Here is a 144,179-nt window from a genome sequence, read left to right on the forward strand (position 1 = left end):
CAAACTAGACGCTGTCTTGCTCTCTCTCCCTCGCACATATTAATCAAAATAAATCGACACAGTGGTAAAAGGTCGGAAGACCAAAGTTTCATGTGTAAATACAGTAACACACCATTGCGATACATCCATATGAAGACGTTGTTCTGCAGGTTCGTCGTCTTCATTTTCATCTCGCTCCGGCTCCGACTCTGGCTCGAACATGTAAGGCTGGCTGGACAAGTCTTCCGTTGTTGACATTTTGTTAATAACGTGTGAATAAAAAGTTTCTGTGCCGCTAGATAATCGTATCTCTGCTATCAAACTACAAAAATGGCCGAACGGGGTGGAGTTGAACCTCTGCATCCTGGAGAGGGGGCGGGGTATGAAGTGTCTCAATTGTATTTAAAGAGACCGCGCCAAAACGAGTTGCTCTCAGACGCACATCAGAAAAGGGGTAGAAAAGGGGCCTGTGGAGCTATAATAATGAAGAATTCAGATCCAAGCATTGCAGTTCCGCTTTATATAGACTACAAATGTATGATTTATATGTAAAAAGGAACGATTTAAAAGCATGATATGTCTCCTTTAATGCACAACGTTGCCCTGAGCCAACAAAAGGAAAAACTACATTTTTGAACATGCAAAATAAAATAAAAACTTTATATAACCTTCTCTAGACCTTCATTCACACACACGTTTTTTTTTTTTTTTTTTTTACTGTTTTTTAATGTACAGTTCATGTCATTTAAAATAAGATTATAAAGCAAATAATCTTACTTTCTTCTCACATCATGTGCTCCTGTGACTGTGTGTCAGAAAAGGAAATCTTGCTTTCAAATGCTGCTCGACTCCCACACCTTATTACACTGTTCTTTGATTATTTTTTGTCCATTCTAAAGGCCCTTGCACACTGAGTCCGAAATTCGCGTCCGAAAATTTCGCTCGTTAAAAAATTCATACAACCTCACGTTATGTCAATCACGCTCGTACACTGCCTCCGAAACTTTCGCCCGTCAAAATAAAAATCGAATCAGGTACGATTTTCTGCGTTTTTCGCATCCGTAGCAAGCATTTTGAATGGTGTTTTGACAATTCAGAGCCACTGAATCACGAAAGCGAAAAAACGCAAGCGATAATTTCGGACTCAGTGTGCAAGGGCCTTAACTGGTTGCAATCTTTTATAGAAACATATAGGACTGAACATAGGGCTTAAGAAAACTTTCAGCGCTGTGCTGTAGAGGGTTAATAGACATGTGACTTTTACTAGAGAAGTCATCATTCTGATTTTTCATTTGTTCATTCTGCCGCCACTTCAAGTACTTCTTGTTTCTAAAGTCACTTAAGTGTGACATGACCACAAATAATCAAACTTTGATTTACAGCCAAAAAAAAATACATACAGTACTTTTACAATCTGCTGAATATACTAAACTAGCTCTTACATTTCCATCACTTACCTGTGAGTGAATATCAGATCTGGTCGTTGATGTCAGAGTTTCTGAAATGAAATGCTGTTTGCTGAAGCTTCCTGTTCATATGTTTAGCTTCACTTTCTCTTAAATCTTTAAACACTTGCAGCGATGCTATATAGTCCAGTCATTTTAAGCCAAAATGGGGCTCCACCTAGGACAAATTGCAACAGAAGCAAACTCAGCTGATTTTGTATCCTCAATATGTCATGAGTAAGAAAAAAAGCCCCGAAGAAACCCATCAGAGGGAACGTTTTGAAAAAGACCCAAATATACCCTATTCATAGGCCTATTCATTCTCTTTCTCATGTGAATAGGCTAAAATTGTTAACGTTTAGATATCACCATGAAAATTACTGAGTTGATTACTTCCTGTTGTGATTCCTGTCTTATTTTTTTTATTTATTTTTTTATATATTCCTTCTGAAAATGTTGTAATTATTTATTTATTTATTTATTTTTTATTAGAAATAAACATATAAAAGTCAACAAATAGTAAATTATCAACATGAAAACACGAACCGGAACATACACCAGAGGAGAAAAAAATAAAGGACAAAATGTACAACAATAAAAATACAAGAAAAGAAAAGCAAAGCAAATAAATAAAGGAGATACAATCAATTAGAGCATGTTAGGATAAGAAAATGCGACAAAATTTAAAGGGGGATTTTGAAGAGAGCACAACAAGACAATGTTTTCCTTGCTTTGGTCTTATCAGAAACAGAAAGCGTTTGAAGGTATTGATGAAATTCGCTGAGGAAATCTTTGAATAATGGCTTATGATTGGAAAATTTACATTTATGGATAAGTAAAATTCTTTCTCAAAGTTTTTCTCCGTATTAATAAAACCAAATATAACATATTTCCAGAATAAAGAAAAATGAGGGTACACAAAATCAATAATATACCTGCAAAAGCTCTTCCAAAACATTTTGGTATAGTTACAGTCCCAAAACAAGTGTACAGTAGTTTCATCTTGTGCTTTACAGAAATCACATTTTATGTCAATGTCAGGTTTAAACTTTTTTAGGTAACTTTTCACTGGATAGAATCTATGAATTAATTTAAATGAGACTTCTCTGACTTTATTTACAATAAGGTATTTATGTGGCAATAACCAAACTTTTCTCCAGTCCACAATATCCACAAAATTGCTCCAATAGGTAATTACATAAGATTTGGTAATAATATCTTTCTGAAAGAGAGCACGAATGGACCTATTGCTAGAATATGGAACTAGACAAATCTTGCCCACCATTGTTTGAATGGTATCAAATATAGGTGGTGTGGTATGCAAAGTCCTATCCAAACCTCTAAACAATGTGATAACACCTGTGGGAATAGCATCAAAAACAATGGCAAATTCTCTAGGCGTGACAGGAAAATTAAATTTTTGCAGGAATTCGCCATATTTATATAGACACCCATCTTCATTAAAAAGATCACGTACTAACGTAATATTGTTATCATGCCAGTTTTGAAAAAATAAGGACTTGTTTTTATAGAGAATATTATGATTGTTCCATATGCAATATGAATGTGGGGAAAAGTTGTGTTTATAAATAAGAGACCAAGCCAGAAGCATTTGTTTGTGGAATGAAGAGAGCTTTCCAGGTAATTGTTCAATGTTATAATTGCATAACGAAAGAAACTGAAGACCACCCAGCTGGGAGAATATATAATTTGGGATAAAGTTCCAAACTGAAAAGGGGCATTTTAAGAAGTGCTTCATCCAATTAATTTTAAAAGTGTAATTTGTGATTCCTCTTATGTTCCCCTCGTCTTGTGTGGACTTTTGTCATTTCCTGTCCTGTACCATGTTTTGTAGTCTATAGAGTGCCGAAGTTATGACGTCACTTTGTAGGCCAAAACGCGGAAGTGAGTTAGCATTTTAGCACTTCCGGTTCCCTCGCCCTAAAGTCTATGGTTTACCAGTTCTTTATTTCTGTGGAGAGACTGTAGTTCGACAATGGTGTTTTGTTTTGTCCCGAGATGCAACCACAAGTCGTCAAATGAAAGATGCTCGTTTTGCCATTTTCCGTCCAATGTTACCCAGCGGAGACTCTGGGTTCGTGCCGTAAGGTAAACTCACACAACGATGATTTCCATGTGAACACCGTATTTACTGCCTTAATGTGGCCACGACGAAACTTTAATGGTGCATATTGCTTAACACGCTAATGTACTTTGACGGTCAGATGGAGTTAAAAAGGTTAGCAAGAATAAACATTGTTCATAACCAAATCAACAGCTAAAATACCTTTTGTCTTTCTCTTAAAATATCTAAAAGCTTGTTTACTTTGCCACTGTTTAATAGATTAGATCCGCTGCAGTTTTATTAAAGGCTAACGTTACATCGAGAAATGTGTTTAATTAAAATATTCAAAATAATACCTGGTTTACTGACTTTTATTGTAACTTGTTTGGATATAATTATAGAAAGGGTGGGTCCTGCACCCTGATATTTGTGAACTTGGCTTTTACCCACTTATAATAATATGATTGTATTTGTAAACAGCATTAGTTAAGGCATTAGGTAACAATGATATTAATCTTTGTTATTTTAGTAGTAAATGTTAACTATATTTAATGTGCTATATAAACGTGGACAGATCAATGAAAATGCTGAAAAACTCTCATTCTAATTTAATACAAATATTTTATTGTGTGATCCCCCCTTATATAGGCTAAAAAAAAATTTGTAATATCATTTAGCTTAAACTTAGTAACCACAGTAAAGCAGGCTAGAGAATGTTGAAAGGAGGTTTGAAATGTGTGTGCACACATGACAAATTATCAGGCTACTCTAAGCATTACAGTTAATAGTTATTACGTTATAAATATCTAGGTCTACAGATTTATGTGTGCAGAGGCCATATTATTATTATTATTATTTATTTTTTTGAGGAACATGGGGGCCCATCAGGACTGCCTATGCATATGGCCCGGGATCTTGTGCTACGCCCCTGTCCACGTGGGCATTCACATTGTGTAGCAACAATGCCATCTTTCCCTGTAGAGACCTGTCATGTGAATTATCAGTTTTTGCAATTAGTATATAGTTTATTTTCAGGTTACTTATTTTATGAAAATTAAGATGTTTACTACAACTCTTGTTGTAAGGTTTCTGTGGCTCAGTGATTAGAGCATTTTGTTAACTGTGCAAAAGGTTGCGAGTTCAATTCCCAGAGAACACGCTGATATGTATAGCCTGAATGCACTATAAGTCGCCTGTCTGACAAATACCAAAAAATTAATGTTAAACTATTGTATACTACTTGTATACTATTGTAACTACACTCCAGTCAGCTCACAGTAATGTGAATGTGAGATAAAATTTACTACACTGGCTATCACATTGGGGCTTGTGGATTACCAGGTAAAAATATATAGAAAATGTTAACAAAATGAGTATATATGGTTTATTTAGGGAACATATATGGTTTAATTATAATATATTATAATAAGCATTTGTTTATGCTATTGGACAATTCTCTTTAAATTCAACATATATAATTATATACAACTATTATATTAAATGTTTGGAATTTAACTGTGTTATGCTTGTTCAGAGATTATTTGTATAGTTATCTTAAATACATAGAACACTATTATAACTCCTCTATCTCTCCCTAGTTTTACTTAGCGAGACTCGATAAACCTTGTCCCTCACGCTTGCCCTTACAATACCGGCAAGTAAACCAGCATCTAAGCTGCACTGTTCATGTCCAGATTTATAGTGGTTCTCTCCTCGATCTATGGTTTTTCTATCGTCTAAGAAAAAGGACATAAGACTGGAAATTGATATGGCCATAGCTAACGTTAGTGCTTCTGAGATGGTAAAAGCGCGTTTTTTTTCTGGCGAATTAGCAAATGGTATGCAAACATACAATCAAACATAATACAGTGAAAGATAATCTTTAAAGTTTATTTGGGGCACAATGATCAGGCATATTAATAATCTTAATAACAAAGAAAATAATATTAAGGTTTATATAAACTAACAAAATAATAAACGAATAAATAAAACATTAAAGGTGGGGTATGTGATTCTCTTTTTTGGCCATTTTTTCAAAATCACTTGAAATCCTATTCCTAACCCACTTACAGCCACTGAGTTAGAAGCACTGAAATGAAAATTAAGCAATTTAATCAACTGTGGAACGGGCAGGACTCCAGCCAATCATTTCCAAGACCACCTAGAACCATTGGACAGTAAGTGCGTCAATCAAACGGTCGTACCATCCCCCCCTCCCCCATCCATGTCCATGTTCTTCAAATGGGTGGAGTCAAAGGAAAGAAGGTAGGACCATTTGAGTTGTGTATTTTCAAAATCTGCCGGCCGTTTTGCAAATCACATACCCCACCTTTAACAAAAGATAAAAAAAATCTCATAGAGGCACGCATAAACAAAATTAGTTTCTAACATTTTTGGAAAAAACAAAATCATTTGTGTTGATTAGAAATATACAGATTCGTAATAAATTGGCCATTCAAATGTAGCCGTGATGAAATGTATTTTTTAAACAAATCACACAAATATATATATCTCACAAATATTTGATTATAGTTGATGTTTTGTCATTGATTGATTTTTAAAGGCCTGAATATACAGGGTTTTTGCACTTGTACACATTTTGACCTAACCCACAATCTAAAGTGAGAACTATTTATGGTTAATAAGTTGTTAACAAAGCATAATCTAACTCTTTATATATGAGCAAATTAAACAATAACACTTTGTTAATTGACCTATCGCAAAACCCCGCCCTCGAACGGTCCTCGTACAATCCTAACTCAGCAACTGTAACTAAGGAGAAGGACCTCCGTCAAACATTGCGATTTCAGCAAGATGGTGAAACGATGCGCCTATGGCACCTGCAAGTCTGACACCAGGTACCCCAAAAGTTTAGAGGGAGGGGTCGTTTTTTTCCGCCTTTCCAAAGCCCAAGACGAAGCGGAAAGATGCCGACAATGGATTAAGCAGTGTGGGAGACCTCACTCACAGCTAAATGCCACATATATGGGCAGTTGATATGATATGACGGCAGTTTTCTGCAGTTTGACATGCCATATAAAACTATATTTATACAGCATTTGTCATTCTTGTACATTTATAATTATTATTAATATTATTCTTTATTTTCTTTATTTTACAGTGTCCTTGGCACATATGTTACATGCATTTACCATAGTAATAGCTAGGACTAGATCGTAGCTTTTATCCTTTAACCTTTTTTTAAACATAGTAACAAAACAAAAAGGAAATGCGAAGATAAAGCAGGATGTCGATGATGAATGATGAAAACATGATCGCAAATAGCCTAGGCCTACTGGTGACCATTTGAAGCAGAATGACAATGATGTAAACAAACAAACAAAGCATGATGCAAATGTCTTGTACTGGTGAATGCTTAATCTTCAGAAAGCAGAAGACTCCAATGAGTTTGGTAAGATTTGATGAAGGTCAGTACAGACCACAGTACGTTTGACAATGTTTATCCACGGTGGATCACTACACTGTTGCTATGTCGCTGTACAAAGGCTACATTGTAAATAGAAATTCTGTAGTGGTAAAATAAGAGGTGGGTAAACTATGAATTTGGTGATAAGGGATGTGACATGCAGCATGAAATGTTTAAAGACACGTAGAACATATGCGATGATGAAAGGTTAAACTTGACCGGTAACGTTACACCTTTGCCCCGATTGTTGTAATACTCCCGTCTTTGCTTATTTTAACATTTTGAACATATCCCTCCACTGCATATTGCAGCCCTTTCTGTCGAGCCCTGGAGGATATGTCTGCTGCATTACTCCAAAACCAATCACTTAGACCAATAGGTATGGAGCTTAACCCAGCATGTGTCTGGTTCTCAATTGTTTGACGGGCGTAGTAACAATAATAATTTGTAAATGACTTCCAGTAAGTACTTTATTACTGTATTATTATAAAGTTATAAATCTACTTGATTGTGGTTTAGTGCAAAATCTTTTTTGGTTTTCATTTATATATTCTAATCCATTAAAGTTGAGACAGGAGTGATGATCAGTGGGTTTGAGTTTTTACCTTTATCATTACGGCCTGGGCTGAAAAATGGATAGAGTTTGTCAGTGAAAGTCTGACCAGTGAAAGAGTAGATATGAGATCTGGACTCCACGTCATAAAAAGAGACCAGACCCTCCTCATAATCCACAAACACACCAACCTTCTCAGGTTTCACTTCCAGAGATAAAGAGACAGATGGACTTTCACAAGCTTTATAATGATTCTCATTCCTCAGAACCACAGTCCAGTATCCATCCTCAGGTGTCAGTGTGATCGCCTTCCTGTTAATGGATTCTCTGGCCACTCCTAAACTCCACTTAATCTTTCCCTTCACCTGCACCTCATAGTAAAATCTCCCTGAACTGAATCCCTGCTTTGCCAGAACACAACTCTTATCAAATCTCTTTGGGTTTTCTGGGACGTCCTGCTCAATGTCTCCATCACTGACTTGTTTTCCATCATCAGACAGGATGAGATGTGGATTCGCTGTATCAGGATCCAGAGTCACATCCACTGAGAGATATCAGACATTATCAATCAACTTCAGAACAACATTTTCATGTGTTTAGTATATAATAAAGATTATAAACAATGTATTGAAACTGTATTGAAGAAAAGGGTGTCAGTCACACTGTACCTGCAAACTTCTGCACAAACTTCAACCCTGTGGACACAGATGACAATATAATGAGGAATTATTCATAGCAACAGTATCAGGTTAACAGTGAGTTTCTCTACTGGCAGCATCAGTGGCATGAGAACATTTCACTAATAAAACCAAGAGATACATTTTCCTCATTTATTAAGGAAACTTAAAGGGGTCATATAATGCCATTTTTGTACAAGCTAATATGATTTTTTAGGGTCTAAATTAAAAGTTTGTAATATACTTTAATTAAAAATTCTCATTAGTATTGTAAGAAAACACTAATTTTACCTGGTCAAAAACAGCTCTGTTTTCAGCACGCCGTTTAAGTGCATGTGTCTTTAAATGATAATGAGCTTTGCTCACCCCGCCCCTCTGTTCTGTGCGTACACCGTTTCTAACACAATAATACAATAACCATAACGCAAAACTCAGCCACTGCATCTTCAACGGTTCGGATTTAGGAACATCCAAATGACTGCTGTGTTCCTTATTACACAGAAGAACTCAACACCACAATCGCAGATGCCATTCTGCTCCAGAGAGGGTATCAACAGTGATGCGCGAACTATGATGACAGACAGCTCGCTCACGAGCGAGGACGGGTCTGTGTTGAAACGCTGCTGTCAATCACCCATCGTGGGAGGGGCGTCGATTTAGTGACGTCACAAAATCGAACGGCTTGATTTCAGAGAGTGTCAAACATATAAGGAGATTAAAAAAAAAAAACACTGGATGGATTTTTATCATTTTATGATGGTTGTGTACAGGCACTGCCAACACACATTTCAGTACAATCAGCTTGTAAAAGTGCATGTACCATTATATGACCCCTTTAAGCAGTTTTGAGGCTTGAATTGAGGAACCGATTAAGCTGATTAAATTAAGGAAAGAAGGCTACCTATTTATTTTTAGAGAATTAGTTCAATTTTGCAGTTTTATTTAGAGACACCATTGTTAGTTCCCAGCATGCTTTGCACATGGCTGTAAATGGAGAGTAAATATTGAAATTAAGTGTTATTGTGTTTTTTCAGGGAGCTGGTCATGGAAGAATACGCATATGGGATCGCTGCAGGGATCACCACAAATGGAACCCAGCCTAGCACAAGTTACACCAGCATACGAGCACTAGGCCTGGCGTCGGACGCTCCGCAATGTCCGACTGCCAAAGGGGTGTGGAGGAACTCACAGGGTTCGCCTAAGAGGGGAACTCGACTGGAGCAAAAAACGCATGCATCCGTTCCAATGGAAGGGAGTGGCGCAGCAAGCCGACACTAGAGCGGGAACTTCGGTGTTACCAGCTGGTTGAAGCGAGCACACAGGAAGAAACCGACTCAACACGTAGGCAATAAAACCTAGCGCACGTGTTAGGTGTCGCCCAGCCCGCAGCTCTACAGATGTCTGTCAGCGAGGCGCCATGTGCCAGTGCCCAAGAAGAAGCGACACCCCTAGTGGAGTGGGCTTTCAACCTGGGCGGGCAGGGCAGTCTATCCAGTGGGCCATCCTCTGCTTGGAGACAGCCTTTCCCTTCTGCTGGCCTCCGTAACAGACGAAGAGCTGATCTGAGGTCCTGAGGCTTGCGTTCTGTCCACGTACAGATGCAGACCCTTCTTGCAGGAAGGAAAGCACGGCTCTGATCGAGCAAGATCGGGGGTTCTCCTCGTGAGAAGAACACCAGTCAACAAACAGGTTCCACTTCAATGCATAGAGGCGCCTTGTAGAGGGGGCTCTAACGGAAGTGATGGTGTCTACTACCGCGGGGGGTAGGTCACCTAGAACCTCCGTGTCCCGTCCAGGGACCAGACATGGAGTTTCCAGAGGTCTGGACGCGGGTGCCATAGCGTGCACCGTCTCTGAGAGAGCAGGTCCTCTCTCAGAGGAATGGGCCAGGGAGGGGCTGTCGCGAGGAGCACTAGTTCCGGGAACCAGGTCCGATTGGGCCAATACGGCGCAACTAGCAAGACCTGCTCCTCGTCTTCCCTGGCTTTGTACAAGGTCTGTGCAAGAAGGCTCACTGAGGGAAACGCAAACTTGCGTAGACCCCGGGGCCAGCTGTGTGCCAGAGCATCCCTGACCGAGGGGACCCTGGCAATAGAACAACTGGCAGTGAGACGAGTCCGGGGCGGCAACAGATCTACATGTGCAGTCCCAAAGTGCCTGAAAATCAGCTGGACCACCTGGGGATGGAGTCGCCATTCTCCCGGTAGCACCTGCTGCCGTGAGAGCTCGTCGGCTGCACGGTTGCGCAGGCCCGGAATGTAAACAGCACAAAGCGAGCTCAGATGCTTCTGACTCCAGAGGAGGAGATGGCAGGCGAGTTGTGACATGCGGCGGGAGCATAGACCACCTTGGCGGTTGATGTACACAACGGTCGCAGTGCTGTCCATACGGACCAGTACATGCTTGCCTAGTAGCGGTGTTTTGAAGCGGCTCAGCACAAGATGTACTGCTAACAACTCAAGGCAGTTGATGTGCCAATGCAGTTGAGGCCCCATCCACAGACCTGAAGCTGCATGCCCGTTGTACGTGGCCCCCCAGCCAGTGGCAGAGGCATCCGTGGAGACCACAGAGTGCCTGGACACTTGTTCTAGGGGAACACCTGCCCGCAGGAACGAAGGGTCTGACCATAAGCTGAGAGTTTGGCAACAGTGCGGGGTCACTTGGACCCGGCACGAACTGCTCTGCCACGCCCATCTCGGGACTCGATCGTGGAGCCAGTGTTGCAGCGGTCTCATATGAAGCAATCCGACCGGAGTTAAAGTGGCTGCAGATGCCATATGCCCCAGGAGCCTCTGAAAAAGTTTCAGTGGTGCCGCTGTTCTGCATCTAAGCATGGTCAGGCAGCTCAACACTGACTGGACACGGGCCTCGGTGAGGGGAGCTGTCATGTTGATTGAGTCCATCTCCATACCGAGAAAACAGATCCTCTGCCCAGGGTGAGTTTGCTCTTTTCACAGTTGACCCGAAGCCCTAGGTGGCTGAGGTGACTGAGCACCATGTCCCTGTGTTCGCACAACTGCTCTCTCGACTGGGCCAGAATGAGCCAGTCATCGATGTAGTTGAGAATGCGAACACCACGCTCGCACATTGGAGCAATGGCCGCCCCTGCAACTTTCATGAAGACGTGGGGCGACAGGGCCAGCCCGAAGGGTAAGACTTTGTACTGATATGCCCGTTCCTCGAACGCAAAGTGAAGAAACGGTCTGTGTCGAGGGACAATCGAGACATGAAAGTACACGTCCTTCAGGTCTATCGCTGCAAACCAATCTTGGGGACGGATGCATTGAAAATGCATTTCTGCGTAAGCATCTTGAACGGCAGCCTGTGAAGGGACCGGTTCAGGACACGCAGGTCCAAGATAGGTCATAACCCACCGCTTTTCTTGGGTACAATGAAGTACGGGCTGAAGAAGCCGGTCTTCATATCGGCTGGAGGGACTGGCTCGATTGCGTCCTTCGCCAGTAGGACTGCAATCTCTGCCCGGTGAAGGCCGGGGGACGCCGGGCGAACTGAATCGCATAGCCGAGTCTGATGGTACAGATGAGCCAGCGAGATGGGCTGGGAAGCGCTAGCCAGGGTCCCATGCAGGGACCCGACTCGGATGGCATAGTAGCCCGAAGTGGGGTCTGCGTGTGCAACACTAACCTGACTCCACCGATCGGCAGGGGATGAGTGAGACGGCATAAGCATCAGGCTACCGCTGGCGAAGCAAGAGGGGGCAGAGGGTGGCAAGGCATAGCGTCGCACACCGCCAACCTCACTCTCTTGGGACCCAGAGATAGAGAAGCTGTTTTTGCTGAGAATGTGGTACCGCTGGCTGAGACGCCAGTTGCGGAACAGTATGATTCAACAAAAGTTGAAGTTCCATCCTCCGGGGAAAAGCAGCTGACTCTGGGATGCCCGTCTCAGAGCTGCTGAGATGGGTGGTGCCGTCTTCCTGCGAAGCTCAACGTCACAGTAGAGCTGGCTGAGGTGGAGTTTTTTTGTTTGTTTTTTTTCGCAGGGGACTGACATCCTTGGCGACAAACAGACTGAGGGCCCACCAGTGACTCAGGGAGCACATTGTGGCAAGCTTTTGGTTACCTCAGCCTGCTTTTGAACTGCGGAGAACCGCTGGGCACAAAGCCATTCTTTTTTAAATCTCCTCATTCTTTTTTATTTCTACTCATTCTTTGTGCAAGCTTGCTCATAATGATAGGGCCTGATAGCTCCTAAAGAAGAACTAGATCGGGCACCAGAAGAAGAACTAGATCGGGGCATTAACGAGGGGACTCCACCTCGTTAAGGCACTTGAGTCTCGACCGTGCATCTAGAGTGCCGAAAGACGCGGGCTGGGTTGCCGTGACAACCCGCGCTGTCATCCGGCAGCTCGATGGCACATGGCACACTGATCACTTCAACCCTAATGAGAAAGGCAAGACGAACAACATGCTGACGTGGTTATGCTCTCAGAGAGAACAAACAGGATGAAAGTGCAAGCCTGATATGAGCACTCACATTCTCATTGAAGGCGCAACATTCTGAGCTGTAAAAAACAGTTGTTTTGCCGGCTCTCAGTGAGATCGCGGCCAGCGCTGTTTGCGCTGTAACACCAACACCAGCTTGAAGAGGCGTTCTCCTGAAGAAGCAGACTCGTTTTCTTTTTTTGAAGTTTAACACTCTCAGAAGATTGTAGAGCAGGAACAGTAGAACCGCTCGGCTCCGAAGCGAAAGACAATATGCGACGCACCTACTGCTCGTTATATGCTCGTGCTGCAAGCAGAGCAGCTGATGCAATTATCGCATGCCAATATGCATTGGCTCGTTTTAATACTTTCGAAGTAGATTGGTCTCTCAAGGCGATCCCAATTACGTCATCACGTCAACGTTACGTTGAACGTGAGCGACTGAAAGGGAACAGGTAATTTCCGTTCAGTCAAAATCACACACTTTTGAGAGTCAACTTAAATTAAAAAAAGCACATTTCACACAAAAACATATTCAATTAATTGTGTCATATACTAAATTATTTAGATTGTACATGATTTATTCAGGTAGAATTTATTAAAGAAATCAAGCCTTAAGAACTCAAAAATATCATGTGTAATATTGTTACTATAATTTTTTTAGATAGCATGTAACATTTTTACAGTGATTTGTATTAGTGTTTGTTCATGAATAGTTACATCATATCACTTACATGTCTCTAAAGTTAAAGTAATACTGCAATAACTGGTTATGATATGATACCAGTCTAATGCTAACATGGCAAGTTTAAGTTATGTTATGGTTATATTTTTCAAACAGTGTGATCTTTTGCAGACTGAGACTAAATAATTGTGGTGCTCACCAACTTTTTATTCAACCCATAATATTTATTATATATTAAAGTTAATAGCAAAAAAATCTATACACTGTATTTGATATTCACATACCAGTTTGAGTGAGATCTTCATTCAATGTCTCATCTAGAGTTTTCTTCAGTTCAGTCAGAGCTCTTTTCAGAGAGTCTACATTCACATCAGAGTCAATCCTGATCTCAGTCCAGTTCTTGGTGTGTGGACGAGTGTTCAGGGATGAGCTCATCTACAGCAGGAGAGAGAGAAGACTGTTAAATATGATAATTATTATTAAAGCAGTTAATTCAATATGTTTTACACAGGAGCTTTCTAACACAGTTGAGGCAAAACCTCTGTATGGATATGGATATATATCACCGTACTTCCTCTAGTTGATTGATCACTTTAAAAATTGCTAATATATTCTGTATTAATTCGGCACAATATGCAAGATTTTCTGCCGCTAGAGGGCGCTACATTCCAAACAACAACAACGGCGTAGCTTTAAGCGATGTGAAGGAGCGTGGAATGATGGGAACTGTCATTTTCAACTCCACAGTGGATGTAAATCAGTCAGACGGGAATCGAAAAATCATGTTCATGGGTGAGGTAAAGTTCTATTTTTGTAAATGTTGCGTTTAATGACATGCTTTTATTTTATTAAAATGAATTAACCGCAAGAAAAGTAAGGTTTAATACTAAATTGGTTATCATAGATGTTACTGTATTTGTCGAATCATTGTTGTGATAACACTGCGCAGTGTTACGTGTTCTAAACAATTGTTGTAAAAGTACATTCGAACATACCCACATCATTTGCCAAAATACTGATTCATCTTTATGTATAACACATGCTATATGTAATGAAGTTCAGATGTTATGGGAAGAAGGAGTAACGCATTTGTCCAGGACTCCACGCAGTAGGAGCGAAAACCGAGGGTAACACGGATTTGGCGCCATTGACTTGCGACTCCCAGCTCACCCTTACTCACACGCCTCGTTTCCTTGGTTAAAGGAGAACTTGGTAGCTTTTTTAACTTAATAAAACTGTCTAGAAATCATGTGGATGGTTAAACAACCTGTTCTGGTGATATTGGTGACTTTCCCCGCTCCCCCCAGCGTTCCCAGGCGGAAAACCAACCTTGCAACTTGTTCACTACAGTCCCGGCAAGATAGAAATTGGAAGTCTCGTGAGAAGCGAAAGCGAGAACGAGAACGAGCGCGAAACACAAATTGCTTTACGGCAATTCGACATAAACACACACGCATGTATGATGTATTACAAGATTACCCACCTCGGTAGACATAGCTCCACGCGATACAGTTGGCTTGCTCCGATCAAAACAAACGCACATGAGCAGCGGTAGAGAGGGGGAGGAGTCCGCCGCAAGTGAGTTTTTTACAACCGTGTTGTGAAATATATGCCCCACCACAGCTGTAGGGGGAGCTCGTGGGGAAAACATGCGACAACAAAAGAGAAAATCAGCGAAGAAGTGACTAGAGTTCGCTAGAGTTGCCGAGTTCGGCTTTAAAATTGCAATTTTCTCACGATTTAAAAATAGTTGGAAACATTTGACATATGGTAAGTAATCAACTTAACAAAATATATAACACTGGCCTTGTAATTTTGGGATATTTAATGCAAAAATCGTACATATTGTACCTTTAAAACCTTTCCGAAATATTTAAATATGCAAAAGAGTTAAAGGAATTTAATAAGGGGATTTTGGATTTCTCTTTTTCTCACTCCATAAATCAGAAAATACTGTCAACAGACAGAAAAAAAAAAAAATTCTCCATGTTTTTAGGAATAAAATGTTCTATAAATCAAAAATCGAAACCTTCTTCTATAACCTACTTTCAATCTTATTCTTATAATCTAATTTAGCTTTTTTCTTTTTTCTCTAAAAAGTTCATTATCATCTTTTAAAAAAAGCAGCTTTTTTCTCATTAAGGCAAGTTGTAAGATCTTTAGTGAGCCACAACCTGTTACTTGGATATATTCTAATTGTTTTTGTTTTAACACAATTATTTTCACAAAAACTTATATAAGATGTGAACTTGTCGGTGATTTCATGTACATTATCACATTCATCAAAGAACAGTTGCCACTCTGATTCATCAAAACGTCTCGGTTGCTTATGTAACCCTTGTTCCCTGAAGGAGGGAACGGAGACGTAGTCGGACGTACCGTACTGATTGGGATCACGCTTAGGAAGCCTGTCATCTTCGAGTATTGAAAAAACGAGCCAATGCACAAGAATGGCGCACGTATCCAGTCCATAGGAGGGGAATTGCGCAGCAAGCCGGAGAAACGAAGGGTTTGGCGACAGGCCGGGGTGATTGTCAAACAGTGCGTGCCGCTCTGCCACGCCTATCTCGGGACTCGGCCGTGAAGCCAGTGCTGAAGCGGTCTCATATGAAGCAATCTGAGTGGCATTACTGCGACTGTGGATGCCATATGCCCCAGGAGCCTCTGAAAAAGTTTCAGTGGAACCACTGTTTTGCTCTTGACAGTATTCAAGCAATTCAGCACCAACCGGACACGATGCTCTGTGAGTCGTGCCGTCTGGTGGACAGAGTCAAGCTCCATACCGAGAAAAGAGATCCTCTGCACGGGGGCTTTTCCCAGTTGACCTGAAGACCCAACTGATTGATATGCTGGAGCAGCAAGTCCCTGTGCTCGCTCAACTGCTCCCGAGACTGAGCTAGTATCCGCCAGTCGCCGAGATAGTTAAGGATAGGAACACCACGCTCTCTCATGGGAGCAATGGCCACCTCCGCATCTTTACGAAGGCTGCAAATTGTATTTCATGCAAATTACCTTCTGTCCTCAATAAGGTCAAAACTACCCAAGTCTGGGATCTTGATTAATGCAAATTCAAATCGTTAGTTTGTGCCTCCGTGGGGCAGCATTACTTTATAGGATTAGCCATAACCTCTGGTTATTGTTTGAGCTTTAACGAAGTTGTTTTACAGGCGACTGTAGGGGACCAAACAGAATTACTATTTAAATAATGGCAAGCATGGGAATATATTAAATATTATTAGTCATAACCTGTGCTCTGACTAATGATCAGACTGGCGAGTTTGTGACCGTGAGATTCACGTTAACGGCCGGTGTAAGACTCTGAACAACATTGGAATCCGAATAAACAAGTACAATCTAAAGTAAAGAGTTAAACAGAATAATAAAATATCTAGATAAATATAAATTACCAATAATCCACTGGCATTTCAACCTAAATTCAAGGTCAAGATAAAATTGAGTCAGATAAAAGTGTAATTGAAATTAAATCACTCAAGCGACCAACACACAGGAAACCTTCAGCCACACCATTGGACACCGTCGTTGGGTCAACTGGGTGGACCTTAAAGAACAGACAGTTTGTCCTGTAATATTGTACATAATGACAGATGTTGACAGACCTGTATGACATGGAGATGATCGTCAGTGTGTGAGAGCTGCTCCAGCTCAGTGTTTCTCCTCTTCAGCTCAGTGATTTCCTGATCCAGCTCTTTAATGAGATCTTCAGCCTGTTTCTCTGCTGCTTTCTGCTGTTCCTCCATCATCTTCAGCTGCTTAGACTGACATCTCTCAATGGAGCGGATCAGATCAGTGAAGAGCTCAACACTGGAGGATCTCTCTTCCTCTGTGTTTCTCTGATGATTGAAAACAGTTATATTTTAATCTAGTCCATATTCACATAGTATTCACACAGATAGTTCACCCTAAAATGAAAATTATATCATCTTTAATCAACCTTTCAGTGTAACACAAAATAAATGTTTTGCATGCTGCTCTTGAGGACGAGCTGTTGAATAACTCCATACAACAGATTTGTGCTCTATGGGAAAAAAATCATACGTGTTTTGAGCAACATGAGGGTTACTAGATCATGGCAGAACTCACAATTTAATTCAACGCCTTTAATAAATAGATTGAACTATTATGATGCAAATAATTTTTTTAAATGTATTTTTTTTGCCAAGATAGTTAGAGAATGAACAGAAAGTGAAAGGGGGATCGGAAACGACCATGAGTCAGGATATGAACTCGGGTTGATCGAAGCACAAACCTTTCTCAGCTCTACTGAGTTCTGGATCTCTTGAATCATCTTCATTCTGTCCTGGATCATCTGATGAACGTCTGTCTGTGTCTGAACCAGCTGATTCTACATACAGAGAAAAACACAGACACATTTATCACTGAATATAGCTTTCCATTTTCTTACAGTCTTGTTATATTACTTACGTATTCCCTGAAGGAAGGAAAGGAGACGTTACGTTGGACTGAACTGCTGTATTGCGATCTCGCCTTAGAGCCCAATCACCTTTGAACAATGTTTTACGCTGTCTGCTGAGGAGCTGAGACGGGGTCCTGGCCATTTCAGCGGAGGTACAGGCGTTGTGTACAGGCATCTAGGTTACATTAGTAATTTGTAATGAATCTGCGCACTCATTTGTGAGACGCGCTGTCATGTCTACCAAGGCCATCTCCATACCGAGAAAAGACATTCTCTGCATGGGGGAGAGTTTGATCTTTTCCCAGTTGACCCGAAGCCCCAAACGGCTGAGCTGCTTGAGCACCAGGTCCCTGTGTTCGCATAACTGATCTTGTGACTTTGGCTAGAATGAGTCAGTCGTCGAGATACGTTGAGATAAGTATGTGTCCTTCAGGTTGACCGCTGCAAACCAATCTTGGTGGCGAACACATGTGAGGATGCATTTATGCGTCAGCATCTTGAACGGAAGCTTGTGAAGGGCCCGATTCAAGACGCGCAGATCCAAGATCGGTCGTAACCCACTGCCTTTCTTGGGCACAATTAAGTACGGGCTGTAAAACCCTGACTCCACATCGGCTGGAGGGACCGGCTCTATCGTGTCCTTCGTCAGTAAGACTGCGATCTCCGCACGCAGCACAAGAGCATCCTTGTCTGCCACTGAGGTACACCAGACGCTGCTGAATCTGGGGGATGCCCGCCGACCTGAATCGCATAGCTGAGTCTGATTATGCAAATGACCCAGCGAAATGGGCTGGTAAGCGCTAGCCAGGCTTCCAGACACAGTACAGAGGGACAATAGATGTGCCTGCAGTGGGGCAGCGCTGTGGCGCACAGGGGCCTGCCTCAGAAGTGTGTAAGTGTGGTGGCAAACTTACCTGGCTCCACAGTTCCCATGAAGGAGAGGCTGGAGATGCATGAGAAGGCATTGCGTCCTTGAACCTGTTTGATCACCTTCGTCTGCTTTTGTACTGCCGAGAACTGCTGGGCAAAGTTTTCGACAACATCGCCTTAGGGGCCGGACTGGGAGATGAGGGAGTTGAGAAAGTGGACTTTGTCGACTTCCTTCCTGGAAGAGCATGAGGAGATCACAAATTCGTGGAAGGCACCTTTTTCTGACAGAAACCGTTCCACTGCCTTCTCCGCTCTCACTACCGATGGCGGGGCGACCAAATGGTACATGGAGATCCCCCAGGCAGAGTGTGCAGTTGCGGTGCATTCTTGGCTTTACTCGTGGCCAAGGCTTACAGCGCCGCTGGACAGGCCGCCTCTACCCTGGACGCTATAGCCCTCCTGAGGTCAAAGCACTAAAAGAGCTGCAGGGGGGTAGTTTTGACCCAAGGTTAATGCAGGAGCTGCGGACAGTGACGGACTTCGCCCTGAGGGTGTTGAAAGTCACTGTGCGGTCCCTTGGGTAGACGATGTCCACGCTAGTGGTTCAGGAACGGCATCTCTGGCTTAAACTGGCTGAGATGAAGAAAGGGACCGGAGTGGGAAGCTGCTGTTCACCATGCACTGCCCTGAGAAACCAGTCATCCAGCCGCGAGCGTTCGGGACATGGTTGGAGGATTCCACTCGAGCCCAATGCTCGCGTGCCCTGGGAAATTATGGCAGTCAGCCATGGTCGGACTCGAACAATGCTACTCACCGAGAAGAGGGGAAGTGCAGTCGAATCTTCATCCCCAGAGGACTCAAACCCGCTCTCTGATGCAGTGATCGACATCCGGTCCTCTGCTGGAGCCCTGAATGAGATGCTGGGTCCCCCACGGGACCACGGGGATTTACCCGGTAGTAGAGTCACACCAACAAAGGAACAACTCACTCACTGAATGATGATTGAAGAGCAGAGTGAAACAACATCTGCTCTGCTTCGAAGCAAAAGCTTAATGTGTGAGTTTGCACACTGCCTTATATAACTGGAAGCTGGAAGTGGCTTGTGATGCAAATCTCTTTCACCAATGTGCATTGGCTTGTTCTGTTACCACTAGATGGTGATTGGGCTCTCAGGAGAGATCCCTATATGTCAGTTCAGTCCGATGTAACGTCGAACGTGACTGACTGATAGGGAACTGCATTTCATGGGGTGTTTAAAGTGTTTTGTCTGTAACTCTTTACCTTCTTCTCTCGACTCTCCTCCTCTATAGGAACAGTGTTGTGAGTCCTGTGTTCTCCTTCAGTGCAGGACAAACAAACACATGTCTGGTCATCTCTGCAGAACAGCTCCAGAGGTCTCTCGTGTTTCTGGCATATATAATCCTCCAGATTTTCCACAGCGTTGATCAGTGTGTGTTTCTTTAGACGTGGGACTCTGCGATGAGGCTCCAGATGAGTCTCACAGTAAGAGCTTTGACACATCAGGCAGGTCTTCACTGCTTTCTGCTTTCTTTCATCACAGATGTCACAGAACACCTCAGATTCTCCTAGATTGAGCTTCTCCTTAAAGTGTTGCACAACCTCTCTGAATGTTGTATTAATCTTGAGCTCAGGTCTTTTGCTGAATTTTTCTTTACAGAGTGGACAGAAGCAGGTCTGTGTGTTCGTCCAGCACTTGATCAGGCAGGTTCTGCAGAAGTTGTGTCCACATGGAGTGGTGACTGGATCAGTGAACACTTCCAGACAGATGGAGCACTGGAGCTCCTCATTTAGTGATGGACCACTGGAGGACGCCATGGCTGTAAAGCAGGGGTGTCCAAACTCGGTCCTGGAGGGCCACTGTCCTGCAGAGTTTAGCTCCAACCCCAGTTAAAAACACCTGAACCAGATAATCAAGATCTTACTAGGACTTGATTATCTGGTTCAGGTGTGTTTAATTGGGGTTGGAGCTAAACTCTGCAGGACAGTGGCCCTCCAGGACCGAGTTTGGACACCCCTGCTGTAAAGATAAGTAATAACGACAATATATCATCTGCATTGCTGAAGAGAGCAAGTTTGATAATTATATGTGCTGAGTAAATTAGGCTATGGATGTTGTATGTTAAATATTATTATAACTAACAACAATAAATTATGTACCACTGTTTATATCAAAGTCAAAGAATGTCTAACACGCACCAACACTAACCCTAACCACACTGAGCCTATAGGCTAAGCTCCGCCCTTAACTTCTGGTCTGAGACTGCTGGTTTTGTTTTAGATGGGTACTGTATTGAGTAATAGAAAAAACCTGATGAAACTAAATACTAGGGTTGGGCGATATATCTCATGACATTGTTAGGCGCATCTGGTCAGTAAAGCCGGTTCCTTGATTAGTAGTAAATCGCCATCACCTGCTTTCAGATGGAGCGGCATTCACTACACAGAGCCATAGTTAACTGACAAGCTGAGCCATATCGCATTAATATCGCAGACGCCTGCGATAATTAATGCGATATGGCTCAGCTTGTCAGTTAGTGAATGCCGCTCCATCTGAAAGCAGGTGATGGCGATTTACTACTAATCAAGGAACCGGCTTTACTGACCAGATGCGCCTAACAATGTCATGAGATATATCGCCCAACCCTACTAAATACAGGAACTAAACAGAAACTAGGAGTCACAGTACAGCAAATGTAACAGGTTTTTACAACAACATTTTTCTCAGTGCTCGAAGTGGGGCGGTACCGGCACTTCTGCATTTTACTCCAAAGCGTACCTGCACTTTTTCTTGCATACCGCTACTTCTCGCATGTAGCCGGTACTCTACCACTGACAGAAAAAGCGTCAGTGTCACGCCCATTTCACATGTACTCCGTTTGCAATGCGTATGCGGTGCATTTTTTTTTCCCGCACCCATATTAACAGGTTAGAGCTTTCACACTGCACGCGGATGCGGTCCGCCCGGCAATGCGTTCCAGGAGCGGTGCGTATACAGCAGTGCAGAGATCGTTTCTGCACCGAGTCTATTTTTGCCGCACATGGTTCGTGGTCAAAATTAACACAGAATATGACATGAAAATATAATAATCTCACTATAAATGCATTTAATTAAATAAAATGTAGTAATCTCACCATAAATGTATTTTTGGACTTGCAGACTTGCAATAGTTCCGTTTACACACACACACACACACACACACACACACAGACACACACACACACACACACACACACACACACACACACACACACACACACACACACACACACACACACACACACACACGACTTGTTTAAATACATTTATGTTGTTAATAAATATCAACAAATTGTTGTTGTACCAGCAATATCTCACTGTAGAAATCTCAAATGTCATGATTACTAATTTACTTGCCAATGCAAGAGAGTACCGGCACCTTTTTCCCCCCACTTCAAGCACTGATTTTAATACCATCATAAGATCTTTTATAAAAAACAACAACATCAGTGGAACTGTAATTTTTCAAGCAAATAACTTACTAAATAAACATCTGTATACACCAAGAGTCATTTCTGTTTAATAGAGTTATGGTTTTCATTTAACTTTGTTTATTCTGTCTGCAGTTCAAATACTTCCTGATTCTGATATATGTTGCATGAACACAGACTTTCATTTTACAAACGTTCTTGTACTGCATCATGCTATCAAACTAGTGAACTTACATTTCCATCACTTACCTGTGAGTGAATGTCAGATTTGATCGTTAATTTCAGGGTTTCTGTAAAGAAGTGTTGTTTGAAGAAGCTTCCAGCTCATCTGTTCAGTTTCACTTTCACCGAAGTCTTTACACACATGCAGTGATGTCATATACTGTAGCTCCGCCCATAATCATAAATATGAAACTGTTCCTAAACCATCCATGATGAGTGAGTAAACAGTGTAAGAAACTTTTAGAATGTATGTAGTTTTGTTCAGTTCCTTAATTTTTGAAGAGAGCAGTGGCAAATATCAAGTTATCACAGTTTATACAATTGAAGTTTGTTTTGAAAAGGCACACACTAAACATATGATTCAGTGCAATTTGCCTTGATTTCCTGGATCGGTAAAACAATAAAACATTTAAAGGCTTATGGTTAGCTAAAAATAGCTAAATGATGAAGGCGTGGTTAAAAAAAAAAAGATTGTTAGTTGTTTTTATAATAATAAAATGTATGCATGATTTGCATAAATATATATTAAGCAATAGGCTAATAAAATGCTCTCCGTTGTCTGGCCAGTGTACGAGTGCACACAAATCAATCTCAACCATTAAATTTCAACTGTTATTCCGTCTGTCGTCTGAGGGAAATCTGCTAAAGAAAGAGCTCACAGGAGGATAAAACATAAACATATTTCAAATATGCTAACAGTCGCTATAGTGTGCAGTGCTTTTGCTCTGGACGGTGTGTGAGGCTCAGTGTGGATACTGGAGGAGCTGGAAACGATGACTGAGAGCCCTGATACCTCCAGAGATGAAGGGTGTTTTCTGGTCCATACACTACCAATAGGTGGCGCTAATGCATTGTTTAGTAGTTTAATGATATCCACTGTAAGCAAAACGAAGCAGAAGCAGCAGTTTTATTGCACAGATTCAGAAGAAACCAGAAGTTTGAGAATAGCATGTTTAAAATGTAAACCTGTTAAATGGAGATAATATATGTCTGTCCATGACGGATATTGATAGTTTCATCACAGAAATCTGTCAGCTGAAGAAAGAGAAGGCGTCACTGGAGGTAAAGATGATGGAGAGAAACCAGAAACTGAAGGAATCGAGAGGTTTGTACATGATAAAGATTCACTTCATCCTTAAATACCTGAATTACCTGAAACTCTGTTTGTTTGTCTTTCCCTCGTTTTTCTTCTTCTTTCTTTCTGCTGACAAATGAACCAATCAAATTGATTCATTGATTCGATTCAAACATCTTGATATGACTGCAGATTCTGACTGCAATGTTTATATGTACAATAAAGTGTATTAGTGTATTTAGTGTATTACCAGAACAACGAGAAGCTTCCAGCATTCCTGTCAGACATTAGTGACTGAGAACGACTCCATGGACTCTCCTGCTATTTTGACATATCTAAAAATGTTACATCCAGTCTGCTTACAGTTTATTATTCTTTAAAATAGTCCCCTTCAGAGGAACAGTTGTTATATAAATCGAAAGTCGCTGTGATTCTGTGTTCCTCAGGAGCTGGAAGAGGTTTGAGTGTGTGTGACTGATGGACAGGATTCAGTGGAGCGGCAGAGATCAACTCTCTGAACACACACAGATCCAGAGACACACAGGACTCACTTTACTCTGTTACACTGACGCTCAGGAGAGAGTGTGTGTGTGTGTGTGTGTGTGTGTGTGTGTGTGTGTGTGTGTGTGTGTGTGTGTGACAGTCATGGATCCAGCGATCAAACCTGCTCAGAGTCTCTGGGTTCAGACTGTAACGCTGGAGAACAGCAGATGCTGCAGACGCCACTGAAGATGATGAGAAACCACAGCTGAGGAAGAACAGAGCGATGATGATGATTTTAATACTTCAGGTATGTTTCTTCTTTTTATTACCTTTTCATAATATATTACATTTGTAATTACAGAACCTTTAACAAGAAAGATGGTTTCACTTGAGTCAAAGACAACAATTTAAAAAAGCTAAAAAGTGTGATTTTTATTGAAGCTTCAAAAGTTCTCAGTCCCCTTTTAACATGTGCACTTTTTATTTGTGATAATTATTTTAAGCTACAGCAGTTCTGCAAGTGAACTGACTCTGTGTTATGAAGCGCAGACATTTAACAACACATAACTAGTGTTATCTAGACAGTGCTGTGCATGTAAAAGGACATGATGATTTTCTCAGTGTTATTCTGCCTAGTAACTCAAGCCACATCTACTGCCATCTCTCACATTTCAAAATGTAGGCTAGATTTATTGAGTATTGTTTTTTTTTTATGTCAGTTAACGATTCTAGTGCCGGTAAAATCAGAAAAAAGAAAATAAATCTTGCATGAGGATAAAACATGCTTAAACATACATGAAATAGATATGCTCCTGAAATCAGCTGAGAATGAACACTGGAGAGAAGCCGACACACAATCTGTGTCGGAGGAGTTTAGCACGTAAAGAAATCAGTTTTACATGATCGTTCACACTGGAGCGAAGCCGTTCACGGGCCGTCAGTGTGGCGTTTCACTCAGATAGAGTCACGCTTTTTAATATCATTGAGTCGTAACAGTAATTACTCCTCCTAATGGACTGCACTAAATTGTGTTGCCATTGAAACTGAATAATTAACGATGGGAACAAACTATTTTTCTCAGCTGATGAAGAATATAAAGATCATGGAGGAGCTTATAGGATAGGCTACGTTAAAAATGCCATTTTTTGTAAATTTTAATCAAAGGCACTAATACATAGAGTACAATGTGCTAAATGTACATGACATTACCAGCAATAAAAAGTCAGTGGCTTATTTAATGAAAACAGAGAATAGTTTTATTTATGTAGTGGTTGAACTTCTCACACTTGCACCAGATTCTGTTTTGAGTTTTGATCAAATGACTCTTTTCCCCCTTTTACCTCGAGGCACTCGGAGGATTCTTGAGTAAATAAAAATGATGCAAATTGGAGGGTGTGTGGGATATGAATAAATAGTAGAGCCTAATAATGTGTTATCAGCACAAGGAAGACACAAGTTTAATAAAACATTTTTTAACAAAACGATAACCAAGAACCTTATTCCACATAAGCCCCAGAGGCCTGTTGCAGAAAGCCGGTTTCAGTGCCCGTGTTTTTGAGATTATTTTGAGCAAACTCTGTTTTTCTGGACATTTTTTTAGTCCCCATGAGGAAAACAGCACATAAATCATACAGAATTATGTTTTGTTTTTGTTTTTCTGTGATGGTTGTGGGACAGAATATACAGGTTGTACAGTATATAAATCATATGTATATGGAAAGTTTTCATGACACATGAAAACTCATAGCCTGACGTCGTCATACTCAGATTCTAGTCAGAATATGAGTCTGATCTGCTCCATTGGGCTGTGATTAAGGGGCGTACATGGATGATTACGTTACTGTTGATCATCTGTCCATCATCGTATAAAGCCCGCCCTGACCATTTGATTGGTCTGAACAGCTCTGGTTCTAGCATAGTTGCTCCACAACGGATCAAGTCCAGACCGAACTTCCCGAACTCAAATGTTGTGGGCGGGGCTGAGTTCGACTGGCATCCAGGCTAGAAATCTCAAGGGGCCCTATTTTAACGATCTGAAAGTATCAAACGCGGATCTCGGGCACTGTTGCTATTATACCGGCGGGATAAATGACTCTTGCGCAAATCTAAAATGTGTTGGTCTGAGGTAGCTACATTACTCATAGGTGTGGTTTGGGTGTAACATTTTTTCACATCTTCATGGACACCACAATGATTTCCCTCATGTGGAATATTTACCTTGTAATTATGTATGGTTTGCAAAAATGTCAACTGCTTAACTGTACTTAGTCTGTGTGTAGATGAGAGAATCAAAGTGTATGTGTATTGTGCACTCGCTACATTATGGCCAAGCATGCGCCCTTAAAATAGCATCTGAACGCTATTTTGCAGTTCCAGAAAACAATTCCGCCACTGACCAGGAAAAACCTAGTCTAAAGAATTGTTTTCTGGAAATGCAAAATAGCACCAGGGAACGTTTGCAGGGAACTCTCCTCCTCTTTTCGCCGAACCATCCCCCGGGAGCGCAAGTTCATTCCCTAATTTACCGACGTGCGTCTGTCGAGGGAAAAGTCCACTGTGCGTGGGGTGCAAAATAGGAATGATACATGCGACTGTGTAATTGCGCTGAGTGCAAGATAGGGTCCATGGAGTGTGTTGACGTCTGGGTCGGTGTGCTGTGGTTGTTCTGTCACTTCTGTCTAGTTTATTTCTTGGTTTTGTGACAGAGCCCTGACGCTCTTTTCTTTTCTCTGTCTGAGTGCCTGATTTCAAGCGTGTTCGAGCCGTGCGCTCTCTTGTCTGTGTGCTTTGTTTCATGAGCAGAGCGTGGGGTTTGGATCCCGGCACTTAGTCTAGTTTGGCTTCAGTTCTGTGTCGGGATTCAGACACTCATGCTCCGCTCAGTGCCGTTTCTGGCCATTTTGACGCTCTATGTGAAATCCTTATTGGCGCCCCCGGTCAAATCTTACAAAGCAACATTAGTATTTCTTGTATTTATTTCAGGACCACTTGTATTAACTTCCCCTTTAAGATACACTATGCCCTCTGTATGACACTGCTCGCATTATCACTATTAGAACAAAATAAATCGATTCAGAATTTCGACACCATCCGTAAAGATGCGTTAAATTTGACAAAGCGGTTTAATAAAGGATGTATTAATGTTGTGAATTAGCACATTTTATTACACCATGGCCGTTAAAGTTTTATATACGCACACCTTTTGGAGGTGCAATGAAGAGATGAATGCTTTATAGTGTTCAAATATAACGGCACACTTAATTCATTATGAAATGTGCAAATATATTTTGCTTCTAAAATGCACACTGAGCAATATTACGCTATCTGCCCATTTCACAGCGTGATTTCTTGACTACCACAAACACTGCTCTAACAAAATAAGGATTTGTGCACTTTTTACTGTACCTGGTTTTTTAATTGGCCTTTGAATTTATTTGGTTAATTTGCCCCACCTGTCCTCTCTCATTACCTGCCTTGTTTGCTCCCTATTTGTTCTCCTTGTGTTTGCAGTCCTGTGTCAGTTTGTCATCGTGTCCTGATCCTGCTAAGCCGTGATCCTGTCTAGTCTTGCTACCTGTCTTGGTTTCCCTCGCGGGGTATTTTTTTTTTAGTGGTGGGCAGATCGAGGCTTTGTGAAACACTGAAACAGAAGCAAATGTGCCGTATTGTGTGAGTCGAGGCTTCGAAACAATCCGACACCCGTCTCCACGGTGACCCCTAGTGGCAGAACAGTGTAAAAGCAACAAAAACTCAGGCCAAACATGCATAAAAACACCATTTACAAATCTATTTCAAATTTTTCATTGAAAGTAAAATCTTTCAAATGCAATTATCTAATCATCTAATAAGATTACAAATGTCTATATGTTCTTTTATTAATTGTAAGGGTTTGTTCTATGAATGGCTCAGCTAAACAGGCCAATAAGAGACTTTTAACTACCATTATTCACTTGAATTATACTATGTCTAATTAAAATGTCTACAAATGTCTAAAACTGACACAAGATCAGGTAAACCCCACAGACACTTGTTCATTGGTTCTCATGATTCATGGGTTGACAGAGATCATCGCCCCCAGCGGTGAACCATTGAAATTTCAAAGTGTTTCCTGTTGTCGAATGCGCATGCGCAACATTTCCTGTTGTCGAATGCGCATGCGTCGCGTCTGAACGCGTTGTTGAGCTCTATCGATTTGATTTATAATTCTTGATTTTACTCTTTAAACTTACTTACAACAAACATTTTCTACTTTTCCTCACTGAGAAGCACTACTGCTCAAACCTCATAGTTACAACGCGGACTGTTGAGCAGACGTGTCTCAAGCCTGTTAGTGATTCTACGCTGGATACTCTTATAGGTTACTCCCGGGGATCACGGCTGAACGCGTCTTCTCAACACTCACTTACAAACATTTTTCACCTATCGTGCGTCTACTCTACACCCGTACCACTTAAAAGACGGATTATATCTAAGACGCTTGTCAGAAATTAGTATTAATTGATAGCATCACTGGTAGTGTCGTTGCTAACTTACTGTCCATCTGTTAAAATGGCGAATATATCAGATGTAAGTAGTCTACCTTTTGGTGCAGGTGAGGACACATTTGAGCTGCACGCGGTACAGTCTGAGCTGGAAGCTGTTGAGAAACAGATCCACGACCTTTTAGTGAGACAGGCCGAGCTGAGAGACCGGCGTTTAGCTCTTGAAACATCACGCGCTGATGCTCACAAATCAGTGATTAACATTACTAACCCGCTGACTCCGACCTCGTCTACTCCGTGCGTTACTCGGCATCGGTCCCGAGCGCCAAGGTCGCGATCAGCCATGGTCTCGTTCACTCCGGCTCCAACACGCCACCACGAAGCCTGGATATTTCCGCAGCGGAAGACGCGAGTCAGGTCTAGACCAAGACCCTCTCCGACCCTCCCGGTTTTCGAGTTATCCACACAAAACCGCTTCTCCGCTCTTCGCGAAACAGAACGCGATGCTTTGATCATCGGTGATTCCATTGTTCGGCACGTCCATGCTACATCAGGTAAAAATAAGGTGCACAGTCACTGCTTTCCTGGTGCTCGTGTTTCTGAAATCGCTGCTCGCGTTCCCGAGATTCTGAACGATAACGAGCGCGTCGGAACTTTGGTATTGCACGCGTGAGTGAACGACATCAGGCTGCGCCAGACGGAAGTTCTGAAGAAAGACTTCAGGAATCTGATCGATACGGTACGCAGCACATCGCCTGATATAACGATCATTGTGTCAGGACCGCTTCCCACGTACCGTCTAGGACATGACAAGTTTAGTAGATTATTCGCGCTAAATGAATGGTTAACGTCATGGTGCAATGAGCAGAAACTGCTCTTTGTAAATAATTGGAATCTGTTTTGGGAGCGTCCTAGGCTATACCGTGCTGATGGCTTACACCCAAACAGATTCGGATCGGATCTTCTGTCAGATAACATCTCCAAAATGTTAAATACCTTTTGACTAGTAACCAAAAGTCCAAATCATAGTCTCTGCTGCACCAAATTAACTGATATAAATAGTAGTGTAGAACATTGCATAGAAACTGTGTCTATTCCTCGTTTAGTGCGATCAAATAATAAATCTACTGCAGGATCTAGGAAAAATCTAATTGTTATTAAAACAGAAAATGTTGCTATTAGTAAACAAAAACAATTTCTAAAGCTAGGTCTTTTAAACATTAGATCACTCACACCTAAGGCAGTTATTGTAAATGAAATAGTCACAGATAATAGCATAGATGTACTTTGCCTTACTGAAACCTGGCTTAAACCAAATGATTATTTCGGTCTAAATGAGTCTACTCCATCAGGATACTCCTATAAGCACGAGCCCCGTCTGAATGGTCGTGGCGGCGGTATTGCAACTATCTATAGAGATATTCTCAATGTTACTCAGAAAACGGGTTATAAGTTTATTTCATTTGAAGTACTTGTACTAAATGTTACGCTCTTAGATGATAGAAAAACATCCCTATTATCTTTAGCCTTGGCTACCGTATATAGACCACCAGGGCCTTACGCTGATTTCCTAAAAGAATTTGCAAATTTTCTCTCAGATCTATTGGTCAATGTCGATAAAATATTAATTGTTGGAGATTTTAACATACACGTAGATAATCAAAATGATACGTTAGGGGCTGCGTTTATAGACTTATTAAACTCCTTTGGGGTTAAGCAAAACGTTACCGGACCAACTCATCGTTTTAATCATACACTCGATTTAATTATATCACATGGAACCGATCCAACCGATATAGATATCATTCCGCAAAGTGATGATGTAACTGACCATTACATGGTAACTTGCATATTACGTACCCCGGTAATATATCATGCTGCGCCGCGTTATCGATTAGGCAGAACAATCCTTCCATCCACCATAGATAATTTTTCAAATTGCTTATCGGATCTGTCTCAGCTGCTGCCTGAACCTAAACAAACAGATGAACTAGACGAACTAACCAGCACTATGAGCACCGTTCTCTCTGGAAAATGGGATATTGTTGCACCTATGAGACTAAAAAAGGTCAGAGAGAAAATTAAAGCACCATGGTACAACAATACTACTCGTGTTCTAAAGAGAGAAACCCGTAATTTAGAGCGTAAATGGAAACAAACTAATTTAGAGGTTTTTAGAATCGCTTGGAAAGACAGTACGTCACGCTATAAAAAGGCCCTAAAAGCGGCCAGGGCTGAGCATCTCCGCAAACTAATAGAAAATAACCAAAACAATCCTAGGTTCTTATTTAACACCGTGGCTAGACTAACAAATAAACAAGCGTCACCTGAACAAAATATTCCGTTACAGTTTAGTAGTAATGATTTCATGAATTTTTTCACTGAGAAAATAGAAAACATCAGATCCACAATTGTAAACGTTCAATCTTCAATCGCACCTTATAATTCAGCCTCGATTATCACCCCGCAAGAACAATTACAGTGCTTTACAACTATAGAACAAAAAGAGTTAAATAAATTTATCATTTCCTCTAAAACAACAACATGTTTATTAGATCCCATACCAACTAAACTATTGAAAGAAGTGTTACCTATAGTGGAAGAGCCTCTCCTCAATATTATTAACTCGTCTTTATCTTTAGGTCATGTTCCAAGAACATTTAAATTGGCAGTTATAAAACCACTCATTAAGAAACCACAATTAGACCCAAATAACCTAGCAAATTATAGACCCATTTCAAATCTTCCTTTTATGTCCAAAATATTAGAAAAAGTTGTGTCTGCCCAACTGGGCTCTTTCTTGCAAGAAAATGACACCTATGAAAAGTTTCAGTCTGGGTTCAGGCCGCATCATAGCACTGAAACTGCGCTCGTTAAAATCACAAATGATTTACTCTTAGCTTCTGACCAAGGCTGTATCTCAATACTAGTTTTACTTGATCTTAGTGCTGCGTTCGATACTATAGATCACACAATACTCTTAGATCGGCTACAAAACTATACCGGTGTTCAAGGACAAGCATTAAGCTGGTTCAGATCATACCTATCTGACCGCTACCATTTTGTCTGTTTAAACGGAGAAAAATCGATCATAACTCCAGTAAACTATGGAGTGCCGCAAGGATCTGTGTTAGGCCCTCTATTATTCTCAATATATATGCTGCCACTTGGAAATATTATAAGGAAACATGGAATTAGTTTCCATTGTTATGCTGATGACACTCAACTATATATTTCATCACGGCCGGATGAAAACGCTAAATTATCCAAATTGACAGAGTGTGTTAAAGATATAAAAGATTGGATGACGCACAATTTTCTTTTATTAAATCCAGATAAGACAGAGGTAATACTTATCGGTTCAAAAAACCTCTCACAATACAACTTTAACATAGTAGGGTGTCCTGTTACTTTATCCTCTACAGTAAAAGACCTGGGTGTTATATTAGATTGTAACTTGTCTTTTGAAAATCATATTTCATATGTTACAAAAACAGCATTTTTTCACCTTAGAAATATTGCTAAATTACGTAACATGCTATCTGTCTCTGATGCAGAAAAGCTAGTTCATGCATTCATGACCTCGAGACTAGATTACTGTAATGCTTTATTAGCTGGTTGTCCTGCATCCTCAATAAACAAGCTACAGTTAGTCCAAAATGCCGCCGCTAGAGTTCTTACTAGATCAAGAAAGTTTGACCATATAACACCAATTTTATCATCACTACATTGGTTACCTATAAAGTTCCGTATTAATTACAAGGTATTGCTACTGACTTATAAAGCCCTAAACGGCTTAGCTCCAGTTTATTTAACGGATCTTCTATCGCCCTATAATCCATCGCGCTCTTTAAGATCACTAAATTCGAGGCTTCTGGTCATACCTAGGATATCCAGATCCACCAAAGGAGGGAGAGCATTTTCACATTTAGCACCAAAACTCTGGAATAGCCTTCCTGATACTGTTCGTTGCTCAGATTCGCTCTCCCAGTTTAAAACTAGATTAAAGACGCATCTCTTCAGCCAGGCATTCATATAATATTTTAATCTTACAGTTAAATCCGGTCTCTACTTCATAAACGCCAGAGGAGAACTGGCCCCCGACTGAGCCTGGGTTCTCCCAAGGTTTTTTTTTTCTCCATTAGGTCACCTAATGGAGTTTTTCGGTTCCTTGCCACTGTTGCCTTTGGCTTGCTCAGTTGGGGATACTTAATTTGATTAATCGATTCAACAGTGCTATTGATCTGCATTACCAAACGTGGATGTTTTACACCAGAAACAAACACTGATGTACTATTTTATTTAATACTGTGAAGCTGCTTTGATACAATCTGTATTGTGAAAAGCGCTATATAAATAAAGTTGACTTGACTTGACTTGACTTGTTTCACTAGCCAGGTTTAAATCCCAGTTGCGCAGGTGGGGCATGTTGTCACACTGCGTTACAATGAGCCCCTATTAGAACTACACTATTCTATACTTTTATTAATTTGATTGAGAAACCATGAGAAAAAGGTGAATAAAGACTGAGGGTTAATGTTCAGAAATTATTAATTAGTATTATGTATTGAACTGTGCTGTATAGCTGTGTTTTGTGGTGTTTGTTTTGTTAAACTCAAAAAATATATATTTTTAATTATTTAAAAAATGCCATTATTTTATATGAAAAAGTTAATAATTGTATTTTATAGGCAAAATATTTTAGATTGTCTTGTCAATTTTCTTGATTAGATAAAATTGTAATCTGTTGTATGGTCATGTTACAATGTACCCCACTGATGGGGCATGTTGTCACAATTCACTTCCATTCTTTCGGGGTAAATCAAGAAAAAAAATATACACGGTATTAATGAAATAAAACCACATAATTTAATAATTTGTGAAATTAAAGTGGGAAAAAATGAATTCTCTGAACCCCAAGTGGATTTACACAAGCTGAAAAAGTCAAAAGGTGTTAGTTTGTGCCCCGCTCTCAACATTTCACAAGTAATTCAATGTTAACAGCTGGAGAGAAGAGAGAGAAAATGGCTTCAGAAATGTTTGTAGAAACACTGGAAAGTTTGGAAATTCAGATTTGTAGAATTTCACCGTTTAATATTCATTTTCTTAATAATTATAAGTAAAAACTTCTTGATCGTGGTTAGTGCAAATTCTTCATGTTTATTTGTTAATGTTAATTTGTCCGTTTCATCTGACAGGAGTGATGATCAGTGGGTTTGAGTTTTTACCTTTTTCATTAAACCCTGGGCGGAAATATGGATAGAGTTTCTCTGTGAAAGTCTGACCAGTGAAAGAGTAGATATGAGATCTGGACTCCACGTCATAAAAAGAGACCAGACCCTCCTCATAATCCACAAACACACCAACCTTCTCAGGTTTCACTCTCAGAGATAAAGGGAGTAATGAACTATCAAAAACTACATAATCATTTTCATTAGTCAGCAAAAGAATCCAGACTCCATCCACAGGACTCAGTGTGATCGCCTCCCTGTTAATGGATTCTCTGGCCACTCCTAACCTCCACTGAGTCTTTCCCTTCACCTGCACCTCATAGTAAAATCTCCCAGAACTGAATCCCTGCTTTGCCAGAACACAATCCATATCAAATCTCTTTGGGTTTTCTGGTACGTCCTGCCAAACGTCTCCATAACTGACTTGTTTTCCATCATCAGACAGGATGAGAAATGGATCCGCTGTATCAGGATCCAGAGTCAAATCCACTGAGAGAGATCAGACATTATCAATCAACTTCAGAACAAACATTTTCATGCGTCACTGTGAGTGTATTGGTGTCAATCACACTGTACCTGCAAACTGCTGCACAAACTTCAACCCTGTGGACACAGATGACAATATAATGAGGAATTATGAGATGGAGGTCTATGAGACAATCATAACAGAGGGTTTAAAAGCAGAAATGTCAAGTTGTATTTTTATTAAAGCTGTAATAATTATTATTCAGTATAAAAAAAGTGTTCTTTTTGCTGTCTATATTGTCCTTGTGAAGTGAGGAAACCTTTTAGACAGTTTATTTTATAGTCAGACTTCTGGTTGTGTGTCAGTGACGGGATCTCTGTGTTCACCGCGTGTGTTTTGTTTGCTCGTGTGAGATCTTAAGTTTGTTTTGTACAGTTCTTTTGGTTTGATGTGAATTACACTTGCTGGAAACGGTATTTTACCCTGTATTCTGCCATGAATTTCACACTACCATGATATTATTTTGCCTTACGACATTCGTGCCTGGACAAGCACCCTCACTTGTTGTCACTACGCACTACTGGCGGCTCTTCATCTGTAAACCTTGAGGATTGTTATGCAATCCGGCGGCATGACAGATTGTTGAAGAGGTGAAAGAGAGGAAAAAGAGGTGTAGATCAGGTTTCCTTTGCCCATCATTACCCTGTCAAACGTGCGTCCGGTAATGAACTTATGCTAAGAGCTGAACATGATTGTGAATTCAGGTCTTGTCCACACTAATACGGTTTTGTTTTAAAACACATCTTTTTCTCTCTGTTTTGACCTTTAAGAAATGAAAACAACGTTTTTTGAAAACGCTCTCCAAATTGGATACATTTGAAAACGCAGTTTTCGAGTTGTAGTGTGGACTGTCAAAACGTTTAGTCATGTGAGGCATATTGAACCCATAGATATTAATATTTTTACCGGTATTGTGCCCGTTATGTGCAATTCACTTTCACACAGTTGCTAAAATATGTTACTTTGCACACTCTTCATATCACAGTCCTGCAAATATGTCAGAAAATTCACTCGCATTTGCTGTCCTGTGGCAAAACATGAGAGCAGTCGCATTTTTGACCAAACATATAATGGTGAGAAGAATTGCATGATAACTTGATTATGTCTTGTTCTATCTGTATCATCTCAGTGAGCTTTTATGAGGGTTTACGAATGCACTGTAAGGTGAATTTAGTGTTTTCTCTCGTTTCAGTGTGGATGAGAAACCTTTGGAAAATGCTTGAAAACGCTAGTGTGGACGGAGAGCATTTAGAAATGAAATCTCCGTTTTCAAATCTATTTAATGATTAATGTAGCCTCAGACAGAGCAACGTCTCGGTTACTAATGTAACCCTCGTTCTCTGAAGGAGGGAACGGGAGACATAACGTCGACGTGACGACGTAATTGGGATCACTTCAGGGAGCCCTATCAACTCTGAGTGTCTACAGAAAGAGCCAATGAACGTTGGCGTGCGTGAATTGCGTCACGCATCCCACCCCGCAGCGCGGGTATAAACAGGAAGCAGGCGCACGCACATATTGTTTTTCGCTGAGGAGCCAAGATAGTGATGGCTGTACAGTGATGGTCAGCAACCGGGACAGAATTTTTAACTCCGCTGAGTGCAAAGGCTCAAAGGGTGGTCTCTAAGGTGCGAAAGGACCAGAGACAAAACCCAAGAGGGTATAGAGAGTGGGCGAGGCGGATTTAGTCTCCTCTCCCCCCTCAGGAACCTGACGATCAGGTCGTGCTTTCCCAAAGACTTACCTTCAACTGGATCGTGATGTGCAGCAATAGCGGCAACATACACTTTAAGGGTGGAGGGAGACAGCCTTCACACCAACCCTTCTTGCAGGAAGGAAAGCACAGCTCTGATCAAGCAAGATCGGGGGTTCTCCTCGTGAGAAGAACACCAGTCAACGAACAGGTTCCACTTCAACGCATAGAGGCGCCTCGTAGAGAACCTCTGCATCCCATCCAGGGACCAGACATGGAGTTTCCAGAGGTCTGGACGTGGGTGCCATAGGGTGCCCCGTCTCTGAGAGAGCAGGTCCTCTCTCAGAGGAATGGGCCAGGGAGGGGCTGTCGCGAGGAGTACTAGTTCCAGGAACCAGGTCCGGTTGGGCCAATACGGCACAACTAGCAAGACCTGCTCCTCCCTGACTTTGCACAAGGTCTGTGCAAGAAGGCTCACTGGGGGAAATGCATACTTGTGTTGGCCCCGGGGCCAGCTGTCTGCCAGAGCATCCATGCTGAGGGTTCCCTCGGTCAGGGAATAGAACAACTGGCAGTGAGACGTGTCCGGGGCGGCAAACAGATCTGCCTGAAAATCAGCTGGACCACTTGGGGATGGAGTCGCCATTCTCCCAGGTAGCACCTGCTGCTGTGAGAGCTCATCGGCTGCACGGTTGAGCAGGTCCGGAATGTAAACGGCACAAAGCGACCTCAGATGCTTCTGACTCCAGAGGAGGAGATTGCGGGCGAGTTGTGACATGCTGCGGGAACGTAGACCACCTTTGCGGTTGATATACGCAACGGTTGCAGTGCTGTCCATACGGACCAGTACATGCTTGCCTAGTAGCCACGTTTTGAAACGGCTCAGTGCAAGATGTACTGCTAACAACTCGAGGCAGTTGATGTGCCAATGCAGTTGAGGCCCCGTCCACAGACCTGAAGCTGCATGCCCATTGTATGTGGCCCCCCAGCCGGTGGCAGAGGCATCCGTGGAGACCACATAATGCCTGGACACTTGTTCCAGGGGAACACCTGCCTGCAGGAATGAAGGGTCCAACCACAAGCTGAGAGTTTGGCGATAGTGTGGGGTCACTGGGACCTGGCACGAGCCGCTCTACCACGCCCATCTCGGGACTCGATCATGGAGCCAGTGTTGGAGCGGCCTCATATAAAACAATCCGAGCGACGTTACAGCGGCTGCAGATGCCATATGCTCCAGGAGCCTCTGAAACAGTTACAGTGGTGCCGCTGTCCTGCATCTGAGCGAGCTCACGCAGTTCAACACTGACTGGACACAGCCCTCTGTGAGGCGCACTGTCATGTTGATCGAGTCCAACTCCATACCGAGAAAAGAGATCCTCTGCTGGGGTGAGTGCTGCTCTCTCGACTGGGCGAGGATAAGCCAGTCGTCATGGTAGTTGAGAATATGAACTCCACGCTCGCACATGGGAACCAAACCCCTTGGCTGCCACGGCGTCGAGGGTGGTGAAGAGGGAGGAGCCAACAGACTGTAGTCTGGCACTATACAGCGCTGACCACGACTTGGTGAGCTCCTTGTGCACTTCCAGGAAGAAAGGCGCTGCCCGCCTCGAGAAACGAATCATCCAACCGAGAAGGTTTGGGACGTGGTGGAGGGTTCCACTAAAGCTGGTGGAGGGTTCCACTAAAGCCCGACCTTCTCGGTGGCCCGGGAAAGCATAGCTGCCCACTCTGGATTGGACTCGGGCAACGCTACACTCCCCGAAGGGGGCAACGCAACAGAATCTTTGTCTCCAGAGCAAAGCTCCCCCTCCGATGCTGCGACAGACGATGCTGAAGTCAAACAGAAGCTCGGCTCCAAAGTGAAAGACAATGTGTGCGTGAGCCCGCTTCCTGTTTATACCCGAGCGGGGCGGGGCGCGTGATGTGATTCACGTACGCCAACGTTCATTGGCTCGTTCTGTAGACACTCAAAGATGATAGGGCTCCCTGAAGTTGTCCCACTCATTTAAACTGGACTATTGATCGATTGTATCACGTTTTTGATAGATAGATTCAGAAGATATTGTCTGAAACTAAAACTGAAAATTTCCCCAAATAACAAGCTCTCAATAACAAGGCCAGTCATTTGACCTCCACTTTGGCGTCTTTACTAGATCCACTCCAGTTCACATAGACAGATGATACTGTGCTGACCCTGCTTAATACAGTTAAACATCTTATGCATCCTAAAGGATATGCCAGGGTTTTATTCATAGATTTTAGCTCAGCTTTCAATTCAATGAAGACACACATTCTCCTGAAAATGCTGATTGATCTCAATATGAATACAGGGTTATTGGTCCACAACGCTGCGTTCTCTCCCCTGTTCTTTCTTCTCTTTTAACAAATGACTTTTTGATCAATGAGAAACCCTTTAGATTTTTAAATATGCTGATGACACGGCCTTAGAGAACACAAACCCCTCAGCTGATACTGCCTATCCGACTCACATTAAGGCCCTTGAAAAATGGCGTTGCTCTAGCCAGTTAGAAATTAATGTTGCCAAGACAAAGGAATTAATTATTTGCACAAAACAAGATATGATAATTGAGCCAGTTTCACTTAATGTGCCTTATATGTCACTAAAGTATGTCACATAATGCTTCTTTAAAGCTGCAGTCCATAACTTTTGGGGCTTTAGCGGTTAATAAACAGACCTGTATGCTCCTGCTCCAGCTCAGTGTTTCTCCTCTTCAGCTCAGTGTTTTCCTGCTCCAGCTCTTTAATGAGATCTTCAGCCTGTTTCTCTGCTGCTTTATGCTGTTCCTCCATCATCAGCAGCTCAGACTGACATCTCTAAAAGGAGCGGATCAGTTCAGTGAAGAGCTCAGTATAAACCAAGCTTGACACTGCTATTCTCTTGTCTTGTCATGGTGAGCATGTGATTCCCTTTCAGTCGGTCACCTCCGACGTCAAGGCCAATATACTTCAAGTGTAACTAAAACGAGCCAATGCACATCGCAGTGAGATAATTGCTATCAGCTGCGGTGCATCGCGGCACAAGCATATGCATCGCATTTTAATGCTTTCACTGAGGAGCCGAGCCAGTGAACTGAACCAGCGGGGCACAGCAGATGTGGCTACGGGACGTGACGCGAAGCGCAAGGTCCATTGCGGTATGATGTTTGTGCACAACTCAAACTCGTGACCACCCTCATGCAGTTCCTTCAGTGCCTTGGCCTGATGGACCTGCAACAACGCCATGGTGTGTATGGAAGAGGCGGCCTTGCTGGTTAAATCCAACGAGTGCTTACAGGCTTCCCTGCCAGGTGGAGTTAGGGCACAGTTGCATAGCAATGGCCCATTCCACAGGGAAAATCGACGTGTAACCCTTCAAGGGCACCATCAAGGGTGGTGAGGGGGGAGGAATTACAGTAAAAGTAATCGTCCAGCCTCAAGGGCTCGGAATATGGTGGTGGGTTCCACTTGAGCCCGACCCTCTCAGTGGCCCAGGATAGCATCATATCTGGATCTGACTCAGGCAATACTACGGTTCCCGAAATAAGCAACATAGCCGAATAGTCACCTCCAAAGAAGTCTGGCTCATCGTCCGATGCAGCGATCGACATCTGGTCATCGGGGGACGTCTGAGGAGGATTAGATTGAGGCAGAGACACAGGGACCCCACCTCTTTGGAGCTATTAGAGGCTCAACCGCAACTCCGCTATGGTCATCTTTCCGCAATGGGTGCATGACTCATCCACGAATGCTATTTGAGCGTGTTTGAAGCACTACATGACACAATGATCGTGACCATCCCTCGGCATCCCTCTAGCGAGATACCTATTCGTCGGTCACTAACCTTGACGTCGGGGGTGACCGACTGAAAGGGAACCACATGCTCACCATGACAAGACAAGAGAATAGCAGTGTCAAGCTTGGTTCATACTGGCCAAGTCCGCACAAACACGAAAGTTCCTGTGCAAAAAAATAATGCAATCACGGTGTGGGCGGGCGGTCGTGTGGTGTTGTGCATGGCATTGTTTGTAACTTTGTAACCTTTTTAATGAAAACAAAGATCCATGTTTAAGAAAATATTTAATAGATTGTTGTTTAATTTTTTTGTTTTATTCATATGTTCTCATATCCATATATTTTGTTCAAATGTCACAAGTACTAATCTCAAGGTTTACTGCTTTACACAATTCTTTTGTAGTGTGTTTTGTAGTATTCTTTTCGATAACGTTTGATTTCAGATACAACTACAAATGACTGTCCCCTCAAATAGGGCCCTTCTTAATAGTGTAGTAATCAAGTATCAAGTATGAATGCCTCGTCCGTGCAATGTAGGCTCGCGCTGCATAGCCAGGCGAAACTATAAACAAGACTTCAGAGTTCTCTCATCAAAACCACTAATAAACAGACCAAAGTGACAGAACATTGACACTGTTTTAATGTTAAATAACCAACAGTAATATCAAGTGATGTAAACCAATTATTATTATTAATTTTTATAGACTTTTTTATGTGATTTATATAATTCATTGACTTTGAGGAGACTAGAAGACTAGATTTTTTTCCGTTTTGCATTTTCAACATATTAGGTATATGAATACGACTGAATAGGTATTGCAAACAATAAAAAAAAAACATTCTTTTACTGATCTTTTTATCTTTTTGTTTTCCCCTAATTTAAATATTTTATTTATTTATTTTAACCTCCAACCGAACTGCTGAGACCATCACATTGTTCTAGAAGCAGCTGAAGACACACTTAACCGCAGGTACCAAACCACACACTCCTAAACCAATGCACTTACACACACTTTCGCACACTCACGGTGTATTGTTTGGGCAAGATGATCAATGTTGCTACCAACAGGACACCCAGACCAATAATCATCCATTTTGAAAAGTGGACGGTTGATGAGCGCATCAAGTACAAATGCCTCGTCAATTTGGGGAGAAGTGTGCGGAGCCAGCGGAGGCTCGCGCTGCAGAGCCAGGCCAAACTATAAACAAGGCTTCAGAGTCTCTCATCAAAACCACTAATAAACAGACCGAAGTGACAGAACACTGACACTGTTTTAATGTTAAATGACCAACGGTAATATCAAGTGATGTAAACCAATTTTTTTTTTTTTTTTTTTTTTTTGTGAAATTTTCAGTTACGTGTGATTTATGTAATTCATTGACTGTGAGGAGACTAGAGGACTAGATTTTTTCTGTTTTGAATTTTCAACAGATTAGGTATATGAATACGGCTGAATAGGTGCATATTTAAAAATATATACATATATTATTTGCAAACAGTAACAAAAAACGTTATTCTTTTACTGCTCTTTTTTATCTTTTTGTTTTCCCCTAATTTAAATATTTTATTTATTTATTTTAACCTCCAACCGAACTGCTGAGACCATCACATTGTTCAAGAAGCAGCTGAAGACACACTTAACCGCAAGTACCAAACCACACACTCCTAAACCAATGCACTTACACACACTCTCGCACACTCACGGTATATTGTTTAGGCAAGATGATCAATGTTGCTAACAACAGGACACCCAGACCAATAATCATCCAGTTGGAAATGTGGACGGTCTGAGACGAAGTAAGTAAGTAAGGAAACAATCATTGGAGGTGCGAGTCTGCAAAAAGAGGAAGATTCAGTTCAAGGAACACTTCTCGAAGAAAGATCGCAAAGCTTGTGATAAGTTGTGGCTCAAATTGCAAGCCAAATTATTCAAATAATTTTTTATACTCACTTTTCTCTGCTCTGAGCGCGTGATCTCTTGAATCTTCTTCATTCTGTCCTGGATCATCTACATACAGAGAAAAACAGACACATTTATTACTGAATTTAGCGTTCAATCTTCTGACAAAACAATTCTTATTTGAATAATAAATGTTAGACCCCATGAATTAAATGGCTTTTATACATATGGATTTTAGTCCATGTCTGTCAGCTTTGAAGGTAACTTATATTGCATTCTCAAAAATTGACAAAATTAACTTTTAGCTGGAATTTAGGATGCATTTCACAATGTGTTTAAAGTGTTTTGTCTGTATCTCTTTACCTTCTTCTCTCGACAGAAACAGTGTTGTGAGTCCTCGATAAACAGGATAAAAGTTTAGTTGGTTAGCACAGTCCACGTAGCTCCTGCTGACAGATGCCGAACTACACCATTCTATGGCCAAAAAGTATCATTCAGTAATTCACAAGTAGTCATGTATAGGCCTACTGGCAAAACATTTATTTCCATGCAACGTATAAACTGTATTATAGACGCTGTGCTCATGAACAAAGATGACAACAGGTAAGTTGTGTATTTCTAGGTGTTCTGCACATGTCAAGCAACTGCCATTGAGATAAAAAGAAATACAGATAGCTTTTTATCAGGTGTCATAGACTTTCTTATCTTTTGATACTGTAAGTAAATGAGACTGTAAGGAGTACAAAGTACAAGATTTTCCCTAGTTTTACTCTAAAGTTTAGGCTACATGAGTAGGTAAAAATTATTCAAACCTATACTTAAGTATAGAAACTGAGTATTATTCCGTCAGTTATTCCAGGCCTTAAACTGCACCACCACAGGCAGGGCAGCACCTCAGAAGGTCAACTCGTATCATTCTTTCTAGTTCTGGGTAATTTGTGTATTTTCATTTAAAGGAGAACTCCGGTCAATTTTAACATTGAGCTCATTTTTTTGTACATTTGGAGTGCTGTCAGTACAGAGAACAACGACAAAAATCGGTGTTGCCTACACCGTGTTATCCTCTTTTTAAAATTTGCACCCTGTTGACTTCAATGGGGCAAGTACTAAACCTGCTTTTAGCCTCTTAACATCCTTGATGTGTCATTACAAGTGCACAGCTAATGTGAGTGATTCCTTCAGAGTGAACACGAGTGAATCTGACTGCAGTAGATGTGAAAGATATGTATAAAAATGATGTTATTTCAGCCAGCGCACATACCTGTGTTTACATCCTGTTTTCGGTTGAAGTCCAAAGTAGTCGATTGTCGAGTTCACGCGCATAGGTTTATCATAGGATGTTAAGAGGCTAAAAGCAGGTTTAAATATTGCCCCATTGAAGTCAACAGGGTGCAAATTTTTGTTCTCTGTACTGACAGCACTCCAAATGTACAAAAAAATGAGCTCAATGTTAAAATTGACCGGAGTTCTCCTTTAAGAAATACCTTTGCTATTTCACAGAGAAATACATGAAATTGATTATAAGGAATTGTCACACAAACACCTATAGTGGGGACAAAATGCATCATTATAGTGACATATTCCAGCGCATTCATAAAATCTGTTATAGCAATGTAAATATGAACAGATGTTTATGTCAAAGTATTTGATTATCATCTCTCTCTGCATGCCTAAAAGAAACTAGTTATGTCTCTAATAGCCAGAGTGAAGAACAAGAACAACAGCATTTAAAGGTCCCGTTCTATGCCCCTTTTCACAAGATGTAAAATAAGTCTCTGATGTCCCCAGAGTGTGTATGTGAAGTTTGAGCTCAAAATACCCAACAGATCATTTTTTACAGCATGTTTAAATTGACATTTTTTGGGGCTCAGAAAAACGAGCCGTTTCAGTGTGTCCCCTTTAAATGCAAATGAGGTGCTGCTGGACGACACAGGGGGCGGAGCTTCATGAGCTCGTGCTCAGTCTGTCAGGAAAAATTCATCTCACGGAATGATGATAATATCAGAAACTCTCAGTAACGGCGTTCATTTCGAGTCGGACAATAATGCCTACAGAGTCAGAGTGCTGTATAGAGATGAAACAGGTATGGTTTAGTAGTTTAATTACGGTTATTATAACGTATTTGTCATCTGCTTGTAGGCTATGTATCCATTATTTATTAATAGCCTACAAGTCTGCTGTCTGAACGATGATCAAACATGTACTGATGAGTTTAATAAAGTTTATTGTACATCACAAAAAAGATGAAGCGTCAGTTTTACTTCAGAAAATCACCGTAAGAGCTGAGTAAACACAGTAGGCTAAGTTATAAGAAGTGCGCAAGTAGCCAGTAGAGTTGAGGGAGCATTCCTGTGGGCGGAGGTTAGTCAAGAAACGGTTCTGGTGATGTCACTAATGCAGGATGTAGAGGGGTGTAGTCCAATCGAGCCGTTTTTTTGTAGTCAACTTCTGTTAAATAAAATATCTAGCTTGGCATTGAACTTTGAGCTTTATTATTTTACAGATATTATTTATGCTCAAACAGCAACATTACACACTAACTAAAGTTTGAAACATGGAATCGCATGCAACGGGACCTTTAATACAATCAAGAAAGGATCTTTCTATATATGAAAGACAACACAGAAAAGTAATTATTTTACAGATAAATAATCCAATAAATAAAAAATCTTCTAAACATTATGCAATTCTCATTTTATGGAGTAGCCTAGTTTTCATTGGACTTTGTTCATTCTGTCTATCTATTCAAGTTCTTCCTGTTTCTGAAGTCTGACATGAAAATACACAAATCAAACGCACTTTTAATAGCATACTGCTTTTGATAATACTGCTTTCTGGTAAACTCTACTAAACTCTTACATTTCTGTCACTTACCTGTGAGTGAATATCAGATGTAAATCACTAGTTTCAGAGTGTTTGAATAAAAAGGTTGTTGTCTGAAGAAGCTTTCAGTTTACCTGTTATAGTTTCACCTTCACGAAAGTCTTTCACTCGCCTGCAGTGATGTCATGAAGCTCCGCCCATATTTCATGAATATTGAGCAGTGTGTAAATAGTAGGTGTGTTCGACATCGGCTGCGGCTGGATGCACCCGATCTGCGAGAGTAGCCGCGTGCAGGCGGGGAGGAGCTGCAAACGGAGACGTGAAGTCGGACACTTTCTGGTTCCCGTAGTGACCGCTCACGTGGTGTTTGCATACTTTACCACAGCTGCAGTGAAATAAATGCAATATTTGCCTAATAATGCACAGATGTTTCAGAGACATTTTCATTCAATACTTTATGTACTGCTTCATACAGCGTCTGTTTGAACAAGAATAAAGTTCAACATAAGCAACTATCAATGAAGTGGAGTCTACGTTTTTTAAGCAGTTTTAATTTGATAAACATGACACAATATAGCATGACAACGACATGAAAAGAGTGTTCACTGTTATAATAAACTGATTTGAGAGCTTTAGAGTAACTAAAGGTGTTCGAAATAAACACGAAACACACGTGATCGTTGTCATGCGGTGAATCCGGCCAATCGTGGAACAGCTGTGTCGTCATCAGCCCTCGTGCAGCCCAGTGCAGCCGCTCTTGAGAAGCTGCGCTGGCTGAGTTCTCCGGCTACTCTCGTATTGCTCTCGCGGTACTTTGATGGCATACGTCACAGTCACGTGGCGTCGGCGCTGTATCAAGTCGGACAAAATTTCTAACCGGCATGCACTGCTTCAAGTCAGCCGCCGATCGGTCTGCGCAGAGCTGCATGAAGTCGAACAAGCCTAGTGTCATTAATCTTCATTGATTTCCTGCATATTGTACAAGGGTAAATCAATGTGGCATTTAAAAGTAAAAAATAAACGATGAAAGCATACTAAAAAAAGTTTCTAAGATATAATAATAATAATAATAATAATAATAATAATAATAATCTGTTAGCTTTAATAAAACTATTATTTAATAAGACTGTCACTGTACGAGTGCACACGTCACTATCCTGAAGTGCGAATCTCTACTATTTAAAATTTACGGTCCGTCTGAGGAGAATTGAGCTAAAGGCCAAAATATTCTTCACTTTTATGCGGATGTGAGGATTTTGTAACCGCGTGTACTTTAAAAATTAAATGCAACCACCTTGTGTCAATCACGTTTACACACTGCCTCCGAAACATTCATCCATCATAAAAAATAAATCCGGATCAGGTTCAATTCTCTGCTTTTTGCATCTGTAGCAAGCATGTTGAGAGGTATTTTGACAATTCAGAGCCACCGTACAAACGAACGCCAAGATCCAGAACTGTCCAGGATCAATATGTTCACATAAATTGATGGTCTTCTTTTATATGCGGCTCCAGTATCGCTAGCAAAGCATCAAACTGAGCCACTGGCATCCTGAAGTAAACTGTGAATCACTCAGCATAATCCCGCAGCGAATTCGCCTTCCTCTCTACGCAATCTCAGGATTGGATGGACCCAAATTTCCTCTTTCTTTTTCTCTTTCTCTTTTTAAGAAGAGAGAGGACAACAAAATCATCCTCACTGCTTGGAGACTCAATTTTGTATTGTTTTGTGAATTTTTTCGCAACTGATGAATTAATACGCATCAGACTCAGTGTGCAAGGTTTCTGTTGTTGACAAATTTTAAGGATGACGAAAACGAAAAAAATGCATACAAAAATTTCGGACTCAGTGTGGACCTTAAGAAGCTAAAGTGATAACTTAGGTTCATTCATTAATCACTGTGGTAGTGAACTAAAACTACACATTTTTAGACCCTTGACTGTTCAACTCTAAACCTCTGAGTTAGTCACACTCTGCTTGGTGAGTCACACAGGCTCTGGATCATTATTTAGACAAACTGATGTTATCTGAGCGTTCAGTTCAAATCCTATGCTCTCCTATCAGAGATTTAGCGTCCAGCCTTACATACTCCAGTCTTCAGTGTCACAAGATCCTTCAGAACTCTTGCTAATATGCTGATTTAGTGCTCAAGAAACAAGAAACATCTCCTCGTGTCAGCGTGGGTTTCCTCTGGATGCTCCGGTTTCCCTCACACATTTCAAAGACTATAAGTGAGGAAGAGACTCAATTTATCTTAGATTTCTAATTTCATTCTCTATTTTGCACATTCAAACTTGCATGATACAGTCAGTTACTTCACGTGTGGGAATCCATTGTGTTTAGTGTTGATGCTCAACCTGGTGAAACATCTAAAGATGTCGTATCTGGATTCAGTTCATCACAAAAATAATCTCTCCATCTGTTGATTGTGTTTGTATGTTTCAGCCTCTAGAGGACGCTGTGGTGGGTAAAGAGTTGATGGTCAAGATCACGTTCCAGAACCCGCTGTCACAAGTGTTGAGGAACGTTTTGTTCCGTATAGAGGGATTGGGAATGCAGAGCGTCAGAAAGATCCCGTATGGGTAAGACTTTCCGTGTTTAACAGCAGTTTAATTTCAGCTGTGACGTGTTCATGCATTTAGATATGCTTCAAAACATAAATTGTACTGCATTAAATATGATATTTAAAGAGTAAAAAGCTGGATTTAAAACACTGTCATTGTGAAGCCTTCTAATGCTCTCGCTTCTCTTGAAGAATATGTACTAGATTAAAGGATCATCTGCATTGAATAATAATTCTGTATTTTCATTCACAGTTAATGTAATTCAGTGGTTCTCAATTCCAGTCCTCGTGACTCACTGCTCTGCACATTTTGTATGTCTCTCTTATCTGACACACTCAGTTCAGTTCATGGAGTCTCTCCTATGAGCTGATGATCTGGTTCAGGTGTGTTAAATAAGGGAGACATACAAAATGTGCAGAGCAGTGGGTCCCGAGGACTGGAGTTGAGAACCACTGATGTAATTCAACAAGATCCTCCATGTTTAAATTTTATCCTGTCTGTCTGTTGTAATGTTTATGTGAGCAGATATTCATTGTTCTCCAATGTGTATTTGCATAATAACTAGAAAGTTTTTTGGTTTACAAGACATATCAGTTATAGAATTGAACACTTTCAGATGATGCAGTAGTCATTAAAATATAAACCAAAGTTTGAGAGGAGAGAGAGAAAATGGCTTCAGGGATTTCCTTACAAAATAACATGGAGAAACACTCTGGAAATTTAGCATATTGTGTAGAAATTCAACATATATATTTAATCATATAAAATTGTTATAGTAGATAAAAAAGCAAAGTAATAATGACTGAGAAAAGCAAGGCAGTCATTGTCTTGACTAGAAATATAGACTCATAACAAATCGGCCATTCAAATGTGTATATAACTATAATATTTTATTATAGGTCTTGGTTTAGTTTGCTCTTGTACACATTTACATTTTCTTTATAATTGTAAGTAAAATATACTTTTATTTTTTAAACAGCACATCCATGGTTAATCTTTACAGATTTCAGGTTTTTTTTTTTTTTTTTTTTTTTTATCTGACTGGAGTGATGATCAGTGGGTTTGAGTTTTTACCTTCATCATTACGGCCTGGGCTGAAGAATGGATAGAGTTTGTCAGTGAAAGTCTGACCAGTGAAAGAGTAGATATGAGATCTGGACTCCACGTCATAAAAAGAGACCAGACCCTCCTCATAATCCACAAACACACCAACCTTCTCAGGTTTCACTCTCTGAGGGAACACAACCGGTGGATTATCACAAACTATATTTAGATCCTCGTCATTAATCTGCATCAGAATCCAGAATCCATTCTCAGGACTCAGGAAACTGTCAGTCTCCCCCATCCTCTTAATGGATTCTCTGATCACTCCTAAACTCCACTCAGTCTTTCCCTTCACCTGCACCTCATAGTAAAATCTCCCTGAACTGAATCCCTGCTTTGCCAGAACAAAACAATCCTCATCAAATATCTTTGGGTTTTCTGGGACGTCCTGCTCAGTGTCTCCATCACTGACTTGTTTTCCATCATCAGACAGGATGAGATATGGATTCGCTGTATCAGGATCCAGAGTCACATCCACTGAGAGAGATCAGACATTTCAGAAGATGTACAGTATATAATACTGATTAAAGTATTGTGAGTGTATTGAGGAAAATTGCATCAATCACACTGTACCTGCAAACTTCTGCACAAACTTCAACCCTGTGGACACAGATGACAATATAATGATTAATTATTTATAGCAATAGTTTCAGGTTAACAGTGAGTTTCTCTACTGGCAGCATCAGTGGCATGTAAATGTTGCTCGCCCCTTCGTTTGTAAAACTAAATGCAGAATGTGTTTACAGTAAATATACTTACAATAGAGGTCTATGGGAAAAACATAATGAGGATTTAAGTGAAGAAATTTGAAGCTTGTATTTTTTTATCAAAGCTCTACTATTAACAATTCAGTAATATGTGTCATTATAGTTTGTATACAGATAGTTACACATTCCGTATTTTTGAAACAGTGAGATCCTTTACAAACTGAGACTAAATATAGTTTCTGATGATCACCAGCATGACATAGATTTAACCCAGAATAATCCTTGAAAATAAAATTTTCTTAGTTACTGACAAAAAAAAAAAAAATCTATACACTGTTGTGGCGAAGTCTGGAGCGGGAGAGAGAGTCGGGAGAGTAGTGGCAACCTGGTCAATTGCAAAATGACGAACACCTGTGTCTTGTTGCCGTAATTGGTATGGAGAGACCGGATAAGAGCCACTGGGAAACGGGAAGTAAATGAGAGATACTGGACTGAGGAGGACCAGATGGTGGCGTGCCCCTGGGTTGGTGAATCCTCTCTCTCTCTCTCTCTCTCTCTCTCTCTCTCTCTCTCTCTCTCTCTCTCTCTCTCTCTCTCTCTCTCTCTCTCTCTCTCTCTCTCTCCCCCTTTCCCTAGGTCACGTTGGAATGTCCCTCCTCGAGCCCCATCCCAAAGGGTTGGGTGGTCAGACTCATGAACCTCCAGCTGGCCAGATTTTACCACCGAGGGGGGCGGGGGGGGGGGGGGGGGGTAGTGCTGGGAAAGCGTCAGCTTCCATTCCTCCACTCTCTCCACATCAATTTCTCCACTTTCTGCCACTACGGCGGCAGGGAGGTCTAGCCCGTCCTGTTGGTGTTAAGGGGACCCGGGATATTGTATTGACAGGTGTCCAGTAATGGAGGTGGGGATCCTGATTCGAGTCCTGGACACACCGCAGGCTGCCCCAGATCAAGCTGGGTTGTTACAAATACCCGTGAGTATTAAGAGGGGTACTAATCAATATATGGCAGAATCCGGATGTAACCTAACCTCGATCCATTAAAGCCTGATTCAATCTGAGGCATTGGATAAGAGCTGCATGGTTCAGGTGCGGTGTGTGCACAGGGATGTGGTGAAATATCCAATAATGTCTGCTGTTGTTCAATTTCAGGGACAAAAGAATACTGTAGAGGGCGCAGTTAACCCGCGCCTCAGACATTTGCTGATTTAGTCATTTATTGGGGTATTTAGTGTGCAGATGAGAACAGAGAGTGGGAAAGGAGGGCGGTCGCTCAGTTGGGAGAAGCTGCGGGACAGACGGGACCTGAGTCAGGGGAACAGAGCACTATTGAGAAGCTAATCCTCATAGAGTGCGATGATTTTCCCCTGGATCAGTCTCAGGATGAGACATTAAAAATGCATTTGAACAGGTCTGTTCTATCGATGGTCAGCTTCTCCAACCAGATCGGCCGCTCTCCTCCATATTTCGCTTTTTTAAAATATAGGTTGTATCGAGTGACCCAAGAGGCTCAGACAAAGCAAGACACAACCCAATTTTTAGTATCCGAATACCGTTGAGAAATGCTTTTCCAGGTGGCTTACTGTAATCCTATGGCAGGACATTTAGGGCAGTCAATGACACTAAATCATCTCACAACCCAATTTTTCACGAGAAAGTGTGCAAGTGGTGCCTCTCTATAAGCGCCTTTGTGCCCTCTTCCTCTATTGCAGGTCCCCTTCAAGAGAATTGGTATGGACAACACAATAACACGACACACAGAGACAGTTGCACTCCGCAGCCCACAAACAGACAGTCTGGAGGAACGATTTAACTGCACATTGAAAACCATGATTCAAAAGTTTGTTCATGAAGACGCCAAAAATTGGGACAAATGGCTGGAGCCCCTCTTGTTCACAGGCAAGGTCCTGTAAGCTTGCTGGACGTCCTGAGAGAAACTTGGAAGGACGGACCTTCCGCTAGCAGAAACGAAATTCAGTAAATGCTGGACCTGAGATTAAAACACCACACTTTGGGGCAGCTCTCTATGGAGAATTTGTTACAGACCCAGGACAAACAGTGTCGGCTGGGAACCAGACAGCATGAATTTTCACCGGGATATAAAGTACTTGTATTGCTCCCTACGTCTAGTTCGAAATTACTCGTCAAGTGTCAAGGACCCTTTGAGGTCACACGGTGAGGAACACCCTAACTCTAACCCCAGTCTCAATTATGAGGTAAGTTGAACAGACAGGAGCAGGGCACGTCAAATATATCACCTCAGCCTCCTTAAAAAATGGAGTGAGGCCGAGTCAGTGATGCCAGCGATGGCGGGGATGAAGATCTCAAGCCAGAAGTGATCACCAAAATCCAATCTCAGACCCGACTGGACCTGATTGTCACATATTCCACCTTAAACTGATATTACAAGTCAATAAACCCTTTGCGAAAAATACAACTTTTTGTCTTACCTATTTTAAGGAGCTGTGGTAGCGTAGTATAGTCTCCTCTCCCTTCCTTGTAACGTTAACGTTACCTGACTGGCTGTGATCATTCATTACAATCCTCCGACAAGAAAGTTATCCATGTTATTCCTCTTGTTATTTCAAGTCCAAGCTTAATCCACTCATTATTTCAGCTTCAAAAATCCACTTGATGTCACGGTGAGCACATGTAACTTACATTCTGACTCGGGTTAACTCGCATAATAACTTTGACTGTTTGCCCTTTTGAACAATAATAACGATTGCTCGTTCAGTGCCATGGCCGCTGACGTTATTTATTTGCTATCATCTCCGTGCTCTCTGCTCTGCATCGAGTCTGTATCTGACCACTAATACGTTAAGATTAAACAAGACGGTTAAATTATATTGTAAAATCTAAAGCGCGGTTTGGCGCTCCCTCAGTGAAGCTTTGGTAACTGGTTGCCATAGAAACATGACACGCGCTTGAGACTGCACGTGCGCACTAGCTGGATCTACCTAAAATATGCTTTTTAACGCAATTTATTTTGAGTTTCTTAATTTCACAAGTTGCAAGTTACAAAAAAAACACACAAAAAAAAAACACAAGCAGCGTCTAATCACGGTCTGGTTTTCTCCGAGTCTGATCTGATGACTCCGATCGCACGGGTATTACACACAATTTTAAACAGACCCGGGACAAGAAGTAATAAATTCGGACCCGACCCGGACCCGGCTGATCATTTAAAATATAGACCCGAACCCGTACGGGTCCCGGGTCGACGGGTCTCGGGTTCACTGTGAAGACCTCTACCTCTCGCCCTCGCAGCTCACTGATGTAGCCAGGTTGCAAGTAGAAATTGCAGTCGTGTTCTCGTCAAATGAACCTGATTCAGCACCATATTGAGATTGAGCCGGACGTGGTGGTACGCAGCCGGCCATATCGTCTACCTGAATACACAAAAAAAGGTCGTTCAGCCTGAATTAGAGGCGATTCTAGACATGGGAGTAATAGAAGAATCCTACAGTAATTAGTCATATGGAACATCTGCGTGCTGTCCTGAGAACGCTAAGGGTGGCCGGCCTGATGGTCCACCAGAAGAAGTGTGTGGTTAGCTGTGTGGAGGTCAGGTATCTGGGCTCCCACTTGGGTCATGGACAGGTGTGTCCCCAATTTAGTAAGACTGCAGCAGTTGCAACCTGCCCGAGACCCAAGACCAAACAGGAGGTAAGGCAGTTCCTGGGGCTGGTGGGTTATTACAGAAGGTTTGTGCCTAATTATTCAGACCTCACCAGCTGTTGACTGACTTGAATAAAAGGAAGCACCAGATCTGCTCCAGTGGACGGATCACTGTCAGCAGGCTTTCAACCAAGTAAAGGCTGCTCTGTGTGGCGGGCCGCTATTACATTCTCCTGATTTTTCTCTCCCTTTTTTGTTGCAGACTGACTCGTCGGACAGAGGGCTTAGAGCGGTCCTGTCGCAGAAGATAGAGGGAGAGGCCGGTGCTGTACATCAGTAACAAGCTCTCAAAGAGAGAGAGACGAAGTACAGCTTTAACAATTAGATGGCCCATAGATGGCCCTCCGCTATTATCTCCTGGGATGGAATTCTCCCTCTGTTTGGACCATGCACCCTTGCAGTGGCTCTACCGCATGAAGGATACCAACGCATGGATCACGCGTTGGTGTCTGGCATTACAGCCCTTTAAATTCAGGGTGGTCCACAGGCCGGGGGTACAGATTCCTATCCAGGAATGTGGGGCCTGAGTCGGGCAGTGGGGGTATGTGGCGAGGGGCGCGTGGTTCAGTGAGGTCTGCAGCGGGAGAGAGAGTCGGGAGATGAGCAGTGAGTAAGTAGTTCAAGTGCAAAATGAGTGCGGAGAGACTGGATAAGAGCCAAAGGGAAACGGGAAGTAATGAGAGAACCTGGACTGAGGACTAGTGCTGTTTGAACTTGTGATACTGCTTGAGAAACTGCTGTCTCTTTGTTCACAAGTTTGTTGAGAGCGCAGAGAGCACAAGTTTTGTTTTTGTTTCATTTGTGGAAATAATAAAAAGCACAAGCCTCAGTAAGCTGACCCAGCCTTCTTCCTTCCTCTGAACTTTATCTTGACTGTATTTAAAATTCACATACCAGTTTGATTGAGTTTTTCATTCAGTGTCTCTTGAGTTTTCTTCAGTTGAGTCAGGGCTCTATACAGAGAGTTCACATTCACATCAGAGTCAATCCTGATCTCAGTCCAGTTCTTGGTATGTGGACGACTGTCCAGGGATGAGCTCATCTACAGCAGGAGAGACAATTATTTTATTATTGTTATTTTTTCAAATTTGACATTATTACTGTTTCGTTCTGTTTAATTTCGAAAGACCGGTCCTGTAATATTGTACATAATGACAGATGTTGACAGACCTGTATGAGATCTAGATGATCGTCAGTGTGTGAGAGCTGCTCCAGCTCAGTGTTTCTCCTCTTCAGCTCAGTGATTTCCTGATGCAGCTCTTTAATGAGATCTTCAGCCTGTTTCTCTGCTGCTTTCTGCTGTTCCTCCATCATCTTCAGCTGATCAGACTGACATCTCTCAATGGAGCGGATCAGATCAGAGAAGAGCTCAACACTGGAGGATCTCTCTTTATCTGTTTTTCTCTATAAAATAAATAAGCAGATTAAATATAATATATAAATATATAATATAAATAAAATATTTTCAGGCACGAAAATATGTTCTCAGACAATCTGCTTTTATCATGATAAACAATTCTCTCTATAGTTAAAACATGTCACAGGAAAAGTGTTCAAAAGCATTGCACCCACTACAAATATTTATATTTATTGAATAGAAAAAATGTCGTAACTTCTCAGTAATGATTTCATGTAATTTAAGTGTTTCAATCTTTTATTTATTTAACTGTGTTATTGTGAACATGCACTGTATTAATGATTAGGACTCATAATGAAGGCTTACGGTTTTACTTCATCTGCCATTAGATAAATATGCTTCAGTTTCACTAAACGGCCCATCGCGCTGGTACGGACATTTAAGAATGGATGGATATTTGCTTCAAGTGACAGGCTTGGTGAGTGAAATTTTTATTTGTATTATATTTCTGTATATGTATAATTTTCTTTAGATTTTCTGTCTAAAAGTGACCAAAAAGACATTTATCTCCAGCTCACCATCGGTGTCGCCAAACTGCTCCATCTCCAAAATGTTCGTACGCATGGGTCAGAGTTTGCGGGCTGGTGCGCACATTTTCCCATTAAGTTTGTTTTTATAAATCACACATGCGTTGTAAGTGCTCTTCCAGGGGCCGGTTTCACAAAGCTATTTTAGATCGGTCTATAGTGTCAGACAAGTCTAAAATTTGCTCATAGACAGTCTAATGCAAGTTAGACTGTTTCACAAAAATAAAGACTGACTTAATTTAGACCAAAAAAATTACACACCTTACCCCCAGGCTAACTTAGGTCTAAGACTCTATAGCCGCTTTCCGACCGGAGGAACCTTTTCACAGTTCCTAGAACTATTGGCTATAGTACCCGGATGTCGGCGTGTTCGCACCGCAGGAACTAGGAACGATTTTAGTTCTAGGAACTCCATTTGGAGGAACTAATTTAGGTCCTACTTCAGAGTAGGGTCTAAACCAGCACTATAGGAACTATCCGTGACGTTAGTGTACGCTGATTGACCGAACGCACGCGGAACACCAGCACCACCATTTTAAAAACAGCTAGAATGTAAACACATTATAGCCTATATATTTACTCCATAAACTAACTATACAAACATGGAAAACAGTGATAGATGGGTCTCTAAACCTTAAATGCTGAAGAGAAAATCCAACGCAACTTTGAGGGGACCAAGCCAAACATGATTATGTAGGCTAATAACCTTTTTTCATATACTGTCTACTTTCTATAACAGTTCTATCTAATAAGATATTAAACAGTACTGTTAGACAGATCTATAACTAATAAACACAGAGATTGCGAGCATTGTTTGCTCTGGCGTTCTCAGCGTTGCCAAAATAAAGGTCTGTCGCGCCGTCAAAATAAAAGTCACCGTGCTTGCGTCACTCCCTTACCCCTCCTACCAGTTCCTATGGACACTTGGCCAGTGCGAACGCAAACAGCAAAACCGAGTTTGGGGGAGAGTAGTTCTTAGAACTGTTTAGAAGTGGACAGTTCCTAGAACTAAGTTCCTAGATCTACTTGGTCGGAAAGCGGCTTATGTTACCTTGGCAACCAGCAGTAACAATCAGTTACATTACAAACTGCCAAAAGAAAAGGGAAAATGGCTCATAATTTAAACATTTCTTGTTACTAACGTTACATTCCCAAGTAAAATGTCCTTGTAACTGTTAGGGCCGTTACATAGTCAACGCGAGCAACGATCGGCGCGCTCCCTTTCATACGCAAGCGTCACAGGCGATGCGTGAAATGCAATACACTGTGACTGTTCAACCGTCTATTTCGCTTCAAACGTTCGCTTTATACGCGCGTCCTATTCGCCTTGGACGCGCAAATGGATTCAAATGTTCAAGTGTCGAACTAGACGCGATAGACGCTCTATTCGCGTTTGGTGTGAACGCTGCATAATAACAAGCTGCGATGTCAAGATTGCAATGCTGGAATGTGTGTGTGTATGTCAGAGAGAGAGAGAGGCACGGGCGCGATCGAAACAGTGGAAACATAAAAACATACTCCGTCATTTATACTCCTCCAACAAACACATAAATGAGGCTCCAGATCTTCAAAATCCCCTTCTGCCATATCAACTTCCGGGATTTGGCTTTTGCTTTCTACAGTTGGCATTCATTATGTTTACATTATTACATTATTTGACACTGACACGTACGTGCCAGCTTTGCAGGTCATGCATTCTGTTTCACACGGATCCCGATCGAGACGAAAACACAGGAATTTTCTTAGCAATGCTAAAACGCACATCAACCGATCACTTGTTTAGCGTTCATGTAAACACTACATTCAGATTCACCAATCGGAATGAATTCAGTCCGATTGAAACAAAAGGTGTTCATGTAAACATAATGAATGGTGACTGTAAAAAGCAAAAGCCAAATCCCGGACATTTTGGGCAATCTCAAAATCACGGCCGGATATGTCCGGGAAGAGGTATGGACACCCTACTCAGCTTTCTCCACAGAGCAAGAGACTGTTAGCTTAGCTTAAAAAAAAAGATGGCTGACAATATTTGTACATTCTGTGAGTGAGATCCCTCTTTGGGTGGGTTGAAAACATGCGGAACGAGCTCCTCCTACTGGCTGTAGTCTCTCGCCTCTGGACAAAAAAAGCCTCAGATGATGCAAAATGATGATTTTAGTGTCATCTGAGGTTTTTTTTCCAGACACACAATACAGAAATCTCTGGTCTCAGGGGGACATGAGGGAGGGAAGCACGGTCACTCGAAAATACTACCGGGTGTCTACTGATACAAAGCTTAATGCTAATCAGTGAAGTATCCCTTTAAGGGTTATTATGTAATTTACATGTTTAAAGAAATAGTATAAAACATTTTTTTTTTGAAAATCTCTCCTCATCTACTGGTATCATGTCAATTTATTTAATTGAGCACCTTTATTAAGCAGATTGAAATGTTATAATGCAATATAAATTTAGCATTTTTACTTCCACTCACTTTTCTCAGCTCTATTGAGTTCTGGATCTCTTGAATCTTCTCCATTCTGTCCTGGATCATCTGATGAACGTCTATCAGTGTCTGATCCAGCTGATGAGACACACAGAGAAACACACAGGTATAGATTTCCATATTAATTTCATATTCATTCCATATTAGTCATTTGAATAATTATTTTTAAACCATTTAATGACTTCAAAAATGTAGTTTGGTGGCTTGTAGTTCATGTCTCTAAGCTGTGTCCTCTTGAAAGTTGACAAAATTAACTTTTGGCATATAAACAAATTTAAGATGTATAATCTTTTCTGCAAAACACAATTTCAAGACTCATCTTGCACCGCTTGTCCAATTAAACTGGCTGAAATAAAAGTTACGAGCCCTTCAGAATGACCTGCACCAACATCAACATAGGAAACCTGCATTTCAAACTGTGTTTAAGGAGTTTAGTTTGTGTCTCTTTACCTTCTTCTCTCGACTCTCCTCCTCTATAGGAACAGTGTTGTGAGTCCTGTGATCAGCGGAGGACGTCATGACTGACAAACAATGAAGAGAAGTAAGAGAGCAGTTTTGATAATACTAATACTCAAAGAATATTATGTATTTCTCCACTGACGGCCCTTCAAATGTAGCTGAGAAAATATTCCTTCTCCAAGTGACATAAATCACACATATCTCACTGTATCTGAGATCCACGGCTCATACAGCAATAGTAAAGGAAAAGTGTTTGGGACTGTGTGAACTCTCTTTCCAGTTCAGCTCCGGTTATGTGTGGCGTTGTATTATTTCAGCTCCAAACATAAAATGATCTTGTTTTGATGGCTTTATGGACGAGGATTTATTTGAATTTCAGGTTTTTGAAGGGGAAATGCACAAGTTAGACCAGTTTACAAGACTTCTCACTTTTAACTAACTATTAACTATGACTTTCGCCTCAACAAACTCCTAATTACTGCTTATTAATAGTTAGTAAGGTATTGGGTAGGATTATGGGATGTAGAATATGGTCTTCCATAATAAAGGCATTATTATGTACTTTATAAGTCCTAATAAAAAAACAATATCCTAGTAATATACATGCTAATGCATATTTAACAATGAGAATTGGACTAGTGTGTAACTAAAAGTGTTATCATCCATAAATATACATATAAATAAATGTTTCAGACTCTTTCACACAGCAGACTGATCTCAGGTAAGTTAAACGATACACTATCAGACTTCTCTATGACATAACTATACTAAAATGATTAATAAAATGAACATTCACTTAAAATGCAATAGTTAGACGTTAAAGCATTTGAGTAACAGTTTTTTCCTCTGAAATGTGATGATTTACTAACCTTTAGCTTTAAATGAGCGTGAGAGAAACGAGTGTTATTGAAGCGCTGCTCTGTGTTGTCTGAGGATGCAGTCGTCATGGTAACTCTCAAACTCTCAACTGCCAATCAGAATTTAGAAAATGCAGCTTAATTCCCTGCAATACACACTCATTAAAACACCTTAATGTAATAAAACACCTTATAAAATACAAGTAAATACTAGTTCACACATGCAAACATCAAATAATACCATATATACAAATAACACAACATTCTTGTGACACAAATTCAATGTGGGGGGTGACGTGTGTTTTATGTCATTTAAAAAATGTTGTTTCTTAGTTTTCGAACATCCAGTCTGACAAAAGTCTTTTATTCTTTAATATAGTCTCCTTCAGAGGAACAGTTGTTATATAAATTGACACCACTGAAGATGATGAAGATGAGGAGAGAAAACACAGCTGAGGAAGAACAGAGCAATAATGATGATGATGAAGATGATATTATTCCATCAGGTATGTTTCATCCTTTAATCTATTTAACTTTTTCATGACATTTGTCTGCTGTCAGAAACTGTTACAAGAGTTGCTTTTAAAGTCACTTTTCTACAGTTTTATTTCTCATCTGTGTAAAACTCTTGTAAACGCTGGCTTATTAACACTGATATATTAATGAAGGGCTGCTATTTTGATTATCTGACATTTATTTCTTGTTTTATTAAGAAAGAAACATATTAATCCTCATCCTGCCCATGTTCTCCTTCAATCAATGTACAAATTAAAGGCTATAAAACAAGTATAAATGTATGAATGTAGCCTATGCTATACATTATATACAAAAGCATGTTTTTCATTACTGTTATAAGTTGACAGAGTAGATTGACTCACAATATCATGCAGAATCTGCTATTGAACAGATTCAGTTCAGTAACTCTGAATTCAGTGAATCTGGATTAGCTCTTATGGGGGAAATGACACTAATAATGATGTTTCTTGGTCTTGACGAGCAGTTATACTGTAATATCTACTATATTTGATCATATAAACATGACAGAATTGACCTTGAACATGTAAAAACAAATAGGCTACTTCTGTTTCTTTCTTTCTAGTTCCCTTCCATTTCTTTTTGCTTTACATTTGCCAATAGAATAGATTTTAGACAATTTCTGACAATTTTTAGACTTGATGGATGTGAAAGATGAAAGTGACAAACTGAGATCATAGTTTTTTTTAATTAAGTGACAAACTGATGATATTGTGAAAAAAAAAAGAAAAAAAAAACACTGTCATTGTGAAGCCTTCTAATGCTCTCGCTTCTCTTGAAGAATATGTACTAGATTTAAGGATCATCTGCACTGAATAATAATTCATTATTTTCATTCACAATTATTGTAATTCAGCAATAAAGATCCTCCATGTTTAAATTATATTCTGTCTGTCTGTTGTAATGTTTATCATGAACTTAAATCATTCTCCAATGTGTATTTGCATAATAATTATCAAGCTGTTTAGATTGTACTCAATATCAGTTATAGAATTGAACACTTGTCTTTATTCAGATGATGCAGTTATTACAATATAAAACAAGAACATCAATATTTCACAAGTAATTCAATGTTTACAGCTGGAGAGGAGAGAGAGAAAATGGCTTCTGAGATTTCCTTACAAAATAACATGTTGAAACACCTTTACAGGAAGTGTAGCGTATTATGTAAAATTTAACCATATATAATGTTAAATCATATGTCAATTTCATAGTATATTTGAAAAGCAAAAGCAAAGTATAAATGAAAGAGAAAAGCAAACAAATCATTGTGTTTATTAGAAATATATAGATTCATAATAAATTGTCCATTCAAATCTAGCCGTGATGAAATATAATTTTTTAACCAAATCACACAAATATATATGTCTCACAAATATCTGATTATAGTTGATGTTTTGTCAATGATTGATTTTTAAAGGCCTGAATATACAGGGTTTTTGCACTTGTACACATTTTATCTATCACATATACATTTTTTTGTTATAAGTAAAATCGGTAACAATTTATAAGTATACAGTAATAAAGTATTTACAAATAATTTACAAACTATTAGTTTATAGTTAATTAACAGTTAATAAACTGTAGTTTAATACATTAATAGACTATATTCGAATAATGTAAACTTTGTAAACTCCCACTGCTGTGATTGGCTGTGAGACTTCAGTGTAAACGCCCACTGCTGTGATTGGCTAATGTAACTTCCCCGCCCCGAATGAGAGTAAACTGAACTCTCATCATTGCAACATGATTTCTGCTCTCTCACGAATGCTTTCAAAATAACAATGCAAACACAATGTAAGAGTTTGGTTGTGCAGTGTAACAGTGTCATTGATTACAGGGAGTTTTGGCAAGTGTCCAGATAAACACTGTTTGATTGACAGCTCCAGTGATTATAAAGGGAGTGTTCTTTGATCGCTTTCTGTATATGATTTAATCACTTTAAATAACATTGTTTTCATGCTACTAAGAGAAACAATGTAAAGTTGATAATTTATTATAATTATAATTTAGTCACTGGCTTGATTTACTGATGCATAAACAATATTGAATGATTTTGAGAGAACATCTGTTACAATTACACATCAGAAATCACTGATCAGAGATCAGGCATTAGAGTAAACATGGTTACTTACATGTTTGTGGCGTTGCAGTGTGTGTGTGTGTGTGTGTGTGTGTGTGTGTGTGTGTGTGTGTGTGTGTGTGTGTGTGTGTGTGTGTCTGTGTGTGAGTCAGTCTGTGAGAATGTGCTCGGCTGGCAAGCGATGCTGCTCACTATGCTAACATGAGAGATAAGGAAACACCTGAGATACGAGCGGATCGCCAGATGCATGACTGTCAACGGCACAACCTTCTGAGAGAGGAGGAGACCCCTCAGCAGCAAGAGGAACGACGAGCAAGGGATACCACGTGCCATCAGAAGATGCGTCTCGCCCGTCTGGAAAAGGCACGAAAAGACCATCGCAACCTTGCTCGGTGTGACGATACAGACTTCTTCCAAGAGGAACTTCATGGTGATTATAGGCACATGCTGAGCAAGACCTCACTGTTTGAATGTCCTACATGCTCACATTCTAGTGCCTATGTATGGAAAGAGGAGAGAAAAGGATTCTGCTGCAACTCCGGTAAGATTAACCTTACATATAACGCCACAAATCCCAAGCCTGGCTCAATCCCACCACAGCCTCCAGATGCTATTAAGGACCTTTTCCTTGATCAAAGTTTTGTGAAGCAAGCAAAACAATACAACAATGTGCTGGCAATGGCAAGTATTGGTATTAAAGAGGTAGCTATGCCTGGCTTCAACCCAGGTGTGTGTATACAAGGCAAAGTTTATCATTACATTGACGGCCCCCTTCCTGAACAAGGTCGCACACCACTCTTTGCTCAGATCTATTTCCACGATCCTGCTCATGAGCTGGAAAACCGTCGAGCCCATGCCTCAAACAGTGATCTGAATGAAGAATTTTTACTGAGGACGCAAGAGGCCATTCACATGTGCAATCCATACGTGCAACAGTTTAAGTCAGCCATTGAGTATGTGACCCAAAATGACAATGCCAATGAACTGAAAATTGTCCTAACAGCTCGCACACAACGTCATGACCTTCATCATGGTACTGTGAATCTTCCATCACTGAATAGTGTCGTGGCTGTCATTGCTCCAGGAGTAACAACTACACAGCAGTTTGGGAAACTGGCTGTCACTCTTCACCTCAGAGGAGGAAGGCTTCAGACAATTGACGCCATGCATCCAGCATATGACCCATTGTCATATGTGCTTCTTCTGCCTCAGGGTTCCCAAGGATACCACACTGGGCTGGCAGGCATCACACCAACATCCTTCTACCGTTACCATCTTCAAGTGCGTGACATTGCTCAACACTTCAATTTACTGCTTCGTGGTGGGAGACTGACACAGCAATACGTATGTGATATGATGGCAAAAATTGAGTCACACCGCCCTAACTGGATCCACCACAACCAGAAGTCTATCAAGGCTGAAAAATATAAAATCATTGTTGATGCCCTGAATAGTCACACTGAGATCATTCCTGGACACCTAACCATCCTGCCACCCACATCACCCAGATGGTACGCCAAGGAGTTCCAAGATGCCATGGCCTTGGTACGAATCAATGAAAAACCTGACTTCTTCCTCACCTTCACTTGCAACCCGAACTGGCCTGAAATCACAGGATCACTTTTTGAGGGTCAACAGACCAATCAGAGACCAGACATCATTGCTCAAGTATTTCATATTAAGGTGGAAGCACTCCACACAGACCTCCTCAAGCGTGACATCTTGGGACACATTGATGCATATGTGATGGTGAAGGAAACACAAAAGAGGCATCTTCCACATATACACATGCTCATGACCATGGTAGCCTGCGACAAACCCAGGACTGCCAGCGATATTGACCGTGTGGTGTCTGCAGAGATTCCTGACAAAAACACAAATATGGAACTACATCGCATTGTAACATCACACATGATTCACGGTCCATGTGGACAATGGAACAGTGCCAGCCCCTGCATGGTAGACAAAAAGTGCACCAAAGACTATCCCAAACAATTGAGACAACTCCTACCCACTGTACCGAAGACGAACAGAAGGAGCACCTGGTTCTCCCATCATTAAGACCATCAGAGGTGGCGTCAATGTACCTGTCAATAATACATGGGTTGTGCCATACAATCCGTACATCCTGCTCAGATACAATGCGCATATTAACGTTGAAATTGTGTGTGCTGTCTCCAGTGTCAAATATCTGTATAAATATTTGGAGAAGGGACCTGATCAGTGCATGGTGAGACTGGATGTGCCTGATGATGAGACCCGTGAGATACTACGACGTGATGAGGTGACACGTTATGAGTTAGGGCGTGACATTACTGCATCTGAGAGATACTGGTGCATATACGACTTCCCCATTCAGCAGAAACAGCCACCAGTAAAGATGCTTGCAATTCATCTAGAGGATGAACAGGTCATCATTTTCAATGATGAAGGCGCTGCCCAGAACCTGTTGGACTCAGGGCCACCTGCCACCACACTGACCGCCTTTTTTGAAGCAATGTCTCTTCATCCACACATGCGACACATTGTGTACCCAGATGTGTTTCAACTCTTCACATACACACGGAAGAAATTTCAATTGCGGAAAAAAAGACTGAGTTCTCACGATGACCGCATGGCTGACACCGTTGGACGAATTCCAATGATTGCCTTCAACCCTCACACTGCTGAACTATTTTATCTCTGCATCCTTCTGTTCCGCGTGCCAGGGCCAACATGCTTCAAAGACCTCCAACGAGTTGGAGATGTGGTCATGGACACCTATCTGGCAGCTTGCATTGCGCATGGCATTGTTGACAATGACCAAGAAGTAGATTCTGTTATGGAGGAGGCTGCAAATGTGACATTTGGCTCAGCACTGCGTGAGGTATTCGCCAACATGCTAATGTTTGTTCTTAGAGGGGAACACTTGCAGTTCTGGGAAAGGCACAAGCATGTGCTGTGTGAAGATTTCATGCACAGGGCCAATGTGAATGAGTCAGATGAATTTATTGTGACTCAAGTGCTACTTGACCTTAAGGACCATGTTGAAAGACATGGTTTTCCTTTAAATGGGAACTGTGGCCTCCCTGAGCCTGATTCACTTCACGTCCGGAGTCAAATTCCCCGCATCATCCAGCATGAGACTGAGCACAACATAGAGGAACTTCAAACTATCATTACTGACACAGAAAACAGCCTCAATGACGAACAGCAAAAAGTTGTCGAAACAGTGATGGAAAGTGTGGAACACTTGGAAAAATGATATCCCTTGATGCAAGTGGTGGAAGTACACTGTAAAAACTAAAGGAGCCTCAAGTATCCTGTTGGATACTCAAGGAACTTCAAAATGTAATTTTGGTGCCTCAAAGCTCTTTTTCCTATAGTAGGGTTACTGGAGGAGCATTGACAATCTTTGAGGTTCTTGCTGGAACTTATGGGATCCTTTAAGCACTTTGTATTTACTTCAGAGGTTCTGGAGTCACCTTTTCATTACCATGAGACCTCGAAGTGCTTTGGGGGAAAATAGAGGAACTTAAATGCGATAAAAGGGTTATTGGAAGATCTTTTAACATTTAAGTGGTTCCTGGAAGATCTCTTATGTTAAAGCCAGCATCTGGAGGAACCCAATGGTTCAGTGAGGCCAGAATTAGATTATTATTCTATTATTATTATTATTATCCTATTATTATTATTATTATTATAGGCTACTTAAGTTTGATTCAGTATACATACCCAGGTGAAAAAGACGTACTATTAAATGTATTAAAAATGTACTTGAGTGTGTTTTTAGTAGACCTACAATACAAATATAGCCTACTTTAATACATTTTTATTATTATTATTATTATAGGCAAGTTTGATTCAGTATACATACCCAGGTGAAAAAGATGTACTATTAAATGTATTAAAAATGTACTTGAGTGTGTTTTTAGTAGACCTACAATACAAATATACTTTAATGCATTTTTAATACATTTAATAGTAACTATAGTCTTTTTCACTTGGGTAGCTTACATATATTTAGTATAGGCCTATTTTATTAAGTCATTTAAACCTTAAACAACAACACTAAATAATAATAATATTATATGAAGAAGAAGAAGCAGGAGGAGAAAAGTGTTATTCTGTCACGAAACTGCTGCTAGCCTATTCCTCTGCTGTCGTCGCTTCAGTGATCCTCGCGCTGCTCGCGCGCAACAACGCTCAGCTGATCGTCATCAGAAAGTAACGGCTCCTCTCATCAAAGCTTCCGCAGTTTGTTCGGCTCTCCATTACAAGGTTTGTAAACTCGCCAAATAAATATAAATACAGAGTCTATTCACTATATATTTAAACACACATATCTATAAACTAAATTTATTATACATTACTACGTTTTTACAGTGTTTACCACTCGTTTATTGCACAGTATCTGGTATGAAGGTTTTAGCCGCGATGCTAACTACGTTGATCTAATGAACAAATGGAAATGATTGACTTATTGTCTTAGATTGATTTAGTCATTCAATTCAACATATTTTGTACAACTGTGTCTTCAAATTGCTGATATAGCCTAACGTTAACTAATTTAGAAAATTCTCTGATTCTTGGCGTTTGTTATGAATAACAAAAACAGGTTAGGCTATAGTTTGCTCTGTTTTTGTTTAGCCTAACGTTAACTTTACTTACAGGTGCCCTCATTCTCTCAAATACCATTTTAAAGCCATTTACTGGTCAATAAATATTATGTTGTGAATAATCAGCTTTGTTCTTTTGTTTCCCCAGAACAACCATTACATTTCTAAAATAATCTGAACATTTCAGTGGCAACATTGAATTACAGTAAGTTACCTGCACCACATGCAAGTACTTTATTACTATGAACTTTCTCTGTGTGAAATTGTATTGTTTGACTGTGTACTTGTGTTTTTTAATCAGTTACTCTCTGAAAATCTTTTCTCATGATCTCAAATCTCATTCATGTTACTCAGAAAAATAATATCACAGGTTTGATTCACAAAAAATGCTATAGACATTTTAACTCTGAATTATAACTTCAAGTTTAGTCTTTTTCGACAAAAAAATAAATAAATATGAAAAAGCAATTAGGCTTCAGAAGACTTGCAACACAACCCATAACACATGAGTTGTGAACTCATTGATTATTTTTAGGATCTTTTCTGGGACATTTTTGGAGCTTAACCATTTTTACATAAATTGTTGCATTGAATTGAACTAGACAAGTGTGCATAAGAATGGTTTCATGAATGATTTACACAATTGTTTTCTGCTTGTGTTTCATGCAGTGAAACCGAATGGTGACTGGGGTTGCATTATGCCTGAGATCTGCTTTTGGGTTCCACAGACAGAAAGTCAAACAGGTTTGGAACGTCACAAGGCTGAGGAAATTATTTAAATTTCACAACTATCACTTTAATAACATTACTAACAGTAAATTTTGTACTTTGCAGGGATCTCGGAAAGCTGAAATACAAGTTTGATCAAGAATAAAAATCCTCCTGTAGACCTGAAAATCATTGAAGTGCCTGGACCATCCACCAGAAAAGAGGAAAAACAAACGGAAAACGAATCTGCTGTACCTTTTCACTTTTCTAACTCGTTAAGTACCTCACACCAACTTGGTCCCATAGTGACATTTTTGACCACAAACGAAATTGCTGATCGTGTGAATTCATATTGAAATGACTGAATTCACCAGTGAACATTCACAGAACAACAGATCATTTTACTGCACCTTAACTCTGTTTCGGGTCGAAGCCTCTACTTCTACTTCCTCTATCTTGTTTCATGAGAATACTCAACAACCATTTATGAACACTGTTGATTCAAGTCACACATTTAAGATTTTCAAAAGCCATAGTGTACATTACAGTCTCCAGTCTAATGGCATCCCAGACTTAAACATTTTATGATTCAAAATAGCTGAATAACTAACCATCTGAGATTTCGGTATAGAGATAAAGGTTACAGCACAATTAGTGTATATTAGCACTGTTGTTTGTTTTTGGCATCTGATAGAGCTTTTGGACTTGGAAACAGTGATGTCAGACTAACCATCGGACTGAAACACAAATGTTTTAAAGTTAAGTATGATGGACATTTTTAATTAGTTCAAATGTAATTTTTTTACATTGATTTATTTAGTGGAACATATGTGTTTCCATGCATTTTGTTGAGATGTCTTTTCTTGTTTATCTATTGTATATACATGGTTGATTATTCATGTTGCTTATGTATTATACTATTTTTTTGTGTAGTCATTGATATTAATCTGTAGTTAGCTTTTTTCCCCATGTGCATGGAAGTGTATGTATAAAAATGAATATCAAATATGTAATAAACAATTCTTATTTTGTATTTGGTTCAATTTGTTTATTATAATAGAAGTCAAAGGTAACCATAGTAACAACATGAAATTAAATATTTAAAAAAAAATGAAACTTGGTTCCTGGAGGCACCCAAAGTGGTTCCACACAGTGCCTAATATAAGAGTTCCTCAGGAAACCTGTGTGGTTCCTCAGAGAACCGGCCCTTTTTAAAGGGTGCCTAGAGGATCTTCAGACGGTTCCGCCGGTGTGGCGAAGTGAAGATCCCCAAAAGGTTCCTCCAGGCACCTTTTATTTTTACAGTGTATGTGTGAACATGACAGTACTGCAACAATCCTTAGAATGACGCATCTCATGGTTGTGGATGAAGTGTCAATGATGGATCGCTGTGCATTAGAAGCAGCAGATCGTACATTCCAGTGGCTCAGAGGTTCAGAAAAGCCATTTGGTGGCATCACAATGGTTTTCAGCGGTGACTGGAGGCAAATCCTTACTGTTGTCCCACATGGTATCCAAACCCATATCATAGGGAGGTGTTTCAAGAGCTCACACCTATGGAAAAACGTTGAGATTCTTCGTCTAACAGAAAACATGAGGATCACTCAAGATGCTGGAGATCAACAAACAGAAGCAGATTTTGCCAAATTCCTTTTGAGCCTTGGTGAGGGGGAAATTCCTGTGGTTCCAGAAGAGGGTGAATTTGCAATTGAGCTCAATGAATCACTATCAATTTCTGGCGAGAAACTTTAGGACATTGTCAATTGGGTATATGATGACATGACAGTCAACATTTCCAATCCAAAGTGGCTATGTGAATATATGACAAAAAAAAATTCCTGGAGAAGAGCATGTTTGCAACAGTGTGGGCACTGCAGAATCTGAGGGTCACCATATGTAACCAACTGAGTTTCTAAATACCCTCTGCCCATCTGGTATGCCTCCCCATTGCATCACTTTAAAGGTGGGAATGGTGATCATGCTACTTCGAAATTTCGACCAACAAAATGGACACTGCAATGGATCGAGATATATCATTGAACAAATCCTGCCTCATCTTTTAGTTGCGACTTCTGTGGTCGGTGTCAATGCTGGACGCACATTACTCATTCCACGCATCATGCTCATCCCATCTGACAACATATTTCCATTCACCCTGCGACGTAAGTAGTTTCCGGTAAGACCCTGCTTTGCCATGACAGTGAATAAGTCACAAGGCCAGTCTTTGCAACGTGTTGGTGTCTTCTGCACAAGAGACTTCTTCAGTCATGGTCAATTCTACATTGCAGCCAGCAGAGTTGGCAGATCAAGCAGACTTCGTATTCTTGCTCAAGATGATGAAACAAACAAAAAGCGCCACTTTCTGAGCAATGTTGTCTATACAGAGGTGCTGACACAATAACAACATGTAATCTTCAAGAACAGCCAGTCTGCACTAACAAAACACAAATATCCACTCTAAAAATATACTCCAATGCATCATGTCAGTATCAGTATTTGCCCTCTACCATGCACAAATAAAAATGTCACTGAACTTTTGCTGTGTAATTGTAACAATGAGCACTCAAACACACCGAACCAACAATTACTAAAAACACACTCAAAAACTGATTTTGCACGGGCATTTTGCACTAGTGTAATTAATGTCCAATAAAGGCTGGATTAAAGCATTTAATTAATATGTTTTTCTTTGACCTAATCTCAAGTGCAAAATATGAAATAAATATAAATATAAAATAAAAAATAATCTAAAGTGACTCGAGTGACTCACACACTGTACAAACTACAGTTTATAAACTGTTAATTAACTATAAACTAATAGTTTGCAAATTACTTAAGTGCTTTATTACTGTATTATTATAAAGTGTTCTGGTAAAATCTACTTGATTGTGGTTTAGTGCAAAATCTTTTTTGGTTTTCATTACATATTCAAATCCATTAAAGGTGAGACAGGAGTGATGATCAGTGGGTTTTGAGATTTTACCTTCATCATTAAACCCTGGGCTGAAAAATGGATAGAGTTTGTCAGTGAAAGTGAAAGAGTAGATATGAGATCTGGACTCCACGTTATAAAAAGAGACCAGACCCTCCTCATAATCCACAAACACACCAACCTTCTCAGGGTTCACTTCCAGAGATAAAGAGACAGATGGACTTTCACAAGCTTTATATTGATTCTCATTCCTCAGAATCAGAGTCCAGACTCCCTCCTCAGGAGTCAGTGTGATCGCCTCCCTGTTAATGGATTCTCTGGCCACTCCTAAACTCCACTTAATCTTTCCCTTCACCTGCACCTCATAGTAAAATCTCCCTGAACCGAATCCCTGCTTTGCCAGAACACAAGAACTCTTATCAAATCTCTTTGGGTTTTTTGGGACGTCCTGCTCAATGTCTCCTTCACTGACTTGTTTTCCATCATCAGACAGGATGAGATGTGGATTCGCTGTGTCAGGATCCAGAGTCACATCCACTGAGAGAGATCAGATATTATCAGTCAACTTCAGAACAAACATTTTCATATGTACATTATATAATACAGATTCTAAACAATGTATTGTGAGTGTATTGAAGAAAATGGTGTCAGTCACACTGTACCTGCAAACTTCTGCACAAACTTCAACCCTGTGGACACAGATGACAATATAATGATGAATTATTCATAGCAATAGTTTCAGGTTAACAGTGAGTTTCTCTACTGGCAGCATCAGTGGCATGAGAACATTTCACTAATAAAACCAAGAGAGACATTTTCCTCATTTTCTAAGGAAACTTAAGCAGTTCTGAGGCTTGAATTGAGGAACCGATTAAGATGATTAAATTAAGGAAAAAAGGCTACCTATTTATTTTAAGAGAATTAGTTCAATTATGCAGTTTTATTTAGAGACACCATTGTTAGTTCCCAGCATGCTTTGCACATGGCTGGGAATGGAGAGTAAATATGGAAATTAAGTGTTATTTTATGTGTTTTTGAGTGAAGGGAAACATCAGTTAATGTTTAATGTTCAGTCATGTTTGACATGTGAAAGAGTTTCTGTTATGTTGATGTTTTGATCATTTCCATTGAAGAGTAGAGTTTATGGATATGTTATGAATAACTTATTAAAACTAATAATATGTTGCTTTGTTCAATAAGCAATAGCTTTGCTAATACCAGTGCAGTAACAAGTGTGTGTATTGTGCTGTGCTGAGCAGATACAGTCTTTTACTTGTACAACATAACTTAAAGTCAAGTCAAGTCTCCTTTATTTATATAACGCTTTTTACAGTACAGATTGTTTCAAAGCAGCTTTACAGAGATAACAGGAAAATTATGCAACAAAATTTGTTTCTAGAAGAAAATATATATATTATTCAAACAGTGTGATCATTTGCAGACTGAGACAAAATAATTGTGTGATCACCAACTTTTTATTCAACCCATAATATTCCTTGAAAAACGTAATTTCTTACGTGTGATGTTAAAAAGTTAATAGCAAAAAAATCTATACACTGTATTTGATATTCACATACCAGTTTGAGTGAGTTTTTCATTCAGTGTCTCATCTAGAGTTTTCTTCAGTTCAGTCAGAGCTCTTTTCAGAGAGTTCACATTCACACCAGAGTCAATCCTGATCTCAGTCCAGTTCTTGGTGTGTGGACGAGTGTTCAGGGATGAGCTCATCTACAGCAGGAGAGAGAGAAGACTGTTAAATATCATCATTATTTTTTAAAGCAGTTCAATATGTTTTACACAGGAGCTTTCTAACACAGGTGAGGCAAAACCTCTGTATTTATATGGATGATATCACCGTACATTAGGGGTGGGAATCTCTAGGCACCTCACGATTCGTTTCGATTACGATTCAGAGAGTAACGATTATCGGTGAATTTTTTTTTACTGCTGCTGTACTAGCAGCATACTTGTAGTAAATTAATACAAACTTCGGCATATTCTGAATCTCTAGCATTTAATAATAGACTTCTAACCAACATCCTCCAGTTATTTTCAATGAGCAATATAATCCTTCAGACAAAAAGCATTTTGCTGCAGCAAAATCACAAACAGTTTTCGTTCAAAAATATAGAATTATGTGCCAGCAGCTCTCATACAAACATAATGCTTGTGGACTCATGCATATTCTGAATAATTAGTAACATACAAAGCCGCTCTTATACACAACTAAATAATAAAGAGTTATGACCTGAAATGTTTGCTGTATACCACAATCAAAAACAGCTTATACAAAAAAAGTGAATGAACGTCTGCAGAGAGCATAGTCAAAATGTAACTTTTTGTGACTGGCATTGTACTGATACACACTGTGACTGTGGAGGGCAGTATAACGTATGTATAACAGATCGGTTTACAGCATATTGATGTGAAAACTCAACAATACAGAAAGCAGCTCTCATACAAAAAAAAAAAAAAACTAAATAGGTCACAATGAAATTATCACTTTTCTATACGTTAGCTTTTAACGAAGAGGGTGCCGTTCGAATTTGGCGCTCAGCCATCATGTGTCTCTGTTATGTGCGCACCACAGACTGTCTGCGCACTGCACATCCGCTTTAGAGTTCCGCCTTTTGCGTGCCGTCAATATTACGTTATTAGAAAAAAATAATATTTAAATCGATTTTTGACATTTGTGAATCGATTCAGAATCATCCACGTCCGCATTGCGATGCATCTAAGAATCGATTTTTCCCCACACCCCTACCGTACTTCCCCTAGTTGATTACATGAAGAATTGCTTATATGTTCTCTATTAATACATTTCTGAAATATTTAAATATGCAAATTAAGTTTTGTCTTATGTTCAGTCTATAGTGTTTCATCGCCATCTAATGGCCTGGCAGCAGAAAACAGGGTTTTTAGTCATTTTCGCGGATCCGTGTGAATGGGTATAGTTTTGATAATTTGTTTTTTCAAAGGAAAAACTTCTCCATTTTCAGTATATCGGTGTCGTGTAAACATATCCTCAATCCGAGAGCATTTCCAACACCGGACGCGCAGTTCAAGCGCTCGTGACGCAGGTGTCCGAGCTCACCCATCAGATCCAACTACTGAGTATTGCTGCTGCACCGCCCACAGCGCCCGTTCCCCCCACCAAACCAGAGCTGAGTCATCTTAGTCGCCCCTGATCCCACATGTCAGTTCGTGGTGGAGGTCGACGCATCAGAGGTGGGGGTAGGTTAAGTTCTTTCCCAACGTGCTTCCTCAGGTGACAAGATGCATCCTTGCACGTTTTTCTCCCATCGTTTATCACCTGCCGAACGTAACTATGACATTGGTAACAGAGAGTTGTTGGCTGTCTCAGTTAGCTTAGTAAGCTTATTTTGATCCATCCGAACGCCCGGTTACTTCCGAGTGCATTTTGCCAGAGAAAGTAGTTGTCTTCACACTCATATGGGAGGTCGAATCGAAGGTCAAGACGGCCTTAGAAGGGGTAACACCTCCGCCAGGTTTCCCACCAAATCGATTGTTTGTTCCGGAGGAGTTACGGTCCGACGTTATTCGATGGGGTCATTGCTCCAACGTGGCTTGTCATCCAGGAGTAAATCGTACTAGCTGTTTAGTAAAGCAAAGATTCTGGTGGCCATTAATGACTCGTGATATTCACGATTTTGTTTTGGCTTACTCAGTTTGTGCCAGTGGTAAGACGTCTAACCGACCTCCTGATGGGTTACTCCGACCGCTGTCTGTCCCTTCGAGACCATGGTCCCACATTGCGCTAGATTTTGTCACCGCCTTCCCGCCCTCTAAAGGCATGACGGTTGTTTTAACCATAGTGGAACGGCACATTTCATTCCCTTGCCCAAATTACCCTCAGCCAAGGAGACAGCGGTTACTGTAATTGATCACGTCTTTCGGTTACATGGCCTCCTGATGGACGTGGTTTCTGACAGGGGTTCCCAGTTTGTGTCCAGATTCTGGCAAGAGTTTTGTAGATTATTAGGAGCTATGGTCAGCTTGTCTTCGGGTTATCATCCCCAGAGTAATGGTCAGTCCGTGCGAGCCAACCAAGATTTGGAGAGAATGTTGCAATGTTTGGTATCCAAGAATCCTTCATCCTGGAGCCAACAACTTTCTATGGTTGAGTACGCACATAACTCGTTACCAGTGTCATCCACGGGCCTCTCTCCGTTTGAGTGTAGCTTAGGGTACCACCCACCAATTTTTCTGAGTCTGGAATCCGAGGTCGCGGTCCCCTCCACTCACGCCTTTGTCCAGAGGTGCCACCGCACATGGACCAGAGCCCGCGAGACTCTGCTCCAGGTGGGGGCGCGCACTAAGGCTAAAGCCGATCGCCACCGGTCAAGGCCTCCCCTCTACGTCATGGGTCAAAAAGTGTAGCTTTCTACCAAGAACATTCCGCTCCGTTCCGTTTCCAACAAGTTAGCTCCCAAATTGATTGGCCCGTTCCCTGTCACCAAGATTATTAGTCCGGTGACAGTCCAACTCAAACTTCCTCCGGCGTACAGGAGAATTCATCCCCCCTTTCATGTGTCAAAGATCAAACCCGTGTTTTATTCTCGCATTAATCCTGTGTTCATGCCTGTTTCCTGTATTCCTCGTGTTTCCCATCTCACTGGATACCGGATTGCTTCACTCCCGTTCTCACCTCTGGATTATCTTCTCTGCTTCACTCACCCCTGGATCGCCCATCTCAGTCCCTGCGTCACCGCTCTCCTGCTGTCTGTGTTCCTTGTCTGACCTTGTCTGAGTTTCTGTGTGAACATCTGTTCAATAAATCATCATTTTACTTGCTATTGCTTCCGTCTTACTTATCATTACAAGTGGTCACATGTCCAGAGAAAGCTACAAGTTAGAGAGATTAGAAATACTTTGCTTACGGTGGAGGCGAGAGCCCTTTACCAGTGTATTTCATGCAAATTACCTTCTGTCCTCAATAAGGTCTAAACTACCCAAGTCTGGGATCTTGATTAATGCAAATTCCAATTGTTAGTTCGTGCCTCCATTTCGAGGATGTTTTGTCTTGTTCTGACTATTTAAAGTCCCTGTAAAGGCAAATCTAAAAAAAAATTCTAAACACATTATAAATGTTAGAAATGTATTTCTAAATCATATTACAAAGACTGTGAACTGTAAAGTACTGAATTGTGGAGTTAGACCGTTAAACAGTTTTTCACCGTTGCTGTGTTCCGGATTTTTGGGGCGGGGCTAAAACGGGGGCTCGATGACGCACTGGAGCCCCTGAGCTCCTGGACACGCCCCACTTGATGACGCACTGGAGCCCATTCACATCAGTTTGCAACTCAATCGCGAGTTACTGTCAGTACTATTAGTTACTACATCCTACAATTTGCTAGCTAGTGTTGTAAAGTTTTTCTTTCTTCAAAGCAGAGACCAGGAGACAGTTGGGATCGCGTTCAACGGAAGTTATTCTTTATTGAGAACTCCTCCGTACGCGGCTGTAGAAACTTCCAACATGATCTGATCTAACATAACTTTACATGTTATCTTATAGGCATTTTAGGAGGAGGGACTTTTTGAAGGTGGAGACAAATACAAACAAAGCATGTAAATGAGGTATACAGGTTAAGGTAACCTGCCCCAGACCCCAGCGTGTTTACCAGTATCAATTTAATCAGCATACCTATTCAAATGCTGATACTGGCCAGGAAACTCTGGTTCCACGGGCCATCCCAGAGCCATTTAAGACAAAGGGTGCATCTTGGAGCTACTGGCTAGAGCCATTAAAGACTCATTTAAAACACAATAGAGAAAACAGGTCTGGTAGGAATAGGAGACTCTTGCTAGAGACTCAATAATCACTTTCTCAGTTTATATACTATCTAAATTAAAACCTCAAATGCTAAAATCAGTATTCTTCACCGTGATGTTATGTAAGGAAACATATCTGAAATAGATTCTTAAATTTGGATCCCTTCAGTCCCCTCTTTGAGAGTTCTTACAAACTCTCACAAAAATACAAATTTAGACACATAAAGTTCATTCTTGTAACTGGTGTAAGTTACAGGCACATATAACTTGCTCTGTGTTGTTCATCTGTAATTGCATGCTGACACAGAAACAAACATGCAATTTAGGGTCCGTGAATTTTCTGCGTTGTGTATTTTTCATTTTCTTTTGTGATAGTTCGTTCAGCAGTGGGTCTGGTTGTCTTCTTGAGGTTGGGGCTTCATACGCAGATGAGACGGTCGCTGCATATGGATCTTGAAAAAGCCATCAAGTTTTATCTGCACACTGTAAGACAGAAAACAGAAAAACAGAGAGCAGTATTTCTTCAAAACACTACGGTTGTAGCAGTTTAAACACAATGGTTCTATCGTTTTCAGAGTGTACTGTTGTCGTTTCATTCTTTCCCTATTTCTTAATTGATTTGACACCTATGGACCAGTGAGGTAAGGATGGACTAAATGAGGAAAGGCCTATGAGGTAGTGTCTTCACCCTGGATTGGCCCCCGACGCCTGTTGCGTCAGTTCTTTCCAGGGCCCTCACTGAACCGTGTCCTATTCTGTCCCTGTGTTGTGCACACACTGTACAGTGTGTGAGAAAATTGGCACATTTTCATTCTCCAGTGAAACATCAGTCTTAATAGACATCATATAGAGCATGGAGGTCTGATTGTAGTGTTCTGCAGTGTAAAATTTATGGCTGTGAGTTTTCTGAATGTCCCCCAAACAAAGGCTGTGACAGTCACTTTCCTTTTGTTCTATTAAACAAAAAAAATAAGTCTTTCATCTTTGTTGTGAGTTACTGGGGAAATTAAGCACTCACAGCCTAAATGGTTAACACCGTATCAAGTTGCCCCACAAGTTTAACGAGGAGGGGAGGGGCTGCTTTAAAGTAGCAAACAAATGTAGTAAGAGCTGCATAACATTGTTAACTTGTCCTAAGTTATTTTTATTTTTTCGACATTCTTTTCCAAAATGTCCGTGCTTGCCACAGTAAGAACAACTGGCTTCTCTAGGACGTTTGCGTTTCTTTGGCTTCTCTGAGTTAACCTTAAAGGATGCTGCTGCAATTTTTACTCTTGCCTTGACATCAAAGTCTCTTTCCCACATAGCTAAACTGTCCAAGTTGTCTTGCAGGGTTCTATTTGACCATGTAAGATCTAAGAAAGGCAATGCATTTCTATGTTCTGACAAAAGACCATCGGACCATGCACGAACTAGAGGACCATTATGACCTAACACTTTCTCTGGAGTGTCGGCCATTCCGCTGTAAGCGGCAGCGGTCTGGCAAAATCTTTCTGTGTACTCACAAACAGTTTCATCCTTCTTCTGTACACAATTAGTGAGCTTTGACCAGTCCACTTTCGGTCCAACAATGTTTTTTAACACTTTAACAACTTCCTGTCTCAATTCATCTTTACTGGCCTGTTGCAGTTCAGAATTATTTACAGCACTTTCAAAATCATTGAATTCTGACTCAGTCAAGATCTGTGATATTAGCTGGGTGACTTCAGCTAGAGTCATATCATAGAGCCGCATTTTGCTGATCAATGCTCTTCTAAACTCAGAAAAATTTCTTTGCACTGATGGCAAACTTTCAGCAATTCTCTCAATCTCTTTAGGACCTAAAGATGTTTTGATTGCTTGTGGCTGCAATATGGGGGTTGCAAATGGAACTGTATCAACACCTTTTCCCTGAGGCTTTTGTCTAGCTACGCACACTTCAACTGCATTTACATCTGTATTGACATTGTCCTCTATACTATCAAAAGACTGTAAATCAGGATAGCTTTCCTCTGACTGTTGGTCTTCTAAATCACATTTGGTTGAGGCTTTGTTATGGCCCACGTTTGTCTTGAGACAGGACACCTGAGTCTGCAATTGTTTGATCTGTTCTTTCAACTTAGCAATACACTGCGCTTGTTCTTGTGCAATGGATAAGCTAAATTCTCGGTGACAACCGATGATGCCTTTCAGATTTTTCTTCCTGATACATGCACTCAACACTTTCTTGCAATCTTCAATTGACCACACTTTCTCTGGATCAATGCCAAATTTCTTGGTTAAATTCAATCTGACTGGCTTAGTCACGATGGAGTCCATGTGCTCTGATAACAAAGACTTGAATTCACTATCTGTCCAAAAAGGTGTAATCTGTCTAGTACTTTTCCTAAACATTTTGTGAATTTTTTGTTACCACAAACAAACACTAAAAAAACTTCTCTCTACTGTCTTGCAAACATAGGTTACAATCTTATTAGCCTAAGAGGCTAAATCTAATTCTAAAGCTAATTCTCTAGCTTACAGATAGGTCTTCTCTAGCAAGAGCATACACACAATATTAACATGTAACTGTTAATCTTCCCTGCCAACAACAGGGGGTAAATTTCATCTCTAAAAGAAAAACTTTTTAGAGGCTTATCTTTAGTTAGCCAAACTCTACAGCTGTTTGTTAACTACTTCTCTGAACGGCGCAGAGGAAAACATTTGTACTGGTCTGCATTGGTTCTTTTAATGGAGTGAAACTCACCGAGTCTTTCATTTGTAGAGAAAGATTCCGTCTGGAAAAATTCAGTCTTTGAGATCTTTTTGGAGCTTGAAGTTTTCAATCTGGATTCAGAAGATTCAATCTGGAACTCAGTCAGCTTCGTTGAGATCTTTGAGCTTGAAGTTTCAAGATGCAGTTGTTTGAGCTTAAAATTCTTTGAGTTTCCTTCTTCTCCATCCGGGTCACGGCACCATCTGTTGTAAAGTTTTTCTTTCTTCAAAGCAGAGACCAGGAGACAGTTGGGATCGCGTTCAACGGAAGTTATTCTTTATTGAGAACTCCTCCGTACGCGGCTGTAGAAACTTCCAACATGATCTGATCTAACATAACTTTACATGTTATCTTATAGGCATTTTAGGAGGAGGGACTTTTTGAAGGTGGAGACAAATACAAACAAAGCATGTAAATGAGGTATACAGGTTAAGGTAACCTGCCCCAGACCCCAGCGTGTTTACCAGTATCAATTTAATCAGCATACCTATTCAAATGCTGATACTGGCCAGGAAACTCTGGTTCCACGGGCCATCCCAGAGCCATTTAAGACAAAGGGTGCATCTTGGAGCTACTGGCTAGAGCCATTAAAGACTCATTTAAAACACAATAGAGAAAACAGGTCTGGTAGGAATAGGAGACTCTTGCTAGAGACTCAATAATCACTTTCTCAGTTTATCTAAATTAAAACCTCAAATGCTAAAATCAGTATTCTTCACCGTGATGTTATGTAAGGAAACATATCTGAAATAGATTCTTAAATTTGGATCCCTTCACTAGCTATGCCTTCGTCACGGAAATGCGTATTACCTGGATGCGATCACGTACAAAACAGATCGGTGTCCTTATTTAAATTTCCGAAAAACTATCATATCAACAAGAGGTGGATTAATTTTGTGAAGAGCCACCTTGATGGAGAGCTGAGGATCACCGCCAAAACCCGCCTCTGTAGTGATCATTTTACACGGGATAGTTTAAAAAACTTTGTCGGAGACAACTGGGATTCACTGATAATCCGCTGTTACTGGTGAATGTGGCCGAACCGACTATCTCCCGCCTCGGTGTTCATCCTCCCGTCACGCCGACAACTGGTGCCATCATCGGCAGTGCATGCCCAACGAGTGTAAGTTGCTTTGTGTGCTTATGTTATTATTATAGTAGGTAGTCCAGGCTCGAACATGTATGGCTTTGTAAAACAAATTAAACTGCTAGGAGCATCCATTCCGGCTGTAGGTAGAGTTGAGTGTGGCGACTGGCGAGGCAACGGCAGCGAGCTTTCAGTGGGCGTGGTTTCAGCGCAGCCAGCGGACACGCCCCCAGCGTTTGAGAGCAGAGATGACTGCTCATTTTTTCAAGATTTTGATCGCTTATTTTATGTACTTGCCGGCTTTTTTTATCATTCAAATTTGGCTGGGTGGCTAATAACACATTTTTCTGTGGTGTGACAAACTCAGAACACATACTTAATTTTGACTTTACAGGGACTTTAAAGAAATGTTGCAAAAGTTTGATGCACTATGCATCAAGCTCCGATGGCCACCGAGCTTGGCCCACCGCCTTTGAGCCTGAGTCTTCTGCCAAAACAGCCGTCGCCGCACCTTGCGCAGACTAATCAGCCATGATTACGTCCACCTGTGGTTCATTAGCCTTGTTAACTCTGTCATTCACTGTGAGGTTTTGTTAGTAGTTGTACACTTCAATTCTGAGCGTTCTCCCTGGTTTCATGTCTCTTGGTATTTTGGATTTCTTGCCTGTTTCTGGATCACTCATTACTCACCGCTTCTGTTCTCTTCCTTGTTGTGTTTATGTGGACGGCCTGTGTTTGACCTTGTCTGTACTTTGGATTACGTGTTTGAATTGTCCCTATTATTAAAGCTGCGTTTGGATCTCCAACGTTGGAGCAGTTCGTAACAGTAAGGGACTAAACAGAATTACTATTTAAATAATGGCAAGCATGTGCGGCTTATTAAATAGTATTAGTCATAACCTCTGCTCTGACTAATGATCAGACTGGCGAGTTTATGACCGTGAGATTCACGTTAACATCCGGTGTGAGACTCTGAACAACATTGGAATCCGAATGAACAAGTACAATCTAAAGTAAAGTGTTAAATAGAATGATCAAATATCTAGATCAATTATAAATGACCAACAATCCATTGGCATTCCAACCTAAATTCAAGGTCAAGATAAAATTGAGTCAGATAAAAGTGTAATTGAAATTAAATCACTCAAGCGACCAACACACAGGAAACCTTCAGCCACACCATTGGACACCGTCGTTGGGTCAATTCGCTCCGTGCACGGCGACCGTTGACGTTCGAACTTGAGTGTGTGGGCCAGTACTTCCTGACAGCGAGAGCGAGAGAGTTCCATTACCACAAAGATATTTTTTCACAATGAGTGTTTTTAGGATTCAAGAGAGGCGACTTGCCACTTCATCGTTGTGTGCCCGTTATGTACCATTTCGTCACGACCAAATTTTTAAATGCATATAATTTTCAGTGTATTTCACCTGTGCGTTTATTAGGGATGCAACGGTACACGGTAAAATACCGGACCGTTCGGTCAGCCCTGCACGGGACAATCTACCCTCGTGTCCCGCGGTACTTCGGTTTTGCCATTGAGTTTGCGCTGATCCTTTTAGTTTTTGCTTTAGGCGCCGTTCACATATCGCGCCTAAAAACGCGTAGAAAACGCTAAGCGCGCCGCGTTCTCCTTTTTCCAAAGCGCTAGGGCGGTTGCGCTCCGGAGGCGTCTGTCGTTGCTAAAGCAACCATCAGCTGCGCTCTGGTTGGTTCTTGTCACATGACCTACGGTGCGCTTGCGGCATTCTGAAAGGTTGAGAATTTTCTCCACTGCTGGGGACATCGTCGTTAGTGCCAACCGGTCTCACCTTGCACCAGACAGTGTTGATAGACTCATCTTTTTGCACAAGAATCTCTCAATAGTGGATGAGTAAATAACATTGCACTTTGTATCCTGAATGCAGTATTTTATTTATTATATTATTTTGCTCTGTTTTTTTTTTTTTTTATTCAAAGCACAAGCTAATTTATGTTTGTTAAAGGTAAAAGTGCACTTTTTCTTTCACATTGATCACTTCATATACCAGTTATCAAGGTTTGGAATTGGGATCCACTTGAATATTTTGAAGTGTGTTTGTTTACATTTTGTATTTCATATAAGTGATAGTTGAAGAGGTTGTATTACTTAGTGTTGTTCAGTACAGACTAGAGTGTTAATTTATTCCATACATTGATGTTCTTCCTACTGTGACATTCTGTTTATGCTCATAAGAAAAATAAAACATATTTTTGGGATGAAATAGCAGTCTCTTTCTGCACAAAACACGTACCGAAACCGAACCGAGACCGTGGCCCAAAAACCGAGGTACGGACCGTACCGTGGGCTATCTGTACCGTTGCACCCCTAGCGTTTATATGCTTTCTATTACTGCATTTATTTTGTGCAAGTGAGATGAGTAAAGATCTGTTTCATAAATCATTATCTGTCTGGTGTTTATAAGCAGCACCTTATACAGTATTGTACTACGTGTAAAATATACACAAACTCACCTATATTAAATTGTTTGTGGTACCTACAGTAAAAAATGTAAATGTAAAATATGTGATGATAATATTGATCGAGCAATTGATGTAACTAAAAATATGTGCGCAGAATTGACAAAAATAGTATTTATGGAGATAAATTGTAGCCTATCCCAGGGCAAACATGTGAATGTTCATGGTTCATCAACAACTCTAATCGTAGTTGTAACTCTATATTTACAGTAGGCATAATTGTCATTGCGTATGTGTATGCAGCATGAGTCAAATACAATCTTCTGTTCGTGAACAGTTGTATTTCATTCATTAATCTGACTATGCATCCGTGCATTTAATTGCCATTGGCTCTTGTGATAGTAATATGGATCTTAGTAGTATTTTAAGTGATCATTTATTCTATAAACAACTATAAAAGATAATTCTCCGGCTCCCTGCACCGGGCGTAAAGCCCAATTTATACTTCTGCGTCGAACTCACGCCGTAGCTACGTCGTAGGCTGTGTGTAGCGCGCATACCCTTCGGCGTACCCTGACGTACACCTCTCCAAAAATGTAAAAACGCGTCAACTTTACGCGGACGCAAGCGCTGTGATTGGTCTGCTAGGACCACTCCCTCTGGTTTCACATGCTCTCTCTGCAAGTGTAATTGTGCGTCAACGCGAACAACGACGCAGAAGTATAAATGAAAACCAATGCGTTGCCTACAGCGTAGAGGCTCCGGCGTCTAACCGCACACTCGCTGATCCGAAATCCAAAATGTCGGCCACGTGCAACTAGTCTATTGGGTGGACCTTACAGAACAGAGAGTTTGTCCTGTAATATTGTACATATTGACTGAGACAGATGTTGACAGACCTGTATGAGATGGAGATGATCGTCAGTGTGTGAGAGCTGCTCCAGCTCAGTGTTTCTCCTCTTCAGCTCAGTGATTTCCTGATCCAGCTCTTTAATGAGATCTTCAGCCTGTTTCTCTGCTGCTTTCTGCTGTTCCTCCATCATCTTCAGCTGCTTAGACTGACATTTCTTAATGGAGCGGATCAGATCAGTGAAGATCTCAACACTGGAGGATCTCTCTTAACCTTATGTCACTTAAAATGTGTGATTTTCAATGGGACACAAAAGAAATGTTCGTGCTGCTCATGAGGACGAGCTGTTGAAGAACTCCAAAAGAACTCTTGGATTGGTGCAGTGCTCTATGGGGAAAAAATCATATTTGTTTGGAGCAACATGAGGGTTACTAGATGATGGCAGAACTCACAATGTAATTCAGCTCCTTTGATAGTTAGAGAATGAACAGAAAGTGAAATGGGGATGCGGAAACGACCATGAGTCAGGATATGAACTCGGGTTGATCGAAGCACAAACCTTTCTCAGCTCTACTGAGTGTTTGATCTCTTGAATCTTCTTCATTCTGTCCTGGATCATCTGATGAACGTCTATCTGTGTCTGAACCAGCTGATTCTACATACAGAGAAAAACACAGACACATTTATCACTGAATGTAGCTTTCCATCTTCTGACAAACTCTTATTTCAATATTGATTTTTAAACCATTTAAAGACCAAATTAATCTTTTAGTCCATGTCTGACAGTTTTGAGGGTAACAAAATCAGTTTTTATCAAATGTAATGAAAGACTAATGGATTTGGCTGTTTAAAATAAAAAGGAACAGGTTCTTCAACATGGAAACATGCCACAGGAAAGACATCTGCATTTCACAATGCTGTGAAACAATGCATTTCACAATGCTAAAGAGCTTTGTTTGTAACTCTTGCCTTCTTGTCTTGACTCTCCTCCTCTATAGGAACAGTGTTGTGAGTCCTGTGTTCTCCTTCAGTGCAGGACAGACAAACACACGTCTGGTCATCTCTGCAGAACAGCTCCAGAGGTCTCTCGTGTTTCTGGCATATATAATCCTCCAGATTTTCCACAGCGTTGATCAGTGTGTGTTTCTTTAGACGTGGGACTCTGAGATGAGGCTCCAGATGAGTCTCACAGTAAGAGCTTTGACACGTCAGGCAGGTCTTCACTGCTTTCTGCTTTCCTTCATCACAGATGTCACAGAACACCTCAGATTCTCCTAGATTGAGCTTCTCCTTAAAGTGTTGTACAACCTCTCTGAGTGTTGTATTAATCTTGAGATCAGGTCTCTTGCTGAATTTTTCTTTACAGAGTGGACAGAAGCAGATCTGTGTGTTCGTCCAGCACTCGCTCAGGCAGGTTCTGCAGAAGTTGTGTCCACATGGAGTGGTGACTGGATCAGTGAACACTTCCAGACAGATGGAGCACTGGAGCTCCTCATTTAGTGATGGACCACTGGAGGACGCCATGACTGAAAAGATAAGTAATTTCAATAAATCGTCTACATGCTGAAGAGAGCAATTTTGATAAGTATATGTACGGAGTAAATTAGGCCATGGATCTTGCATGTTAAATACTATTATAACTTACAACAATAAGTTATGTACCACCTAACCCTATCAAAGTCAAATACTGTCTAGCCCTCCTCCAACACTAACCCTAACCACACTGAGCCTATAAGCTCCGCCCTTAACTTCTGGTCTGAGACTGCTGGTTTCGCTTTAGATGGGTTCTGTATTGAGTAATAGAAATAACCTGAAGAAACTAAATAGAGGAACTAAACAGAAACTAGGAGCCACAGTACAGCAAATGTAATAGGTTTTTACAACAACATTTTAATACCATCATAAGATGTATAAAGTACAACACAGAAAATGAGTGGAACTGTAATTTTTCAAAAAAATAAGCTACTAAATAAACATCTGTAACCACCAAAGCTGCGTCCGAAATCGAATACTTCCCTTCTATATAGTATGCAAAAAACAGTACACGAGCAGAGTATATGTCCGAAATCATAGAATTCGAAAAACAGTAGGCGAAAAGTACCTGGATGACCTACTACTTTCTCATCTCCGTGCGTGCCGTAACTCTGTCTGACGCCCCCACCGCTAGCCTAGCTTAGCACAAAGACTGGAGGTAAATGGCTCCAGCTAGCATACTGCTCCCAATAAGAGACAAAATAACGCCAACATTTTCCTATTTACATGTTGTGATTTGTATAGTCACAGCGTACACAAATGCGCGTGCAATGCATTAGGTGACAGTTGACCATGCAGAGTATCAGGGAGAAGTTGGAGCGTGGGGAATTACTAAAAGTTCCCAATACTTCAGGAAAAGATGCACTTTGAAAGAGTTTTGATTTGATTACCACAACAAACAATGAGCCTGAAGCCTTAAACAGTGGATGCTATTCTTTTTCTTCACAACACTCGCAAATAAACAGTGAATGAGCCTATATACTCAGTTCAACAGATTTTTTTTCTCTTTTATTATATTTTTATTATTATTTAACGTTAGCCAGTTGGCGAAGAGTTCTTTGAAACGTTTTTCTTCAGTAAAGTTACTTGACATCAAAAAAAGGTGGGCCGTAAATCTTTATTTACTGCTGGATCACATTTGGCTACATAATATTCTCTACTACATGCTTAGGGCTATGTTTCTCTGTAATGGACAGTCTGTATTAATATTTGTGGGCATAATTGTCGGTGGTGGTAGTTATGTTTGAGGCCTATAATAAAGTTGTACCTAGTAGCGTGGGTGTATGTGTGTGCGCCTAGCAGAGACAGCGCGCATTAGAGAGCGCTCGTCAGACAGAGAGAGCTTTAAGTGATATTGATGTTGGTCTTGGTTCGGGTTCGGGCTGAAAAATTGCAGACATTTTCGGGCTGGGGCCGGATTAGGGCTTGAACACCACGGGCCAGGTCTCGGTTAGGGCTGGATGTTTTGCCCCGTCCAGGGCTCTAGGCTGTATGCTAGCTGGAGCCGTTTACCTCCAGTCTTTGTGCTAAGCTAGGCTAGCGGTGGGTGCGTCAGACAGAGTTACAGCACGCACGGAGATGAAAATGGTATGTATGGACTTATCTAACTCTGGGGGATACGGTGAATAAGCTAAAGTCCCAAAAAGTCGGCGTGTTCCTTTAAAATATAGATGAAGAATTTGCGCAGTAGGTTGTAGGGCTAACAATCTGTAAACGTGTTTATAGTTTATTTTAGAATACAATTTGAATCGACAAGACACTTGTTTTCTGTTGGCTTATTTATAAATATAATATGTATGTATGTATTATATGATCCATTTCTTATGTATGTGTGTGTGTATATATATATATATATATATATATATATATATATATATATATATATATATATATATATATTTCAGGGTTTCCGTTGTATATATATATATATATATATATATATATATATATATATATATATATATATATATATATATCAGGGTTTCCGTTGTCCGGTAATTGCCGGGCATTGACCGGAAAAAAAATGAAATGTCCGACAAAATTAAATCTCTCCGGTCAAATTGTCCGATTAAAATTGCCTTATAATCCTGCCCCCCTAACACAATCTGTATTTGAGAATAAGCCTAAAATGTAATAAAGCAAAAATACACAGACCTTTGGCTATGTTATAAAGGAACAGGCTCTACCGTTTGAAAGTTTTTAAACATTATTACATGGCTTGGTTGAATTCCGATGTGGAATGCGGTCTGTTATTTCTTGATATCAGACCGCTGCGAAGCACTAACGGCGCCAGGATTTTGAGGTGCACCTTCAGAAAACTGGATGGGCCAGTTAAAATAAGCCAAAAAATAAATAAAAACGGGTTGCCCTTCATCTCCGTTTCAGCGCTTTTCTGGGCACTGAGGGCAGTGACTCAGTAGCCTACCTGAATTTAATGCGTAGGCCTATAGGTAAAAAAAAAAAAAAAAAACTTAAACAGGATTTTTTTTGTTGCTTTTTTAATACAATTACAATTTCATTTAATTTATTGTATAATAAAATTATAGGCCTATTATTTTTAGTTTATTAACAGCAACAACAGCTGTAAAGATGAAGTTGACGATCGCCATCTCCGTGAACGCGCCTATAGAGAGAAATGCACATCATGGATTACATAATCAGAGAGTAGCCTATTTCTTTTCGTTTTAAATTGTTAAAAATACATTTCAAGCTTTAAGATACATTTCATGTCTGTGAGGCCTACGTTGAGTTTCGTTAAATTAGGATGAGATGCGCTCCTGTTCACGAGCAATGCAAGTGACCGAGGCGCCCGCGCATGATTAGGCCTATCGTCTGCTATATTTTGCTGCTTATTTATTAAATACAGGCAAAAAAAAATAAAAAAATATTAAAATTAATATACAATTTATACAAAACGAAATTCACTTCAAAAAAGTCATTCTACAAAACCAAACTTAATTAAGTGGTCAAAATCATGTCTGACCCGCTCCATGTCTCTCGATATTGCGCATCATATCTTACTCGTGCGGTTCACTTTTCATAATCAACATAAATTAAAAAAATAACATTATAATATTTTAACAAATATTAAACTAAATCAGCTCATTTAATGGCTACAACACGTATAGTAGACCTAGACTCTCTATTTGTACAAATTGCTGCACATTCATTTTATTCTGAATTTTGCACACATAAGTTGAAAGGCATTTGTTTGTGCATGCATAGCAAAACATATCTGCAACATTTATCAAGTTCACTGATAATTATGGGCGCATTTATTAATTATTATCTTAATGAATAATGAAACAAGGACGAAGCATATAGACTGCGTTGTTTGTTCAGAATGGAATGGATCGCAAATAGATCCGAATGAAGAAACGTAGGCTACATAACCATAGTAGAAAATGGGTCTCGAGTGTTCCTGCAGAGAGGGGGTTCTCGCTGCAGAATCGGATCAAGACGAAGCAGCGAAGTCGCCTTGCGGCTAATCCAGCTGTAGACGTTAGGAGACTGGGCGCAATCAATTTTCGGCGGACCATCACTTTTCGGCACGACACCGGACTCCATTCATACTAAGTTACCCGTAGCAGCTAACGGTCGCGAAGTACGTTCTAATTTAAATGTAGTACTACTACTTACTCACATAGTACGCGATTTCGGACGCAGCTCAAGTGTCATTTCTGTTTAATGGAGTTATGGTTCTCTTACGAGAGATACTCTCGTACTCCGTAGAATACGCTAGGGGAAAATCCTTTTCCACGAGAATACTGAAGCCAAAAAATTATCCTTTAATTTTGTATTAATGTAAAACGCGTTGCGGGCAGCATACAGACATAGGCGAGGCAGCTCGCGCGCCTATTGGCTGGTCTGCTGGCAACTGCTTAAGCCTATCGAGCGAGACCTAGAGTGACGTCAGACCCAATGACCCAACTGCGTCACGTCCCGCCGAAACGGGCGTGGCTTAGGTCTATAAATACCGCTCGCAGGCATTATATCTCTGATTTTTCATCCTTCAGCGAAGCAACTCACATCGCTGGATCCGAGAAGAAGCCGCGCTGTTGAAGAAGCACTTCAGCGGGACGAGTCGAGAAGCTGCTGGCCGCGCCGCCTTCATCGCCTTCCTGCTGCGCTATCCGGTGCTGTATCCTTTTTCTCTTTTACTATGCCTTGTGTGTGTGCTCGCCGCCGCGACACACACTCTCATTGCACTAAAAGAGCCGGGCGTCTTTTTCAAGACGCCCCTTTCCTGAGGATCACGCAGTTCTCGCGCTCGCTGACGGCGACTGCCCTCACTGCGAGCTAGGTACTGCCTATGGTGACTCTGAGGACTCACCGGGCATCCTTCTCCGAGACTGCTCCTCCGTCCTTCCAAGCCGCAAAGCTCGCCGGTTCGCCCGCTTGCCTTGCCTGCTTGGGGGATGATACCTGCTCGCCCTCTGTTCGAGCCGCGCAACCGCGCCGTTCACAGGGGATGTCTGGAGCGGACCGTCACGCGTCTCTCACCGGCGAAAGGAGAAAAGTGTTTACAGTCCCGTCGAGACCGGACTGAACTCATTTCTCGCACACGTCTCAGTTCCCTGATCAGGCGACTGGAAGTGTCTATACTGCAGCGAACGTGCCTGTTTAATACACGCACGCCTGCAAGCAAACGCCGAAGAAAACATGTTGACGCTCTTTCATATGCTCGTGTATCTGAAAGCCTTTGTGTTTCCCCCCTGTGGCTCAGTGGCGGAATCCAAGGTTTTTTCACACGGGAGACCGGTGTTCGAATCCCGGTCTAACGGCAGATAAATTATGCCGCCAATGCTTCGTTCTGTCAGTTCCCTGGAAGGCGACTGCAGACGTGCTTTTTGCAGCCGACGAGCGCGTTGTGCAACCCGCTCGCCTGCATCCAGACACCGTTTCTATGGTTCCCGTGCGTCACTGGCGAAAGGAGAAAAGTGTTTACAGTCCCGTCGAGACCGGACTGACCTCATTTCTCACACATGTCTCAGTTCCCTGATCAGGCGACTGGAAATGTCTATACTGCAGCAAACGTGCCTGTTTTTTATACACGCACGCCTGCAAGCAAACGCCGAAGAAAACATGTTGACGCTCTTTTATATGCTCGTGCATCTGAAAGCCTTTGTGTTTCCCCCCTGTGGCTCAGTGGCGGAATCCTAGGTTTTGTCACACGGGAGACCGGTGTTCGAATCCCGGTCTAACGGCAGATAAATTATGCCGCCAATGCTTCGTTCTGTCAGTTCCCTGGAAGGCGACTGCAGACGTGCATTTTGCAGCCGACGAGCGCGTTGTGCAACCCGCTCGCCTGCACCCAGACACCGTTTCTATGGTTCCCGTGCGTCACTGGCGAAAGGAGAAAAGAGTGTTTTAGTCCCGCTGCGGCCGGGCCGATCTCAAACTCTTACACATTTCTCATTCCCCTCTGATATTCAGGCGACTGGAAATGTCTTTACTGCAGTGAGCGAGCCTGTTGTTACACGCACGCCTGCAAACAAACGCCAGCATGTTGACGCTCTCTGATGAAACTCGCGCTGACTGAAATCTTATGTGTGTTCCCCTGTGGGCCAGTGGCAGATTCACAGATTTCCGCACGAGAGACCCGTGTTCGATCCCGGGTCTACCGGCAAATAAAATTATGCCGACAATGCTCGCTCTGTCAGTTCCCTGAAGAGGCGACTGCAGATGTGTATTTTGCAGCCGACGAGTGCGTTGTACAACCCCCTCGCCTGCACCCAAACCTTGCCGCTCGTCCAGTTCCAAGAAATGTGACTGGTCCAGCGTATTTAGCAGCCAACAAGCCGGTTCCATTGCCCGCTTGCCTGCACAAAAAAAAAAAAAAAAAAAAAAGCCATTTTACGGCTACCCAGATAAATCCCTTAAAGAGTGTATTTTCTGGTGTCCCGGCCACGGCCGACGGTGTTTTCATGTGTAGAAAAAATGGCCACTACTCAGTGCCCATTCCTACACACAAACACAGCCCTTCACACAGGGCTCGCGCACATAAAATCGACTCAGATCGATTGCGCTTTAAACGTAGCAAACGTGCCCACTACCCAGTGCCCACAAACGCTACTTCCCACATGTCTCACGGTCTCTGTAAATACAGGACCAGTATGCATACGCTCTGCTCACGCGAGCAATGCTGTAAAAGTGGTGTATGTGCCCGCTGCTCTGCGCCCACGCCCACACACAGACATGAAACTAGCCCAGCCCTCCTCCTCTCAGCTAAACACTGCGGAGGAGTCGAGCGCGGGCATTCTGCCCGCTGTTATCAGCGCGCCCCCTGCCTCAGATGTCATGAGCGCGACGCTTATGTCACAGCACGCAAAAGCCGCTGTATCGCGAGCCGATCAGAGCGCGCTTCGCATCCGGCCCCTAGCTACTCGCGCACCTGCGTGGGAAAAGCTTCCCGGGGTTTTCGAGATGGGTGCTGAACATCATAAAAGGAGGCTATTCGCTGCAGTTTCGCCGACGCCTTCGCCGCTTCATGGCGCGCGTCGAGACCACGGTAGAATCGAAAGTAGCCCATCTACTTCGAGCTGAAATTTTGAAACTGTTGAGCAAAGGGGCTATAGAACCCCTATCTCAAGCTCAAAGCGAGGGGGGGCTTTACAGCAGATACTTCCTGGTGCCCAAAAAAGACGGGGGTCTCAGACCCATACTAGATCTGCGGCAGTTGAACAGAGCGCTTATGAAGCGCCAGTTCAGGATGCTCACAACCAGAAAAATCCTCGCGCACGTCCGCCAGGGGGACTGGTTTGTGTCAATAGATCTAAAAGACGCGTATTTTCAAATACAGATAGCGTCACGTCACAGGCGATTTTTGAGATTCGCCTTCGAGGGCCAGGCATATCAGTACACAGTCCTGCCTTTCGGCTTGTCCCTGGCACCCCGTACATTTACGAAGTGCATGGATGCAGCGCTCGCACCCCTCAGATACGGGGCATACGAGTGCTGAACTATCTGGACGACTGGCTGATTCTAGCCCAATCTCACTCAGAGCTCGTAGAGCACAGGACCATTTTACTCGATCACCTCGAGAATCTCGGTCTCGCAGTGAACTGGGAAAAGAGCTCGCTTTTCCCCAGACAGATTATATCTTTTCTGGGAATAGAGCTGAACTCGCTGCTAATGACAGCACGCCTGTCATCTCAGCGCACACTGGACATTCGGCGCGCAGCCGGCTCGTTCCGCTGCGGCGTGATAGTCCTTCTTGAAGCTTTTCAAAGGATGCTCGGTCTGATGGCCTCAGCATCTTCAGTTCTCCAGTTGGGCCTTCTGCGCATGTGCCCACTGCAGTTCTGGCTCAGAAAGAGAGTACCACGCTCAGCGTGGGCCTCCGGTCAGCTTCGCGTCAAGGTCAATCAAGCATGCATTGCAGCTTTGAAACCTTGGGAGGCAAAAGACTGGTACCAATCAGGTGTAAGCCTGGGGACTTCCTCGAGAGTGATGGTGGTGTCCACGGACGCATCCACCTCGGGATGGGGAGCGCTGCTCGAGGGCAGACCGTTTTTTGGCCTATGGTCAAAGCGGGAGATGCTCTTACATATCAACTGCCTCGAAATGCTGGCAGTGAGCAAAGCGCTCACGCGCTGCTGTGGAAGAAATTCGGCAGAGCGGAAGTAGACCTGTTCGCGTCTCAGGAAAACGCTCACTGTCCAGAATTTTTCTCGGAGAGCAAGGACGCGCTGACCCACGAGTGGCCTCGCTGTCCTCTCTACACTTTTCCCCCCGTCTCCCTCCTGACTCAGGTGGTAGAACGGGTCAGGGAAGAAGGATGCTCAGTGCTGCTTGTAGCCCCACTTTGGATGAGCCAACCTTGGTTCCCAATTGTGATGCAGTTAGCAAGCACCACCCCGTGGCCAGTGCCTCTGAGGAGGAATCTCCTCTCTCAAGCCAACGGCTCGATTTGGCATCCTCACCCAGAGCTGTGGTCCCTCCATGTGTGGGCCATCAACGGGTACCCGCTGACCTCCCACAGGGAGTGCTAAACACTATCACACAGGCCAGAGCTCCGTCTACGCGACGTCTCTATGCCTCAAAATGGTCAGTGTTCTCTAGCTGGTGCACAGCTCGTGGTGTGTCACCCCTGCATTGCGGTGTGACGGAGGTTCTTTCCTTCCTACAGGAGCTATTGGATAAGGGCAGGTCCCCCTCCACGCTCAAAGTCTATGTAGCGGCCATAGCAGTGTTCTCTTCGACCACGCTCGGCCAGTCTATTGGAAGGAATGATTTAGTTATTCGCTTCCTTCGTGGAGCTAAGAGACTGAATCCTCCCAGACCTCCCACAGTCCCTATATGGGACCTTTCTACGGTACTGGAAGCCATGAAAGGTCATCCATTTGAGCCCTTGCAGGAGATTGATCTTAAACACCTGTCTTTCAAGACGGCGTTTCTTCTGGCTCTCGCTTCAGTGAAGCGCATAGGGGACTTACACGCGCTCTCAGTAAGCGCGACTTGCATGGAATTTGGGCCGAATGACTCTAGAGTTATACTCAAACCTAAGCACGGTTATGTTCCTAAATCCCTCAATACACCGTTCAGAGCACAGGTCATTTCCCTGTCTGCCCTGCCGGTCACTGAAGGAAATATGGACGAAAGCTCCCTTTGCCCAGTCAGGGCGTTAAGAGCTTATGTGTCTCGCTCGTCTGTTTTCAGACAGACGGAGCGGCTCTTTGTTTCGTTCAGCGGGCGTTCTAAGGGACTAGCCGCTTCGAAACAGACCCTATCCAGATGGGTAGTGGACGCAATAGCGCTAGCTTACACAACCAAGGGCATGCAGTGCCCGCTGGGTGTCAAAGCGCACTCCACGAGAAGCATGGCTTCATCGTGGGCATGGTCAAGTGGGATTGCCTTGTAAGATATTTGTATGGCGGCAGGCTGGGCCTCTCCGTCTACATTTATTAGGTTTTACAACCTAGAGGTTCCCGCACTACAGGCCAGATTACTGTCGGTCTAGTATGGCCAAAATCTCATAACTGGCGCTGTCAGTTATGCAGCTATTGAGTATTGCAATCCTTGCTCTATACTGCTATAAGGAAGATAGTGGCTAACCCCCCTCTCTTCCAGGATTCCCTGTGAGTCCCCTGGGTGATTATGTACTGTATGAACTCCGGGCTGTCGCCCTTGAGTCTATGGTATCAGATCCCAGCACGCACGGCGTTTTACAGTAGGTTCCCCTAGCGTATTCTATGCAGTACGAGAGTATCTCTCGTAAGAGAACGTACTCGGTTACTAACGTAACCTCGGTTCTCTCTAGAGAGAGGAACGAGTACTGCGTATCCTGCCGTGCTTGCACGCGCTCTGGTTGTTTCGACTATGAAAAACCAGAGATATAATGCCTGCGAGCGGTATTTATAGACCTAAGCCACGCCCGTTTCGGCGGGACGTGACGCAGAGGGCGCGAAGCGCCCTCATTGGGTCTGACGTCACTCTAGGTCTCGCTCAATAGGCTTAAGCAGTTGCCAGCAGACCAGCCAATAGGCGCGCGAGCTGCCTCGCCTATGTCTGTATGCTGCCCGCAACGCGTTTTACATTAATACAAAATTAAAGGATAATTTTTTGGCTTCAGTATTCTCGTGGAAAAGGATTTTCCCCTAGCGTATTCTACGCAGTACTCGTTCCTCTCTCTAGAGAGAACCGAGGTTACGTTAGTAACCGAGTACGTTTTCACTGAACTTTGTTTATTCTGTCTGCAGTTCAAAAACTTTCTGATTCTGATATGTTGCATGAACACAGACTTTCATTTTACAAACGTTCTTGTACTGCATCATGCTATTAAACTAGAGAACTTACATTTCCATCGCTTACCTGTGAGTGAATGTAAGATTTGATCGTTAATATCAGGATTTCAAACAAGAAATTTTGTTTGAAGAAGCTTCCAGCTCATCTGTTCAGTTTCACCGAAGTCTTCACACATGCAGTGATGTCATATACTGTAGCTCCGCCCATAATCATAAATATGAAACTGTTCCTAAACCATCCATGATGAGTGAGTAAACAGTGTAAGAAACTTTTAGAATGTGTGTAGTTTTGTTTAGTTCCTTAATTTTATGAAGAGAGCAGTGGCAAATATCAAGTTATCACAGTTTATACAATTGAAGTTTGTTTGAAAAGGCACACACTAAACATATGATTCAGTCCAATTTGCCTTGATTTCCAGGATCGGCAAAACAATAAAACATATTAAGGGCTTTCTAGTAGCTGAAAATAAATTATGAAGGCGTGGTAAAAAAAAAAAAAAAAGGTTGGTAGTTGTTTTTAAAATCAACCCCATAGAGATAAAATGCTGACCGTTGTCTGGCCACTGTACGAGTGCACACTCACGTCACGATCCTGAAGCGCGAATCTCAGACATTTAAATTTCAACGTTTGTTTTGGCGGTCCGTCTGAGGGAAATCTGAATTTACCCGCTCTTTCTTACTAAAGAAACTTTTTTACTAAAGAAAGAGCTCACAGGAGGATAAAAACATATATCTATAAACATTCAGATATGCTAACAGTCGCTATAGTATGCAGTGCTTTTTGTTTGCTCTGGATGGTGTGTGAGGCTCAGTGTGGATATGAAAATTCATGAGGAAAACGGCACATAAATCAGACAGAATTATGTTTTGTTTTTGGTTTTCTGTGAGGTTTGTGGGACAGATTATACAGGTTGTACAGTATAAAAATCATATTTATATGAAAAGTTTCCATAAATAATGAAAACTCAATGAGTGTGTCCCCTGGTCTGAGATTGACAGCGCAGACTTCATCATACAGTAAACACATCCCATCATTCCTCACTCACTCACTGACCACAACACACCTACTGGCTTTCACTCATCCTTCCTGTCAATATTACGTTTTCTGTCTCTTTCAGGTTTGATTTGGCAGCGGTTAATGACAGTGATGTAGGACTGATAACGGATCTGATAACCATCAACGCCGGTCAGATTTGGTCAGTGCACACACACACACACACACATACATCATTAATAAAAACAGATTTAATTAACATTTTAATGAAGACATTTCAGATTCAGTTTGTTCAGGTATGAGTTTAAGATCTCAGATTCTAGTTTTTAATGAGTGCTATTTCTAAATAAAACAATTCTAACTACAGCTTTTTCAAAAACACATTCAGCATTTAAAAGTATGTTAAAGCTCCAATATGTAGGAATTTTGTAATAAAATTTCCAAAAATAACTTGCACAGTGTGATATATTTCCTCCAGTTGTGTACTTACAATATCTCAAAAGTCTCCAAAGATTTTTTATTTCAGAGAAATTCCGATTTTAAATAACTGGCCGTCCCGGAAAAGAAATGTCGCGCCTCAGTGATGCAATATCCTTTTTTCCCTGTGTGGACCATGTGATAGGATATTCCACCACACTGGATTTTTTTTTTTTTTTTTTTTTTACAACAACTTTATTGAGGTTTTTTTTCTTATCACAATAAACAATAAAGACGTCTGACAAAGAATAAAAAAAGAATAAAATTAAAAATATGACCCACCACACCGGAATATCGCATGGTCAAATGCGGAAGTGGTGGTTAAAGCGTTATAGCCATAGACTGTATGGTTATAGCTGTTATGGATCACGAACTCTTTGGCGACTATTGCAGTGCCAACAAAACAAAAGCGTCCATATTCGGATACACTCAGACTGTGTGACAAACGGAGGAATAAAACCCAGATAAATATCGGCAGGCGTTTTCGAGATGAAAAGAGCTGCGCGTCAATCTTGGACTTGACCGAGACTCTGGTCTCGCGAGTGTATTGATAGACAGGTAAGACATGCAACTGTCAATAATAGCACTTATAAACAAAGTTATATTGCTCTTTGTACTTTGGTAAGGCTTTTTATCACGTGTGGTGACCGAGCTTATGGCAGTACAATTAAATACAATCGGATATGATGTTAAAAAAATATATTTATTTTTACTTGCAAATGTTCGTTCAAATGTACTTTTAGATATTGGTTTGAACACGTTAAACAACACGGCATTAACCATAAAAACGTAAAACTGCACAACATTAACCAAACAAATCATTTGACAAATAGCTGTATGTTGTAACGGGATAATATAGCATAACATTTCACGTTCCTTGCAGTTCATTAATTATGATGAAATAAAATAATACGATCAGACATACAGGTAATACAAAAACGAATAAATTACCTCATCCGTGATCATGATTAATTAATTCCATGTAGATATATCGCTAGATGGTGGAAACGCATTAAAAACGACACCTCCCATCGTCACCTCCTTCATAGCGTCATCAAGCTTCGCCTTTGTTGTTGTTGAAACTGCGCCCTCTTGTGGTCAAATACCAAAGTCGCATACTGGAGCTTTAACTAATCTGTTATGTGTGCATATAAATTGTATTGTGTTAACTCGTTTATCACATTAACAATATGGTCAATCTAGCAATTGTGAAGTAATGTGAGCAGTATTTTATTAATCTTGATTAAAATTAATTGATAAATGTAGGGGTGAGCGGGGCACAAACTAACGCAGGGCGAGTTTTAACACACATGGTTTCAATACTTCCACACATGCAGCACGACGAAACTTAGTGAATTTACTTGTTGCCATATCAACACTATATATAGAAATAGTGCCAATCTTAAAACATCTTTGGAAGATATCACTAGGCGCATTTCCATTACAGATTTGCACTAAACTTTAGCGTTTTTTTTTTAAATGTCGACATAAAACTATTGCGAAATGACTCCGTTTCAATTAACAAATCTTATGCGACTAAAACTTATTTTTTTCCTCTCGCGATAAGTAAAATCACTCCAGAAACCATGGCAATGGACGTTGGTAGGTTTATGTACTATAGCCTATCCCAGCCACTGCACTGGTCATTATTATTAATCGAAGGAGACGTATGTGTGTTTTCCAAGCATTAAAGGGTCATGAAACCCCCCTCTTTCAGCTCAAGTCTAGCTCACAATCTTTTTGAAAAATGCAACTTAAATGGGCGTGGTGGCTGTGAGAAGGAGGGAGGGGAGTGGGTGTGGTGTGGCAAGGCAGGGGAGAGGGGAGGGGGGAAACTGTCATCGCCAGTGGCCCATGCATATCGACTGTCACTAAAAATCAGTGGTAAAACATGAGGAAATGCTAGATTTTCTTTATAGCTGGCAAAGTTAAAGTCTAATGAAATACACGGACACCTTGTTTTTGACCTTTCAAAAGTAACTGAATGCCCTGCTAAATATTAGCCTACTACAGTAATCATAATTGTATTTAAACATATAAATGTACATGTATATGTATAATTATGTCATTATAAAATATTTATTTGTTTATATACACACTATAAATGCATATATTTGAAAGTAATACATTTTCCGCTTAAAAAAAAAAAAAAAAAACGTTCCAGCCTATGCGCCCCCTGAACCCACATAATAAAGATAGACAGTGACATAGAAGTTTGCACAAATGAAGCATACGTTCCATACAATTATCGAAATATATACATTTTAATACCGAGTGATTATTTAACAAAAGGCAAGTAAAACGGTCAGGGTTACATTTTAGACACACACACACACACACCTCTGAAGCGATAGAAAAGTCCTCGCGACCGCATCACTCGCAAGACGAAACCTGCATTGGTTTACAAGTCCACCATTCTCGAGTTGAATGGTTGCTACACACACACATAGTTTAGATGTGTCCGTGGTTGATGGCCAACCAACCGCCCGCAGTCAGAGTCCAGCCCTGGCAGCATCGCAGGGAAAGACGCACTGGAACTTTTGCACCACGAAAACAAACGCGCGACCCATCATTGCCTCTCTCATCTACTACACGATTTCACAGTTTGACATGTCTGTCATTGGAAAGTTCCACGTGGTGTCATGAATAATTAAGAGAAAGTGTCTTCTCATTGGATAAGAAAACTCAGTACATGAATAATTATGAGACACCGATGAGTCATCAAAGTACTATAGTGCTCTGCCACGTCACTGCCTGTGACGTGGACACGATGAAGATTTTAAACCCGGAAGATGAAAATAGCGGAAAAAACTCAAATTTAACCATTTTCCCCCTACTATTAAATCTAACAGATGCTAACATCGTCTTCAATGGTGTTCAACACACATTCCTCTGTTAAAATCTCAGAAATTTGGTTTAGGGTTTCATGACCCTTTAATGGTAAGGAACGACCCTTATTATACTTGTGAGCGGCACATATGAGGAGTTTCTGGATGTTTCTCCCTCATTTCTGCGTCAAGCTCTTGATTGTGGCATTTATTTGAGGTTTAGAATCCATTATTCCTGTAAGTCAAGTCAAGTCAAGTCAACTTTATTTATATAGCGCTTTTCACAATACAGATTGTATCAAAGCAGCTTCACAGTATTAAATTAAAATAGTACATCAGTGTTTGTTTCTAGTGTAAAACGTCCACGTTTGGTAATGCTGATCAATAGTATTGTTGATTGATTGATTAAATTAAATATCCCCAACTGAGCAAGCCAAAGGCAACAGTGGCAAGGAACCAAAAAACTCCATCAGGTGACCTAATGGAGAAAAAAAAAACTTGGGAGAACCCAGGCTCAGTCGGGGGCCAGTTCTCCTCTGGCGTTTATGAACTAGAGACCGGATTTAACTGTAAGATTAAGAATATTACATGAATGCCTGGCTGAAGAGATGCGTCTTTAATCTAGTTTTAAACTGGGAGAGCGAGACTGAGCAACGAACAGTATCAGGAAGGCTATTCCAGAGTTTTGGAGCTAAATGTGAAAATGATCTCCCTCCTTTGGTGGATCTGGATATCCTAGGTATGACCAAAAGCCTCGAATTTAGTGATCTTAAAGAGCGCGATGGATTATAGGGCGATAGAAGATCCGTTAAATAAACTGGAGCTAAGCTGTTTAGGGCTTTATAAGTCAGTAGCAATACCTTGTAATTAATACAGGACTTTATAGGTAACCAATGTAGTGATGATAAAATTGGTGTTATATGGTCAAATTTTCTTGATCTAGTAAGAACTCTAGCGGCTGCATTTTGGACTAACTGTAGCTTGTTTTTTGAGGATGCAGGACAACCAGCTAATAAAGCATTACAGTAATCTAGTCTCGAGGTCATGAATGCATGAACTAACTTTTCTGCATCAGAAACAGATAGCATATTACGTAGCTTAGCAATGTTTCTAAGGTGGAAAAAGGCTGTTTTTGTAACATATGAAATATGATTTTCAAAAGACAGGTTGCAGTCAAGTATAACACCCAGGTCTTTTACTGTAGAGGATAAAGTAACAGGACATCCTACTATGTTAAAGTTGTATTGTGAGAGGTTTTGTGGGTGGTTTTTTTAACCGATAAGTATTACCTCTGTCTTGTCTGGATTTAATAAAAGAAAATTGCGCGTCATCCAATCTTTTATATCTTTAACACACTGTCAATTTGGATAATTTAGCGTTTTCATCCGGCCGTGATGAAATATATATTTGAGTGTCATCAGCATAACAATGGAAACTAATTCCATGTTTCCTTATAATATTTCCAAGTGGCAGCATATATATTGAGAATAATAGAGGGCCTAACACAGATCCCTGCGGCACTCCATAGTTTACTGGAGTTATGATCGATTTTTCTCCATTTAAACAGACAAAATGGTATCGGTCAGATAGGTATGATCTGAACCAGCTTAATGCTAGTCCTTGAACACCAGTATAATTTTGTAGTCGATCTAAGAGTATTGTGTGATCTATAGTATCGAACGCAGCACTAAGATCAAGTAAAACTAATATTGAGGCAGCCTTGGTCAGAAGCTAATAGTAAATCATTTGTGATTTTAACAAGCGCAGTTTCAGTGCTATGGTGCGGCCTGAATCCTGACAGAAACTTTTCATAGATGTCATTTTCTTGTAAGAAAGAGCCTAGTTGGGCGGACACAACTTTTTCTAGTATTTTAGACGTAAAAGGAAGATTTGAAATGGGTCTATAATTTGCTAGGTTATTTGGGTCTAATTGTGGTTTCTTAATGAGTGGTTTTATAACTGCCAGTTTAAATGTTCTTGGAACATGACCTAAAGATAAAGATGAGTTAATAAAATTGAGGAGAGGCTCTTCCACTATAGGTAACACTTCTTTCAGTAGTTTATTTGGTATAGGATCTAATAAACATGTTGTTGTTTTAGAGGAAGTGACAAGTTTATTTAACTCTATTTGTTCTATAGTTGTAAAGCACTGTAATTGTTCTTGCAGGGTGATAATCGAGGCTGAGTTATAAGGCGCGATTGAGGATTGAACGTTTACAATTGTGGTTCTGATGTTTTCTATTTTCTCAGTGAAAAAATTCATGAAATCATTACTACTAAACTGTATTGGAATATTTTGTTCAGGTGACGTCTGTTTATTTGTTAGTCTAGCCATGGTGTTAAATAAAACCTAGGATTGTTTTGGTTATTTTCTATTAGTTTGCGGAGGTGCGTACTGTCTTTCCATGCGATTTTAACCCTCTGGGGTCTGAGGGGTTTTTGGTGTAATGATGTGGAGGACGCAGTAAGATCCAATTGCAGCTTTATTAGAATAATCAACAGGCAGGGTAAATCAGGGGCAGACAGAACAATGGAGATAATCTCAGAGCAGAAACAGAAAACAGGCAAGGGTCGAGGCAGGCGGCAGGAATCACAGTCCAATGAACAATCCGGGTCAAGACAGGCAGCAGAAGAATCAGAAGTCGGTATAAACAATCCAAGGTCAGTAACAGTTCAGCAAACACAGGGAAACCGCTCAGAAATTGTACGCCGGGGCAATGCAATACTTCGCAGAGAAGTGGAGTGTGGAAGTGGCTTTTATGTGTGTGTGAATGAGGTGCAGGTGTGTGTAATCAGTGCAGTGCAGGTGTATGAAGTAATCAGTCCAGGTAGATGCAGGATGGGAAATGTAGTCTGTGAGTGAATATGATAGTCCGGTGTGGAGTGCCCTCTGGTGGCTCTCAAGGGCACTCTAGCTGGTGACCGTTACATAGCCCCTCCCCAAAGAGCGGCTTCCAGACGCTCCAAAACTGTCCAGGTGGGAGGTGGCCCGGAGGCGGATCCAGGGGGCGGGATGGAGGGCCAGGTCCGTGGAGCGGAAGAGGACCTTGAGACTGCGGTAATACGGAAGGCCAGGGCGGAGCAGGCTGTGCAGGCGACCAGGGCGGGGCAGGCTGTGCAGGCGACCAGGGCGGGGCAGGCTGTGCAGGCGACCAGGGCGGGGCAGGCTGTGCAGGCGGCCAGGGCGGGGCAGGCTGTGCAGGCGGCCACGGCGGTGAAGACCCCTCGGGCGGCCACGGCGGTGAAGACCCCTCGGGCGGCCACGGCGGTGACGACCCCTCGGGCGGCCACGGCGGAGAAGACCCTTCGGGCGGCCACGGCGGTGAAGACCCTTCGGGTGGCCACGGCGGTTCAGGAATATGAACGGGCTCAAGAACAGGAACGGGCTCAGGGGATGCGGTGGCCATCTTGTCCGAAGACACAGGCGTGGAGTCGGCCATCTTGTCCAAAGACACAGGCGTGGAGTCGGCCATCTTGTCCGAAGACACAGGCGTGAAGTCGGCCATCTTGTCCGAAGACACAGGCGTGGAGTCGGCCATCTTGTCCGAAGACACAGGCGTGGAGTCGGCCATCTTGTCCGAAGACACAGGCGTGGAGTCGGCCATCTTGTCCAAGGACACAGGCGCAGGAAGAGGAACAGATTCAGGCTCAGGATCAGTATCAGGATCAGATTCAGGCTCAGGAACAATTTCAGTCTTGGCGGGACGAGACTCTGGACGGGCAGACGTGACCTGAAGCTCTGGCTCGGCAGGACTGACGTGAAGCTCTGGATCTGGCTCGGCAGGACTGACGTGAAGCTCTGGCTCTGGATCAGTGCGCTCTGAGCTTGACGGGACCAGCGGCAGCGAGGGCTTTGAACTGGGCAGGACCAGCTGTGAAGAGGGCTTTGAGCTGGACAGGACCAGCGGCGAAGAGGACTCTGAGCTGGGCAGGACCAGCGGCGAAGAGGACTCTGAGCTGGGCAGGACCAGCGGCGAAGAGGACTCTGAGCTGGGCAGGACCAGCGGCGAAGAGGACTCTGAGCTGGACAGGACCAGCGATGAAGAGGGCTCTGAGCTGGACAGGACCAGCGGCGAAGAGGGCTCTGGACTGGACAGGACCAGCGGCGAAGAGGGCTCTGGGCTGGACAGGACCAGCGGCGAAGAGGACTCTGAGCTGGGCAGGACCAGCGGCGAAGAGGACTCTGAACTGGGCAGGACCAGCGGCGAAGAGGGCTCTGAGCTGGACGGGACCAGCGATGAAGAGGGCTCTGTGCTGGACGGGACCAGCGGTGAAGAGGGCTCTGTGCTGGACGGGACCAGCGGTGAAGAGGGCTCTGTGCTGGACGGGACCAGCGGTGAAGTGGGCTCTGTGCTGGACGGGACCAGCGGTGAAGAGGGCTCTGTGCTGGACGGGACCAGCGGTGAAGAGGGCTCTGTGCTGGACGGGACCAGCGGTGAAGAGGGCTCTGTGCTGGACGGGACCAGCGGTGAAGAGGGCTCTGTGCTGGACGGGACCAGCGGTGAAGAGGGCTCTGTGCTGGACGGGACCAGCGGTGAAGGTTCTAGCTTGGCTGGCATGTCGCTTGCTGTCTCAGGCGCGGCGGGCATGACGCATACTGCCTTGGCTTCGGCAGATCTGGCGTGAAGTGCGGGCTCGGCTGGACTGGCGTGAAATGCAGGCTCGGCTGGACTGGCGTGAAGTGCAGGCTCGGCTGGACTGGCGTGAAGTGCAGGCTCGGCTGGATTGGCGTGAAGTGCAGGTGGTGACATGGCGTGCCACGGAAGGAAGCTCTCCAGATATCTGGAGAGTGCCTCTCTCCAATCCAGACCAGAAAGATCGGGGAGCTCCCTCGGGTCGACCTCCTTAGCCCCCAGCCGGTAACACAACTTAATTGCCTCGTCACTCAGAGAGCAAGAAGCAGCGAGAGGAACAAACCCCCAGGTGTACTGGAACAGATCGAGGCTATCCAGGGCCAAGGCTGCGATCTGTCCAGCGAACTCCCGGCTCATGCTGGGAAGATCAGGCGAGATCTGTACTGCTGGATTCCAGGAGGTCATAGCTGCTGGATCTGGGTGTGGCGAAGTATTCTGTAATGATGTGGAGGACGCAGTAAGATCCAATTGCAGCTTTATTAGAATAATCAACAGGCAGGGTAAATCAGGGGCAGACAGAACAATGGAGATAATCTCAGAGCAGAAACAGAAAACAGGCAAGGGTCGAGGCAGGCGGCAGGAATCACAGTCCAATGAACAATCCGGGTCAAGACAGGCAGCAGAAGAATCAGAAGTCGGTATAAACAATCCAAGGTCAGTAACAGTTCAGCAAACACAGGGAAACCGCTCAGAAATTGTACGCCGGGGCAATGCAATACTTTGCAGAGAAGTGGAGTGTGGAAGTGGCTTTTATGTGTGTGTGAATGAGGTGCAGGTGTGTGTAATCAGTGCAGTGCAGGTGTATGAAGTAATCAGTCCAGGTAGATGCAGGATGGGAAATGTAGTCTGTGAGTGAATATGATAGTCCGGTGTGGAGTGCCCTCTGGTGGCTCACAAGGGCACTCTAGCTGGTGACCGTTACATTTGGGGTCCTTGAGATGTTCTGACATGCCCTGACATTTGTGCTTTTTTCAGTTGCTTATAAACATATTAATGGCAAAGGTGTAAATTCACTCTATTTAGCACAAACAGGGCTACCATAATATGTGAACAACTTGCATGTACATGTTTGTATTTTTGATAGAATAATGTTTATGCATGGTTTTTTCAAAAACAAAAAACTAAAGTTTCTGAAATAAGGCCATAAAACACATTCTAAATATATGTAAATAAGACTTTTGACTAATGGATGACGTTGCCTAGAATTTTTCTTCAAAATTATGTGAAAATCATCCTGCCTAATCGTTCACATAACACAATACATTGATTTAAATCTTGTAAAACACTTTTTGTTTGGAAAGGCCATATGCGGGTGGGCGTGATTCACACCTGCGGAGTCAATGGGGCCCGCATAATGAGGCTGCATATGTAATGAGCCTTTAATTCAAGTGTGTGACTGAGCCACAAGAATGCAAGGACAACATATAACTGGTTTGTTGTTTTTTCCCACAAATTTTGCTTGCAAATGGTACAATATCCAAGGTAAACATTTCTAGTAATTGTGCAGTTAATTGTTCTCATACTGTATTTTCAGATTTGGAATATATTATCTTCCCAAATGTGTCACTAATAAAGCATAATACAATTATTTAAAGAGAAGGCTTATAATGACCTTTTAAAATTTTGTTTACATCTATCTTTCTTTGTATTCGCGATTCATATTAAAACAGTATTTTTACCAGCTGTAGTAGCTCCACAACAGCGCGCATCTGTGCGTTCATTCATTCATAGAAACGCGATTCATATTTAAACAGTATTTTTGCCAGCTGTAGTAGCTCCACAACAGCACGCATCTTTGCGTTCATTCATTCCGATTAGAACAAAGCAAACAGAACTGACCTATTCCTCAGCGGGATCCGTTTGCTCCTCGAAATGATACTTCCAGAACTTCTGAGGTAAATTTTTGCAGGATTATTATCAAGATAGTATTATTCCTCACAGCATCGTAAAGTACATAAGTCTGAAAGTGAACTCGTGGTGTGTGTTATCCAGCTGATGTGGGCGTTTCACAGGTTTGTTTGGATCGCCTCACATTTGCGTTTGAATAGCGCGCGCTCTCCGTGGGCGGCGCACATTAAAACTTAATTAGCTGAGATGAGAACGATTGACATCTCTCTCTTTGCATACATATTACATAAACTGTGAATATTTATTTTTTATAAAAATTACTTCATTTAAAAGAAGAGAATTCAAGCTTCATGCCTGTATGACTGTATGCCTGTTTGACTGAGTATTCGCTGAGTTACAGTTCATTTTCGGACGCGTTTCAGAAAAGACTTCACTGACGGAGAGTAGGCAGAACTCGCATCATGTTTATTTTTCTTTATTTGGCGAAAAGCACAACACTTTGTTTTTATTATGAGCATACACAAAAAAAAATACACACTAAACAGGATCGATTGATGTATAACACAAGCATATAAGATAAAAATTAAAATTTTATTTTTATTTATTTTTTTGCACTCATACGGAAAAAAACGAGCCTATCCCGCCGGCGCGATAGCCGACCTCAGGGGGTTAAAGACCTCTAAGTTAGTTTTTTTCCATTTACGCTCTAAATTACGTGTTTCTCTCTTTAGAACACGCGTAGTATTGTTGTACCATGGTGCTTTAATTTTCTCTCTGACCTTTTTTAGTCTAATAGGTGCAACAATATCCAATTTTCCAGAGAGAATGGTGCTCATAGTGCTGGTTAGTTCCTCTAGTTCATCTGTTTGTTTGGGTTCACTGAGCAGCTGAGACAGATCCGATAAGCAATTTGAAAAATTATCTATGGTGAATGGAAGGATTGTTCTGCCTAATCGATAACGCGGCGCAGCATGATATATTACAGGGGTACGTAATATGCAAGTTACCATGTAATGGTCAGTTACATCATCACTTTGTGGAATGATATCTATATCGGTTGGATCGGTTCCATGTGATATAATTAAATCGAGTGTATGATTAAAACGATGAGTTGGTCCGGTAACGTTTTGCTTAACCCCAAATGAGTTTAATAAATCTATAAACGCAGCCCCTAACGCATCATTTTGATTGATGTTAAAATCTCCAACAATTAATGCTTTATCGACATTGACCAATAGGTCTGAGAGAAAATCTGCAAATTCTTTTAAGAAATCAGCGTAAGGCCCTGGCGGTCTATATATACGGTAGCCAAGGCTAAAGATAATAGGGATGTTTTTCTAGCATCTAAGAGCGTAACATTTAGTACAAGTACTTCAAATGAAATAAACTTATAACCCGTTTTCTGAGTAACACTAAGAAAATCTCTATAGATTGTTGCAATACCGCCGCCACGACCAATCAGACGGGGCTCATGCTTATAGGAGTATCCTGATGGAGTAGACTCATTTAGACCGAAATAATCATTTGGTTTAAGCCAGGTTTCAGTAAGGCAAAGTACATCGAAGCTATTATCTGTGACTATTTCATTTACAATAACTGCCTTAGGTGTGAGTGATCTAATGTTTAGAAGACCTAGCTTTAGAAATTGTTTTTGTTTACTAAGAGCAACATTTTCTGTTTTAATAACAATTAGATTTTTTCTAGATCCTGCAGTAGATTATTATTATTATTTGATCTCACTAAACAAGGAATAGACACAATTTCTATGCAATGTTCTACACTAGTATTTATATCAGTTAATTTGGTGCAGCAGAGACTATGATTTGGACTTTTGGTTACTAGTCAAAAGGTATTTAACATTTTGGAGATGTTATCCAACAGAAGATCCGCTCAGAATCTGCTTGGGTGTAAGCCATCAGCACGGAAAAGCCTAGGACGCTCCCAAAACAGATTCCAATTATTTACAAAGAGAAGTTTCTGCTCATTGCACCATGACGTTAACCATTCATTTAGCGCGAATAATCTACTAAACTTTTCATGTCCTAGACGGTACGTGGGAAGCGGTCCCGTCACAATGATCGTTATATCAGGCGATGTGCTGCGTACCGTATCGATCAGATTCCTGAAGTCTTTCTTCAGAACCTCCGTCTGGCGCAGCCTGATGTCGTTCACTCCCGCGTGCAAGACCACAGTTCCGACGCGCACGTCACCGTTCAGAATCTCGGGTATGTGAGCAGCGATTTCAGAAACACGAGCACCAGGAAAGCAGTGACTGTGCACCTTACTTTTACCTAATGTAGCGTGGACGTGCCGAACGATGGAATCGCCGATGATCACACCATCGCGTTCTGTTCGCGAAGAGGGGAGAAGTGGTTTTGTGTGGATAACTCGAAAACCGGGAGGGTCGGAGAGAGTCTTGGTCTAGACCTGACTCGCATCTTCCGCTGTGGAACCATCCAGGCTTCGTGGTGGCGTGTTGGAGCCGGAGTGAACGAGACCATGGCTGATCGCGACCTTGGCGCTCGGGACTGATGCTGAGTAACGCACGGAGTAGACGAGGTCGGAGTCAGCGGGTTAGTAACGTTAATCCCTGATTTGTGTGCATCGGCGCGTGATGTTTCAAGAGCTAACCGCCGGTCTATCAGTTCGGCTTGTCTCACTAAAAGGTCGTGGATCTGTTTCTCAACAGCTTCCAGCTCAGACTGCACAGCGTGCAGCTCAAATGTGTCCTCACCTGCACCAAAAGGTAGACTACTAACATCTGATATATTCGCCATTTTAACAGATGGACAGTAAGTTAGCAACGACGCTACCAGTGATGCTATCAATATTAATACTAATTTATGACTGAAGTCTTGGATATAATCCGTTTTTTTAGTGGTACGGGTGTAGAGTAGACGCACGATAGGCAAAAAATGTTTGTAAGTGAGTGTTGAGAAGACGCGTTCAGCCGTGATCCACGGACGTAACCTATAAGAGTATCCAGCGTTGGATCACTAATAGGCTTGAGACGCGTCTGCTCAACAGTCCGAGTTGTAACTATGAGGTAGTGCTTCTCAGTGAGGAAAAGTAGAAAATGTTTGTAAGTAAGTTTAAAGAGTAAAATCAAGAATTATAAATCAAATCGATGGAGCTCCAAAGACAACAACGCGTTCAGACGCGACGCATGCGCATTCGACAACAGGACAGACATCAGAATGCGCATGCGCATTCGAAAAACTGTAATTCTTTTGTCTTATATGAATTTAATAAAGAGCTCTGTCTCGTATTCTGTCCAAACATACCGGGTAATCTACATCAGGTGACTGTAAATGCGTAAAATCTGTTTCCATTGCAGTTTTGCAAAAAAAAAATTCTTTTTCGAATTGCCTGAAAAACACCTCATGTGAGTGTAAAAACTTTTTTGCGATAAATGGGAGTTTTTGCGAAATTGACGTGTTTCCATCGGGTGTATTTTCATTTCGCAATTTCAATTTGCGCAATTTGAAGGGTAATTTTGTGTTTATTTTAATGAGACAAATCTGATATTATTTTAATCTTATCTGTTATTTAAAGGGGGGGGGGTGAAATGCTCATTTTCACTCAATCTCCTGTTAATCTTGAGTACCTATAGAGTAGTATTGCATCCTTCATATCTCCAAAACGTATTTATTATATTTATAAAAGAAAGATAGGCTGTACCGAGTCTTTCCGGAAAAAAACGAGCGGCTGGGGGCGGGCCGTGTGGGCGGTGTGCTATAGCTGTGCTAACTGATCTAACAACAACACAGAGAGACATTTGAAGCAGTTTACTCACCGCATGCGACATCGAACCTTTATCATTGTGACTGCTCGATCCTTAAGCATTAGACGATCTGCAAATCCGTCGATCTGGGCTTTGTTTATAAAACAATCATCGTCAAAATGCAGGGAACAAAGAGTCTTGCACAACCTCTGTTGATGCTTTGAAAAAACAAACTCCATCCACTGTTCCCTTAACGCTGGGTTCTTTGGGAATCTGTGCAGGGTTGTCTTGCCCTGGCAACCAAAAAAACACTTCTTTGGTGACATTGACTTCCCTAAAAGCCGAGCATAGCGCTTTGAGGTAACGTACTGCTTTCGCTCTCTTCTCTCTCTGGTCTACGAGTGCGTGCGCGCCCGCGGATAAGTGCCCTTAGGACCCATATAAGGAAATTCCGCCCTCTCTTACGTAAGACAGAGCCATGCTCGAAAAAAACTTTCCGAAACTTGTGACAAACCGGAAGTTCAAATGTACAACTTAACTTTTGAAACTTTGTCCATGTTTAGCATGGGAATCCAACTCTTTAACAGTGTAAAAAACTCAGTATGCATGAAATAGCAATTCACCCCCCCTTTAATCCTCTGGGGTCTGAGGTGTAGATCTACGCTATTCTATTCTATACTTTTATGAATTCTATTGAGAAACCATGAGATAAAGGGGAATAAAGACTGAGAGTCAATGTTCAGAAATTATTAATGATTATTATGTTTTGAACTATGCTCTATAGCTGTGTTTTGCGGTGTGTTTGTTGTCAAACTCAAAAATGTTGTTCTTTTTTATTATTAAAAAATGCGATAATTTTATATAAAAAAGTTAATTATTTTATTTTATTGACATGTATTTTATTTTTATTTATTTTTAATGATTGTATTTTATTTGAGTTTGTCTTGTAATTATTATTATTTTTAATTAGATCTGATAAAATTTTAATCTGTCATATGGTCATGTTACTATGGGGCATGTTGTCACATTTCACTTCCATTCTTTCGGGGTAAATCAAGAAAACAATTTACACTGTATTAATGAAACAAAACTACATAATTGTACTAGACGTGTGGGACATTAATGTGGGAAAAAAAATTATTCTCTGAACCCCAGGTGGATTTACACAAAATGAAAGCTTTAGCATAAAGTTCTGCCGGGAAGACTTAATTGTTACGTCACTTTACCTTTCATCTATCCAATCACATTATCACACTCATGGTATAAAAGATCGGTACTTACTCATGTTTGAGTTCGCAGATGCTGACGCTCCAATTCACCACCATCCTCCCCACCACCTCCAAGTCTAATTCTTCCCTCCATCCTCCCCATCACCACCACCAGGATGGTCCCTTCCATACTTCACGGGGGTCGGCTGCGCCTCTGCCTTCATCTTCAGGCAGGATATGCAGAGTCCGGACCCTCAGATTGCGAGCTACGGACGGGGCCTATACCAAAGTACTTTATTGCTTGCTGGGTTGTTAAAGGGTTAGTTCACCCAAAAATGAAAATTCTGTCAGTAATTACTCACCCTCATGTTGTTCCAACCGCGTAAGACCTTCGTTCATCTTCGGAACACAAATTAAGATATTTTTGATGAAATCTGAGTGCTGGATCACTTCTCCATAGGCTGCTAGGTGACCGAAACTTGCTGGCCCAGAAAAGTTATTAAAGAGATCGTTAATATAGTCCAAGTGACTCCAGTGGCTCAATCTTAAGTATATCAAGCGACGAGAATACTTTTTGTGCGCAAAAACAAACAAAAATAACGACTTTATTCCACTTTATATTTCCTTCTCTCTGGACCTCTAGTTGATTCGCGTAGTGTTTTTGCGCAGCGCGTCTGTGTACACGTCACCACGTAGGCTCACTATTGGCCGACGCCGGTCATGTGTGTGACGCGTGATGACGTGTACACAGACGCGCAGCGCAAAAACACTACGAGGCCCAGAGAGAAGGAAATGAAAAGTGGAATAAAGTCGTTATTTTTGTTTGTTTTTGCGCACAAAAAGTATTCTCGTCGCTTGATATACTTAAGATTGAGCCACTGGAGTCACTTGGACTATATTAACGACCTCTTTAATAACTTTTCTGGGCCAGCAAGTTTCGGTCACATAGCAGCCTATGGAGGATTCAGACTTGGCTCATTTTTCATCAAAAATATCTTAATTTGTGTTCCGAAGATGAACGAAGGTCTTACGCGGTTGGAACAACATGAGGGTGAGTAATTAAGTGTGCTTGCTGAAAGCGCACACTTATTGTTCTTAAGTTTTCTTATTATTATTATTATTATTATTATTCCCGGGAGAAAAATTTTGGCCAGCTCCTGCGCCTAGACCCTTTGAGACAGAGACACCGTTCCAACTTTAAAACGTTCGGTCAGTACCGGTGTAAGTTGCTCGCGAAGATGACATCACGAGTCCATGTCGTTCGTCCGCCATAGTGGATTGAACAGAAAACGAAACTAAAGTTTCACAGGTCACAAATTTGGTCCGAACTTCACGAAACTGGACATACATGATCCTTGGAGCAAGCCTCACCAAAGTTACTAGAAGGATTTTTGATTTTCGGAAGCGTTTGCCCGTCACAGCCAAACGAAATCGGCGGCGTAGTCGCCAAAACAGGAAGTAGTTCATATCTCAGGAACGTTGTCACGTATCGAAACCAAACTTTGTACATTAACTCGAGACTCCAATGTGAGGATGTACAAGATAAAAAAAAAAAAATAAAAAAATAAAAAAATTACATTATTTGGCAACCCCCCCCCCCCAGCTATTTGGCCAGCTCCTGCGCCTAGGCCCTTTGAGACAGAGACACCATTCCAACTTTAAAACGTCCGGTCAGCACCGGCGTAAGTTGCTCGTGAAGATGACATCACAAGTCCATGTCGTTTGTCCGCCATATTGGATTGAACAGAAAGCGAAACTAAAGTTTCACAGGTCACAAATTTGGTCCGAACTTCACGAAACTAGACGTACATGATCATTGGAGCAAGCCTCACCAAAGTTACTAGAAGGATTTTTGATTTTTGGAAGCGTTTGCCCGTCACAGCCAAACGAAATCAGCGGCGTAGTCGCCAAACAGGAAGTCGTCCATATCTCAGGAACTCTGTCACGTATCGAAACCAAACTTTATACATGAACTCGGGACTCCAATGTGAGGATGTACAAGATCTGATTTTTTTTTATGTTTTTTTTTATTTCAGGCTAATAGACAAACCCATTTACCTATGTCTATGCAAGAGTTTCACCTTTTGATGTTAGGTAATGCATTTAGACAGTAGGTGGCACTGTTGTATTACATTTCACAGAGTAGCCAAGTCAGTGTATAGACTGCATTCGTTTTTACCAGGTTTGTCTTAATAAATGCAGGCATGAATTTCGTTTTTTGCATTGGTCTATTTTAATCATCTTCATTTATTAATATATACAGATTTGTATGCATGAATTGTGCATTTCCAATCCTCAAAGCAGTTAATAAAAAAAAAAAAAAACTTTATACAAAATACATCATGCTCTTCTTCGATAACCGAACAAACAATTAATTGTCTGTGGCTGTGGCTGTGTTTGTGCGCGCGGGAAATATGCTGCGCATAACAATAGAAAACAAGGAGAAACGCGCAGTCACATGCTCAAACAATCAACAACGTCGCTCTAGAGGTGCGTTGTGGACTGCGAAGTGGACTTCACAGGGTATTCCGCCATCTTAAGTTAGAGTCTAATCCGAAGTGAGCGAACATGTTCAGTTCGAAGGGCACTGCGCATGGCATAGGGAATAAGGGAACATCGATACATCACTTCACAGGAAGTGGAGAGCGATGATCACACACCCAACTGTCATTTCGCGCATCAGGTCATCACCAGTCAGAACGGTCATAATAACTAACGATGGAGGAGTTTACGTATGTGTGTAAGTAATACATTTCGCCATTGTTATACAAATGACAGTATTTTTAACGGTTATTGTTGTGAATATTACATATACTATTTTTGATGATTATAATTTACCTCAGTGAATGCAGCCAGCTTAGCTAGTTTGTGAAGTAAAGTGATTTTATTTTAGGTAGTTGTAAAATAGTGCAATATAATTGTAAATATATAATATAATAATAAAAATTAAAATATGAATGTAGTCCTATATATATTTGTTATATCATAATCTGCGCGACTCCGTCGTTGACTTTCTTTGATGACATTTGCTGGGCGTTTCTAATGAGCGGTTATTGTCAGTGAAGTCCACTTCAACTGATATACCATGCTCAGGGAGTAGGGGAGCAGTGAACACTGCATATGGACCCTGTCGAATGGAACGCACATTAGATGTGTAAAAACCATAGACAGTAAAAGAAGGTAAAAACAAGTGGAAAGCGCGAGCGCGCCGCTGTCTCCTTTCGCTTGTTCTCCTGTGGCGTCTGTCGTTGCTATGCAACCATGAACTGCGCTCTCCATGATGACAAGAGCTGTGTCTGAAATCGCTCCCTATCCAATATAGTGCACTATTTAGGGTGTCAGCCATTTTGTAGTGGTGTCCGAATTTTGAGTGAACGACATCATTCCCTACATTCTTCACTACTTTTATCCACAATCCTCTCTGAATTCGAGTGTACATACGATGTACACTTGCTGAGACACTATTTCCCACAATCCATCACGATAAGGCGATTGAGCGAATGAAAAATAAACAAAAATGTCACCATGGCAACGGTGCACGCGAGTTAGAAAACAATCATTTATAAGACCAGACGCCTGGTTATTTATTTATACATACCGTTATGTCTATAGGCCTTTTCAGAATGTTTGTAAACAATAGGCGCCGAGTTACTTCCGGGTGGCAGAACGCGAGCGGCTTCCACTGACTAACTGAAGAGATCCAGCCGGCGACTGCAACAGTTACATAGTTAAAAACATTGTTGTTGATCAAATTTGAAACGATGATGAAAACGTGTTGTGTTTGGGGTTGCGATGCCAGATATACAGCAAAAGGTGTAGGGTTTTATTGATTTCCTGTGGGTGAGGAGGTTTAGCGACTGACCGTGAGACTCACGCAATTGTATGAGGCGCCGTAGGATTTAAATCAAACTTCGCTTATCAATATAACACACGTGCATATACACCTATAAATTACCCGCATATACATGTAGGCTATACTATTGGATGTTCAAAATACATATGAAATACACGTGCACACTAATATTAAATTCATACCAATGTTACTAATGAATGCATACACTTGTGAATATTGCATATAAACTTGACGCACGCGTACACCTATAAATACTCGCATGCATAGCCTACACAACTAAGCATGCATCCACGTTTTATTTTGTAGCCTATGCGTGAGTGTTTTATGGATGTTTGTGCGCATCGAGTTAGTATGTGCGAGTGTTTATAGGTGTGTCTGCGTGCTGCGAGTGTATGTAGCCTATGTGCGAGACGAGTGTTTATATGCATGGAAGTTTATAAGTATTTATAGGTGTATGCGTGCGTCAAGTTTATATGTAGCCTATATGCAAGTTATTCACAAGCATTCATTACTAACATAATATGTATTGGTATGGATTTCATATTAGTGTGCACGAGTCTTTCATATATGTATTTTGAACATCCAATAAATGTATGCGAGTAATTTATAATTGTATTGTGTTATGTATGTATTGATAAGTTTGATTTAAATCCTACGTGGCGCCTCATACAATTGTCACTTTTCACACGCTCTCACTACATACATTTTCTCACGCAACTTACCTAAATGTTTATTCCTCATACATAATATCGACCAATCAGTGTTTTTCAACCGCGCAAAGGTCGATATAACAGCTGGAGAACAATTGTCACGTAACATTTACCTCAGGAAAGCCATTTAATGACCATGATAGGCTATATAGCACGTTATTTTGGCTAGAAAAAAGAGCTATAGAGAGTATTTTGCTAATTATGTGTAGGCCTACTATATTACATATTTAATATATTTTTTACTTATATCATTAAACACAGTTGTTATTATGATAAAAAAATGCATTATATTTAATTACATTTTTTATTTTTATTACATTTTTACTGTCGACGGTGGGCCTCCTTTCCAAGCAATTTACTAGCGTTGTCATAGGAACGCTTTGGCTTTTGCCACCCGGAAGAACGTCTATTACTGTTGTGACGTCATGGTGAATTGTCGTATATTTGAAAAATCAAATGTGTTGTGTAGTGTTTTGTTCTCTTTTATTTTCACATATAAATTAAAAAAGTAAATAAATATGACAAGCAAGTGTTTTTATTATCTTTTTTTTATCAAATAACGCAATAAACGTGAAAAATACATACATACAATGGTTACATACAATTCACACAGCCAAAAAAAGGAAATATTAAAGATGGGTAGGTAATGTTTATGACAAATTGTCCGAGCTCTCTGGCGCGTGATAATTATGTCAGCGTCCAAATTCTTTGCTGATGTAGTGCACTCAACTGCCATTCACTATGTAGGGATTAGTGAACGAGTGAGCGGTTTCAGACACAGCTAAGGAAGTATCAGCAAAAGATTACTAGATTTCTAGCCCTTGCATTAGCTTTACTACTAGATATATTTATGGAGATGAAAAATAATAAGGCGCCCTGTACAGCTATGATAAGCTTTTCGGCCGAGCATTCAATGTTGTTACGCTGCAAGCTGATGGTTCGTTGCTGCCGCGCTCTATCACTCGCACACCATAAAGAGCAAATTGTTTTTTAATGTTTCAATTTCGTGATTAAAATGACATAATTAGGAAGCGGATAATTTCTTCATAAACAGCTCATTATGACTCAATGTTAGAATGCTGCACCTACACTCGATAGTGTGAATAAGATCAGCGCAACGCAGACCACTGCATTGACAGGGTAAAACACATGATCTGTCTACGGCCAGGGCTCAGAGGAAGATAGAAAATGCCGGTCCAGCGCTGATTGAGGAATTAAATTCGAAAATAAAAGACAGTTTGACATCTTTTTTCTCGCATTCTCGCATTTTTTCTCGCATCTCGCATCTATCCACTACCTGCTAACGTTAGTGCACTGCACCCGAGCAAGCACACTTTGCAGTTCCTCCGGAAATGCATTTTTCTAGTTACTGATAGAATTTTCATTTTTGGGTGAACTAACCCTTTAATAAATGGATAATTGTCACAGTATTTATTCTCCCAAGTCTTTCTGGTAGAACTGAGAAAGTCAGAGTGTTCGGTTGTGTCCCGCTCTCCTCTATCAGTTATAGAATTGAACACTTGTTTTTATTTACATGAACCAAGAACCTCAACATTTCACAAGTAATTCAGTGTTAACAGCTGGAGAGAAGAGAGAGAAAATGGCTTCAGAAATGTTTGTAGAAACACTGGAAAGTTTAGAAATTTAGTATTTTGTAGAATTTCACCATATAATATGAAATCATATTATGTAAAATGTCATAGTGGATTTGAAAAGCAAAGTATTAATATAAGACAAAAGAAATGTATAGATGTGTAACAAATTATCCATTTACACGCATATATTCAGTATAACACACAAATATTTAATTATCATTTTTAAGGGCCTGAATATAAAAAAATATATAAAAAAATCCGCTTGTATCACATATTCATTTTCTTAATAATTGTAAGTAAAAACTTCTTGATTATGATTAGTGCAAATTCTTTTTTGGCTTTTAATTAAATATTCTAAAAACAGCACATCCACAGTTAATATTTTGAGATTTTATGTTATTTTGTACGTTTCATCTGACAGGAGTGATGATCAGTGGGTTTGAGTTTTCACCTTCATCATGAAGGCCTGGGCTGAAATATGGATAGAGTTTCTCAGTGAAAGTCTGACCAGTGAAAGAGTAGATATGAGATCTGGACTCCACGTCATAAAAAGAGACCAGACCCTCCTCATAATCCACAAACACACCAACCTTCTCAGGTTTCACTCTCTGAGATAAAGAGACAGATGGACTATCATAAGCTTTATAATGATTCTCATTCTTCAGAACCACAGTCCAGTATCCATCCTCAGGACTCAGTGTGATCACCTTCTTCCTGTTAATGGATTCTCTGGCCACTCCTAAAGCCCACTGAGACTTTCCCTTCACCTGCACCTCATAGTAAAATCTCCCTGAACTGAATCCCTGCTTTGCCAGAACACACAAAAACGTATCAAATCTCTTTGGGTTTTCTGGGACGTTCTGCCAAACGTGTCCATCACTGACTTGTTTTCCATCTTCAGACAGGATGAGATATGGATAAGCTGTATCAGGATCCAGAGTCACATCCACTGAGAGAGAACAGACATTATCAATCAACTTCAGAACAAACATTTTCATGTGTACATTATAAACAAAAGTATTGTGAGTGTATTGGTGTCAGTCACACTGTACCTGCAAACTTCTGCACAAACTCCAACCCTGTGGACACAGATGACAATATAATGATGAATTATTCATAGCAGTAATTTCAGGTTAACAGTGAGTTTCTCTACTGGCAGCATCATGGAAATATTGATCGGTTTGTAAAACAAAATGCAGAATGTTACTGCAGTAAATATACATATGACGGAGGCAATGAGAGAATCATAACAGAGGGTTTAAAAGCAGAAATGTCAAGTTGTATTTTTATTAAAGCTGTAATAATAATTATTCAGTTTAAAAAAAGTGTTATTTTTGCTGTCTATATTGTCCTTGTGAAGTGAGGAAACCTTTTAGACAGTTTATTTTACAGTCAGACTTCTGGTTGTGTGTCAGTGACGGGATCTCTGTGCTCTAGGGTTGCCAACTTCAGAAAAAGAAAATAAGGGACAATCGTGGTTCTTTATAAGGGACACTCAAAATATGTGTACTGTATCACACAGTGTATGTCATTTCAGTGTCTGCAGTTAAGTGTGTGTATAAAAGGTTCTCAGATATAAACATTTGTTTTGCTTAACCTATCAATGCACAATTTAATCCTATAAATAATTTTAACGTCATAGAAATAAATGTCAGTTACACACAAACAATCTAAAGCTTTTGTAGCATTATACACTACCGTTCTAAAGTTTGGCATTAGTAATTATTTGTTTTAAAGAAATGAATAGTTTTATTCAGCAAGAATACATTAAATGTGTAAAAAGTGACAGTAAAGACATTTTAATGTCACAAAAGCTTTCTTTTTTACTTTCTATTCATCAAAGAATCCTGAAAAAAAATGTACACAACTGTTTTCAACATGGATTTCTCATTACAGTATCACCGTGAATATCATAATGATTTGTTTGCAAAATAATCTAACACAAACAGATGTTCTTCCGCATTTTACACACATACACCTAGTTTGCCGAACAAATTAAACCAACAAACTAAGCGCTCTCGCGGTGTCTTCCATTGCTAAGCAATCATGAGCCGCGTTCTCCATGATGATGAAGAAGTTTCAGCAAAGGATAAATGGATTTTCTTGCATTAGCTCTACTGCTAGATATATTTATGGAGACGAGCAAGCTATGATCAGCTGTTCCTCCATTTTGGCTGAGCTTTCAATGTTGTTACGGAAAGGCCAAAGCTGATCGCTTGGTTCGATGTCACATGACCTGCTTGCGGCATTCTGAAAAGTTGAGATTTCTCCATCTCACTGCGGCATAGACGCGCCTGGGGAAAACGAGCGTCACAACGGCGTTGCTCTCTATGTGAGCGTGCTTGTAGCGCATCTACACTTAAAATAACAAACGTGAGTGCGCAAAAGACGCAACATATGTGAAGCCCCTTAGTTAGTGGTTAGATCAGCGTAGCAGTCAATAAATGGGACAAGGGAGGTCACGTACGGGACAAATTATTTAGGCCCAATATACAGGACGTCCCGGCTAATATGAGACAGTTGGCAACCCTACTGTGCTCACCGCGTGTGCTTGGTTTGCTCGTTTCAGATCTTAAGTTTGTTTTGAAGAGTTTGTTTTCATTTGATGTGAATTACACTTGCTGGAAACGGTGTTTTACCCAGGGTTATTCTGCCATGAATTTCACACTACTGTGATATTATTTTGCCTTACGACATTCAGGCCTGGGAATAACTGCTGGACAGACCGACAAGACTAAGAGCTGAACATGATTGTGACCATGATTGTGAATTCAGGTCTTGTCCACACTAATACGGTTTCGTTTGAAAACACATCTTTCTCTCTCTGTTTTGGCTTTTCGTCCACACTGAGACCGTGTTTTTAGCACTGAAAACGAAGCTTTTCAAAAACGCTCTCCAAAGTGGATACATTTGAAAAAGCCGTTTTCGCGTTGTAGTGTGGACTGTCAGAACAGAGGGATTTGAAACCGATGATGTAAGTTTAGTCATGTTGTAACGCTTTAACCAGAAGTGCCTGAATGGTTGTAGCCAAGTGTAAGCAACGACTGACGTATCTGATATTCCACAGTGGTTATGTATTATCAGCGTCGTCATTCCCACGCACACATGGGGCAGTTTGCAAAACACTCCACTAACAACTGCATTACTGAATAGAAATAAAACAGGATAAGAGCAACAGAATTATAAAACAGGCTTTACACGCATACATGCCGTACCGTCCTCATACCGACTGACATACTCATCAGTGAGGGAGTAATGCCGAGTTCACACTGAATGATTTTCACTGTTATTTTCACACTGCACGACTATCTGGGGTGACATTGAGTTGCTGGTGTTGCACGATGGATCGGCGACAGAATCCGCAAAACTACGCTTCACAACCAAACATGCGTGAGAAGTGATAAGGAAATAACGCAAGATCACATGTGCGTGAGACAGAAATTGTTATTAAAAACGATAGCCTGCAAGAAGATTTACGGTCCAAATTGTCTGTGCGCTGATTTGCAGCGAAAAGATTATGCCGGAGGAAATGGTTGGGGAGACGTAATGTGGAGCAAGGATTGTGTTTCTGCAAAGAGAGTTGGGGAAAATAAATCATTTCACTGTGCTGCTGTTGCTGCTGGTCAAGCAAATGTTTGTGCTTTATTTTTGTATGATATAATTGTAAATATCAATTAAAAATACTGATATTCTGGTCTATAACTCCTACCTGAACTTCCCGCTGCCCTGTATCTTGTTCTCTCATTGGCTGTAGGTCTTCGCCGACGTAGTTTTCAGTCAGAACACATTCACACAGCAGGATTTTGAAGATATTTAGCATGTCAAATATCTCAAGGGCTTCAGCTACTCATCGGCGATTCTCTCAGATCGTGTCTTTGATAATTCACACTGTGTGATTGTCACTCACGTGAACGAGCGCCGATTTGCCTGTGATTTCGCCCATTTGTCGGTGATCTCACAAAACCTGTCGGCGAGCGAAAATCTGCCCTAAAATCATTCAATGTGAACTCGGCATAAGAGAGTGCGTTCCACCTTAAAGGAGCAGTACCTAATTCTACTTGTTACAATGTGACGCATAATGAACCCATAGATATTCATGTTTATACAGGTATTGTGCCTGTTATGTGTTATTCACTTTTACAAAGTTGCTAAAATATGTTTTATTTTTTGCACACTTTTTATGTCACAGTCCTGCAAAGATGACAGAAAATTCACTCGCATTTGCTGTCCTGCAGCAAAACATGAGAGCGTCGCGTTTTAGACCAAACACATAATGGTGAGTGAGTGCGACCTGGACGCATCAGTGAATGCTGAGATATTTAGCTAAATAAAATGATCCTGCCAGCAGAATTGAGCAATAACTTGATTATGTCAGTCTGTATCATCTCAGTGAGCTTTTATGGGGGTTTACGCATGCGCTGTAAGGGGAATTTAGTGTTTAAATTTATCGCATGAAACCACACGCGATTTGGCAAACGCTGCGATTATTTTATGTTTGTCAGTTTGTCAGTGCAACGGCTGATCTGTAGTAAATGCTCCATCTGAAAACCAGAGGGCGTCTCACACACACACACACATCAAATATCCATCTGAACACCGCAGAAGTACGATAACACACATCATTCCAGGAAACCCCTATGGGCATCATCGCTGTCGCTGAATAAACAGAAGATTTAAACGCTTTGATTGATTAAACATGACTAATAAACACACGACTGCCTTATTCTGTGTAAGAAGCACATCATCCTTCTGATGAGCTCAGCTGTCATTATGAAGTGAGTCTGGAGTTAAAGCATGTTATTAAGTAAGGGTTAATGCCCGACGAGGTGTCCATTGTCAGGTATTAATGGACGACAGCGAGGCGTGAACCACCCGACGCGCAGCGGAGCCTCCGCTGAAGTCCATTAATACCTGACAATGGACACCTCGAAGGGCATTAACCCGCTTATACCATGGTCACTTGCCAAATAACACATATTTAAAACATTCATTTATATTTTAATTAGTTTTACAATCGAAATCTAAAGTTTTTACAAACAATAACTTGGTTTCCCTGGTTACGCCTGACGGTTTATTTATTAGGTGTCCTCTATCACTTTTTAATGGACACCCTGCAGCCAATCAGAATCGAGTATTCACCCAGACCATGGTATAAATATTGTTAATAAATGCTTCTCATGTTTGGAAAGATGTTTGCTTTTTCAAATGCACGTTAAAAGTGACTAAAACTCGCAGTGCTTTCAGAGTGAGCTGCGTTTACAAGCCGATCATCAATGACAAGCTGCGCTTAACAAATAATCACAGGATTTGCAATTTCAAAATCGCTTTAAGCCAAATCGGTTGAAGTACGATTACATGGAAATTGCGATTAATCGTAAAGCTCTAGTGTGGATGAGAACTTTTTGAAAACGCTAGTGTGGACGGAGAGTATTTTGAAACAAAAACTCAGTTTTCAAATCTATCCGGATTAATGTAGTAACCTTGTTTGTCTTACAGAAACTCGGATCAAAGATCATCATGCAACCCTGTGCCTAACAGATTAACAACAATACGAGCGACAGAGACAAGCGTAGATCATTTAAATCCATTGGAGGGCTGTGTGTGTTTGCTGACAACAGCTGGGCCACACAATACTGGCTGTCGAAACACAAAGAAATGGTTTGCGTGTAGGCACCGGCTCCGAACCGGCACCGAACCGGCACCAGCACTGCCTTGGTGGAAAAGGGGTAAAAGAAGTTCATCCAGATCACTGTCAGATTTATTAATGTATCCGGACCGAACGTTGATGCTGCAGGAGAGAATACAATGATGCAGTATTCTTTTACTGTTCTTGTTTTTTTCTTTCTTTCCCGTAAATCCATTTAAATCCTTTATTTATTATTTTAACCTCCAACCGAACTGCTGAGACCATCACATCGTTCAAGAAGCAGCTGAAGACACACTTAACCGCAAGTACCAAACCACTCACTCCTAAACCAATGCACTCACACACACTCACTCACCCTTACTCATGGTGTATTGTTTGTGCAAGATGATCAGTACTGCTACCAACAGGACACCCAGACCAATAATCATCCAGTTTGAAAAGTGGACGGTTCGAGAAAAAGTAGTGGAACAATCCATGGAGGCTCGGCGAGTCTGCAAAAAGAGGAAGATTCAGTTCAAGTAACACTTTCTCGAAGAAAGATTGCAAAGCTTGTGATAAGTTGTGGCTCAAAGTGCAAGAAGCCAAATGATTCAAATATTTTTTTCCACTCACTTTTCTCTGCTCTGAGCGCGTGATCTCTTCAATCTTCTTCATTCTGTCCTGGATCATCTACATACAGAGAAAAACACAGACACATTTATCACTGAATTTAGTGTTAAATCTTCTGACAACACAATTCTTATTTGAATAATAAATGTTTGACCCCATAAATTAAATTTTATACATGTCTTTTAGTCCATGTCTGTCAGCTTTGAAGGTAACTTATATTGCATTCTCAAAAAATGATCAAATTAACTTTTACCTGATTTAGGATGCATTTCACAGTGTGTTTAAAGTGTTTTGTCTGTAACTCTTTACCTTCTTCTCTCGACTCTCCTCCTCTATAGGAACAGTGTTGTGAGTCCTGTGTTCTCCTTCAGTGCAGGACAGACAAACACACGTCTGGTCATCTCTGCAGAACAGCTCCAGAGGTCTCTCGTGTTTCTGGCATATATAATCCTCCAGATTTTCCACAGCGTTGATGAGTTTGTGTTTCTTTAGACGTGGGACTCTGAGATGAGGCTCCAGATGAGTCTCACAGTAAGAGCTTTGACACATCAGGCAGGTCTTCACTGCTTTCTCATTTCTTTCACCACAGAAGTCACAGAACACTTCAGATTCTCCTGGATTAAGCTTCTTAAAGTGTTGCGCAACATCTCTGAATGTTGTATTAATCTTGAGATCAGGTCTTTTGCTGAATGTTTCTTTACAGAGTGGACAGAAGCAGGTCTGTGTGTTCGTCCAGCTCTTGCTCAGGCAGGTTCTGCAGAAGTTGTGTCCACATGGAGTGGTGACTGGATCAGTGAACACTTTCAGACAGATGGAGCACTGAAGCTCCTCATTTAGTGATGGACCACTGGAGGACGCCATGACTGAAAAGATAAGTAATGTCAATATATCTTCTACATTGCTGAAGAGAGCAAGTTTGATAATTATATGTGTAAGTAAATTAGGCTATGTATGTTTGCATGTTAAATACTATTATAACTTACAACAATATATCATGTACCACTGTCTATATCAAAGTCAAATACTGTCAAACACGTACCAACACTAACCCTAACCACACTGAGCCTATAAGGTTTTGTTTTAGATGGTTACTGTAATAATAGAAATAACCTGAAGAAACTAAATACAGAAACTTAACAGAAACTAGGAGTCACAGTACAGCAAATGTAACAGGTTTTTACAACAACATTTTAATACCATCATATGATCTTTTATAAATAAATAAAAAACAACATAGAAAATGAGTGGAACTGTAATTTTTCAAACAAATAACTTGCTAAATTAACATCTGTAACCACCAAGTGTAATTTCTGTTTAAAAGAGTTATGGTTTTCATTGAACTTTGTTTATTCTGTCTGCAGTTCAAATACTTCCTGATTCTGATATGTGTTACATGAACTTTAATTTTACAAACGTTCGTGTACTGCATCATGCTATTAAACTAGTGAACTTACATTTCCATCGCTTACCTGTGAGTGAATGTCAGATTTGATCGTTAATTTCAGGGTTTCGGAAAAGAAGTGTTGTTTGAAGAAGCTTCCAGTTCTTTTCTTCTGTTCAGTTTCACTTTCACCGAAGTCTTTACACACATGCAGTGATGTCATATACTGTAGCTCCGCCCATAATCATAAATATGAAACTGTTCCTAAACCATCCATGATGAGTGAGTAAACAGTGTAAGAAACTTTTAGAATGTGTGTAGTTTTGTTTAGTTTCTTAATTTTTTAAGAGAGCAGTGGCAAATATCAAGTTATCACAGTTTATACAACTGAAGTTTGTTTCAAAAGACACACTAAACATATGATTCAGTGTAATTTGCCTTTATTTCCTGGATCGGTAAAACAATAAAACATATAAAGGCTTTCTAGTAGCTAAAAATAAATGAAGGCGTGGTAAAAAAAAAAAAAAAAAAAAAAAAAAAAAAAAAAGATTGTTATATGTTTTTAAAATCAACCCCATAGAGATAAAATGCTTACCGTTGTCTGACCACTGTAGAGTGCACACACACGTCACGATCCTGAAGCGCGAATCTCAGCCATTTAAATTTCAATTGATTTTTGTCGTCTGTCGTCTGAGTGAAATCTGATTTTACCTGCAGGTAAAACCACTAAAGAAAGAGCTCACAAAAGGATAAACATAAACAGAATCTATAAACATATTTCAAATATGCTAATAGTCGCTATAGTGTGCAGTGCTTTTGCTCTGGATGGTGTGTGAGGCTCAGTGTGGATATGAAGAGATGAAGGGTGTTTTCTGGTCCATATACTGCCAATAGGTGGCGCTAATGCACTGTTTAGTAGTTTAAAGGGTTGGTATAATGCCCTTTTCACAAGATGTAAAATAAGTCTCTGATGTCCCCAGAGTGTGTGTGTGAAGTTTTAGCTCAAAATACACCACAGATATTTTTATAAAGCATGTTAAAGTTGTCACTTTTTGAGAGTGATCAAAAACGCACCATTTTGTGTCTGTCCCTTCAAATGCAAATGAGCTGCTGCTCCCGGCACAGGGGGCGGAGCTTCAACAGCTTGTGTCCTTTTACCTCACACAGACATGCAGTGAAAATGTCAAAAACTTTTAGCCTTTTATGTTCAAACCAGATTCAGAAAGATGGAGAGACCCAAGAAGAAGTGACAACATGTAGACAACATTTCTGAATGGTTAGTTGGTGAATTTATGTAGCTTATGTGGAGTTTATGTGGAATTTATGTAGCTTATGTGGATCTTGATTAGCCTATTCTGTCTTGATAATCTATAAATCGTGTTCCGGGGGCGGGGTTTATGTAAATTCTTGGGTTCGTGATGTCACTAACCTGAGAGGAAGCTCTTGTAGTCCCTATACCAGCCGTTTGTTGTAGTCCTTAAAAAGTGATTTCTGTAAAAGCAAATATCTCCCTTTTCTTTGAACTTTGAGTGTTGTAACTTTACAGATGTTGTTTATGCTCAAACAGCAACATTACACACTAACTAAAGTTAGAAAAGTTAAATCATAATCAACCACCCCTTTAAAATCCACTGTAAATGTGGAAGTAGCAGCAGCTCACCCTATCTTTTGAAAGGAGTTCACACAGTGCTCACAGATTCAAACCAGCAGAAGTTTGAGAATATCATGTCTGCAATTTAATCGTGTTTAATGAAGGAGATAATATATGTCTGTCCATCCTGGATATTGATAGTTTCATAACAGAAATCTGTCAGCTGAAGAAAGAGAAGGCGTCACTGGAGGTAAAGATGATGGAGAGAAACCAGAAACTAAAGGGATCGAGAGGTTTGTACATTATAAAGATTCAATTCATCCTTAAATACCTGAATTACCTGAAACTCTGTGTTTGTTTTTCTTTCCCTCGTTTTTCTTTTCTTTCTGCTGACTAATGATCTAATAAAGTTGATTATTGAATCGATTCTCACAATTCAAATATCCTGATATGACTGCAGATTCTGACTGCAATGTTTATATGTACAATAAAGTGCTTTTTTGTCATTTGTTTTGCATCTTTGGATTATGTTGTGTTGTAAATAAATCCAAACAATCAAAAAGCCATTCTTTTTTAAATCTCCTCATTTTTTGTGAAAGGTTGCTCAGAATGATAGGGCCTGAAAGCTCCTAACAGGCCCATTAGGGGAGGGCCTTTGTCTTTCTCAGGTGTGAAAAGCCATACATATGCAGGATGTGTTACGCCTCTTCGCATAAAGCATTCTTACACAAAACACGTCTTACAGTTTTTAAATCAATATATTGTCTTATCTGAATGAGCAGTCAGGCTGATTTTCACATAGTTTTGGAGCAAATATTCTAGGCTACGTGATACAATTTTCAAAAGTCTTGTGAAGAAATAATCACTATGGGTTTCATGATCTTATTTCAGTGACAATTTTTTTTTGTATTTTCACAAACCACGCATAAATGTTATTATCTCAAAATTACAAACTTTTACACACATGCTGCTGATATATTATTGTAGCAGAGTTTGTGCTAAATACAGTGTAATCAGTGTCATGATTCCTGTCCTGTGTTTCCCTTGTCGTGTGTGGACTTTTGTTATTTCCTGTCCTGTGCCATGTTTTGTAGTCCTTTGTAGTTTTTCTTGTTTATTAGTCTCCCCAGGTGTTTCTGATTAACCACACTCCCTTGTTATCTTGTTTAGCTTGTTTGCCTGTGTATACCTCTGTGCTTCAGTTGTTGTTTGTCGGTCGTTGTAGCTGTTGCCTGTCCTGAGTTCCGTGTTCTTTTTGTTCTATTAAAGTATGCTTGCATATGGATTCTCTCTCCGCTTCGTCCTTGCTTCATCGTAACAATCAGACTTTAGCCATGAAAATGTCACAAGTAACAGAAATAAGCACAAATGTCAGAGCATGTCAGAACACCTCCAGGGCCCAGAAAACACCTCAGACCCCAGAGGGTTAAAGGGATGATTCGGAGTAAAATCAACCTAGGGTCCTTTGCACCATGACCTTGAATATGTCTGTCCCACTCTTTAAACTTGACTATTGATCGATTGCATTATGTTGTATATCAAATTTTGATAGATAGATTCAGAAGATATTGTCTGAAACTAAAACTGAAAATGTCCCCATATAACAAGCTCTCAATAACCAATCATTTGACCTCCACTTTGGTGTCTTTACTAGATCCACTCCAGTTCACATATATGATAGACAGAGAGACAGATGATGCTGTGCTGGCCCTGCTTAATACAGTTATAACAGGCACAGGTGGAGGAAGATCAACTAATCAGGGACTAACGAGAACAGGAGCAGACATGACAGAACAAACTCGCGACAATAAGATGTTTAGTATACTAAACATCTTATTGTCGCGAGTTTGTTCTGTCATGTCTGCACCTGTTCTCGTTAGTCCCTGATTAGTTGATCTTCCTCCACCTGTGCCTGTTTAGTTCCCTCATTTACCCTGTGTATTTATACTCCCTGTTCTGTTCAGTCCTCTGTTGGTCATTGTTTGTGTAAACATGATGTCTCCTGAGTTTACTATTAAATACCTGGTTTCTCTGAAAATCCTTCGTCGTGTGCTTTCTTCAGCCCAGGGACGTTACAGAATGACCGACCAATTTAAACAAAGATGAACTTGATGGACTCACCCACTCTGTAGCTTCTCTTCCGTCTGGAGAGCTGGCCCTACCTGAGTTACCTAGCCTGGTTGATCCAGAATGGCAACCTCCCCCTCACAGCCAGCGAGCCCGAGGCGCCCACGGAGGTCGTTCAGGAACCAGCCCTGGAGTCGACGTAGACGGGTCAGTCCATCGCAGAGCCAAGAGCAGACTACAACCTAATAGACCTGTGGTCCGAGGTAGTGATCGACCGATATTGATTTTTTTATAACCGATACCGATACCGATTATTTGCAGGTTGATGTGCCGATTACCGATATGCAGAACCGATATTTATTTACTGTTATACTTCTGTTTTTGACACAATTATTACAACACAAGTGAACTGAACAAACAATTTTATTTATACTAATCACTCCCTCCTTACATACATAAAAAAACGTTATATTTATACACAAATAAATAGAGGGGTCTGAGTCCAAAAAAATAAAGTGCACTGTTACTAAGTGTCTTTATTTTTTACCTCATCAAAGCTTTTATTTTTAAACAAAGCACAAAAATTATTCTAACATATATTCTAAGATAGTTGAGTGATGTATCTTTAAGTGGTTCATGTTGGAGGTATTTTTTTGTATTGTATTTTGTATTGAAATGTAATTTATTTTAAACAGTTTTAGAAGGTTTATGTGCCGTTTAATATAGGTTTAAAGAGTGAGGAATAATTCACTGGGTAATATTAATTCACTGAATAATATTAGCTGGAATATAACATTGTCAGGAAAGTAACAAACAAAACAGCATATTTGCATGTTCCAACTAGTATATTATTAATGAAATCCTTTCTGACAAAGTGCTGTTTATCTGTGCATTTACACAGAACTATAGGCTACTCAACCGCGATCGCGCGTGGAGATAATAAATAATTAATTTCCACAGAGCGGTATTTAGATTTGTATTAGCGAAATAATGGTTATGTAGTAAATGATAATACAATTTAGGGTGTTTAAACGAGATAATCTTGTCAAAAGTTTCATGCAGTAGCCGTGCTTGAGCATTCCTGGTCATCACAGTGAGTGCGCAGCAGTGACGTGCGGTGATGTCTTAAAGAGGCTAGGCACTGAGTTATGAAAGCCAGATTACCTGATTTATTGTTTAGGCTAATAATACATAATAACAGTAAACGTTACACACAAGCGCGGCATATCAAGAAATGTACAAATCAGGATGTATCTCTCTCTCTCTCTGTCACACACACACACGTCTCACACACACACACACACACACACACACACACACACACGCACGTCACACACACACAAGCGCAGCACACAGGCACACACCGGTAACAGTAGTTTATGTCCACTCCAGCATTAGAATGCAACCATTATTAATCCTTATTGTTGCACAACGGCCAAAAGTAAAAGTAAAATCACACACTGCTCAATTGAATATGAAGGCAAATGGCTTGCATTAATTCAACCATATTTATCAATTCAATATTAAGCCCAAAATAGTTTTTGACTCACCAATCGGTAGATTATTTGTAGCCTACATAAAATTCATCCGCCGCCCTTTCCTCGTGAAGACGTCGATCACAGCTTTGTAAAACTCGTCTTTACGGGCCTTCAGTTTGCAAAGTCTCTGGTTCTCAATTTAAAACATTAAACTCTGTCATGACGGCCTTTTAACTCCGGTGCAGTCATTTTGGCTTTGAATTTGGCGCGGGGATTAGGCATGTAGGCTAGCTGTGGTGTAACGTTAATGACGTTAGCTGCGCAAATGTCCAGTAATATCTCGATTTTAATTGGTCCATGTCTGATATGTTACGGAGATGTTACGGGCATACCATATTTACGTCCAAAGGCACAGCAGAGTTGTGCTTTTTTACGTACATGTTAAAGAATACAGGATCGAAGTGCGCATGCGCAACATGGGTTTTTCGCTTGCCGTCTGCAATGAATGGACAGTAAAAGCACTGCTTATTCTACGATTTGTTTTTTATTTGATTATGCGTAACTGCTACATTTGTCATCATAACACACATATTGCATATATAAATCACAAGAATAAACAGTAAAAATACAAATACAAGTTTATTATTTAATAAACAATTTTATTTTTGAATTTTGGCAGGGTAGGCAGTGCCTAGTTTGCCTACCCAGACCGCACGTCACTGGTGCGCAGCAATATGAACAAACTTTTTTTTTTGAGACTATATAAACAGCACTTTGTCAGTTGGCATTTCATGATCTAGATTGAATCTAGATCATGAAATGCCAACTGACAAAGTGCTGTTTATCTATGCATTTATTTTACACAGAACTACTCAACCGCGATCGCGCGTGGAGATAATAAATAATTAATTTCCGCAAAGCGGTATATTTAGATGTGTATTAGCGAAATAATTGCTATGTAGTAAATGATAATATAATCTAGGATGTTTAAACAAGATAATCTTGTCAAAAGTTTCATTCAGTGGCCGTGCTTGAGCATTCCTGTCATCAACCCAGTGAGTGCTCAGCAATATGAACAAACTTTTTTCTCGAGACTAATGGTGAGCAAATACAACAGATAGATAATTAGATTCAGCGCTTTTATTTTCAACATGCACTCATTCATGTCTGTTTTATTTAATCCATGTAAATTTACGTCTTTATTGGGGCAGGACATCGCTACGTGACTCCATGAGTTCGTCTCAATTTTTTAGAACCAAGCTGCATAAATAAACTATATCAGGCATTCTTGTCTCAAATCTCATTTCTGCATGTCTGTTATGTTAAATAAAGTTGAATAATTAAAGCAAAGCAAGCAGAACATATGTTTTACCTGTGCACAGAGTTGTTGTTGACTGATCTCCTCCGACGCGGGCTGCAATGGCGGAATTCTCAAAACGGCCACAAGATGGCGCCGTTTATCGGCGAATCCGATATTACAAAACCGATACCCGATTATCGACCCGACTTAAATATCGGGAAAAATATCGGTAAACCGATACATCGGTCGATCACTAGTCCGAGGATCCTATTCCCACCCAATTCCCCACCCTCAGTTCATCTTCTTCGCCAGTCCCGTCCGGAAATCTTCTGTCCGCCTCCCTGCCTGTCATCCTTATCCCGTCTCCATCGCCATTCACGACCACCCCCCTGGATTCGTTGGCACCACTGGTGTCATGTGTCACCACTGGTGTCATGAGCGGCTCTGCCACCGCCGCTCACTCCGTGCGGCTCATCCTCTGCGCCTCAGGGCTCCCCTGCCACCAGCTCATCTAGAGGTCGAGTCCCTGGCTGCACCTCGGGCCTCCAGGCCCACACCTCCACCTCGGCCTGTCAGCCTGTCGCCTTCACCTTGACCCAGCACTCCTTCATCGCCTCCGCGGTCCGTCTGCCCGGAAGCTCCGCTGGGCTCGATCGCCACTTCTGGTCGGCCTTCGCCGGTCGACGTCCAGCTACAGTACAGTGTGTTTTGTAGTATTCTTTTTGAATTCTTTTTGAATACGTTTGCTTTCAGATACAACTACAAATGGCTGTCCCCAAATAGGGCCCTTCTTAATAGAGCCCTATTTGAGGGTATAGGGGGTGAATTCGGATTTAGCCATTGTCACGTGTGTATCTTACTTCTCACCGCTGCGTCCTGATGGTTTAGAGGACAATTACTCGCAACAATTTTGGTTAAGCTTTTTAATGTTGAATTCATCAATCTGGTGCACTTTGAGAGTTCAAAATTAAAAGGTCCAACCCATATTCAGTGTGCAAATTAAACAAAGAAAAATTCAAACCTTTTTTAGTAACAGTGTCTGTCTAGTGTCTACATTACACTACTACATAATAATAGTTATAATATTAATCCCATGATAGTAATAGCCATCGCCATGCATTTATTTTTCACAAATGCACTGAAAACTAAAACAAACTTTCATAATTAGTTTTGTACTAATTTCTATACTTTACATTAAAGATGTGATTGGGCCAGCCCAGTGTCAATCAAGAAAAGAACCAATGGGCCGCTGATCTACATGTTTAATGAAAAATGTAAAAAAATAAAATAAAATAACGCTGACTTTTTTTTGTTTTTTTTGACCAATGCATTACAACGGCACTAACCCAGCGTCGCCAATTACGCAAAACAAAATAAAACGAATGGGCCGATGTACGAGTTTTATGGGCCGTTAAGACAAAGACAAAAAAGAAAAATAGCCTATTAGATGTATCGGCCCAAAAAGCACGTCGGCCCACCAGGAATCTCCTAGCCTACATGCTGTTGCCTTTGACCATCCACTTTTTTAGCTGCTGGCTCATCAATTGACATGCCATCTCATTTTCCCTCTTTCCAGCTTTTTTGCGTTATCCATCTTTTTCGACTCGTAAAGTTACCTGCTCACGATATTACAGGATCTGGATCTCTTGAATCTTCTTCATTCTGTCCTGGATCATCTGATGAACGTCTGTCTGTGTCTGAACCAGCTGATTCTACTGTACATACAGAGAAACACAGACACATTTATCACTGAATTTAGCATTCGATCTTCTGACAAAACAATTCTTATTTGAATAATAAATGTTAGACCCCATGAATTAAATGGCTTTTATACATATGTCTTTTAGTCCATGTCTGTCAGCTTTGAAGGTAACTTATATTGCATTCTCAAAAATTGACAAAATTAACTTTTAGCTGGTTTAGGATGCATTTCACAGTGTGTTTAAAGTGTTTTGTCTGTATCTCTTTACCTTCTTCTCTCGACAGAAACAGTGAGTCCTGGATTATCAGGATAAAAGTTTAGCTGGTTAGCACAGTCCACGTAGCTCCTGCTGACAGATGCTGTAACTACACCATTCTATGGCCAAAAAGTATCATTCAGTAATTCACAAGTAGTCATGTATACTGGCAAAATATTTATTTTCATGCAACTTATAAATTGTATTAAAGACGCTGTGCTCATGGACAAAGATGACAACAGGTAAGTTGTGTATTTCTAGGTGTTCTGCACATGTCAAGCAACTGCCATTGAGATAAAAAGAAATACAGACAGCTTTTTATCAGGTATCATAGACTTTCTTATCTTTTGATACTGTAAGTCTAAATGAGACAATAAGGAGTACAAAGTACAAGGTTTTTCCCTAGTTTTACTCTAACGTTTAGGCTACATGAGTACGTAAAAATTCTTCAAAACTAACTAGAAACTAGTATTATTCCGTCAGTTATTCAAGGCCTTAAACTGCTAGGCTACACCACCACAGGCAGGGCAGCACCTCAGAAGGTCAACTCGTATCATTCTTTCTAGTTCTGGGTAATTTGTGTATTTTCATTTAAGAAATGCCTTTGCTATATCGCAGAAAAATACATGAAATTGATTATAAGGAATTGTCATACAAACACCAAAAGTTGGGACAAAATCCATCATTATAGTGACATATTCCTAGCCTGGGTTTCCCCATGCTGCCTTGAGCGCAGCGCGATTTTATTCACGCTGCTAGGCAGCCTGGATACCATGGACTAGATTTTCCCCTCAAATAGGGAACCAATCACAGAACGGGGAGGGAGCAGCAAGACGATGACAAAGTCTATGCCACACACCGAAGCAGTTTGTTTATCTATGGATCCAACATGACAGACGTAAAAATATATGCATATTTTTAGGAACACATCTACAAAAATATGCCTGTATTTCAAGATGATAAAATAATTTAAAATCCACATCAGTTTATTTGTGACGACGCGCCATGTCCTCCCAGGATCTATAACGTTACCTAAGCTACTTTCACTTTTAAAAATTCATCATAACCGCGCGCGCGATCTGCTTGCAGTCGTCGAGATGGATGCTGAGGAGCTGAAGAAAAGAATAGCTAGTGGAGATTGTAAAGTTGTCGACAATACGTCATCAAAAATCAAGTCCAGTGTGTGGGGGAAATTTGGAGTTATCTGAAGAAAATATTGTGAAAGGCTTTGCTGCATGCATTTTCGTGTTGGATAGCCGCAAATGTGGAACTTCATCGCTGAGGAAGCACGCAGAAACTGTGGTAACAAAGCAGTACATCGAACGGTATTTTTCTAATTTAATACTGTTAAGTATGTGTGGTGTGCAGGGCGTGTTTGAACCCAAAATTGTCAGATGTCGGCTAGACGAAATTGCGTTGCAGATATAGTGTTGTAGCCGCATCTGTTCGATTGGTAAAATGTTATAAGCAGGGTTCTAAATTAACTTTTTTGATCACCAGCCAATGTGGCTGGTAACTTTCTAAAGTTACCAGCCAATCAGAATATCCACTAGCCAAATTTTGCTTTTTTTTTTTTTTTTTTTTTTTTTTTTGAGTAGGCTATACATGTTGCAATCCTGACAATACATGACGACATTATTGTGATCAAACACTAGCCATTCACGACCCATCAGCCATTTGGCATTACATTAGTTTCTCTGTCGATACCCTCCTCATCCCCAGCCTCGTTCCTCTTCTCGCCCCCAGAAGTCTGTCCCAACCACTGCCGCATTTCGTTTAATATTAACCTACTTTACTAGCCAACTCCGTTTGTCTTATTTCTTGTGTTTTCTGTGTCCGTTCGTTTCCATGGTTTCTCAAACTTTAGGCTAAAGAAAACTCAGAAAAAAGTTTCTGTAATTAACAGAAGAAAGACAAAATAAGTTGCACTGTAGTTTCCACAAGTGTAATGGCTGCCGACATTAACAGACGATTTTGCAAAAAAAAAAAAAAAAAGTTCCGTCTCACCCCTCCGTGTCGGCGATCAGGTTTCGTTCTCTCGCAGCTAGTAACTTCACGAGCGTGTCTTTTCCGCTCGTGTGTGCGCCGTTCTCTTCCGTGTGTGTATGTGTGTGTGTGTGTCGGCGCGCTTCGCTCTGTCGTTAACGGGCCAAATGCTCGAATCATGTATCGCTCGGGCTCGGCGATCACGCACTGGAAAAGCGTGAAATTTAGAGGTGGATAAACGCAATTTAGAGGTGGATAAACACACTTAGGAGGGGGGTAAACGCTATTTCCAAATTTTGGGAGGTGCGTAAACGGCGTTTACGTGCGTTTAGCCTCCACTACATCCCTGCATATAATGAATGGCTCATGCATCACCGGCCAAACTGGCTAGTAAGTTTTTATTAACACCCGCCAAAATGAATTTTAACCCGCATTTGGCGGGTGTTAATTTAGAACCCTGGTTATAAGGCTACTCAGTTTTGTGGTAACGTTAGCCATGTTCTTCATGTACCGGCCTTTTGACAGCTTCGGCTGAAGTTGTCCTTGTGTTAATTGTCCTGTAATAACTTCTGTATGAACTGGCAATAAACATTTTTGTAAGTGTGTCTATAATGTGATAGTCTAAACTGATTTTATTTCGGGTGCGGGTCGGGTGTCGGTTCTATTTTAAGCGGGTCGGGTGCAGATTTTAATTAGTGCTGCTGTTGGAAAACGGGTCGGGTGCGGATTTACAAAATCGGACCCGTGCAGGACTCTGGTGTACACATAAATCTCTGACCCATCGTCGTCTTCGTTGAATATCTGTCGCTCTACATACGTCATCTGGTATAATTAAAACGATTGGCTATGAGCTACGTACAGGCGCATTTGATAGACATTCGTAGCGCCCAATAAACGGCTCTGGGCATTCGTAAACCACGCCTCAAATACGAGAAAATGAGCATGTGGTTCCCAGACCACGTCTCAAAGAGAAAGAGGTCTGACTTTAGCCAGGCTAACATATTCCAGTGTATTCATAAAATCTGTTATAGCAATGTAAATATGAACAGCTGTTTATGTCAAAGTATTTGATTATCATCTCTCTCTTCATGCGTAAAATAAACTACTTGTGTCTCTAATAGCCACAGTGAAGAACAACAGCATTTAATACCAGCAAGAAAGGATCTTTCTATATATGAAAGACAACACATCAAAGTACTTATTTTACAGATAAATAACCCAATAAATAAAAAATCTTCTAAACATTATAAAATTCTCATTTTATAGAGTAGCCTAATTTTCATTGGACTTTGTTCATTCTGTCTATCTATTCAAGTTCTTCCTGTTTCTGAAGTCTGACATGAAAATACACAAATCAAACACACTTTTAATAGCATACTGCTTTTGATAATACTGCTTACGTTTCTGTCACTTACCTGTGAGTGAATATCAGATGTAAATCACTAGTTTCAGAGTGTTTGAATAAAAAGGTTGTTGTCTGAAGAAGCTTTCAGTTTACCTGTTATAGTTTCACCTTCACGAAAGTCTTTCACTCGCCTGCAGTGATGTCATGAAGCTCCGCCCATATTTCATGAATATTGAGCATTGATTTCCTGCATATTGTACAAGGGTAAACCAATATGGCATTTAAAAGTAAAAAATAAACGATGAAAGCATGCTAAAAAAGTTTCTAAGACAATGTTAATGAGACCTTCATATAATAATAATAATAATAATAATAATAATAATAATAATCTGTTAGCTTTAATAAAACTGTTGTCACTGTACGAGTGCACACGTCACTATCCTGAAGTGCAAATCTACGGACCGTCTAAGGAAAATTGAGCTAAAGGCCAAAATATTCGTCACTTTTTATGCGGACGCGAGGATTTTGTAACCACCTGTACTTTAAAAATTAAATGCATCCACCTTGTGTCAATCACGTTTACACACTGCCTCCGAAACATTCGTCCATCATAAAAATTAAAATCCAGATCGGCTTCAATTTTCTGCTTTTTCCGCATCTGTAGCAAGCATTTTGAGAGGTCTTTTGACAATCCAGAGCCACCGTACAAGCGAACGCCAAGATCCAGAACTGTCCAGGATCAATTTGTTCACATAAATTGGTGGTCTTTGTTTTTTTATATGCGGCTCCAGTATCGCTAGTTAAGCATCAAACTGAGCCACTGACATCCTGAAGTAAACTGTGAATCGCTCGCAGCGAACTCTCCTTCCTCTCTACGCAATCTCAGGATTGGATGGACCCAAATTTCCTCTTTCTTCTTCTCTTTTTAAGAAGAGAGAGGACACCAAAATCATCCTCACTGCTTGGAGACTCAATTTTGTATTGTTTTGCAAATTTGTATGAATTAATACGCATCGGACTCAGTGTGCAAGGTTTCTGTGTGTGACGAGTTTTAAGGATGACGAATACGAAAAAACGCATACAAAAATTTCGGACTCAGTGTGGACCTTAAGAAACTAAAGTGATAACTTAGGTTCATTCATTAATCACTGTGGTAGTGAACTAAAACTACACATTTTTAGACCCTTGACTGTTCAACTCTAAACCTCTGAGTTAGTCACACTCTGCTTGGTGAGTCACACAGGCTCTGGATCATTCTTTAGACAAACTGATGTTATCTGAGCGTTCAGTTCAAATCCTATGCTCTCCTATCAGAGCTTAAGCTTTCAGCCTTACATACTCCAGTCTTCAGTGTCACGAGATCCTCCAGAACTCTTGCTAATATGCTGATTTAGTGCTCAAGAAACAAGAAACATCTCCTCGTGTCAGCGTGGGTTTCCTCTGGATGCTCCGGTTTCCCTCACACATTTCAAAGACTATAAGTGAGGAAGAGACTCAATTTATCTTAGATTTCTAATTTTATTCTCTATTTTGCACATTCAAACTTGCATGATACAGTCAGTTACTTCACGTGTGGGAATCCATTGTGTTTAGTGTTGATGCTCAACCTGGTGAAACATCTAAAGATGTCGTATCTGGATTCAGTTCATCACAAAAATAATCTCTCCATCTGTTGATTGTGTTTGTATGTTTCAGCCTCTAGAGGACGCTGTGGTGGGTAAAGAGTTGACCGTCAAGATCACGTTCCAGAACCCGATCACGTTCCAGAACCCGCTGTCACAAGGCGTCACTTTTTAACACTTTCAACCATGCTTCAATATCTGACGCTCAAAGCAGCCTTTAGCGTCCATTTGAGACGCATAACCCTACCACAGACCTAAACCTACCCAACCGAAGCGTCACATATGGACGCTAGGGGGCGCTTTGTGCGTCGAATATTGATGCTTCCGAAAGCGTCAGTTACATGACGCCTAAAGCTACCCATAACCGAAGCGTCACATATGGACGCTAGGGGGCGCTTTGAGCGTCAGATATTGAAGCATGGTTGAAAGTGACAAAAAGTGACGCCTTGGGTGTGAGAATGTGTTGCTTTGTTCCATATAGAGGGATTGGGAATACGGAGCGTCAGAAAGATCCTGTGTGGGTAAGACTTTAAGTGTTTAACAGCAGTTTAATTTCAGCTGTGACGTGTTCATGCATTTAGATATGCTTCAAAACATAAATTGTACTGCATTAAATATGATATTTAAAGAGTAAAAAGCTGGATTTAAAACACTGTCATTGTGAAGCCTTCTAATGCTCTCGCTTCTCTTGAAGAATATGTACTAGATTAAAGGATCATCTGCATTGAATAATAATTCTGTATTTTCATTCACAGTTAATGTAATTCAGTGGTTCTCAATTCCAGTCCTCGTGACTCACTGCTCTGCACATTTTGTATGTCTCTCTTATCTGACACACTCAGTTCAGTTCATGGAGTCTCTCCTAATGAGCTGATGATCTGGTTCAGGTGTGTTAAATAAGGGAGACATACAAAATGTGCAGAGCAGTGGGTCCCGAGGACTGGAGTTGAGAACCACTGATGTAATTCAACAAGATCCTCCATGTTTAAATTTTATCCTGTCTGTCTGTTGTAATGTTTATGTGAGCAGATATTCATTGTTCTCCAATGTGTATTTGCATAATAACTAGAAAGTTTTTTGGTTTACAAGACATATCAGTTATAGAATTGAACACTTTCAGATGATGCAGTAGTCATTAAAATATAAACCAAAGTTTGAGAGGAGAGAGAGAAAATGGCTTCAGGGATTTCCTTAGAAAATAACATGGAGAAACACTCTGGAAATTTAGCATATTGTGTAGAAATTCAACATATATATTTAATCATATAAAATTGTATAGTAGATAAAAAAGCAAAGTAATAATGACTGAGAAAAGCAAGGCAGTCATTGTCTTGACTAGAAATATAGACTCATAACAAATCGGCCATTCAAATGTGTATATAACTATAATATTTTATTATAGGTCTTGGTTTAGTTTGCTCTTGTACACATTTACATTTTCTTTATAATTGTAAGTAAAATATACTTTTATTTTTTAAACAGCACATCCATGGTTAATCTTTACAGATTTCAGGTTTTTTTTTTTTTTTTTTTTTTTTTTTTATCTGACTGGAGTGATGATCAGTGGGTTTGAGTTTTCAACTTCATCATTACGGCCTGGGCTGAAGAATGGATAGAGTTTGTCAGTGAAAGTCTGACCAGTGAAAGAGTAGATATGAGATCTGGACTCCACGTCATAAAAAGAGACCAGACCCTCCTCATAATCCACAAACACACCAACCTTCTCAGGTTTCACTCTCTGAGGGAACACAACCGGTGGATTATCACAAACTATATTTAGATCCTCATCATTAATCTGCATCAGAATCCAGAATCCATTCTCAGGACTCGGGAAACTGTCAGTCTCCCCCATCCTCTTAATGGATTCTCTGATCACTCCTAAACTCCACTCAGTCTTTCCCTTCACCTGCACCTCATAGTAAAATCTCCCTGAACTGAATCCCTGCTTTGCCAGAACAAAACAATCCTCATCAAATATCTTTGGGTTTTCTGGGACGTCCTGCTCAATGTCTCCATCACTGACTTGTTTTCCATCATCAGACAGGATGAGATATGGATTCGCTGTATCAGGATCCAGAGTCACATCCACTGAGAGAGATCAGACATTTCAGAAGATGTACAGTATATAATACTGATTAAAGTATTGTGAGTGTATTGAGGAAAATTGCATCAATCACACTGTACCTGCAAACTTCTGCACAAACTTCAACCCTGTGGACACAGATGACAATATAATGATTAATTATTTATAGCAATAGTTTCAGGTTAACAGTGAGTTTCTCTCTACTGGCAGCATCAGTGGCATGTAAATGTTGCTCGCCCCTTCGTTTGTAAAACTAAATGCAGAATGTGTTTACAGTAAATATACTTACAATAGAGGTCTATGGGAAAAACATAATGAGGATTTAAGTGAAGAAATTTGAAGCTTGTATTTTTTTATCAAAGCTCTACTATTAACAATTCAGTAATATGTGTCATTATAGTTTGTATAAAGATAGTTACACATTCCGTATTTTTGAAACAGTGAGATCCTTTACAAACTGAGACTAAATATAGTTTCTGATGATCACCAGCATGACATAGATTTAACCCAGAATAATCCTTGAAAATAAAATTTTCTTAGTTACTGACAAAAAAAAAAAAAAATCTATACACTGCAGTGTTTCCCCTATAAATTTTTCCAGCAGCGGTGCTGTTACGTGCCGGAGGTTGTTACCAAGTCGCTCGCGGGGGGTCCGGGGGCATGCACCCCCGGAAGATTTTTTTTTTTAATAACCCCTTAAACCATGACTTCTGGCAAGTTTTGTGGATAGAAATGGACATTTTGAGACATACATTTTGAGGCTCAAATGTAAGAAAGGGGCACTATGTAAAAAATTTAAATTATATATATATATATATATATGTATATGTGCGATTAATTCATTATTTTTTTAATCGATTCCCAGCCGTAATATATATATACAGTGCTATGCATAAGTTTAGACACCCATGCTAAAGTTGACTAAAAAGAGGAATAAAAAATCTTTTGGAAATTTAACTTAATGCCTTAATTTAAAAAATTAGGAAAAATCCAACCTTTAAGGACACCAATTTTCTTTGTGAATGAATAATGTATCGTAAATAAATAAATGTTCTTCTTTAAAATACAGGGTGCATAAGTATGTACACCCCTATGTTAAATTCCCATAGAGGCAGGCAGATTAAAATAGCCCCACATCATCACATAGCCTTCACCATACCTAGAGTTTGGCATGGGGTACTTTCCATAAGATCATCTCTCAATGCAAATCAAACCAGCTATTAGGCTAACTGAAATAAAACCATGCCAATCTCTAGGTATGGTGAAGGCTATGTGATGATGTGGGGCTATTTCAATTCCGAAGGCCAAGGGAACTTTATCAGGATGCATAGTATCCTGGATCCATGAAGTAACTGGCCTTTAAAAATAAAAAATCTGCCTGCCTCTATGGGAATTTAACATAGGGGTGTCCAAACTTATGCACCCTGTATTTTAAGGAAGAACATTTATTTACGATACAATATTCATTCACAAAGAAAATTGGTGTCCTTAAAGGTTGGATTTTTCCTCATTTTTTAAATTAAGGCATTAAGTTCAATTTCCAAAAGATGATTTTTTACTCCTCTTTTTAGTCAACTAGCATGGGTGTCTAAATTTATGCATAGCACTGTATATACATATATATATATTACGGCTGGGAATCGATTAAAAAAAATAATGAATTAATCGCACAATTTGCTGTGATTAATCGCAATTAATTGCATTTCCTCCAAACTTGTAATCATCAATATTTAAATGTAGAATCACTAATTAAGTCAAACACACAAAAAAGGGGGAAAAAAGAAAAATGTCCACACAAATTGGACAGAAAATAGCCCTATATTAAAATATAAAACATCAATATATTATTCTTCAGTTCTATGCAACATACTCAGATTTAACATATTTATTTTTTGACTAATTATCAAAACTAGAAAAGTGCATTTCCGGAGGAACTGCAAAGTGTGCTTGCTCTGGTGCGGTTCACTAACGTTAGCAGGTAGTGGATAAGGGTGCGTTGAAGTTTGCTTGATGTGAGAATTTCAACAATAGTACTTTTTTCAAGATTGTGCATATAAAGTTAGGCAAGGCCAAACAGCGTTATCCATGTTGTTGATTGCATCGCTAGAGTAAGCTAATAGTGAAACTGATAGCGTTCTTCATTTAATTACAACATGAGGACTGACGGTAGGCTATAAAAATCAGCGTTTCTGTGTAGGTGATGACAGTCTTCATTTACTGTATCCAATAAGCCAATACAAAACTTACCCAGCTGTTCTGTGGTTGAGTGTTCCCTTTGATTAGGAACAAATTTACTATCTCAAATTAAGGTCAACCGTAATTAGCGATGCTTTGATTGCTGCTGTCAAGATGGTTGTCATCACCTACACAGAAACGCTGATTTTTATAGCCTACCGTCAGTCCTCATATTGTAATTAAATGAAGAACGCTATCAGTTTCACTAGCTTACTCTAGCGATGCAATCGCAAAACATGGATAACGCTGTTTGGCCTTGCCTAACTTTATATGACATATGCGCCATATGCTAGAGTTACACATCCCGCTGCCATTTCAGGGCTTGAATTTCGGTGCGGGAATGTGGGGATTGCGCATTTACATTTACATGAATAAGCAAAATGCTTTTTAATGCCCCGCGGAAACCCTGGCTGATCATAGCTGTACAGGGCGCCTTATTATTTTTCATCTCCATAAATATATCTAGTAGTAAAGCCAAGGCCGTAACCAGGGTTTGAAAATTAGTGAGGTCTGGGGTGAGGTGCAGGGCCGGATTAAGAATTCAGAGGCCCCTGGGCACAATGTCTTGTAGGCCCCCCCTAAGGCAGGCCAAATGTATAGTTTGTCCAAGTACATTTTAGGACATTAAAAGGAACTTTGTTGTACTATGCTGGAGTAAAGTTAATAAATTATCGTTCTTTCCCATAGGATTTTTAAAACTATGTTGGGTAAACCTCTGTCCCTCTAGGGGGGTTCGGGGACATGCTCCCCCGCAAGAACATTTTGTACATTTTAAAGTTAAATGCATCAGTCTGGTGCACTTTGAGAGCTCAAAATTAAGAGCTTCAACGGGCTACAACCATAGACTGTAAAAAAAATGGCTTCAACCCATGAACTGTGCACAAAGAAAAAGCATTGACTTGTACCTAGACATTAAAGAGGGCTCAAACATATTTTTTATTTATGATATAGAGTCTCAGTCTACATTAAATTATCACTGGTGTTTTAGGACGCCAAACAATTAGTATAATAATATAATAATGATTTATATAATTATTCCTATGACATAAAATAGCCTATAAACGTACTGTATTAAATGAAAATGAATATTTCAAAAGTATATTTTACATTACACTATAGGAAAATTACAATACTTTTGTCCTAATGTCTTCTTCACTTGCAAGAAATAAACTCTTTGATCGCGTGAGCAAAGTGCGCACTTTTCTTTAAATCACGCAGCACAAACATAATGCCTATATAGGATACTTAAAGTCTTGTGCTGTTTTATAAAGCACAAAACCATATCACGGTTTCGATTTTAGTTCGTTGGCAAAATATAACGCTAGAGACCTTTATGTTAGGCTATACATTTTACATCTCATGTGTATTGGGAAAAGGGAGAAGAGCGAGTTCGGCAAAAGGCGGATTCGAACTCGAGTCGAACGCGTCAAAAACTACTTTGTTGTAAGCACCTCACCCGCGCTCTCAAGCCCCGTTCACTGTTCTACATTCTCGCAGCAACATGAATTGCAAACACACATGTGACGTGGTTTAAACGGCTAATTAATCATTCAGAGAGCTTGAAATTTTATTTTTGAATACAAAAAAAATTACCGAGGTCCGGACCTCGGTGAAATCATAGCTGGCTACGGCCATGAGTAAAGCTAATGCAAGGGCTAGAAATCTATTAATCTTTTGCTGATACTTCCTTGTCATCATGGCGATCGGAGTTCACGGTTGCATAGCAACGACAGACGCCACGGGACAGCAAGCGCTTGTGGAAAGGAGAGAGCGGCGCGCTCGCGCTTTCCACTTGTTTTTACACATCTAGAGAGACGTTGTTGATTGTTTGAGCATGTGACTGCACGTTTCTCCTTGTTTTCTGTTGTTATGCGCAGCATATTTCCCGCGCGCACAAACACAGCCACAGACAATTAATTGTTCGGTTAGCGAAGAAGACCGAATGTATGATGCATAGGCTAATAACCTTTAGATCCCCCCCATGTGACCCATGTAAGCGGTGGAATTCCCTCCCAGTTTAAAAAGGCAAACCTAGTAAAACCTAATGCAGTCTATACACTGACTTGGCAGCTCTGTGAAATGTAATACAACAGTGCCACCTACTGTCTAAATGCATTAACACTAAAAGTCTGAGTTGAAACCTAGACATAGGTAAATGGGTTTGTCAATTAGCCTGAAATAAAAAAAAATTAAAACAATTCAGATCTTGTACATCCTCACATTGGAGTATCGAGTTAATGTACAAAGTTTGGTTTCGATACGTGACAGCGTTCCTGAAATATGAACTACTTCCTGTTTTGGCGACTACGCCGCCGATTTCGTTTGGCTGTGACGGGCAAACGCTTCCAAAAATCAAAAATCCTTCTAGTAACTTTTGTGAGGCTTAGTTCAAGGATCATGTACGTCCAGTTTCGTGAAGTTCGGACCAAATTTGTGACCTGTGAAACTTTAGTTTCGCTTTCTGTTCAATCCACTATGGCGGACGAACGACATGGACTTGTGATGTCATCTTCGCGAGCAACTTACACCGGTACTGACCGAACGTTTTAAAGTTGGAACGGTGTCTCTGTCTCAAAGGGCCTAGGCGCAGGAGCTGGCCAAAATTTTTCTCCCGGGAATAATAATAATAATAATAATAATAAGAAAACTTAAGAAGAACAATAAGTGTGCGCTTTCAGCAAGCACACTTAATAAAGTATAGTCATACAAAGCTCTTATTACCAGAGTATGTGATCAGAGCAGGTAATTTTACCATGCATGGCTATACCAGCTCAGCAAACAGAAGTCTACTACTGAGAAATTTCACGTTATTTGAGCATACTTTGCTTTTCCAGTGCATGATCGGTACATGATTGGAGCGTTTGGGCCGTTAACCACAGAGCAGAACGCGCATCGCAAACACGGAGTGGAACATTGAGCAGAGAGCGCAGTGCGCCGACACACACACACACACACACACACGGAACCGAGAGCGCGGCGCAAACACGGAGCGGAAAAGACTCGCACGTGAAGTAACTAAAACAAGCTGCGCGAGAATGAAACCTTATCGCCGAACACGGAGGGGCGGGACGGCATATTTTCCATAGACAGTAAAAAAATGGACACAGCGACCCCATAGACTTCAACGGAGAAAAGTTCGTACCGCTTTCTCCTTTGCACAAGCGCTTGCTCGCTCTCCCGTGGCGTCTGTCGTTGCTATGCCAACCATGAACAGAGCCGCGCCTGAAAACCTTTTGATCTGTCCATGCTGAAAACGTGCGCGCCGCGTCGCTTCTGTAGCATTTAGATTTAATTGACACAGGGACAGGTAACTCTAGGCACCTGATATTGGACCAGTGACTAGGTTCGTTACAGGAGGGTAAGTGATCAAGGCACACAAGGACACAGATAATAGCGGGAAATGACTCAAATGTATTTTGTTGGTGCAAAAGTAATAATAATAAAAAAACAAATGTAATACAACCACAACAACAATTGAAGGAAAATAAATAAAACAAATGAAATAATTGTTCTTTTCAATCCCTTGTTGTTCTTTTTGGTATCTTTGAGCTCTGCTCGCTATTTAAATAGGTTTATAAAAAGCTTTCTTTTCTATTTGTTTCTAGGTATTCAACTTATATTTCAGTTGTTTAGTTTCTATTTTGGTTTATAGATATTTAGTTTTACTAACTGTTAGTTTAATAAAAGCTTTTCTTATCATTAGGTTTTTTATATCTTTATATAAGAAATCATAGAAAATATGAACCCAAATTAAAACAATTGAAATAGAAAAGAAAAGTACAATATCACAATAGTTCAATTTGAAACAATTTGAAAACAATTCCAACAATATAACAGTCAATAACTTCTCAGTCTGTGTATAAATGAATGTTTC

The 144,179-nt window shown here is 40.9% G+C and overlaps 3 protein-coding genes, 1 long non-coding RNA gene and 1 pseudogene across 6 annotated transcripts; 1 reads left to right on the plus strand and 4 right to left on the minus strand.

The window, feature by feature from the left end:
- Window positions 1-5,367: 5,367 nt before the first annotated feature.
- LOC308703384 (E3 ubiquitin-protein ligase TRIM39-like) lies at window positions 5,368-20,619 on the minus strand. Its single transcript, XM_081386824.1, has 6 exons — window positions 19,863-20,619; window positions 17,544-17,639; window positions 16,894-17,127; window positions 13,561-13,711; window positions 8,138-8,164; window positions 5,368-8,013 (listed from the first exon to the last, which is right to left on the minus strand). The coding sequence occupies exons 1-6, from the start codon at window positions 20,415-20,417 to the stop codon at window positions 7,469-7,471; spliced, it is 1,608 nt and encodes a 535-aa protein (XP_081242950.1). The 5' UTR covers window positions 20,418-20,619; the 3' UTR covers window positions 5,368-7,468.
- Window positions 20,620-36,938: 16,319 nt separating this feature from the next.
- On the minus strand, window positions 36,939-83,377 carry LOC308703251 (E3 ubiquitin-protein ligase TRIM39-like; the record flags this gene model as incomplete). Its single annotated transcript, XM_081386571.1, has 12 exons — window positions 36,939-37,186; window positions 38,478-38,616; window positions 38,890-39,082; window positions 39,151-39,407; window positions 39,623-39,643; window positions 41,526-41,582; window positions 47,905-48,443; window positions 48,540-48,566; window positions 53,247-53,394; window positions 53,523-53,756; window positions 82,413-82,508; window positions 82,823-83,377. The coding sequence occupies 12 exons, from the start codon at window positions 83,375-83,377 to the stop codon at window positions 36,939-36,941; spliced, it is 2,514 nt and encodes an 837-aa protein (XP_081242697.1).
- On the plus strand, window positions 64,898-67,051 carry LOC308703405. The gene is made up of 4 exons (XR_014031712.1): window positions 64,898-64,974; window positions 65,461-65,517; window positions 65,982-66,056; window positions 66,147-67,051. It is a non-coding gene; the product is annotated as an uncharacterized lncRNA (long non-coding RNA).
- Window positions 68,941-82,046, minus strand: LOC308702753 (E3 ubiquitin-protein ligase TRIM21-like; annotated as a pseudogene). The gene is made up of 4 exons: window positions 81,903-82,046; window positions 70,530-70,680; window positions 69,615-69,641; window positions 68,941-69,489 (listed from the first exon to the last, which is right to left on the minus strand). The product of its transcript is annotated as an E3 ubiquitin-protein ligase TRIM21-like (transcript).
- Window positions 83,378-113,731: 30,354 nt separating the features above from the next.
- On the minus strand, window positions 113,732-122,839 carry LOC308703393 (E3 ubiquitin-protein ligase TRIM39-like). Of its 2 annotated transcripts, none has more exons than XM_081386836.1 (6): window positions 122,729-122,839; window positions 121,569-122,122; window positions 121,263-121,319; window positions 121,006-121,141; window positions 116,056-116,082; window positions 113,732-115,952 (listed from the first exon to the last, which is right to left on the minus strand). In XM_081386836.1, the coding sequence occupies exons 2-6, from the start codon at window positions 122,118-122,120 to the stop codon at window positions 115,414-115,416; spliced, it is 1,311 nt and encodes a 436-aa protein (XP_081242962.1). In that variant the 5' UTR covers window positions 122,121-122,122; window positions 122,729-122,839; the 3' UTR covers window positions 113,732-115,413. The 2 variants fall into 2 exon arrangements, with proteins under 2 accessions (XP_081242962.1, XP_081242963.1); XM_081386837.1 differs by having other exon boundaries at window positions 113,739-115,952; window positions 122,714-122,824.
- Window positions 122,840-144,179: the final 21,340 nt, after the last annotated feature.

The sequence above is a fragment of the Scardinius erythrophthalmus genome, assembly GCF_964197995.2.
Source record: "Scardinius erythrophthalmus genome assembly, chromosome: 15".
In the NCBI taxonomy this organism is placed as follows: Eukaryota; Metazoa; Chordata; class Actinopteri; order Cypriniformes; family Leuciscidae; genus Scardinius; species Scardinius erythrophthalmus.

Excerpts from the sequence above, each read along its gene's own strand:
- LOC308703393 (XM_081386836.1), bottom strand. The coding sequence starts at position 122,120 with ATGGCGTCCTCCAGTGGTCCATCACTAAATGAGGAGCTTCAGTGCTCC. Across the intron at positions 121,320-121,568 it reads AGGAGAGTCGAGAGAAGAAG|ATGATCCAGGACAGAATGAA; the intron begins GTAAAGAGTTAC and ends CTCTGTATGTAG. Across the intron at positions 121,142-121,262 it reads CGCGCTCAGAGCAGAGAAAA|ACTCGCCGAGCCTCCATGGA; the intron begins GTGAGTGGAAAA and ends CTCTTTTTGCAG.
- LOC308703384 (XM_081386824.1), bottom strand. The coding sequence starts at position 20,417 with ATGGCGTCCTCCAGTGGTCCATCACTAAATGAGGAGCTCCAGTGCTCC. Across the intron at positions 17,640-19,862 it reads AGGAGAGTCGAGAGAAGAAG|AATCAGCTGGTTCAGACACA; the intron begins GTAAAGAGTTAC and ends CTCTGTATGTAG. Across the intron at positions 8,165-13,560 it reads TGAAGATCTCACTCAAACTG|GGTTGAAGTTTGTGCAGAAG; the intron begins GTATGTGAATAT and ends CTGTGTCCACAG.